General features: G+C 38.6%; 8 protein-coding genes across 9 annotated transcripts; 5 read left to right on the top strand and 3 right to left on the bottom strand.

Moving 5' to 3' along the window:
• Positions 1-29977: 29977 nt before the first annotated feature.
• LOC139940416 (cilia- and flagella-associated protein 206-like) lies at positions 29978-41097 on the top strand. The gene is made up of 16 exons (XM_071936650.1): positions 29978-30134; positions 31104-31321; positions 31673-31763; positions 32153-32341; positions 33116-33274; positions 33482-33574; positions 34145-34257; positions 34798-34917; positions 35410-35514; positions 36026-36112; positions 36458-36562; positions 36703-36845; positions 37678-37777; positions 38441-38584; positions 39033-39121; positions 39619-41097. Exons 2-16 carry the CDS (start codon positions 31130-31132, stop codon positions 39758-39760), a joined length of 1872 nt encoding a protein of 623 aa, XP_071792751.1. The 5' UTR covers positions 29978-30134; positions 31104-31129; the 3' UTR covers positions 39761-41097.
• A 110-nt stretch (positions 41098-41207) lies between these two features.
• Positions 41208-53420, bottom strand: LOC139940419 (RNA-binding region-containing protein 3-like). The gene is made up of 12 exons (XM_071936654.1): positions 53013-53420; positions 49695-49742; positions 49357-49469; positions 48678-48815; positions 47475-47655; positions 46086-46204; positions 45399-45643; positions 44298-44525; positions 43943-44037; positions 43682-43740; positions 42737-42869; positions 41208-41881 (listed from the first exon to the last, which is right to left on the bottom strand). The coding sequence occupies exons 1-12, from the start codon at positions 53220-53222 to the stop codon at positions 41810-41812; spliced, it is 1641 nt and encodes a 546-aa protein (XP_071792755.1). The 5' UTR covers positions 53223-53420; the 3' UTR covers positions 41208-41809.
• Positions 53421-53501: 81 nt separating this feature from the next.
• On the top strand, positions 53502-57177 carry LOC139940417 (RING finger protein 37-like). Its single transcript, XM_071936651.1, has 4 exons — positions 53502-53564; positions 53700-55215; positions 55736-55849; positions 56442-57177. Exons 2-4 carry the CDS (start codon positions 53802-53804, stop codon positions 56660-56662), a joined length of 1749 nt encoding a protein of 582 aa, XP_071792752.1. The 5' UTR covers positions 53502-53564; positions 53700-53801; the 3' UTR covers positions 56663-57177.
• A 290-nt stretch (positions 57178-57467) lies between these two features.
• Positions 57468-63999, top strand: LOC139940418 (uncharacterized). Its single transcript, XM_071936652.1, has 7 exons — positions 57468-58007; positions 58324-58441; positions 59037-59159; positions 59641-59698; positions 60246-60377; positions 61027-61164; positions 61463-63999. The coding sequence occupies exons 1-7, from the start codon at positions 57566-57568 to the stop codon at positions 62129-62131; spliced, it is 1680 nt and encodes a 559-aa protein (XP_071792753.1). The 5' UTR covers positions 57468-57565; the 3' UTR covers positions 62132-63999.
• A 466-nt stretch (positions 64000-64465) lies between these two features.
• Positions 64466-80392, top strand: LOC139940344 (uncharacterized). The gene is made up of 10 exons (XM_071936557.1): positions 64466-64566; positions 65953-66050; positions 66877-67034; positions 67482-67586; positions 68265-68338; positions 68877-74550; positions 74954-76587; positions 77281-77442; positions 78338-78555; positions 78994-80392. The coding sequence occupies exons 3-10, from the start codon at positions 66944-66946 to the stop codon at positions 79061-79063; spliced, it is 8028 nt and encodes a 2675-aa protein (XP_071792658.1). The 5' UTR covers positions 64466-64566; positions 65953-66050; positions 66877-66943; the 3' UTR covers positions 79064-80392.
• A 142-nt stretch (positions 80393-80534) lies between these two features.
• On the bottom strand, positions 80535-87288 carry LOC139940345 (E3 ubiquitin-protein ligase RNF139-like). The gene is made up of 3 exons (XM_071936558.1): positions 87215-87288; positions 85999-86335; positions 80535-84243 (listed from the first exon to the last, which is right to left on the bottom strand). The coding sequence occupies exons 2-3, from the start codon at positions 86198-86200 to the stop codon at positions 82484-82486; spliced, it is 1962 nt and encodes a 653-aa protein (XP_071792659.1). The 5' UTR covers positions 86201-86335; positions 87215-87288; the 3' UTR covers positions 80535-82483.
• Positions 87289-91453: 4165 nt separating this feature from the next.
• On the top strand, positions 91454-96259 carry LOC139940618 (RING finger protein 145-like). The gene is made up of 2 exons (XM_071936958.1): positions 91454-91831; positions 92269-96259. The coding sequence occupies exons 1-2, from the start codon at positions 91624-91626 to the stop codon at positions 93882-93884; spliced, it is 1824 nt and encodes a 607-aa protein (XP_071793059.1). The 5' UTR covers positions 91454-91623; the 3' UTR covers positions 93885-96259.
• A 6200-nt stretch (positions 96260-102459) lies between these two features.
• LOC139940598 (glutaredoxin-3-like) lies at positions 102460-107860 on the bottom strand. 2 transcript variants are annotated; one of them, XM_071936932.1, is made up of 8 exons: positions 107770-107860; positions 106753-106861; positions 106299-106373; positions 105537-105701; positions 104795-104969; positions 104150-104277; positions 103627-103804; positions 102460-103311 (listed from the first exon to the last, which is right to left on the bottom strand). In XM_071936932.1, the coding sequence occupies exons 1-8, from the start codon at positions 107835-107837 to the stop codon at positions 103178-103180; spliced, it is 1032 nt and encodes a 343-aa protein (XP_071793033.1). In that variant the 5' UTR covers positions 107838-107860; the 3' UTR covers positions 102460-103177. The 2 variants fall into 2 exon arrangements, with proteins under 2 accessions (XP_071793033.1, XP_071793034.1); XM_071936933.1 differs by having other exon boundaries at positions 103627-103801.
• Positions 107861-118535: the final 10675 nt, after the last annotated feature.

Below are 118535 nucleotides of genomic sequence, written 5' to 3'. Positions count from 1 at the left end.
TTATTGCTATGTTTTTGACCGCTTGTGACAATGAAATTCTGACTTGTGGACTTGTATTTCTCATGAATTTGCTAAACCTTGCCTGTCTGTAAGCCTTACCTCCCATGCCGAATGCAATTGGTAATAGCTTGTCATTTTCTCATATTAATTAGTTGTGGCACAAGTGGCATAAAGTTGAGGATCACAAAATAGTGCCAGAAAATTTGAAGATTTCCATATTCCCTTGACAAATAAAATGTTATGGGAAACCCTGCACCAATGTTTAAGTACACAGAGATTTACCCCAAGAAGTGGAATAGTCAATGAAACCTCACCCAACAATCCATCCCCAGTGGACAAGCCAAGAGAAAATGATGCCATATTTTAAATGTGTCGTATTTGGTACAACAAGCTGTCAAGCAAGTGTTTTGAGATTATCAATTTTTTATTTATTTATTTTTTTTTTTACCCATATACACCGATGTGTGTAGCACTGTATACTCAGTACTTTCCCGAGTCCTGTGAAAAAATCACAGGCATTTTACTTGGGTGGGATTTTGGTTTTTACCCATATACACCGATGTGTGTAGCACTGTATACTCGGTACTTTCCTGAGTCCTGTGAAAAAAATCACAGGCATTTTACTCGGGTGTTTTGAGATTAATGGTTTATGTTACTGCACTAAAAGACAAACAACAAAACAGCCCTTTCACAGAATGTTGTTCATTTTGTTCCCATCTGCAGACACCATTGACATATGAAGTCTACTTTTCCAGAAGATACATGATGGGAATGCAGCCCAGCTTCAAGATTCAATGATGTCTTCTCCATCAACAGGTAAATTTATAAACCTTAAATTTGAGATTTTACCAGAGAATTTGTTACCATTCAATGTTGTTTTTGAATCACTACCACTGGGTGTTGTGGCACTTGTGTCCTTTTGAAGAGAAGGACACATCTGCTTCATCCTCTGGAAGGTGCATACAGCTGTAGGTTTGTTTGTTTTTAACACATGTAAAAGAACCAACAACACTCGCAGTGAAAGGGGGCTTGCATCTGTGTTTCTGCTATGGTTTGGCGGCAAGTTTACGCCGCCATGCTTTGCTTCCCTCATCAGTGCTTTGAAAGCTCACATAGCTGTTCCCATTTAAAAAATCCTAAAGCTTCCTTATTCTCTTCGTGTAAGCACCTTATAAACCTAATCAGTGGTTTCCCTTTCATTGTTAAACATTGTTTATATTTGGTTCCTGTTTAGGTTTGCTGCAGTCATATGAAGTCTACCTCCTCTCAAGAAGTACATGTAGATGCATGATGTGAAACGTAGCCCACCTTTAAGATTCAATGATGACTGCATCAACAGAAGGTAAATTTAAGATTAAAGACACTGGACACTATTGGTAACTGCCAAAGACAAGTCTTCTCACTTGGTGTATCTCAACATATGCATAAAATAACAAACCTGTAAAAATTTGAGCTCAATCAGGCGTCAAAGTTGAAATATTATTCCATGAAATGCTTTACTTTTTGAGAAAACAGCAAAACAATATAAATTCTCGTTAACGAGAATTACGGATTTATTTTAAACACATTTCATGACACGGCGAAACGCGCGGAAACAACGGTGGGTTTTTCCGTTGTTTTCTCCCAACTCCGATGACCGATTGAGCCTAAACTTTCACAGGTTTCTTATTTGATATAGAAGTTGTGGTACACAAAGTGTGGGCCTTGGACAACACTGTTTACCGAAAGGGTCCAATGGATTTAAGGGAATTGCGATTCTCTTAAAACATCTAGATGAAACAAGAGTTTCCATACCAATGACCGGCCTCCATGATTTTCTCCCTGATTTCCATCCTAGCCCTGATTTCGATCCTAGTATTTTTTTTAACTGTTTTTTAACAAAAGGCTAATTATGAATGGGAATAAAAGTAGTGACACGTTCTTAAACCTCTGTTTAAAACCCTGCAGGGTCATTGCCGTGCATTAAAGGCCCGTGCCTCAGCTTGGTCGCTTTATCACACGGCGCTTCGACCCTGCCGACTTTAAATGGTCGTGTAGGAACTTGTCGCTACCCTTTTGTTCTCTTATTAATATTTTGTAAAGCGTACTTAAACATGATTGTGTTCTTTGTTTGCATGACACAGTGACGGTTGTGGTCTTCACAGGTATCTACTCATTAACAACCAAGGAGAAGTTTGAGACCTGCAGTTGATGAGCTTCCTAACAATGAACAACGAGTCTGAAAAATAAACTACTCTCTCCTTGATAAAAGGTAAGGCAAACTCCTGAACATTGAAACAGTTAGTACATGTACATAAATTTTATGCTAGTTTCCTTTATTCAAACACATCTTTAGTATGGTTTAACCATAGAGAGCTCTATGGTTTAACATACATGAAGTGGCAGTGCCAGAGGCAAAGATTTTGGCTTGGGTGAAGGGCAACCATAAAGGACAATTTCAGGGCATTTGAATATATGATTTCCACCAGATCAAAAATATTGGCAAGTGTGATTAATAATAATAACCGTATTTATTACGCGGCTTTTGCCAAAGGATACAAAGCGCCAGGTATTATTACTGCAAGGAGTGGGACGAAGTTTGAGATATAAGACCTAATCCTTAAGCACCATGTAATGGTTTACAAGGTGCTGTGGCGCAATATGCCGCCAATCAAACTAAAGTGGTAGTCTGGAGTTTGGAGACAGCCAATTAGCGTCAGATTGATCAGTTGGTGGAGCACTGACTTTTTCAAGTTGCGCTTTAGCAAATTTTTCTTCGTTCAACCCAAAGTTATTACAAATTGACCCCGTCAGTTTCCCTTGTGAATTATTACTTGATAGAATAAGATACTGTTTGACTTAATGTCCTAATGATTTTATTTTCTTGTATTTTGAAGGTGTGCCATCTGCAGATGATTTCTACCTGTCGATTCCCCAAACTTGCAACAGTGCCCACTAAGTGTCAAAACAACAACAGAATAGAGGTATATGTAAAATCCCTGTGGGTGTTTTTCACTAACATTAAAGAGTGGTCTGTTTTTGCAGCACTTATACAAACAGAAAACCACACATGCCACAACATTGATGGGGAGTTTATGCGGACACCAGTCTAACCCATTTTGCGTGGTTCGTCCCTTCAGATTGATTACAGATTAAAAAAATAGGAAACATGTTTTTGATTAACAACACCCTTAATTTTTATAGATAATTCAGCACATTCCTTAAAGCATAAAACCCATATGGTGAATTATAAAAGTTGGTTGTATGGTACAGATATGGATGTGTTGTGTAGTTGAAGATCGAAGTGTAAAATTAAACATTACAGTTTTGTGTAACACTAATTATGTAGTTTGTAATGAATATTTTTGAGATGTAGTGCTGAAGAACAAAAAATCATCCATAACTTATTGCATATTTGCCAAGTTTAAATCAACATTTGTAAATAAAACAAACTTATTTAAGAAGTCAAGTAAACATTTCTGGTTCTTGAGTTAATTGATACCACCGTCGAGGTAGGCCTGGGCAACTTCATAGCGCTGCTTAATTGTAGCAGAAAATTTTGCTAAAGTACCAGCGTAGTTCACAGGTTAGCAGAAAATTTGGGCGGCAATATTGCGCGTTTACCATGGACTTGCATTCTGCCGTCATTTAACTTTGTGGGGTAAGCACGCTTTTCAGGTGCTTATGGTTAGCAGCGCTACCAAATGGAAATCACACAGTAAGCTCAAAATGGGCCACTCAGCAGCGCTATGAAATTGGGCCCAGGTCAATTTGTTTTCAGTAGCTTTTCATAGAACTACAACCTTAAAGGCTCCAGGGTTTTTAGGGGAGCAATCTATATTGGAAACATAATTTATTGTTAAGGCATTTAAACATCAAGTAATCGTGGATAAACAACTTGTTGACTTTATTTGTAAGATTTAAGACAGTTTAGTTAAAGGAACATTACAGAATTGGTTTTTGCTGACAAAACAGTTACTGGCAGTTTAAGCACTTTATGTAATCCACCGTATTCATAAACTGACAAACTTGTGGAAGTTTGAGATTGATCAGCCATCTGGGTCATGAGAGAATAGTGAAAAACTGATAACAAATTTTGCATTGCATCGATGCCAAAATAAAAATTAACAAAAACGCTCTCTGAGCGATAAACACTAAATGCAAAGTTAGATTTTATAATTCTCATCAAATATGACATTTCAGACCGAAATATTTCAAAGGAATATTTTCTACTATCATCATCATTAGACCGTGGAAGTTTCATGTAAATCTGTGATCTTCTCAGTATTTTTTCTTACCAATTCTGTAACATTCCTTTTAAGAAATCAAGTAAACATTATGGTTCTTGAGTAAATTGCTATCACCAGTGGAGGGCCAGGTCAATTTGTTTTCAGTCACTTTTAATAGCACTACAATCTTAATGGCTCCAGAGAGCAATCTTAAGTGGAAACATAAAATGTGGTTCAGGCATTTAAAACATCAAGTAATCATGGATAAACAACTTTTGACTTTAATTGTAAGATATAAAGACATTGGACACTATTGGTAATTGTCAAAGACTAGACTTCTCACTTGGTGTATCCCAACATATGCATAAAATAATAAACCTGTGAAAACTTGAGCTCAATTGGCCGTCGAAGTTGCGAGATAATAGTGAAAGAAAAAACACCCTTGTCACACGAAGTTGTGTGCATTTAGATGCTTGATTTCGAGACCTCAAAGTCTAAATCTGAGGTCTCGAAATCAAATTCATGGAAAATTACTTCATTCTCGAAAACTTCACTTCAGAGAGAGTCATTTCTTACAATGATTTATACTATCAACCTCTCCCCATTTCTCGTTACCAAGTAAGGTTTTATGCTAAAAATGATTTTGAGTAATTACCAATAGTGTCCACTGCCTTTAAGGCAGTTTAATTGATGTTAAATAAATCCCTGATGCAATATTACCTTTTAGAAATGTTTATTGTAAAAAGTAAGCTCACCATTTACAAGCAAAGAACACATTGTGTTTATTTGAAATTAAGAGATTATTTATTTGAGATTATTGATTAAATGTATCTTATTACCAAAACTGCTTGCATAGTGCAAATAATTTTAAAGGGACTGAACACGTTTGATAATAATTGTCAAAGACCAGTATTCTCTCTTGGTGTATCCCAACACATGCATAAAACAAGCCTGTGAAAATTTTGATTCAATTGGTTATTGAAATTGCAAGAAAATAATGAAAAAAAACCCCCACCATTGATGTACAAAATGGTGCTTCAAGATAATAAGAGGCTTCTGGCCAGAGGTTTTTATTATTATTTGAATGAGAAATTACCTCTTTCTCAAAGACTATGTTACTTCAGGGTGTTTAATACTACCAATAGCTCTCTGTTGCTCGTAACCAAGTAAGGTTTTATGGTAATATATATTTTGATTAATTACCAACTGTGTTCAGTGCTTTTAAATGGTTCATATACATATTAACAAATAAGACAATTGTAATAAGTCTTAAATTAAAGTGTGCAAAATAGTGTAAAAATATCAATCTTAAAGATTCAAAGTTATAAAAGTATTAGCCGTAAGTGAATATATTAATTGTTTGTATATTATTATCTGGAGTTGTCAAATAAAATAATTCTATAAATGTAGCAAGAAATATCTCTCCTTCCATTATTTTACGTGCTTTATTGTACAAGTAATGTATTATGGTTACAATTATTAAAGTTATTTGATCCTAGATTTAACGAACTTGAGTGAAAAAATCCACCCGTTTAAAAATGGACTGGTCCCATTCAGTGATGTTATACCTTTAAATCATACCTTAAAATAAACCATTTAAATATAATTAATAACAAATTTCCACTCCTTTAAACTCAATTTGAATTGTACCGTAAAATAAACCATTTCAATATTTAAAAAAGAATTCCATCCCTTTAAACTCAAATTGTAAGAAATGATTACTAAACCTTTGTCACACCTTTAAACCACCAAAAGAGACCCTACCTTTTTATCATACCTTAAAATAAACACTTCCAATATTTAAAAATAAGTTCAGCCCCTTTAAACTCAATTTGAAAGAAATAAATACTAAATCTGTGATTCAAAATAACCACCATTAAAATACCTTTAGTACCCTGAAAAGAAAAAGTAATCGATGGCTTAAAAAAAAACACCTTTAAAATAAATAATACTGCCACTTTAAATCCCCCATCTCAACGAGTCCATCCCATCTTCCCAAGTCCTCATCCCAAACCATCCCCCTAAACCCCCATCCCAACAAGTCTATCCCATCGCCCCAAGCCCCCATCTCCACGAGTCCATCCCATCGCCCCAAGCCCTCATCCCAAACCATCCCCCTAAACCCCCATCTCAACGAGTCCATCCCATCGCCCCAAGTCCTCATCCAAAACCATCCCCCTAAACCCCCATCCCAACAAGTCTATCCCATCGCCCTAAGCCCCCATCTCAACGAGTCCATCCCATCACCCCAAGCCCTCATCCCAAACCATCCCCCTAAACCCCCATCTCAACGAGTCTATCCCATCGCCCCAAACCCTCATCCCAAACCAACCCCCCATCTCAATGATTACATCCCATCGCCCCAAACCCTCATCCAAAACCAACCCCCCAAGCCCACATCTCAAATAGCCCAGCCCATCACCAAAGTCCTCATCCCAAATCTTCCAGCTTATCACTTAAACCATCACCCTAAGTCCTCATCCCAACCAGCCCAGCCCATCACTTAAACCATCACCCCAAGTCCTCATCCCAACCAGCCCAACCCATCACTTAAACCATCACCCTAAGTCCTCATCCCAACCAGCCCAGCCCATCACTTAAACCATCACCCTAAGTCCTCATCCCAACCAGCCCAGCCCATCACTTAAACTATCACCCCAAGTCCTCATCCCAACCAGCCGAGTCCATCACCCAAACCATCACCCTAAGTCCTCATCCCAACCAGCCCATTCCATCACCCCAAGTCCTCATCCCAACCAGCCCAGTCCATCACTCAAACCATCACCCTAAGTCCTCATCCCAACCAGCCCAGCCCATCACCCAAACCATCACCCTAAGTCCTCATCCCAACCAGCCCAGCCCATCACCCAAACCATCACCCTAAGTCCTCATCCCAACCAGCCCAGCCCATCACTTAAACCATCACCCCAAGTCCTCATCCCAACCAGCCGAGTCCATCACCCAAACCATCACCCTAAGTCCTCATCCCAACCAGCCGAGTCCATCACCCGAACCATCACCCCAAGTCCTCATCCCAACCAGCCCAACCCATCGCCCAAACCATCACCCCAAGTCCTCATCCCAACCAGCCCAGCCCATCACCCAAACCATCACCCTAAGTCCTCATCCCAACCAGCCCAGCCCATCACTTAAACCATCACCCCAAGTCCTCATCCCAACCAGCCGAGTCCATCACCCAAACCATCACCCTAAGTCCTCATCCCAACCAGCCGAGTCCATCACCCGAACCATCACCCCAAGTCCTCATCCCAACCAGCCCAACCCATCGCCCAAACCATCACCCCAAGTCCTCATCCCAACCAGCCAAGCCCATCACTTAAACCATCACCCTAAGTCCTCATCCCAACCAGCCGAGTCCATCACCCGAACCATTACCCTAAGCCCTCATCCCAACCAGCCCAGTCCATCACTCAAACCATCACCCTAAGTCCTCATCCCAACCAGCCAAGTCCATCACCCAAACCATCACCCTAAGCTCTCATCACAAGTCCAACCCAACCCCATCACTCCTACCATCATCCCAACCCCTGATCGCAGCGAGCCCAACCCAGTGGCCGACTTACTATCCAGCAACCTCCTTGGCCCCTCAGCACTTAGAAATTTTACTCCCCAAGCCAAGCTCCAAGGCCCTTGGTCACCCCTTGCTCAGCCCTCAGATCAGCTAGAAATCCAAGGGTCTAGCCTTGGAGAAAATATTTTGAAAAAATTTCTAAGTCAGCCATTTTTAACTTCATCACTCCAAAAACCGTTAGATTTTTATAACAGCTCGGTAGCACAGCAGTGAGAGAGTGGGCTTACAGAGCTGAAGGTCCCCGGTTCAAGCCCTACCCATTTTTACTAAAAAATATTTTTTTTCTTATTTAATGGTAGAAAAAGGCTCCCCAGGGGATTTGAACCCCGCCTGCTCACAGCTCCAGGATTCCTGGAGCTGTGAGCTAGCCCACTGCGCTACCCGGCTTCTTAAAAAAAAATCTCGGAACTAATATTTAAACCTTAGAATGGAAAGGTAAAATAAAAAATAAAATAAAATACACCCCATGACCTTCGACCTTTACATGAGCTACAAAAATTAAACTAAAATTAAACAACTGTGTTGGTGTCCATTAAAAAATTGAATTTAAATCTAACTAATTTAGTTAAGTTAAATAACACCTAATTACTGATACGTTACATAGCGATACGTTACATAGCGATAAAGTACGATACACCGATAAGTAACGCCTAATAAATATGTTATTTAAATCTAACTAATTTAGTTAACTTAAATAATGACCCGTAATTACTGATACGTTACATAGCGATACGTTACACAGCGATACGTTACATAGCGATAAAGTACGATACACTGATAAATAACTCCTAATAATTATGTTATTTAAATCTAACTAATTTAGTTAAGTTAAAAAATACCCCGTAATTAATGATACGTTACATAGCAATAAGGTGCAATACACCGATAAATAACGCCTAATAACTATGCTATTTAAATCTAACTAATTTAGTTAAGTTAAATAATAACCCGTAATTAACTATACATTACAGAGCGATAAAGTATGATACACTGATAAATAATGCCTAATAGTTATGTTATTTCCCTTAATTGTCACCCCCTCCCCCCCCCCCTAAAACACATTTCATTGTTAGTATTCTTATGTTTACATGTTAGTTATGCATTTTTAAACATAAACTTGTTAAGTGTACGATAAATTAATTACAACTTAATTTCGTTACTGATTGTTAGTAGGAGGCATTACACTACCTTAATCACATACTTATTGTAATATTCATGAACTACTAAAGACAATCATCACAAACATTTGTTATTAATTAAATCATAGAAAGCTATTTCTTTTCAGATGTTAGTAGAGAGTATAGCATACAGTTAATGCAATGAAAATAATTAATCATGTTTACTCATTCATTTTTAATACATATAACTAAAATACTCTTGTAATGTGTAAATTGTTTGTTAGTAATATAACCATTGCAAGCTATTTCTTTTCATATGTTAGTAGCATGTATAGCTAGCAAGTAATAATCTACCCATTTAATATATTAAAATACTCTTAAGTAATGTGTTAATTTTTTGTTAGTCATCAAATAATAGAAAAATATTTCTTTTTAGATGTTAGTAGAATGTATAGCTAGCAAGCATTTGGTGCAATTAAAATAAATTAACATGTTTAATAATTCATTATTAATATATATATATTTATTTTTTAATGTGTAAATTTGTTGTTAGTAATAAAATCATAGAGAGCTATTTCTTTTTAGATCTAAGTAGCGAAACTTAACAGAACTAAAATACATATATTTATTAATAAGAAAAAGTTGTTTGTATTAGTTGCTTTAACATCAGTTATTTTGTTAGTTATTATAATCAGTAATTTGTATGTACATATAATTTACAACATTGTTAATTCCTTGTTTGATTTTGAGGTTAATTAATTATTTCCCCCAGTTTAGCTTTCTTCATAATTCATTTTATATGTGATTTAGTATTTGATTAAATTTCATATATTTTACATGTTAATATACACATGTACATGTCGTGTAACCCTTGTAACATATCTGGTAACATATATACACTATCTGTGAATTATGGAACAATAAAATAACATATTCCAGTACATATATCATGGTCTTATGGTAACAATAATTTACTTTATTTTCCGCCTGACTCACGCTTGAACCCATCAGCAGCTGCCTCGCTTCAAGAAAAATCGCCTCGTATTTTTTTACCGAAAACGAGAGACACAAGACACTTCAATAAAAGGACAAAATAAATGGACAAAATTAGACACTCTAAAAGCAAACCACACAGGAACATTTTGCATTCCTCTTTTATTTTTTTTTATTTAATTGTCGTCTTCGTTTATTGTGTACAAATTTTTACATTTTTCAGTATCATTATCATTACAGTCCTTTTAACTTCTTTTGTCCTAATGATTCTGGATCTTGACTGTGCAGAAGCAGCACACACCTCCGCACAAGGCAGAAGTAGTACGCACCTCCGCATCAATGCAGAAGCGGCAAGCACCTCCGCATCAACGCAGAAGCGGCATGCACCTTCGCATGATAAGTGCATTCTCGCAATGTCACCATTATAGGAGCTGACACTCCCATGATAGGAGACAGACTATAATGGGATACACTGCAAGACATCATACTGGGGTGACACGCCTTCAACACTTGGTCATCTATTAAGGGGGTTAATTGCATCATCATTTGTTTTCTTTCATGGGGGATTTCTTCAACATAGTTAATTGATGGGCTATCTTGTCCCCCTAGTCCAAAGGAATTTGACTGTGAAGAAGCAGCACTACTTCCGCACAAGGCAGAAGCGGCACACACCTCCGCATCACTGCAGAAGTGGCACGCACCTTCGCATGATAAGTGCATTCTTGCAATGTCACCATTATAGGAGCTGACACTCCCATGATAGGAGACAGACTATCATGGGATACACTGCAAGACATCATACTGGGGTGACACGCCTTCAACACTCAGTCATCTATTAAGAGGGATTAATTGCATTATGAATTGTTTCTTTCATGGGGGGGGGATTTCTTCAACATAGTTAATTGATGGGCTATATTTTCCTGAGTCCGGGGGATTTTGACCGTGAAGAAGCAGCACGCAGCTCCGCACAAGGCAGAAGCGTCCTGAACCTCCGCATCAATGGAGAAGTGGCATTCACCTCGGCATCAACGCAGAAGCAGCACGCACCTTTGCATGATAAGTGCATTCTTGCAATGTCACCATTATAGGAGCTGACACTCCCATGATAAGAGACAGACTATAATGGGATACACTGCAAGACATCATACTGGGGTGACATACCTTCAACACTCTCCCACCGTTGACGTAATATAATTATGTAATTATACATTCTACAAATCATTTGTATTTAAAGCACACCATTATACATAAGTACACCATCGCAAGCATTTTTTTGTCATCAGAATTTGCTGATTGTCATCCTGGTTAGCTTAGTTCAATTAGCAGGGCTACCATCGTGCAGGTTCCAGGATACCGGCCCCACGCGCTTTCTGAGATCGTAAGAGCCAATTGCACCGCCCCCTAAGTGGGACGGGTCCGGTCCACTGTCCCAACTTCGGCGCCAGGACAGCCTCCCTACTCTTAGTAACGCGGTCCCTAGTTGAAAGGACTAGGGACTACTTCCGTTGGTCAACCATTTGTGATAACACCGGCACCATCCTGACAGATGAGGAGCCCAAATGCACCTTTAAGATCAACCACCCAGTGGCCCGAGCCGGAAGTAGGACCCCACATGCCACGTGCACGTGTCCAGGTCCCTTTTCGACCGCCGCACTCCTCCGTCAATTCCTTTCGAGCGCTGCACTCCTCCGTCAATTCCTTTCGACCGCCGCACTCCTCCGTCAATTCCTTTCGAGCGCCGCACTCCTCCGTCAATTCCTTTCGAGCGCCGCACTCCTCCGTCAATTCCTTTCGAGCGCCGCACTACTCCGTCAATTCCTTTCGACCGCCGCACTCGCTAATTTCATAGCATTAAAAAACGCATTTGTACTTGCTTGCTTATGGTGTACTTATGGTGCTACAAATAAAACAGCCCACTATAGGACGATTACAAACATTATCAATATCAAAATATTTACACTGTCTCAATATTGATGACAACTTATTGCTGGATTGTTCTTTAATGATCTATAGATGAACTGCTTTAAAGATGTCCTATCATACTGATGTTTTGATCTGCGTACCCTGCAGCCTTCAAGATGTCAGTAGAGGAGATTCCCTCTGCACTTTATTTCAGGGAACTAGGAGCTACATCTCTAATCCTGAAAGGAAAAATACAAAATACATTTGTAAGCCATCAGTGCGCAAAAACTAATGCAGGGTTGAATAAAAACCTTTTCTGAACTGACAATATTTTAACAAGTTTGAATCAAGTACATTGTGTATGGTTTTCTTCTTAACCCGCGAGGTTAATGATTTCCCAACAACTATGAATACATTTATTAGTATCATTTAGGAAAAAACACAAGATCAAATAGAGTCCAACTTATATAAATTTAACAGTTTAAATCATTCATTTTTAATCATATATACAATCAAATAAGTACTTTTTTTGTTAGTCATTAAATCATAGAGAGCTATTTCTTTTTAGATGTTACTAGCATGTATAGCTACCAAACACTTAGTGCAATAAGAATAATTTAACACGTTTAATTATAAATTTTTTAAAATATATAATGTTAAAATACCTCTGCATTGTGTTCATTTGTTGTTAGTAATAAAACCTTAGAGAGCTAATACTTTTTAGATGTTAGTAGCGAAACTTAACGGAACTAAAATATATATATTTCTAAATAAGAAAAAGTTGTTTGTATTGGTCGCTATAAAATAAGTTTTTGTGTTAGTTGTTATGATCAGTAATTTGTATGTACATTAATAGCTAGTAAACTTGCGGGTACAACCATGTGTAAATCTCTTAGGGTGAGTGTTAGCTCTGAAAAGAGACTATTGGGTCTCGAAGTTTCAAACAGTATTCTCTGCTTGTCTTCAGGTACATTGTGTTCGGTTTTCAGCTTAACAGGGGTTAATGATTTCCTTATAATTATTATTACATTTATAGTATCATTTAGAAAAAACCCACAATATCAAGGAGAGTCCATCTCATATAAATTAAGGCTAGGCTTAGACATCTAGTTGTTTACCAGTCAATGCCTTTGGAAGCTGCAAAGCTACCCAAACGCAGGTAAAATGCAAAAAATGCTTCTTTTTCATTAGTAAAATAAAATGCATTTCTCTTATAATTTGTACATTAGTATTTTCATTAAGTCAAAAATAAAACATTGAAAGCATCGAAAGGTACTCACCAGACATATGTCTTCAGCAGTTTCTTGAAGGATTTTTCCACGTTGAACCTCATGAAAATCGAATCGAATTCTAAGAGCTAAAAACCTTGTTTTTTCATGCGCTCGCATTGAAGATACTGCTGCCGGAGCATCAAACATGAGTGCTCTGCCTTTTGTGTTTACACCAAAAGTCAAAAGCTCACACCTAGAACGTTTTACCAAAAGGGGAAAAAAAAAACAGCCACAACCAAGAATTGGGTTTTCACAAAGTGCCCAAAAGTGTATTGCTCTAACAAGTGGTTTTATCTACTGGCACAGTACCAAAAGTGTGTGTTCAGGCTTTTGCAATTTCTTCACAAACTTTAAAACATACGTGTATTCGCCCCACGTGCTGCACACAGATCACGTCTTGTACAGTTTTCTGCGTTTATTTTTTTACTGAATGAGTACAACTTAAAGTTAAGGCATTTCATTTGACTGGATTGAGCTTGAAATAGTATTAAAGGACACAACTATCACAGCATGAAGGGAGAGGCGAAGAGCCAAGATAAAGAGAGAAGTGGGGCAAAGGATTCCCAGTTTCACCTGTGCCAGGGTTGGTCGGACCAACGCCGGACAGAAGAGCAAATGAAGACTATATCAAAGTCCCATTTTGCTGGAGGAAGAAAAATAACCCAACCATCAAAGCATGGACGGGAGAGGCCCAAAGCCAACACATGGAGGGTAGTGGGGTGAAGGATTCCCCACTATCACATGTGTCGAGTTGGTCGGACCAGTGCCGGACAGAAGAGCAAATGAGGACTTGATCAAAGTCCAAGTTTGCTTGAGAAGGATTAAGGAACCCAACCATCATAGCATGGGTGGGAGAGGCGCAAAGCCAACATACAGAGGGTAGCGAGACAAAGAATATCTCACTATCACCTGTGCCGGATTGGTCGGACCAATGCCGGACAGAAGAGCAAATAAGGACTTGATCAAAGTCCAAGTTTGCTTGAGAAGGATTAAGGGACCCAACCAACATAGCATGGGTGGGAGAGGCGCAAAGCCAACATACAGAGGGTAGCGAGACAAAGAATATCTCACTATCACCTGTGCCAGATTGGTCGGACCAATGCCGGACAGAAGAGCAAATGAGGACTTGATCAAAGTCCAAGTTTGCTGTAAAAGGATTAAGGGACCCAACCATCACATGGAAGGGGAGGCGCAAAGCCAACATAGAGAGGGTAGAGAGACAAAGAATATCTCACTATCACCTGTGCCAGATTGGTCGGACCAATGCCGGACACAAGAACAAATGAGGACTTGATCAAAGTCCAAGTTTGCTTGAGAAGGATTAAGGGACCCAACCATCATAGCATGGGTGGGAGAGGCGCAAAGCCAACATACAGAAAGTAGCGAGACAAAGTATATCTCACTATCAGCTGTGCCAGATTAAGGGACCCAACCATCATAGCATGGGTGGGAGAGGCGCACAGCCAACATAGAGAGGGTAGCGAGACAAAGAATATCTCACTATCACCTGTGCCAGATTGGTCAGACCAATGCCGGACAGAAGAGCAAATGTGGACTTGATCAAAGTCCCAGATCGCTTAAAAAGGATTAAGGGACCCAACCATCATGGCATGGATGGGAGAGGCGCAAAGCCAACATATAGAGGGAAGCGAGACAAAGAATATCTCACTATCACATGTGCCAGATTGGTCAGACCAATGCCGGACAGAAGAGCAAATGTGGACTTGATCAAAGTCCCAGATCGCTTTAGAAGGATTAAGGGACCCAACCATCATAGCATGGATGAGAGAGGCGCAAAGCCAACATATAGAGGGAAGCGAGCATAGAATATCTCACTATCACCTGTGCCGGATTGGTCGGACCAATGCCGGACACAAGAGCAAATGAGGACTTGATCAAAGTCCAAGTTTGCTTGAGAAGGATTAAGGGACCCAACCATCATAGCATGGGTGGGAGAGGCGCAAAGCCAACATAGAGAGTGTAGCGAGACAAAGAATATCTCACTATCACCTGTGCCGGATTGGTCGGACCAATGCCGGACACAACAGCAAATGAGGACTTGATCAAAGTCCAAGTTTGCTTGAGAAGGATTAAGGGACCCAACCATCATAGCATGGGTGGGAGAGGCCCAAAGCCAACATAGAGAGGGTAGCGAGACAAAGAATATCTCACTATCACCTGTGCCGGATTGGTCGGACCAATGCCGGACACAAGAGCAAATGAGGACTTGATCAAAGTCCAAGTTTGCTTGAGAAGGATTAAGGGACCCAACCATCATAGCATGGGTGGGAGAGGCGCAAAGCCAACATATAGAGGGTAGCGAGACAAAGAATATCTCACTATCACCTGTGCCGGCTTGGTCGGACCAATGCCGGACACAAGAGCAAATGAGGACTTGATCAAAGTCCAAGTTTGCTATAGAAGGATTAAGGGACCCAACCATCATAGCATGGATGAGAGAGGCGCAAAGCCAACATATAGAGGGAAGCGAGCATAGAATATCTCACTATCACCTGTGCCGGATTGGTCGGACCAATGCCGGACACAAGAGCAAATGAGGACTTGATCAAAGTCCAAGTTTGCGATAGAAGGATTAAGGGACCCAACCATCATAGCATGGGTGGGAGAGGCGCAAAGCCAACATAGAGAGGGTAGCGAGACAAAGAATATCTCACTATCACCTGTGCCGGATTGGTCGGACCAATGCCGGACAGAAGAGCAAATAAGGACTTGATCAAAGTCCAAGTTTGCTTGAGAAGGATTAAGGGACCCAACCATCATAGCATGGGTGGGAGAGGCGCAAAGCCAACGTACAGAGGGTAGCGAGACAAAGAATATCTCACTATCACCTGTGCCAGATTGGTCGGACCAATGCCGGACACAAGAACAAATGAGGACTTGATCAAAGTCCAAGTTTGCTATAGAAGGATCAAGGGACCCAACCATCATAGCATGGGTGGGAGAGGCGCACAGCCAACATATAGAGGGAAGCGAGACAAAGAATATCTCACTATCACCTGTGCCAGATTGGTCAGACCAATGCCGGACAGAAGAGCAAATGTGGACTTGATCAAAGTCCCAGATCGCTTTAGAAGGATTAAGGGACCCAACCATCATGGCATGGATGAGAGAGGCGCAAAGCCAACATATAGAGGGAAGCGAGCATAGAATATCTCACTATCACGTGTGCCGGATTGGTCAGACCAATGCCGGACACAAGAGCAAGAGAGGACTTGATCAAAGTCCAAGTTTGCGATAGCAGGATTAAGGGACCCAACCATCATAGCATGGGTGGGAGAGGCGCAAAGCCAACATATAGAGGGTAGCGAGACAAAGAATATCTCACTATCACCTGTGCCGGATTGGTCGGACCAATGCCGGACACAAGAGCAAATGAGGACTGATCAAAGTTCAAGTTTGCGATAGAAGGATTAGGGGACCCAACCATCATAGCATGGATGGGAGAGGCGCAAAGCCAACATAGAGAGGGTAGCGAGACAAAGAATATCTCACTATCACCTGTGCCGGATTGGTCGGACCAATGCCGGACACAAGAGCAAATGAGGACTTGATCAAAGTCCAAGTTTGCTTGAGAAGGATTAAGGGACCCAACCATCATAGCATGGGTGGGAGAGGCGCAAAGCCAACATAGAGAGGGAAGCGAGCATAGAATATCTCACTATCACCTGTGCCGGATTGGTTGGACCCATGCCGGACACAAGAGCAAATGAGGACTGATCAAAGTCCAAGTTTGCTATAGAAGGATTAAGGGACCCAACCATCATAGCATGGATGGGAGAGGCGCAAAGCCAACATGCAGAGGGTAGCGAGACAAAGAATATCTCACTATCACCTGTGCCGGATTGGTCGGACCAATGCCGGACACAAGAGCAAATGAGGACTTGATCAAAGTCCAAGTTTGCTATAGAAGGATTAAGGGACCCAACCATCATAGCATGGATGGGAGAGGCGCAAAGCCAACATGCAGAGGGTAGCGAGACAAAGAATATCTCACTATCACCTGTGCCGGATTGGTCGGACCAATGCCGGACACAAGAGCAAATGAGGACTTGATCAAAGTCCAAGTTTGCTATAGAAGGATTAAGGGACCCAACCATCATAGCATGGAAGGGAGAGGCGCAAAGCCAACATACAGAGTATAGCGAGACAAAGAATATCTCACTATCACCTGTGCCGGATTGGTCGGACCAATGCCGGACACAAGAGCAAATGAGGACTTGATCAAAGTCCAAGTTTGCAATAGAAGGATTAAGGGACCCAACCATCATAGCATGGATGGGAGAGGCGCAAAGCCAACATAGAGAGGGTAGCGAGACAAAGAATATCTCACTATCACCTGTGCCGGATTGGTCGGACCAATGTCGGACACAAGAGCAAATGAGGACTTGATCAAAGTCCAAGTTTGTGATAGAAGGATTAAGGGACCCAACCATCATAGCATGGATGAGAGAGGCGCAAAGCCAACATGCAGAGGGTAGCGAGACAAAGAATATCTCACTATCACCTGTGCCGGATTGGTCGGACCAATGCCGGACACAAGAGCAAATGAGGACTTGATCAAAGTCCAAGTTTGCTTGAGAAGGATTAAGGGACCCAACCATCATAGTATGGATGAGAGAGGCGCAACGCCAACATATAGAGGGTAGCGAGACAAAGAATATCTCACTATCACCTGTGCCGGATTGGTCGGACCAATGCCGGACACAAGAGCAAATGAGGACTTGATCAAAGTCCAAGTTTGCTATAGAAGGATTAAGGGACCCAACCATCATAGCATGGATGGGAGAGGCGCAAAGCCAACATGCAGAGGGTAGCGAGACAAAGAATATCTCACTATCACCTGTGCCGGATTGGACGGACCAATGCCGGACAGAAGAACAAATGAGGACTTGATCAAAGTCCAAGTTTGCTTGAGAAGGATTAAGGGACCCAACCATCATAGCATGGATGGGAGAGGCGCAAAGCCAACATAGAGAGGGTAGCGAGACAAAGAATATCTCACTATCACCTGTGCCGGATTGGTCGGACCAATGCCGGACACAAGAGCAAATGAGGACTTGATCAAAGTCCAAGTTTGCTTGAGAAGGATTAAGGGACCCAACCATCATAGTATGGATGAGAGAGGCGCAACGCCAACATATAGAGGGTAGCGAGACAAAGAATATCTCACTATCACCTGTGCCGGATTGGTCAGACCAATGCCGGACACAAGAGCAAATGAGGACTTGATCAAAGTCCAAGTTTTCTTGAGAAGGATTAAGGGACCCAACCATCATAGCATGGAAGGGAGAGGCGCAAAGCCAACATACAGAGTATAGCGAGACAAAGAATATCTCACTATCACCTGTGCCAGATTGGTCGGACCAATGCTGGACATAAGAGCAAATGAGGACTTGATCAAAGTCCAAGTTTGCTTGAGAAGGATTAAGGGACCCAACCATCATAGTATGGATGAGAGAGGCGCAAAGCCAACATATAGAGGGTAGCAAGACAAAGAATATCTCACTATCACCTGTGCCGGATTGGACGGACCAATGTCGGACACAAGAACAAATGAGGACTTGATTAAAGTCCAAGTTTGCTTGAGAAGGATTAAGGGACCCAACCATCACATAGAAGGGAGAGGCGCAAAGCTAACATACAGAGGGTAGCGAGACAAAGAATATCTCACTATCACCTGTGCCAGATTGGTCGGACCAATGTCGGACACAAGAGCAAATGAGGACTTGATCAAAGACTCAGTTTGCTTGAAAAGGATTAAGGGACCCAACCATCATAGCATGGATGAGAGAGGCGCAAAGCCAACATAGAGAGTGTAGTGAGACAAAGAATATCTCACTGTCACCTGTGCCGGATTGGTCGGACCAATGCCGGACACAAGAGCAAATGCGGACTTGATCAACATCCAAGTTTGCTTGAGAAGGATTAAGGGACCCAACCATCATAGCATGGGTGGGAGAGGCCCAAAGCCAACATAGAGAGGGTAGCGAGACAAAGAATATCTCACTATCACCTGTGCCAGATTGGTCAGACCAATGCCGGACACAAGAGCAAATGAGGACTTGATCAAAGACCCAGTTTGCTGTAAAAGGATAAAAAAGACCCAACCATCACATGGAAGGGAGATGCTCAATGCCAACATATAGAGGGTAGTGGGACACAGAATATCCCACTATCACCTGTGCCGAATTGGTCGGACCAATGACAGACAGAAGAGCATATTGGAACATCACAAAAGTTCCATTTTGCCGGAGGAGGATCGCTGGATCAAACCATTGCCCCTCGACGGAGAGGACGGTCACATGGCCCATTCAATGAGTAAGTTTGGGCGAAGGATAACCCACAACTACCAGCACCGATGGTCGATGGTGCAGAATTACCCATAAGAACAACCAATGGATTTACTCACTAGTAAACCATTATATGATTGTTGGAGCACCATTGCAATTCGTGACAGCCATTTGATGGTAGACATTAAATTTTGGAAACATAGCAGGGATGGACCACTGGATAAAGAAAGATGATTTCTTAAACCAAGGCAGAAAATGATAAGGAAAGTGTAGATACTTCATCTGCTTGTAACCATTGGAAAGATGGAATCGGGATGGCATTAATGACAGATTGACAACTAATGATATACCACCAGAGGGCGTCAATTTTAAGGCATTAATTGAAGAGCAACACATATTAGATTTCCGTTTAGTGTCAGGGGTAAATGATAAGCGTATAGTTTTGTTAGTTTACCTTTTGCCATGTTTGCTGGAGGGTGTAGCTCTTTAATCTTAGGCTGGTCTTGGGCATTTACTTGTCTACAGGTTGATGTCTTTGGAGACGCTAAGCCTGACTGAAACACAAACAAATTGCAAAATTTAGTGTTTAAGAAGTCACTTAAACAATGATAGAGGTAGCCATGCTAGTATGGCCGCTAAGCAAGAAAGGTAAAGGTTGCGTAGCACATATAGACTAGTTAAATAACAAACTGCATTAGCTTCGTAGCAACAAATATGATGAAGTAGTTGTTGCTACAAAAGCTCATGAAGTTTATTTCATGAGCTTGATTGTTGCAATTAAAATAATCAAACTAATGAAATAATGAAAATAATTTAAAGGGAAGGTACACGCTTGGTAAATGTCTAAGACCAGTCTTCTCCCTTGGTGTATCCCAACATAAGCATACAATTAGAAGCCTGTGAAAGTTTTAGCTAAATTTGTCATCGAAGTTGCCAGAAAATGATGAGAGAAAAAACACCCTTGTTGGACAATTAGATAGGAATAAAAGACTTCTGGCTAGAAGTCTTTTATTATTTCAGTGAGAAATTACCTCTTTCTCAAAATCTATGCTACTTCAGAGCGAGCCGTTTCTCACAATGTTATATATATTATATAACTGACATACAGATCCTTGTCATTTGGTTGGTGGAACTTACTTCACGTGACATTCACTATTACTCCCATCCGCACCGACGATCAAAAAGACCTATTCGCCCATGGTGAATAGCATTTCCCATTCAAAAGTTAGGATCATCCTTGTTCCCATGTTTTTGAGCAGTACAGAGCGCCGCTGCTAAAACAAAGGAGCACCTGTGCAAAAGGTTGTGATCCAATTTGTGCATTGTTGCCGCTACGCGGCGCTACATGATTTTTGGTGGTCAGTAATTTGTGTGATTTTTCATGTTATCCTTTTAAAATACATCAAATTACAAGGATCTATATGTCAGTTATATAAAACAAATATTGAGTGGCTTTAATTCGTGGAATGGAAGGAATATTATCGCTCGGTAAAATTTGGACTGTTCCATTTTACTCGGCTTCGCCTCGTGAAATGGAACAGTCCTAATTTTACCTTGCGATAATATTCCTCCCATTCTACTCTGAGCCACTCAAGATTTGTATCTATCAACAGCTCTCCAATGCTCGTTACCAAGTCAGTTTTTAAGTTAATATTTGTTTTGAGTTATTACCAAAAGTGTACCTTCCCTTTAAAAAAATTACACTAATCCAGCAAATGTCAAACTATAACAGAGTTTCATTTGGGACCTGTTTAAATGTTGAAAGTATTCTTTTGAGAAATTCACCTTTGACTGGAGAATGCAGCTCAATATTTGGGACTGGTACCTGGTCTTGCACATTAAATTGTCGACGGGTAGATGTCTCCGGAGATGTTAACACACACTCACTCACTCAGTCAGTCGACCACTTGATGTCCGACACGCCACAGACTCTCGTGGAGGGATGTTACCACAGAGATCCAGAGAAGTTACGCCTGACCACAACACAAACAAATCACAAAGTTTGAACATGAGAACATTATCCATTATTTAAACAGTTAACTTGCTTCCATTTTTGGAATGTGTTTTTAGTATTGTATCGAGACTAATAATTGAAGGCAACAACAAACTGGTTTATCAATGAGCTTTCAGAATGAAAATAATCCAGCAAATGGCATGCACACTTTAAATTAACAACAGCTAAGAATTTGTCTTGATATTGGGGTGAGAAACGCAGCTTCAAAAAAAACCTCCCCAAAATCTTTCAACCCCACATGAAAAAAAGGAAGAAAAATAAGACATATTAAATATTTTGTCTGACAACTCTTTAAAAACTATTGAAATGAAAACTTTTAAAATACCATTCAAATGGTTGAAGAATTTCCTACTATTATTACATTATTACAAAACCTTAAAGAAAAACCAAGCCTAGCCTGTAATGTCAAACCGCAAATGATTGCCAAACATACAAACGTCTTTGAATTACTTGTAATACTTTACCAAGACTTTGCCTCATGCCAGTCCTTGAAGATTGTCCACACTTATCACCTGCAACGACAAAAAAGCTGAGGTTATTAATTACATACTACAAAGAATTTCAGAGTGTTTAGGCTAAACAGTCCATTGGTGCCTTAGTCTTGTTTTTGTGTTCAAGTTATCAACATTTGGGTTCCAGACCGTGCATAATTTTTGTCTCCCCAAATTACCTCCAGTTAGCTTTAAATTTTCACAAGCCTGCATAAATTTTGACAAAAAATATGAACATTAGTGGTTTAGTTACTCAGTAGGGCTACCCAAGAAGCAGGTTTGCCTAGCCCTTAGCACCCTTGATAAAACACCATGACAAAACACCTGTTGAGTATTGTACCATGAGAATAAAAAACTAACAGCCACAAACCCATTATTTAATCACTGACTTAATTCAGTAAACTGCCTTACCTGTCAAGACTGCTCCTCCAAATGATGTCTCAGCCAAACCAAAGTTCTAAGTGGAAGTCTGTCATCGTGAATGTCAAGATCCCTGTCCGATGCATCCGGTGATCATTTCCATCCTAGTAGGAAGACATCTCAGCTGTATTGATGGCTCGTCTGCTTCACCTTGCCAGAACAAGACGTTGTGGATATCCTGGGCAGCCATCTGAAAGAACAAATTACTAAAGAGCAAGAGTTGATAAAGGTATATTGAACTGTTTGGTGGATTTGACACTTGCATCTGTCTCAAGACATGTCAATCTTCTGCAGAAGGAAAGATTTCTCCCCGAGCAAAGAACAATCTTGTAATTTGAATTTAAGTGGATGGTACTCTATTGTTTATTGTAAGAATTCATTGAATCAAACCGTTGTAATACTTTTCTGTCAAGGGATGGTAGGATCAGGGGAGGGGTACATCTTCTGCTGAGACGACAGCTCCAGCATTGCATCCACCACACCATACACTGAGGGATGACAGCCTGCAAGGTAACTAACAAAACAATGCCTGTTAAAAATTACTGCAAAATTTGACAATCTTGCATTTTATTCATATAAATAATAATAATAAAAACTGACTTATACTGCGCCATTTCCAGGCAAAGCTGTTCCAAGGCACATGACAATGAACAACCAAATATAAACCATTAAACCATTGGGGTAGGAAACATGGTTAACAATAACAATAAAAATACACAGTGTTTAAAATGCAAATAACCAAGGAAATTAGAAAAAGAGTCAGCCAAAATTAATGGCTAACAAGTGAGGGAATGCAACACAGATCACAAGCGTAATGAACAATAAAAATAAACAATTAAACCATTGGGGAAGGAAACATGGTAAACAATAACAAATAAAAATACAGTGTTTATAATGCAAATAACCAAGGAAATTAGAAAAAGAGACAGCCAAAATTAAAGGCTAACAAATGAGGGAATGCAACACAGATCAAAGGGGCAATGAACAATAAAAATAAACCATTAAAATCACAAAACCCATTAGAAGGATAAATATTTAGAGGAATACCAAAGCAATGAAGCAGCAATAATATATTCAATATCATTTTAAAAAAACAACAGAGAGCGACAAAAATTAAGAAACGAAAGTGACCACCCGAAAAACTAAGAACTCAAATCTGAGGCAAGGCAACATGAAAAAGAATTCATAAATACCCCAGACAGTTTCTCTACTCCTATTGGTGGAGAGTGTGTCATGTGGGTGTGCATAAACTTCTCGTTAATGACCGAGAAAAAGTGTGAATTTCTAAGCGTGACGCACAACTTTGCACCTGTTCTTATAAAACAGTTTCTTCATTCCTGTTGGTCAAGAGCAACGGTTGAAACAGTTGTGCCACATCACGCAATACGCGCGATGCCCACAGCATTAAAAAAACTGCCTTACCTGTCAAGACTGCTCCTCCAAATGATGTCTCAGCCAAACCAAAGTTTCAAGTGGAAGTCTGTCATCATTAATGTGTGGAGAAGTTGAGATCCCTGTCCGATGCATCCGGTGATCATTTCCATCCTAGTAGGCAGACATCTAAGCTTGCCGGAACAAGACGTTGTGGATATCCTGGACAGCCATCTGAAAGAACAAATTAATAATGAGCAAGAGTTGAAAGGTACATTGAACTGTTTGGTGGATTCGACACTTGCATCTGTCTCAAGACATGTCAATCTTCTGCAGCAGGAAAGATTTCTCCCCGAGCAAAGAACAATCTTGTAATTTGAGTATAAATGGATGGTACTCTATTGTTTATTGTAAGAATGCATTGAATCAATCAGTTGTAATACTTCTCTGTCATGGGTTTGTAGGATCAGGGGAGGGGTACATCTTCTGCTGAGACGACAGCTCCAGCATTGCATCCACCACACCATACACTGAGGGATGACAGCCTGTAAGGTAACTAACAAAACAATGTCTGTTAAACATTACTGCAAAATTTGACAATCCTGCATTTTATTATTAATAACAATAATAAAAACTGATTTATACTGCGCCATTTCCAGGCAAAGCTGTACCAAGGCACATGACAATGAACAATCAAATATAAACCATTAAACCATTGGGGAAGGAAACATGGTAAACAATAATAAAGTATAAACCATTAAACCATTGGGGAAGGAAACATGGTAAACAATAATAAAGTATAAACCATTAAACCATTGGGGAAGGAAACATGGTAAACAATAATAAAGTAAAACCATTAAACCATTGGGGAAGGAAACATGGTAAAAAACAACAAATAAAAACACACAGTGTTTAAGATGCTAACAACCATGGAAATTAGAAAAAGAGACAACCAAAATTAAAGGCTAACAAGTGAGGGAATGCAACACAGATCAAAGGCACAATGAACAATCATTAAAATCACAAACACATTAGAACGAAAAATACTTAGAGGAATACTAAAGCAATGAAGCAGTATAATAAAATATACAAAACCATTTTTAAAAGTACAGAGAGTGACAAACCTTTGTAACACTCCTCTGTCATGGGATGGTAGAATCAGGGGAGGGGTACATCTTTTGCTGAGACGACAGCTCCAGCGTTGCATTCGCCACACCATGACTACACTGAGGGATGACAGCCTGCAAGGTAACTATCAAAACAATGTCTGTTAAAAATTACTGCAAAATTTGACAATCCTGCATTTTATTATTAATAACAATAATAAAAACTGACTTATACTGCGCCAATTCCAGGCAAAGCTGTTCTAAGGCACTTGAGATTGAAAAAAAAAAATATTAAACCAATAAAGGAAGGAAACATGCTAAACAATAACAAATAAAAATACACAATGTTTAAAATGAAAATAACCCAAAAGAGACAACCAAAATTAAAGACTAACAAGTGAGGGAATGCACTACAGTTCAAAGGCACAATGAATAATAAAAATAAACCATTAAAATCACAAACTTGTTAAGACGAAAAAATACTTGGAGGAATACCAAAAGCAACGAAGCAGCAATAAAATATACAAAACCATTTTTATAAATACAGAGAGCGACAACAATTAAGAAACGAAAGTGACGACCCGAAAAATTAAGAGCCCAAATCTGTGGCAAGGCAAGGCAACATGAATAAGAATTTAAACTAACTTTGTTTCATAATATTTAAATTTTATCACTCACTTATGCATGTAAACATTGCAGCATAATTTTGTTGTCCAATCAATGGCGTTCAAAAAGAACTCGTTCATTTGTTATTTGTGAGGGTTATTTACTTAGTTTAGAATTGAAATACATTTTTGAATAACCAATTAGGTATACAAAGAAAGCTTAACGATCATTTAGATTCAAGTTAATTCGTTGTAACACACATTTGCGTTGATATAGTTTGCAAAATTTGACTTTTGAATACTTGGGAAGTACAATTCAATAGTGCTGGCGAATAGTGAAATTTTGTTATTCGGATACCGCTGGCCAACTATCCGAAATTAACAGGATATGTGAATAGTTTTTTTGCCACTAGAGGGCGCTATTTAAAAAACAAATTAAAAAAAACCAAAACATATATTTTTTTTGCCGCTAGAGGGCACTGTTTGTTTGTGAATGAGATCTTATGGGCGGATTGATATTAGTTTTAGACAGTGTCACTCAGTTCATTCCTAAAAATGACCGGATCTAATTTAAAAATGGCGAATTGCCTTTTCTTTTGATCGTGATTGACTCTACGTGAAGGAAAACTTTTGTAATCTTTGAACAAATTAAGTCCGAATTGTCATTGTTTTAACTCTTCAAGGAGGTGAGCATAGTTAAATACTTAATTTATGCTGTTTTATGCTGTCTTAATAGAAGTTTCATAGGGATTCAGACAAAACATTCATATCAGTTGTCGCCCGACGTCCGCGGATATTCGGATATTAAAGAATATCCGGTTACTCGGTTGTAATTACAGAATTATCCGGTTCGTAAATAGGTATACGCGCCCTATGCGGATATCCGATTAAGAAAAAAAAGGCATTTGCAGTTATGGATAGGAAAACCTATCGCCATAAACCGGATATTCGAATAATTCACCCAGGCCTACAATTCAACGACGTATAATACAAACACCCCTTGGCCTACTGATGAGTTTGCCAGCCCCAGGCGTTGCTACGAGTTTGTACTTCTAGACGCACATGTGCACTAACAATGCCTTCAACCCTGTTGTCAGAGTATAATGAATATTTTACCAACAAGGCAGTGCTTCCACACTCCCATTGGTTTCGTACATGTCACCATTTGGGAAAATTAGTCGATAACAACGTGCAGAAGTAAGAAACAACCAAGTAACATCAAATCTTATGACCACAATAGCTACAATTTGTTTGTTAGTTGGCACAATATGCGAACGGGACTTCATCACCCTTGATAAAACACAATGATAAAAAAACAAACACATGTTGAGTATTGATACCCTGAGAATAAAGAGTAACAGCAACAAATCACTGACTTAATTCAGTAAACTGCCTTACCTGTCAAGACTGCTTCTCCAAATTTATTTCTCAGCCAAACCAAAGTTTCAAGTTGAAGTCAGTCATCAAGAATGTCTGGAGAAGTCAAGATCCCTGTCTGATGCATCTAGCGATCATTTCCATCCTTGTAGAAAGACATCTCAACGTATGGATGGTTCACCTTGCCAGAACAAGACGTGGTGGATATCATTGCAGCCATCTGAAAGAGAAACTTTAAGCCAGAGCAAGAGTTATTAAAGGTACACTGAACTGTTTGATGGATGCAGCACTTTTATCTGTCTGAAGACATGTCAATCTTCTGCAGAAGGAAATACTTCCCTAGTCTTCCCTAGCAAATAACAGTCTTGTATTTTGTTTTTAAGTGGATGTGGTCTTTGTTTACACTCATTATTGTAAAAAATAAAAACAACAACAACACACTGACTTAAAAAGGAGAGGATAAGCTGAAGCCATGCATAACGTTGATAAACATTTACCCAACCTCCAAATCTTAAGTACATTGTAAAAAAAGAAAAAAGGAAATGCACATTAATTTTAAAACCTTTATAACACTCCTCTGTCATGGGATGGTAGGATCAGGGGAGGGGTACATTTTTTGCCAAGACATTAAGTGCACACCTTTCTGAAATCTTATATCTATACCTAGATTTATTGCATGGCAATAAAGAATATTCAATTTGGTTTTACATTGTACAAATGAATGGGCTTTTAAGCACTGTATACTCGGTACTTTCCCAAGTTCTGTAAAAAATAACATATATGCATATTACTCGAGTGGGATTTGAACTCACGACTTTTGAAATTCTAATGTCAAACCAACTAGACCATGGAGATTGCCTGGTAACTAGAGGCAGTTCGGATCCTGTGTGTTGTAGCAGCAGGTACTGCAACAATTTAAATGTTGCATCAGGGATAAAGAGTATATATTTGTTTTATTTTTTGTTTTCTCCCTTTTTGGGGGGAGGGGGGGGCAGGGCTTAAAATTTCTATTTCCATTCTACAGACAAATTGAATATTATAATCTAAGTCTTGTTGTACAATAAAAAAATAACAGAAACTCAACTAGACAACACTTGACAACTAGACAACACTAGACTGTACTTGTTAAAGCATTGAAGTTACAATAACAATAAAAAGTGGAAACTTTACAAGAAAACAATTAATTTACAAGTTTAATCTGGAAAAGGGAGACCCACACAGGGTTATAACAAGTGTTGGGGAAATACACAATACCAAAGGACTTTACAAAAGTTTACATGACATAAGAGATTTTTGGACAAGAATCAAAGTGAGATTTTTTTCCATACACAGTTCAAAATGCATTTGACTGTTTTTATTTGAGCAAGCTTGGTGACATGTGGAAAAACAGGTTTATCTCATTTATATTTGGAACAAGTATTGTCAAGTTATGTTTTCTCTTCAAAAACATATAGACATATTTTTAATTATGTTTATCAGAAATAGTCTGCAGTTAATCAAAAAGAATTATTTTAGTTTTTTTAACCACATCACATGATCTACTTTATCAAGTGACAGAAGGAGAACGAAACTTGATAATTTTGTTTTGAACTTTAGGTCTGATGATGTTTCTTTGACTCATTTGATTGTTGGCATAAACATAATAATGCACAGAAAAAGTACTGATTTATACAAAAAAATTCACCATTTTATAAAGGTTTGAGCATAATCTACAACAGGAAACTTTATTCTCAGTTGATACCTCCAGCAAGAAGTTTGGTCTAACAATAAACAAAAGCAAAACTGTCGTCCAAGTCCTTAACAGAGTTAAGATCCGGCTTTACAGCCAGATAGATGGTGAATCCTTGGACCAAGTCGAAAACTTCATCTACTTGGGGGTGTGTTTTCAGAAATCCCCACCAGTGAAAATGACATCAAGCGTAGAGTTGGACTTGCCATGGGAGCCATGCAAAATCTGAACTCTATGGACATCCAAAGATATCAAGAATTCAACCAAGCTTAATCTTTACAGAGTCTTGGTTCTACCAATAGCCACCTACAGCTCCGAAACCTGTACACTAAAGAAAGCACTACTGTAAAGATCTTCCAACTTCAATTAGGAAAACTAAACTCAAATATAAGGGCATGTGAACAGAATAGGCAATGGCCGATACCCCAAAATACTTCCAGAAGACCACACTGCAGGAAACAGACCCAAAGGAAGACCAGGGAAACAATGGCTGGAAGATATCAAGCACTTCTGTGAAGAGGCTGACATACCATCTGTGGCATCAGCAGGACACATAGCAAGGAACAGAGACCTATGGAGCTTCTGTCACCGGTGGAGCTTGCACAAGTCTCGCGGTAAACAGGAATCAAGAAAACATAAGAGGGACGATAACATATGACACTACGATACTGCACTGCACTTAGTAATCTAAATGATTTTCATTATTTTGACTTGACTTGACTGAGTCCAACACTTTACTTTCTTTTTTAAATTGTTTTTAACTTTTATTTTATGTATCTGTTTAATTTATCATGTTTACTTGTTAACTTAATTAAACATTCAGTTAACAAATAAAAGTGCCTGCTCTTGTCTTCGACCGTATAAAAATTATACGGTTTCTTGATAATTCAATTACACACAAATATCCTTTGAAAATGTGTCAGATTGTTGTCCTACGATGGGCGTGTACTCATGTGCAACAACGTACGGCGGGTAAAATCGCCATTTTAAAAAACCAAATCCGTTTCTGACCAAACAATAAACTCATAATTTGTGGAGGGCTATTAAACTTTGCAAGAGTATGAGTTTAATTTTTCAAACAAGAAATACGTGAAGATATGTTGTGTAGATTTAAATGACGGCAAAGTTTTGGTTAATGAAGAAAAAATGGAAATTTACCTTGTCCCTTTTTCTTGGTTCGCGGGCCTCGTTGAAACTCCAGTGCGTAAAGGCCGTAGTGTGCGCGCGCAGATTTAAAGGGCTCCCGGATGGCTCCCGGTTATCTCACTGCTGCCGCACGGTGGCGCTCTATCAAAATTTAGTTCTTATCCCGGGTTTTATTTCACAGGCATAAAAATAAACTGAATATTTTCACAAATTGTGTTGTTTTTTATTCTGATAGTTTGATATGGAAATCGCAGACCCACTGTTGTGTCCCTCTCAAAGCATGAAGCAATACCGTCAAAGGCAATGAAATACTGCGAAGGGGTCGATCAATCTTGAGAATGAAATTGGTTAAGGTCAAAGGTGACGTCAGGCTATCCAATCAAATCACTTGTTTGGAGTTTCCATGGGGTTAATGTCAGCTACGATGTTTATGTCATCTTTTGCAGTGCAGTGACCAAATTTCTCCGTTCATCTGATACGGTTTGATATAAAACAAATATTTTAGTTAACATTGATATTAAGTATGTGTATAATACTATAATTTAAACTTGTTTGAAATGTCATCATAGAGGTATAATAAATGTTACGTTAGTGTTTGCTAATTCTGTTGTTGTGGTCCAGTTCACGGACAGCAGTAAACGATAGGCATATTCATTCATTTGGCTGATTTCTATTTATAATTTATTTACTGACTGGATTGCGTATTGCCTGCTGAGAGTGATAGTTTTTTTAATTCAGTAGATTCCGTATTTATGTACTCGCATGATTGATTGATAGATCATTGTCAATGTCATGTATTCATGTTCATGCATTTTGGATTTGCAACTATTTTTGCATGTTTTCAATTTTGTATTGTTTTGAATTTGATTGATGCAGATTTTTAAAAGAATTTCAATTAGAAGTAAGTTACAACAACTACTACTAGCTAGACCTACAAACTGCAAACATGAACTAACTAAGGATACTTTTAATTTATATTAGTTTTGTAATATCAATAATAATTGTTGCCATAAGAAAAACAATTGCTTCTTGCATGATCAAACTGAAACGGGTTTATTGCAAGCATAAAAATGGTCATCAGAGTGGAAATTATTTCCAATCTAAGACATTATTTATTAAGTCAGTGTGGATGATTGAGGGAACATGCCCATCGGGATAGTTTGTTGACCCTCTTATTAAATTTGCAAATTGAACTAGCTGGGTTGTATTTCTTTTATTGTTGTTATTATTATTATTTACTCGGCCAAGATACAAGACAATAAAACATTCACAAAAATACAGTATTATACTACAATTTACCAGAATCAGGAAAACTAGCAAATACAACATGTATAAATCAAAGTTGTTAAAACAAAATAATTAATATTTACAAGAAATTATATTTTGGCATCATCGTCATCATAACAATTTTTTAAATTGTAAATATTTATGTTTTCCTTCACTCGACAGCTTTTAGAAATACATAAAGCCACACAATGTCTCGGGCTCAGGCGGAGAGTGTGATTAAAAACATCATTAGAGAAATAGCCCAGGAATGTGCCAGCAAAGGACAAGCAGTCTCCGAGACGCTGGTAGCCTTCATGGTTAAAGCTGTTGTATTGGATCCTGCTAATGAATTCAATGTTGACAGAACACTTACTAAAGATGACGTCCAAAAGCTAATAAAGGTCCGTTTATGGTTCGTTTTAATTATATAGTAAATTAAATCTTTGATGATCTCTCTTTTCAAATAGTGAGGGTAAAGAGAAGCATTCAAGTTGATGACGGGGTGAAAAGCTAGACTTTTATAAAAGATATGCAGGGTTTTTACATTTTCCGCATTGGTTTAGAGTTCTACAAGCAATTTTCATTAACATACTTTCTATGAGGTTGTCACCAATATTTTCAAATAGAGTACTTAACTTTACAAATCAAAATTTCCTTGCTTTTAATAAAGGTGTATTATGTATCAACTAGTCGGTTATAAAAGTGTGTGCTTTAATATGTGTTTTTATTTTTTGTCTTGTTTCTTTCAATAGATTTGTGTGGATCACTTGTTGGATACAAGATCACCAGCTCTGGATACGGTGAAAATGCAGGTTTATTTTGATATGAACTACACCAGTAGAGGTAAGTAAAGGCCAGGGTTGCCAGGGTGTCGATTTCACAAAGAGTTAAGATTGATCTTAACTGCAAATCAATCGTAGTTGCTTAGTAAAGTGTGATGTTTCAATACAAATCAGTATGGTACAACAGAAAATGTTGTCTTGTGATGAATTTTATTGCTTTTCTCCTAAAGACGAGCAGAGTATACTGTTCCAAGCGTCGAGACCAAACCGGCTTTTTCAGAGCCACCACTCCTTCAAAAGAGATTTTGCTCTTGGTTGTACCCGCAAGTTTACTATTTATATTTATATTTACTTTTATTGCTTTGTGTTAATAAAAAAAAGTAGGACTTATTTGAACAAAATACATCTCTTATACAGAATACATTTCATTTTATTTTACCTCCATTGTAGCGGACTTCTTGGATGAACACCGACGTGTTTTGGAGCAACGTCTTACACCAGTAATTCGTGAGATAACGGATAGCCGAGCCCGCACTAGGGAGGAACTTGAAAGTCTCTACAGGAAGATCGTGTCCGCAGTGTTGCTCCGTTCAGGTCTTGGCTCACCCACAGATATTGCTGTTGTTCGTGAGGCAACAGGTACATGTTTGACCTTCTTGTAGCGTTGAATCATTCCTCATGTGATGAACAATGTCTCAGGAATGCATTGTATTGTCATACGAATTAGAAAACCCCATTGAAGTTTCTTTGATCATCTGTCAACACTTAAAAATTGTCTATTTAAAACTGTAGGTATTTTTTTTACTTAAGTTTTAACTCAATTGGAGACGCTTTCGGCAGCAGATCTAAAGGTCTTTTTTTTTTGCGGCTCTGAGCATGCGCACACTTGCTCAGTATTGCGCGTGTAGGTTTGGGCATGCGCACTACTGTCGAGAACTGTGAAAAAGGACTGTCCAAAAGTCTCCCGTTTCAGTTAGAATGAATTAAAGTTTTTGAAATTTAAAGGCAGTGGACACTATTGGTAATTACTCAAAATATTTATTAGCATAAAACCTTACTTGGTAACGAGTAATGGGGAGAGGTTGATAGTATAAAACATTGTGAGAAACGGCTCCCTCTAAAGTGCCATAGTTTTCGAGAAAGAAGTAATTTTCCACAAATTTGATTTAGAGACCTCACATTTAGAACTTGAGGTCTCGAAATCAACCATCTAAACGCACACAATTTCGTGTGACAAGGATGTTTTTTTTCTTTCATTATTATCTGGCAAGTTCGATGACCAATTGAGCTCAAATTTTCACAGGTTTGTTATTTTATGCATATGTTGAGATACACCAACTGTGAAGGCTAGTCTTTGACAACTACCAATAGTGTCCACTGCCTTTAATGAATGTTTGTGTGTTTTATTTGTAGCTGCCCTACAGAGTGTGTTTCCACAGACTGAGCTTGGTACCTTTATGTCACTAGTCAAGAGAGACAAAGAGAGACAACTCGTTGAACTGACGCAGATCGTTACCGGTATCCGCCTCTTTAATAAAGAATGTGGGAAAGGAGGAGAAGGCATTGATGATTGTGAGTTGGTCGCCATCTTCTTCCATCTGAATATATAATTTTTTCAGAAACAAAAATATTATATAGCTTTAATTTCCAGGGTTTGTGAATCATGGGACTTTCTTTTATTGTGAATCTTGTAGCTCAGTGTAATAGAAAGATAGTAAAGAAAAACCGTAGCAAAGAAAAACACTTCAAGAATTCATGAATTGTTTTGTCTGATTTCAGTGCCTGCCATTTTGAATGAGGCGGTTCCAGCCACTACTCAGAATGTAGATACAGCCATTCAGCGATCTTGTGATGTTGCTTTTAAGTATACAGGTAAAGTGATCCTTAACCATCTTAGTAAACTATTTCAGTAACTGCCAATCAAGAAGTAATCAGCAAATGGTTAGAAGAGCATCTTAAATGCAGAGGTAAAAAAAAAAAGTTTTCTGGAGAATTGTCTTCCTAGCCCAGCCTGTTCTGGTTTTGTATAGTGAAATGCAGAGGTGGGGTTTCGTAGATGAACAAACAGCTTGTGAATGCAGCCAGGAACAGAAAATGGAACACCAGCTAGTCTGCCCACTCCTTCTAGAGCCATGCAACCAAGATGACCTGGGGTGGACTTCACAAAGAGTTAGGACTAGTCTTGTCTCGAGTTACGACGAGTTACTCATCCTAAGTTAGGATTAGCCCTAAGTTTTACATATCTCCAGGGACTAGCCCTAAAAGTAAGGACTAGTTCCAACTCTCAGTGAAATCAACCCCAAGCTGTGAACTGCTGTGCCAAAGCCTGTGTGCAGCGACGGACGGGGACTTGTGTAGCGACTCGACAAGAAGAGAAATAAATATAAGCTACTTTTCAGGTTCTTGAAAATGACTAAGGTTTTTTTCTCTCCACTTTTCCAGCGTTGATTGAGAGGATTATGGCAGGGGAGGTAACAGAAGGACCATCCGTCAAAGCACTGAAAGAGTCTCTTATAAACATTCGACAACATGAGTCATTTCTTAGGATCATTCTTGTAAGTATCTGCAATCTTTTGGGACATTTTGAAATATAACTTGTCTCAATACCGCAGTATTAGACAGCTGCTTTAACAGTAAAGCCAGGTTCATACTCCATTGTTGGTTCAAATTTTGTTGTCACATGGCTGTCTTTTGCAGCGAATGTTTCGCAGGAGTTGAGCAGAAGTCAATTGATGTCAAAATTTGCATTTGCATTTTCAGGAAGTATGAACTGGGCTAAAGTCGTCTACCTGCTGTTTTTGTTGTTTCAGAATTGGCTGTGAAGGCTCCTGAAAGCCTTGTTCAAGGAAAACTTGAAACCATGTCTAGTAGTCCGGATCCAGGGGTGGATTTCACATTGACTTAAGACTAGTCTTGTCTGTTCTAACTTACGACTAGCCTTAGGTTTTTAACTCCACTAGTGTCCACGGACTAGTCCTAAGTGAGGGCTATGTTTGTGAAATCAGGCCGAGGTATCTCTTTAGCCCTAATGGTTTTCACCAGATGTAACATTGCATGTTCCTTAAAGAATCTCTCTTTCATTTTGCTTCTTTTAGAATGATGTGATAAGCTGTGCTCAACAGGTAGAGATGTTAGAAGCCCAACTTGGATCCAGACTTGAACAGCTTCAGGCAACTGTACAATCTAAGACTGCCGTCCCTACAGCACAAGTCTATGTAAGTCTAGCAGTCTCAGATTACAATATTGTCTAGAGTCAAAAGAAACTTCAATCGTTAATCTGTCAACAGCAGCTGATCATTGACCAAGGCACATTTTCATAGAACTGCTTAACAATCGCTTTTGTGCTTACTCTGCGATTTCCATTTCGTAGCCATGCTAAGAAAAAGGCATGCTGTAAACCTTCCAGTGCTTACTGCACGAAAACGAATGATGTCACAATGCAAATCCATAGTGAAAGTCCAAGACTGTCGCTTAATTTTCTTGCTAACCTGTGAAATGCTATAAGCATACAAATTTGCTTACCATTAAGCAGTGCTGTAAAATTTGGCCTAGTGCTTTGGAATGGTGGTCACTGGGTTAGCCTACACTTGGTATTGTCTGCCATAGACACTGTAATGAGAAAGCTACTTTAGATAGAAATGTATGTTTTTTTACATTTTGTAATGATTTGACATTGTAAACTTTCCATTTCATGTTACGATATTTAGCCTCAGTTCATCAATCTTGCTCATATCTGGAGTGGTTTTCAAGATGAGATGGTTCTACTGAGTGTTCTTAGTAACATTCTGGCCAGCTTGGACCCTTTCACAAAGGTATGTTCGTAATCGTGCTATTTTTATATTTCGTATTTCGCCTGTGAATTGTACTACTTTTCATAAATGTTTATATTATATATTCAATTTTTTTTTGTATAATTATATTATTTGATTTGCTATTACAGAGTACTTTTTAAACTTTTATATATCTAACTATTTTTAACTATTATAAATATTATTGAAGACTTATAATGAGCCATGTCTGTCACAAGGTGACACTCCTGGCGCAGAAACTCTAAGTACCTTACATATTGTTTTTAGTGTTTTAACAGTCCGTGCTAATACAAGTTTGCAGGCGTGATACTTCATGGAGGCAATGAGGGCAATTGCCTCCGTGCCCCCCTGGTCATTGCCTTGATGCCCCTGATATGCCCCAGTAGAGATTCACAATTTCCTCATAGGGTGTCCTTTACCAAAGAGAAAATGCCGTGTTGCCATTTCCCTTTCAAAAACCAAGCACACAAGCCCTTCATAAGTACCAATCCTGATTTAAATGATTTCTCTTTAGGGACATAAGGATGTATTTACAGCCGAGATGATGGTCCCTTTCCTGGAAGGATTACACGTCAGATCAGATGAGGAGAGAATTAGAGAGGTAGGATGTATGAATATTGATACCTTTAGTTTCAAGAAATCAAAGAGTTAGGACTCCAAAAAAACAACCGTCATACAAATTATTCAAGATTTCCTACATGTAGTACAAACTTATGATTAATGTCTTTTGGAACTGACTCAACTGTATTATTTTTTTCTTTTACCATTTACCAATGTGTGTAAGCACCAAATCAGTACTGTCCCCAGTTCTGTTAAAAAAAAACCAAAAACCCAATATAGTCATGAGTCAAAAAATATCTTTCTATAAGTTAAACAATTTCTCCTCAATCGAAAACACATCTATGTTTTAACAAAATGCATCTTCCATTGAATTCCTTTACGTCAGACTACAGGGGATGAACACCGTGTACAACCTTCTGATTTTAAGCGAGTAGAATGGTTATTCCCAGAAACTACAAAGAACTTTGAGAGACTTCCTCTTCAATATCGGGTAAGTCCGCACCATTACTTTATTATCTCAGCAAGTATTACAAAAGACCGATCCACTAAGCTCTGCCCCATTGCGTATTGACCAATCACAATGCAACGAATGTCATTGTAACCCAATCCATTTCATTACTTGATGTTCAGGGTTACTGCGGCTGGGCATTGGTTCGTTTTGATCGTTTGCTGTTACCTGGTAATCCAGATATTGGAGTACTACGCTATAATGATCGCTACTATGTCTTCTCATCAAAGGAAGCAGCTTATGAGTTTGCCAGTGATCCCAACAGGTGAGTCTCTCATCAGGGTTAGAAGACTCTCAACCCTAGATACTCAATAATCCCTTGTTGAGATTTGCAGTCGGACCAATCTTGGGGTGCGTTTGATTAGCTTCCCTGGGTCTACCCCCCGGTGCTCACTCGGTTGAGCCCCTGACGAGCTAATCGAACGATCACACTCGCCCTCTCGTGGTGACGGCATGCACCTCAGGTCGCCCCCAGAACCACTCCACAAGCAGGGCACTGGGGGTTGAACCGGGTGAGCCCTGTCAAAGGTATTTGAACATACCGGGGCAGACTGGGGTCGACCCAGGGAAGCTAAGAGAACGCACCCATAGATAAGAGGGTAAAGAGTCAAAAGCTTTGCTGTAAAATTCTCAATCCATCAAAACCAGACTCAACACGGGTATGGATTGTGGAGGATTTAGAAAGCTAATTACAGAGTGAAAGGTAGGGTCATCTTTTGGTTATGACCACCAAAAAATGGTGTGTAATTTTATCTGAAAATGCTAGTAATACTTGGAAATACTAGTAAGCCTCCTGTGAAATTAATTCGTCTGAAACGCTCCAACTGATTAGAAAAAAAGAAAAAAAAAATGAATCTGAGAAACGATTTGCGCATGATTTAAATGTTTCTCAGATTTCTGAGGGTTGGTTGCTGCTGAGGCTATGGGCGCACGTCCCCCATCACTTGCAGTGGCTGCGCCCATCGCCTCGTTTTGGGTTAGCATTGTGACGTACCTCATGCATAAATATTAAGAGAGCCGTATAGTGTGACAAAAACCAAACGGGGACCCTTCCTTCCTTTGATAGCTACTGAAAGTGTGTATTTGCTTATTTTCAGGTATATCCAACATGTAGCAGAGTGTGCTAAGATATCTCCTGAACTAATCCAGTTGCTGGAGCTACACGCTCAGTTTGCTACTATTACACCCTACACTCAGGTCAGTTCAAGTTAAAGTCAACTGTGTATTTTATTACGGTCAGAGGGAAAAGAGCTTTTTAATATGCGAAGATAGGCTTAGCTGTTGAAAACTGCTTTACCAACCAAAAGGACCGATGGTATTGACCCCATTCATCTGAAGTCATCATCAGAATAATCTTGGATGCGCCATTTTGGTGGTCAATGTCAATGTGTGTTACTCAGAGAAGTGCGCATTTTAGGTGAACCTATTGACCACCAACATGGTGAGCGTGGCATCAGTCGCCGCATGTGACGTGCACGCAAGGGGTCAATAGGACCTAAATGCAAACAATTGGTTAATTGCTTTACGTTTCAACCCAAGCAGAGTCTTTCTCAAAGGCTTTGTACAGTGTCTATCATTCAGGGTGTTTAAGTCCATATCTCTATATTATTATGCCGTCCTATAGAGTAAGCTAAATCATAAGAAAAATATGTTTCATTATTTTTATGTGTTAAAATTTGACATTGATTTAGAAGTTGAGACTTTCTGAGGAATATCACCGGCCTGATAGTCAGGTTTAAGAATCCAAAGGAATACATTTGATGATCATTTCATGAACGAGTCATCTCTAACAATGTCAAAATAAAGTTTTATCCTTACGATTCCTATAATGTGACCCCTTGACTTTTGACCTATGTACAGGGCAAGGATCAAGGTCAGATGATAGAGAAGCCAATAACTAAATGTGATATGGGAGTGCAGACTGAAGTTCACCCCATAGAGTCTAACATCGTAAAGTCATATGAGTGGAATGAATGGGAGCTAAGAAGAAAAGCCATCAAACTGGTAAGCCAATCATTACAGTTTAGATTTGCAAGATCATTGAAGAAACATTTTAAAATAACACTCCTAAATTATTATGAACTACAGGTGACAAAATTGTTGACAAAAGTTGGGAATGATATCCTCCACTCTTTAGTCTGATTTCCAATTTTGTTTGCACTTGGGAAAAAAACATTTTTTTCTTCTTAAAAGGCATGAAAGTCTATTATAAGAGCCATACATCTTGTCTACATGTAGGACAGCCCTTATGCTCAATTAAATTCTCACATATTTTTTCCAACAACCAAAAATCATGCCTGAAAAGTACTCCAACTATTGCATGTTATTATATTCATTATTCTCTCTTAGATAAAACTTGTAAAATTCTCACATAAAAAGGAGGCCGAGAAGGTTCGTTAATTTTCAAACCCAGCATCGCTAATTAAATTGAATGTACTTGTTTTCTCTTCAGACCAACCTGCGTAACAAGGTGACTCACTCTATGCAGACCAACTTGAGTAATCTCAGACGAGATAATGTCACTCAAGTCTACCTGCCCAAGTAAGTAGCTTTTAATTTTAAACTAATACCCAATTGGGGATGGGTAGGCTTTTTATTCAAGTCTACCTGCCCAACTAAAACTAATACCCAACTGGGGATGGGTAGACTATTCATTCAAGTCTACCTGCCCAAGGAAGAAGCTCAAACTAATACCCAACTGAGGCTGGGTAGATTCTTTCATTCAAGTCTACCTGCCCAAGTAAGAAGCTAAAACTAATGCCTAACTGGGAATGGGTTTCATTCAAGTCTACCTGCCCAAGTAGCTCAAACTAATGGCCAACTTGGGATGGGTTTCATTCAAGTCTACCTGCCAAAGTTGAAGTAACTAATAGCAACTCATGGGTAGACTTTAATAACCAAAAGCACTTGCGAAGAACTTTTTGAAAATTATCAGTCTTTGAAAAAAAAAATTAAGATTTGTGTTTCATAATCTAAACATAATTTAATGTTAATCTTAATTATAATCTTAATCTTATTTTTTTTTCTCTTTTCTTCAGGGATACTGCAAGTCAAACTAAGACGGATAGTTTCAGCAACGTTCCCAAGCCCCAGACATTCCTGGCTGGACTGCGAGGTGGTCAAACTAAAACCACGGTCATGACCAAAGTAGACCTTACACTGGATGTAGACCAAACATAAGCGAGTTATGAAAAACAAAATTGAAAAGAAAGTTTGAGTTTATTCCTGAAGGTATAAAAAGTCTAGATTATTGAGACCATAAGTTGTAAGCCTAGTATACTGTTGGATACTTGACAAAATCATTTTCCTTTTCCAAACGACTCATAAAGTGTAGTTGTTGATGGCTGGGTTGTGATGACAGTTTAACCCATTTTGTATTGACAGGAAACACTATACCTCGTACTCAGTAGTAATATCCATCATTATTTAAAAAGGACCAGACTGTTTTCCCTTCCTGCTTATGATTGGTGGTCGTAGTGATTTGAAAAGGGCAACTGAAGGTTAGCAATAATGAAAGATTCTAGAAATAGTTTAGGGATATTTCCAAGCTGATTTCAGTGACGTTTATTTTACACTGTAAAAAACAAAATGACTGTATGTATATTTCCTGAATTGTTCAAAAAGTGTTGGCAACTGCACACACACATAATAAAAATCAATTTCACAAAAGAATGTTTTGTACCAACAAATATTGAATGCAGATGAGTGCGTTGTTGAATACAATCACTTTGTGAAATCTGGACTACTCAAATTCAGAAGGCGAAGCTGAGTGAAATGGAACAGCCAGGGCCCAATTTCATAGCTATGCGCTCCGCCGATTTCTGGGATTTCGACCACGATTCCCCACTTACGTGCAAGCACCTGATTTCTGCGCTAGCCTTGTGACCTAGAATGCTTGGTAACGTGGGGTACGCACGCCCAGAAGCAAACATTCGCCGCTAACCCATGAGAAACGCTTGCCATAAGCACAGAATTCTCTACTTCCGTAAGCGGCGATTCTGTGCTTACGGTAAGCAGAGCCATGAAATTGGGCCCAGATTTCACAGAATAGTTATATTCGGCTACACTGCATGAACACACTGCATTCAATATTTGTTTTATTAAAGTCTCATATTATATCCTTGTCATTTGAAATATTTTGTTTCCGATGAAAACAAAATAGAGACTAAAACATGTACGGCCTATGCTCTGAAAATTCTATTTAAATAGAATTGTACGCACTGTACGCAATGTACGCACCAACCTTGTACTTCGTGATAAGACCTTGCCTCGTTAAAAAAAAATGGTAGGAAAAAAATATTTTGGAAACAATGCTGTGAAGCATCCTACAATTATCCATATAGGACTGTATTTAATATTGGATTGCAGCGGCAGTATACATGTACAGGGCAACATTAAGGATAACTTGTTCTACCAATCAAATGACAAGAATGTTTGTGTGCAGTTAAAAAGAAAATTAAAATTGTATTCTGTCATTATTTGAAAACAATAAAAAAAAACAGTTTGATTTCAATGAACACTATTTGATGTGTCAATGTTTAGCGTTTTAGATATTCTTATTAGTTATCTCTTTTGAATTTGAATGTATTGAAGGTGTTCTCAAAACACAGTGTACACAGAAAAGCGCTTTATACAACCGACTTCACAAAGAGCTTTGAGCTAGCATTGATCTAAATTGCTAAGCAAATTGTGGTTTCACAATACAGGTTACTACATTTATGCCAATAATCCCAAGATGAATCTTAGTGCTTAGTGAAATTCAGTCTTCCCTATGGCCACCAGTCCCTTCAGGACGGTGTGTGGTGCTAAGCACTTTGAGTAATAGCTAAGCGGCCATGGTCTCTGTTGCCCCTTCCAAAGTTTACCAAAGTTTTTCCAGTGGATGTGCTGTTTGCAAAATGAAAATGGCCTTGCCCTCTACAAGATGAAATTGCCTGCATATATTCTCATAGTCTTACCGCCACGCATTTCAAATCAAGAACACCAACATGGGAGTTCCCATAGACTTTAAGATTTTCCAGCAGAAAAGCTGTTTGGAAAATGAAAATGGCCTTGCCCTCTCAGAGATGAAACTCTCTGCCTTTATTCTCATAGTCTTACCGCCACACATTTCAAACCACGAACAGTGACATGGAGATTTCCCATATACTTCAAGATTTTCCAGCGGAAGTGCTGTTTGCAGAATGGCCTTGCCCTCTCAAAGATGAAATTCTTGGCGTTTCCTCTCCTTCAAATCTCCCTCCTTGTTGTCTTCTTCTTGGGGACCTCCTTCTCCTTTAACTTAGCAGATCTTGCAAATTGCTGATGGTTAACTCAGTTAAGGAGAACAAGCAAATAACTATTTACATGAGCTTCTTTTTGGTTGAGTCTGCCATGAAGCAAGTGGGTCTGTCCACACTGTTGGGGCTATATGTGTGACATTTCAATACAAATGGGTAGCAAAAAGAAAAGCGTTTCGTCAAGCTTTTGTCACTTTTTCTTTCTTTATAAAAATCAAAACAAATTTCTCTGTATTTCAGTAATAACTGGGGATCATCTTCGATCATCTTCAAGATGATTGTTTGTAACGGGACTGTTGGACAGACTTTTCATACATAAATGGCGAGAAAGGCAGAATAATATGAACAGATTGCCAAAAGGTTTGTCCTTTACAATGCTGTGTCTGTGAGGAATGTTTTCAGGCAAAACCAAGACAACTGTGTTGGTACTCGTGGGTACTCAAGAAACTACAGAGAATTTTCTTGAAGACATTACTTTTTTGGGGGTTTATGCATAAAATAACAAACCTGTGAAAATTTGAGCTCAATTGGTCTTCAAAGTTGCAAGATAATAATGGATGAAAAAACACCCTTGTCACACGGAGTTGTGTGCTTTCAGATGCTTGATTTTGAGACTTCAAGTTCTAAATCTGAGCTCATGAAAAAAAAATTTGTGGAAAATTACTTTTTTCTCGAAAACTACCCCGCTTCAGAGGAAGCCGTTTCCCACAATGTTTTATACTACCAACCTCTACCCACTACTCATCACCAAGTGAGGTTTTGCGTTAATAATTATTTTGAGTAATTACCAAAAGTGTCCAATGGCTTAAAGAAAGTTTATTTTATAAAAAATAATTGAAAAGTGCAAGCTTTCAATGCAAGCAGTTGAAAAGGATACCACTACGATGGGTTTGCCCTGTAGAATGTAACCATTGGTGTCCTTCAATGCTTTGTCAGCAGCAAACTCGCTGGGTAGACCAACAAAAGCTTGACCTTTCATTCGACCCTGGGTCATCAGCTGTATGGTAAACCTAAATGAAAACCATCAAGAAAATAATAAGCTGCAGGGGAAATGAAAAACTTAAAGCCCCCCATCACACAGAATTGTTCTCACTACAGACAGACCTAACTCGTTGCTAGAAATTATTACAAGGGTCACATTATAGACAATTCTGACCAAGTTATAAAAGCTAGACCAAATCCGTTTTACGGTCCACTGGCTGCCGCTTCCCAGGTTGTATTGTAATTTGGGTGTAATCCCTGGCTACACGGCAATGGTTGTATTGCTTCTGACTGGCACCCCCGAACAAAGATATTGACAAAATAGGGACAACGCCAATATAGGGCTAGATAGCTCAGTTGGTAGAGCGCCGGCACGTTAATCCGGAGGTCGTTGGTTGGAATCCCACTCTAGTAAATTCTTTGTTCAACCCCAAAAATCATTTCAAATTTACCCAGTCAGTTCCCTTGTGGTTTATATCGAGTACGATTTTTTTAGGATGGGTTTGGACATCTTGAGAACTAGTTTGGTGTGACTTAGCCTTAAAAAGCTTACATTTACAACCTGGTGTTGACCCCTTGCATGATACGTAACTCACTAACATACTATTATCTTGTCCCCCATTTCGGGGTTCAAAATACACACTGTATAGACCTTTCCATAGTTGACATAGTTTTCCAACTACGGTTGACAAAAATTGGGATAGAAATGTCTATAATCAAAGGAATTGACCCTTTAAAATGGTTGACACTTGTCACACGCTTTTTAGAGGTGCGTTCTGTGTCTGTAAGGCTTATGGGTAGAGACAGTGTTAACAGTTTTAAATGTTGATGTTTTTCTTACATGTCTTTATCAATTGGCGATGTCCAGTCCAGATAACGACCATAGATATACTTCAAATCCTGAAGAAATATAACACAAAAAAGGAATGTGCCAAAAATCAGAACAAATTACATGTTTCGCTAGTCCATCACAACAAAATAATTAATTTAAAATATAACTTGTAGAATCAAATTTATTGAACACTTTATATTGACTTGGGTAGTACGTTTGAAATAAAGCAGTGAGTAAAGTTCACTGAAACTAATAGGTTTTTAGACTTACTTTTTCCTCGACTGTTTTAGCTAGGTTTTTAAGGTACAGCCTTGTGGTAGGTTCACCCCTCTCATAACGCTTAAATACTGGATGCCTCTTTATTTCTAAAAAAAAAAGAAAAGACAGAAAAGAAAACCATCCGGGAGATAGAGTGTAAAAGATGTACAAAAAGTATAAAGTTGTTCATAATTTTGGCCTCAGTTTATTTCCAAGATCTCTTATCCCTTCGATCATCTTCACTGTCATCAGCTACCCAATGCCTTCGCACTTCTTCCACCCTAGATTTCCAGCTTTATGGGTATGAACTCGGACAATTCCTCCTCAACATCTTCATCTTCAAGAAACTGAGACTCAAGATACTTACCATCTGATGGAAGTTTATTTCTGAGTTCCTTTCTGGATATGAACTCAGTCAATTCCTCCTCAACATCTTCATCTTCATCTTCATCATCAGCTTCGTATAAACCCTTCTTGGAAGGAGCTTCATCTTTCTCAGTTACTGGATGCTCAAATGTTCCAAACCCTGAGACTTGTTGAGATGACTCTGAAGTATCAGCCACTGATGGATCATAGATACCCGGCAGTGATTGATCTACGAAGAAAAGGACTTCATGTAAATAAATCTTTTAATGGAGGAGGTTCACCACCAGGGCCAAATTTCTTAGAGCTGCTAGGCACAAACATTTGCTATGCATGAAATTTCTTCCTTGATAAAAATAGAACAACCAGCCAAATTTCCACGCGATTTTCAGGATAAGCAAACAACAGCTGAATACCAGTAACAAGCAATATGCTACAAATGGAAATTTAGTCGATAATCCCGTTTTTATGAATTTCATGCTAAGCAAATTTTGGTGCTTAGCAGTTCTATAAAATTGGGCCCAGTTTTGTAGTCATGGTAGGCAGTGCTGGGTTGGCCTGCCCAGGACTCATAATTTTGGCTCAGCACTCCAAGCAAAATACATTGTACCTTCCCATTAATAATAACTGCATTTCCAAAGTGCCAAATTGCCAAAGGATACAAGGCGCTGAAGAAAAAAGAAACAAGACGGTACAAAGATGCTGTCGACCAGCTACAGACGAAGGGTTAAAGGTTGGTCTTCCGAGACTCTTTGAAGGCTGGGACACTGTTTAGAGTTCCTGCTTTGGATTCCATAATCAGAGAGTGGCATTGTTGGATTTATTGCCCACCACTCAAATTGGTCATAGAGAATAACCAGTAACCATATCAACTCCAGGGGAGGTCAGCACCAGCTCCTGGCTGGAAGAGATCTAGAGGCTGCCCTCAATCATCCTGGGCCCAACAACTTGGCTGGCCTAGCGAAACCAACCACATGTGGCATGAGGCTGTAGGACATGGACACAAGATTGATTGAATAACCAGTACTTACCAGGTATAACATGTTCATCAATTAAAATCATACTTTTTTGTTACAATACAATACAATACAATTTCTGTTTTCACCTTTCACAGCTTGTGTTTGGCCCTCCACACACCCTCCGATGTTCTCTGTTATCTTGAACTCAATTCTCTTGCTGACTGCCATCAGTGGTTGTTCAAACACATTGACTGCCTTAGCTGGTTGAGATGTCTGCGGACCAGTCTGTGGGTTCTTAGGGGGTGCAATGGACTGCAATTTATGTCTCTTTGGTTGCTGCAGAGGCTTCGTCTTTAAGGGCCTCTTCAGGGACGCTCTCACTTCTTCCGTTCTGAAAAAAAATGCCAAGTAGAAATACAAAATTTAACTACTAATAATAATTTTACAATAGACGCGCTGAATGTGCTTTACACTAGTGCCCTGGTGATTGCGCCAACCACATTCTTTTAATCTTTCTCAGCTCCCTGGGGAGTATACAGCCCAAGCTGCTATGCACTCAGAAGGCTTTTTAGAACGCAATATCAACTCTACCCACACAGGTCCCATTTATACCCCTGGGTGGACAGAAGCAATTATAGTAAAGTATCAAGGACACACGTGTAATGCCCGGGATTCGAACCCACACATCCGATGACTTGCCCACCAGAACTTGAAGTTGATGCTCTAAACCACTCGACCATGACACCCTACAAACTTTAAATACCTTAAAAGCTTTGTATAAATAATAAAATAATGAAGACTAATAAGGGTGAAGACATTGCAAAACTTCTCACTTTTCTCTTTCTTCCGGATCACTCTCAATCTCAGATTCCTCATCACTTGAACTTGATACATCCATAGCCATGACTGACCGATTACTGTCAATAGAGGGCTGCAGTACAGTATCCTCTGCCTGATAGAAAATAAATAATTTGGGTCTAATCAATTGCAAAATTAAAATTACAGAATATTGTGACCTAACCTTCTTATGTCTGTTTTTTATTTTTTTTTTATTTTTTTATGCAAGTCGCCAGACACACAAGGCCACTTCAAGATGTGGGCTACAATTATTTTTGTCCAGAGGCCGTTGCCACCTATTCCTAGGGCTGAAACAGGGTGACCCCTTTCACAGTCCATACGAATGTAGGCTTGGGTATCATCAGTCCGAAGCCTGGCCAGTAGAGCAGAAAGCACTACCTCCCCAATTTTATGTAGCAAGTGTCACGACCGGGATTCGAACCCACACCCTGCTGATCAAACACCAGAGCTTGAATCCGGTGCTCTCAACCCCTCAGCCATAACATGCCATTCAATCATGTAGTGTTATTTTGATAAATAGTTTAAATATCGTCTGATCAGAAATATAAAGGTTCTTAGTTCAATTTGTATGGATATTGTAAAACTACTTATGCATGATTGATCTCCTGGAAAATTGGGTTTATTCATCAAGAGTAGGTCATCAAAGTATTGTTTTTGCAAAAAGAAACATTCGTTTTCGAAGTAAAACATTAGGTTTTTAATTTTGACTTATTTCTTTTCTGATTTATATGCATTTTTCATTTAAGGATCTTTGATCACAACATATATTGAATTGCCGTTGATGACCTTATAGTTCTGAGCAGATGTTATCAAGAAGTGGGTTTTTTTACACAACATTCTATTAACTTGATCTTTACAAAGATTTTAATATAAATGATCCAGTTCTAAGTATTCAAAATCATTTAAAGGCAGTGGACACTATTGGTAATTACTCAAAATAATTATTAGCATAAAACCTTTCTTGGTGACAAGTAATGGGGAGGTTGATGGTATAAAACATTGTGAGAAACGGCTCCCTCTGAAGTGCCATAGTTTTTGAGAAAGAAGTAATTTTCCACGAATTTGATTTCGAGACCTCAGATTTAGAACTTGAAGTCTCGAAATCAACCATCTTAACGCACACAACTTCGTGTGATAAGGGTGTTTTTTCTTTCATTATTATCTCGCAAGTTCAATGATCGATTGAGCTAAAATTTTCACAGGTTTGTTATTTTATGCATATATTGAGATACACCAACTGCAAAGGCTAGTCTTTGCGCTTACCAATAGTGTCCACTGCCTTTAACTCAAAAAGAAAAAAAAAAAACAGAAAAAAAAACCCCAGAAATACTTTATAGCATATTAACATTAACTAGAAGTCTCACCAGTGGGGGAGTAGGTGTGACTGGACCAAATGGAGCCGGCAGACTCATCTTATTCATCAAGTGAAGTACTTGGGTGTAAAACTTGGGAGCTGATGCCAAGGTATTGATGATGTTTGTTAAGATGTTTACAGTTGGTGCAGGGTAGCGATAACGAACTGTTGGATTCAGTGGCACATCAAATCTAAGCAGAATGAAATAAATCACAACAATGCTTGAGAGTGATGAAACAACCTTCATCAAGGAAGATGCCTAAAGATCAACTTAAGCACTGTAGCTCGCAAACCTATTAAAGCATTTGCACAACATCGGTAAACAGTATTGTCCAAAGGCCCACACTTTGTGTGTCACAACTTAAATATAAAATAACAAACTTGTGAAAATTAAGGCTCAATCGGTCAATGGAGTCGGGAAAAAATAACGGGAAAACCCACCCTTGTTTCCGCACGTTTTATTGTGTCATGACATGTGTTTAAAATAAATCTGTTATTCTTGATATCGAGAATTGAAAATTGTTCTAATGTTTTCTCAAAAAGAAAAGCATTTCATGGAATAATATTTCAAGAGAAGTCTCTCACCATGAACTTCGAATTTTTGTTCTGATCACAAATTTTGAACTGATTGTCGTTGCCTTTTCTTGCCCTCTGCGGTTTAGATTCTAAAATGTGGCTGTGTGCGGCTTTGATTACACCATTGGTCATCTTATAAAGTGTTGTTAGCTGGTGAATTTTGTCGTTGACTCTGAAGTGTGTCCCAACCCAAGAATACAAGCATGCTTGGTGGTCTAGTTAGTATGACACTGCTTTAAAATTGTGAAGGTCGTTGGTTTGAATCCCACCCAAGTAATGTGCCTGTGGATTTGTCAGAGAAATCAAGGAAGTACCGAGTATACAGTGCTAACACATCAGTGTAAGGGTAAAACCAAAATTAAGATTCTTTTTCCCGATGCAATTTAAACATCTTGAATTGATTCTGATGGGTTCGATTTCACAAAGAGTTAGGACTATTCCCTACTTAGGACAAGTCCTACATAAAGGAGATATTTAAAACGTACAGCTAGTCCTAAGTTAGGACGAGTAACTCGTTCTAACTCGAGATAAGACTTGTCCTAGCTCTTTGTGAAATCGACTCCAGGAGGGCTATCAGTGGTAATGTTTACAAATCGTCTGGTCTATGGGCTGAATCTTATTTGATTCTTCAACCTACCCATGATTGGATGATAACCCCATCAGTCTTTGATGAAGGCCTTTCATCTCTTCTTGGAGTACGGTCGATTGACGTTCTCCTTCATTGCTTTGTTTCATACCATCTTCATCAGTTCTAGAAATAGTCCCTTCCTTACATCTAAATATAAGGAAGACAAACATACATTGCTATAAAATGGTTTCAATTCAATTCAACATTTATTTCCGTACTCACAATAAGAAAAGATAGAATCATAGACAAAAATAAAGTAGTACAACACAAGCAATGAGTAAACATAACCAATGATACTGAAAAAATGTGATAATATCAGTTTTGATTAAGGGATTGTTCAAATAGGCCAAGGCTTGTGGGAAACAGCCCTAGAAAAAAGAAAATAATAATAAGCAAAAACAACATAAAACAAAACACTAGAGGAGAAAATGCAAAAATGCACCAGTAATGAGCTAAATATACAGTTAATGGCCAAGAAATAATGACAAAAATAGGACCAGCTAGAAGCCTAAAAAAAAAACGAGACCTACCTAATGAGAGAGAAATGAGGTAAACATTGAGCATTCTACGTTCAAGTTCAAATAGTTATTGCACAATATGGGAATTCCGACCTCCATAATGGTGTAGTTAAAAAAAAAAAATTGTTGACTGTATATATTTAAATAAAATTTGAAGTGAATTGATTTACCTGTCCTCTGTGTCAGCGGCTAGCTCAGCCTCAGGAATACTGCCAGTATTCTTGGCATATTCCACAACAAGTGTATGACCCAAGACTTTCAACTGATGCAATCTGGAAAGGGCCTAGAATTTAAAAACAAATAACAATAAATCTATTTTAAATATTTATGAACCTGCAAAAATACCGATATTACAGATTGCTTTCAATTAATGGTTTTGCTCATATTTTGTATGACAATTCTTTTAAAAGTCTTTGGAAGCAAGCCTCCTTCCCAATAAACTGCTGCCTCAACTATAATCAGACAAAACAAAAACATTCATTGTATGATATGAATTGTATTTACTTACTTGTTCTGCAGATCTGTGGTCTTTGAATGAAGCAAAAGCTGTATGTTTCTACACAAAACAAATTTGAAAGATTTGTTTACAATTTTACTAAACAAACAAAACAAAAGCATGAGTTTCTTGAAATAAAAATCTGTTATCAAGCTGAACACTAGAAACAAAGATTTATTTACAACTTTACTAAACAAACAAAACAAAAGCATTCATGAGTTTCTTGAAATAAAAATCTGTTATCAAGCTGAACACTAGAAAAAAATCATCAACCACACATATTTGGGAGTAGATTTAAACAACAAATTAAAGGCAGTGGACACTATTGGTAATTACTCAAAATAAATATTAGCATAAAACCTTTCTAGGTGACGAGTAATGGGGAGAGGTTGATAGTATAAAACATTGTGAGAAACGGCTCCCTCTGAAGTGGAGTAGTTTTCGAGAAAGAAGTAATTTTCCACGAACTTGATTTCGAGACCTCAAGTTTAGAATTTGAGGTCTCGAAATCAAGCATCTGAAAGCACACAACTTCGTGTGACAAGGGTGTTTTTTTACTTTCATAGTATGGCGAAAACTGCCTTACGTTTTAGGATTAATTATAGAGTTATTGAGACAATTTAAATTATATCTCTTATTTACATGTCTTGCTAATTTACCATTATTGTAATCTGAACTTCAGCTAAGTTAATTTATATCCTCAATGGTGTTTTGAGTGATATTGTAGGATTCATTAGACATTGAGGATCAAGTTCGTGTTTCTAGAATTTGTGTCATGAATTTCAAAAGTGGTAAAAATGGAGCAAATCTGCTGACTAGCTGCCGAAATTGTAATTTTTTAACCATTTCGCCCTGCTCACATTGCGTCTGCTTTGTAACCCTCCGGCTACGCCATCAGCAGGAGGGTTACGTTATCGCAACTAGTGTCAGGGAATTCGGGTCATCTCGTACCCAAGTCAACTCGTACCCAAGTCAACTCGTACCCAGGTCAACTCGTACCCCAGTCAACTCGTACCCCAGTCAACTCGTACCCAAGTCAACTCGTACCCAAGTCAACTCGTACCCAAGTCATCTCGTACCCAAGTCAACTCGTACCCAAGTCAACTCGTACCCAAGATTTTTTTTCTAGGTTGTTGGTGTTCTCTGTCTGCAAAAATACCGATAATCATATTTATAGTGATAATATTCATTTATTCATTATTACCTATTTATTTTTGCAATAATTTTGTTTTCTGTTGTTTTTCTTTTTCATGTTGCAGGTAACAAACAGGAGGAATACATACGCGAATAACGCAATAGGGATCAGTGTTTCGGTTGGGAAAATCATGGAGCTATGGGAAAATTAATTACAACTTCAAACAAATTGTACTGGGTTGGGAAAAAGTTATGAAACACGTATTTTTGTATTTTCTATCGGATTTAAAAAGTAATGAACCAATATTGTTTTATTGGTTTGAAATGTTTTTTTTTTGTTTTTTGTTTTTTTTTGTTTTTAAAATTAGTTTTTGTTTTGATAATCAGAATTACGCAAATTTGTATTACTATTCAGTTTGAACGAATGATGCTCAATATCTCTCTTTTCGAAATGTGGTGGCTCTGTGGTGGCGTATTTGTGTATTTTCTATCGGATCTAAAAAGTAATGAACCAATATTGTTTTATTGGTTTGAAATGTTTTTTTGTGTTTTTTTTTGTTTTTAAAATTAGTTTTTGTTTTGATAATCAGAATTACGCAAATTTGTATTTCTATTCAGTTTGAACGAATGATGCTCAATATCTCTCTTTTCGAAATGTGGTGGCTCTGAAAAGAGCCGGTTTGTTTATTTGCAATGGAGGTAACCTCACATCGGTGGGCCTGTCAGGTGCTTACAGGCGGACAGTAAGCTTGAAGTCTTGAGTTCTCCTGACTGGTAGCGGTCCCACAGCTTGAAAATCTTCCCCTGGACGGCCTTGACCTGCTTCCTCTGGTACCGCTGCAGTTTGGACTCTTTGATCAGCTGCATCTGTACAGTCACAAGGGAAGCTTCCTGCTGCAGCAGCTTCATCACCGAGTACAGTTGCACGCTGTGTCTCCCAGCTCGCCCATTAAGACGTCGATGCCACCCTTCCACGTCGTTGTTCGTGCGGATGCTCCGCATGAACACCGACCAGTTTTCTGGACCCCACGTGGAATTCAGTAACCAAGTTGCAGCCATATAGTTGCAGAGGTTGACTAAAGCTTGGTCTTCTGCAAGTTCTTGCAACTTCTGGAAAGCCTCAGCGATGTGTTCATGGTGGGCGGCCCGGTTCAAAAGGAGCGGTCATGAGCTATGATGACGTCCCTTTCATTGATGGACTGAGGATTGACGGGCAGGGAGACTATGATTGTGTGCTTGTTAAACCAAAGCACAAAAGGGAGCATCCCCCAAGAGGCCAATTCAGAGGCCAAAACTCTTTTGTAATGATGTTACCCTGGCAAATTTCTATCAAGTCTGTGTTTCTGTTTGCTTTGTAAACACGCTAGGCCTACATATTTGTATTTGAACAAGGGGAAAAGGGATATATCCCTGGAAATGAGGCCTACCATAAAACACCCAGAAACGAAAGGGACATCTAACAATCCTGCCTCCATGATCTAACATTATTAAAAACGAAATTATGTTATGAAGCAAGTAAGTAGAACACGGTTTCCTATCGCTTATATAAAATCACGCCGCACGGGAGTTCTCCGTTTCTGCATACATTGTACGTTATACGGTACGAGTTGACTTGGGTACGAGTTGACTTGGGTACGAGTTGACTTGGGTACGAGTTGACTTGGGTACGAGTTGACTCGGGTACGAGTTGACTCGGGTACGAGATGACTTGGGTACAAAATTTTGGGTACGAGTTGACTTGGGTACGAGTTGACTTGGGTACGAGTTGACCTGTTTCGGTGTCAGGCCAGCTAGTAAGGCTTTCTTTGCTTAACTGAAGAAGTTATTGTTTCAGTACTGTTTAGGAGTACAGATTTTTAGAGATTATCAAAAAAGTTATGATTTTTTTTTTTCGGAACTTCCCGAAAAGGTCACACTTTATCTTTTATATAATTAACACAATACTAATTTGTTTAATGTTAATATTATTATTATAATAATTAATAATATTAATAATGTTAATAACTTTTTATTACCAAAGATATTTACATCGTTGTAATGCTTGTTTTAGCTCTTTCTGATGTACTTACATTATGTCACAATGTTGAATTCTAAATAAAAATTAACATACAATAGTCATTTAACACATAGACCCCCATACCATAGTGATATGTACAATCTTGTGTCCGGAAACTAGACCTACAAACTCAAACTCACCATTCTCCCGTAATTGGATAAGACCTTGGCATGCTCAGCTCCAAAATACTTCAAGAAGTCTTGTTTCTCCATAGAGTTCATAGAACTTGGAAGGTGACGTATTATAAGAGTATTCTGAGGCGAACCACGGCCAGAAAAATTTCCTTCTTTACCGGGAGCTGCCATGTTGATTTTTTTTTTTTTTTCTTTCTTTTTTACGATGAAACACATACAGACGTCATTGGTATACAGGGTACCATACAGTCTTACAACGGAACCAGTCTACATTTCTGGAAAATTTAGCCAAGTATTCAGAAAATAGAACACATACAGTACAGGGAGGTCACGAGAATCTCATTTCGCTAATTTCTGAAGGTGAATGAAAAATCTGGTTAACCTTCAGAAAACGAGTAAGGAGACATTTTGAAACCTCCCTGTACTGTATGTGTTCTATGTTCTGACTCCGCGGCTGATGCGGTTGTCCCAAGAGGGCGCTATAACCGTGAACCGCTAACAATAACAATGGAGGAGTCCAACCTGGGCTAGAAGAACACAATATTTTGGTCTTCCATGGTAAGGAATCAAAGTAAAACATTTAAAATATCATCAAGTCAGGTGTACAAGAAAAACTAGCTCTAGGAGCAGTTTAATTTTATTTCATAATAATATTTCTAATTGTTCCAATGTTTTTTTTATCTAAACCGGCAGAGCCAGACGCCCAGAGCCAGAGGCGAGAGGGGAGGAGACAGCAAACAAAAAATGAAATGATGCAGGACAGCTTTTCATGATTCTTCAAACTTATAAGGTAACATGGCCATTAACTTCTGCAGTCATGAATATGGCACAATAGTCACAAGTTCTGTGAGTGCAGATGGATACGAAGTAGACAACTTGCTTGGGAAGGCTAAGACAATGTGGGGCCAGCCCAAAGGTTTTGTTGCAGAGAGCTTCATCAAACCTCCGGTCGACATCAACCTCATGTTTCGATTCAACATATGGATTCAGAAGATTGTAATTGATCCTAAAGTAGGCAGTCAGATGTCAGGAGGGGTAGAAGTGTTTACAGCCTCCGTACCAATGAGCAACCAAAAAGGAATTCCTCCTGAAGATAAAGAACGTAAAGATTGTCCTGAAAAGCCATCTTTAAGAAACCAAAGTGGTATGCAGTCGGAAAAGAAGGAAGCTGTGTTTGCAAGTGTTGGCAGAGCTTTCTCCACAGACAAAAACACAACAAGTTTTTGTTTTGTAAATCACGGTTACCAAGCAATTTATACTCCGACTACAAGTAATCAGCTTTCAGATGAACCCTCTTCTTCAAGACCAGGGGAAGTCAAAAGGTTCCTACGCAATTCTCAATTTGGTGCTTTGACTAATGTAAGTCACATGACACTGCGGATCAATCGTGTCATAAGTGGATCTGTCGCTGTAAAATGTGTTCAAGTTTTGGGACAGCCTTCTAGAAACTGCTCCAAGCAAACCATTCATTGGGTCCTGCAAGTTGCAAACTCTCAGAATCCACCGAAGACTAAAGTGAAACCTCACTGTGTTACAAAGAAAGCTGAGCCTACCAAGGAAACCTTGAGACATCACGCCAAGAAAGTCCTAAATTCTGTCGATGAGCACGATTGCCCGGAGGAGTTCATGGACCCCATTACTAATGACATGCTGATACTTCCAGTTTTGTTACCATCTGGTCACACCATAAACAGTGAAACCTTGTCGAAACACAGCGAAGCAGAGGCTGTATGGGGGCGCCCTCCGAATGATCCATTTACCGGAATACCTTTCTCCCAGAATAGTAAACCTCTTCCTAATGTGAAACTGAAAGAACGGATTGATCAATATATACTAAAAGGTGGGAACAGCGTGTCAGTTGGAGCTAGAGATGTCGGTAGATCGAGTAATAGAACCTTAAACCAAGCAATACCTACAGCAGCATCTCTCGTATGTCATCCGAGAACTAAATGTATTTCACTCATCAAAGAAGAGGATAGTGTGAAACCTTTAAAAGCACCAAACCTTGATCAAAGCAACAGTATTAACATCAGTACCTCAGGTAGAACACCTTCATATCCAGAAAGCAGAATTTCTAGTGCAACATCAAAGAGGAAGTTTCCTGTAGAATCTAGCCACCGTTCTATGACCAAGAGAAGACTACTTACCAACCCAACGAATAAGGAAGATGTTTCTGATACACGACCATCAAGTTCGTCTTCACACCAAGGTATGGGGGGGGGGGAGGTGGGGGGGGGGGGGGCGGTTGGAATGTTTGGTTCACTTCTTCTTAACGGATTCAAGACTTGTTGATTAACAGGCCTGATGCTTCACGGAGGCAAGGTGCCCTTTAAATGCTCCAGTACAAATTTGCAATTTCCTCATATGGTGCCCTATACCAAGAAGAAAATGCCTTGGTGCCCTTGCCCTTTCAAAAACATAGCATACAGTCCTGGATTAAGTACTAGTTATCCTTTCTAAAACCTATAAATTGAAATTTGGAAGTACTTTTTATAATCTGTATTCAAAATAAGAACAAACAGGTTTCATTCCAAATGGCATTGCCCAATCGAATTTATTTCAGAAAGTCTTTGGAATGGTTTTCTGGTTCTCAGAATTGTGAGAATGGGTATGGAATAAAATTATCTTCCCACACTAGATGATGAAAAAGAAATTACTTTACTGCCTCAAAAAGCCAATATAGTCTTGTTGATTTTTTTTTAAATTCAATTTTATGTTTTTATTCACAGCTTCCACAGTCTGTCATGAGGACATGTTATCTCAGAGTCTGGATGTAGCTTTGGAAGAGGCGTTATCTTCAGTACCATCATTCAGCAGAAAGGCACATTCCAGTACTGGCACAGGTAAACACAGCATTATTAAGTATGAGGAAGGTGCCAGAATTCTAATGTTCTAAATGATGAAGGTGCCAGCATTCTAATGTTCTAAATGATAAAGGTGCCAGCATTCTAATGTTCGAAATGATGAAGGTGCCGGCATTCTAATGTTTTTAATGATGAATGAATGTGCAAGTATTCTAAAGTTCTAAATGGTAAATGAAGGTGCCAGCGTTCTAAGGTTCTAAATGATGAAGGTGCCAGCGTTCTAAAGTTCTAAATGATGAAAGTGCCAGCATTCTAATGTTCCAAATAATGAATAAAGGTGCCAGCATTCTAAGGTTCTTAATGATGAATGAATGTGCCAGTATTCTAAAGTTCTAAATAGTAAATGAAGGTGCCAGCGTTCTAATGTTCTAAATGAAGGTGCCAGCACTCTTACGTTTCAATCGATGAATGAATGTGCGAGTATTCTTACGTTCTAAATGACAAATAAAGGTGCCAGCATTTCAATGTTCTAAATGATAAATGAAGGTGCCAGCATTCTAAGGTTCCAACGATGAATGAAAGTACTTAAAATACTGAATTCCAATGCAAGTGTTTCTATTTATTTCTTCAGATCAAGAAGTCTCAAACAGTTGGTCCTGCGCTGCTTGTGGTAATACTATAGCAACCACAGAAGGTTACCATGTCAACGGGCCCATCAACATGTATAAGTTACCATGTGCACACATGGTGTGTAGAAGTTGCCTTTTGTTACCTGAACAAAAGAAACTAAGAAAATGTTCAACTTGTCATAAAAGTTTTGATGCTTCACAAGTTGTCAAGGTGCATTTGTAGACAATTTTTGTGTCCTGTAACTTTATACTTAGGTGGTACACCCAAACTCAGACTTTCACTGTTTAGAATTCCAGGGCCGTCCTGTATATCACAATAGTGCAATCCAAATTATTAATGCTGGATTATCGTTTAATGACTACAAGTTTACTTCTTGATGAATACTTTAAGGTGTGTAACTATTCGACTTGCTGTTGGCAATTATTTATTTAAACACAGCAGAATGAGACTGCTACCCAATTGTAGTCTGCTACTGACTGAAATTCCAGATTCTGAGGATTTAATATACAGAAATAATATTCATAGCAAGCTTTATATTTGAGTTGTTTTTCAAATGACCAATATCATAGCGCAAAAATTGGAAACCAAATGGCTTGAATGTTTTGTACGAATGTGTGTTTTTCAAAAGGGGTAAATTCCACTTTTATTTGACACAAATCAACAATGAATGAACAATGAATAACTGTACATGTGAAAAAGAGGAGCATTTCTTTCTCGAATAAATATTTTTCAAAAGTGCTAAGTAATCTGTGTTGACATTTGTGGGTTGCCTTTTGTTGTTTTTGTGTTGGGGGACGGGATTCAGAAGAAAATACTGCTTAGCTAATTTATCTGCTTTGTAATAACTGGGTGGGACAATAGTCACAACAATTACAAGTTTAATGGGTTTTTGGCTGGTTACCAGTTGCTGCTAAGCAATACCTGCTTGTGCTAAGCAAGGTTTTGTGCTTATTCAGGCTTTATGGAATTTAAAGTCCATTATTTTAAAACTGTTGAGGGCGCTGTTCACAGGCCACGTGCGAAACATAAACACAGCAGTAGCGCGCGGCCAGCTATAACCTATAGCCTTGCCCGCTACTTAAAACATTGTACGAAATAATTAACTACCGTGACATTTTCAAGAACATGGCTGATACAAGGATCGTAGAAGAGTTGATAAGCAGTTCAGATTCACTACCACAACCCGACAGTCCATTTGGAATTGAAACTACACAGTCTGTAGTCGGCACTGACGCCGAGGCCGATAGATCGTGTGGAAATGGCCGTGTTGCTAATGATACAGAAGTTGGCGGTGACAACTCCGGTGTAAACTTGCCCGGGCTTGACGGCGCTTCACCTCCGCGGATCATCGCTTCATTGTCGGAAGATGTCGAGGAGAATGACTGTGATGAATCGAAAGGAACTTGTGAGGAGGTTTTTCTACTGGACGAAGTAGGAGATTGTGAAGATCTCGCGGAAGCTTTCTTCAACCATCTCAATAGTGCACAGAATGCAGATGTTGCGACGACTGAGAGTGACAAGGCTGGACAAGTTGATGATGCGGAAAATGTTCCAGAAACAAACAAAGGTTTGGTCTGATCTACAACTATTTAAAAACATTGCAAATGTTGAGCCTCTTCTTTTTGGGGGGTTTGGAACAATAATTTGATATGTTGTAGTTAATTGTAAAATTAGACTGGGAAAAGTTTCTGTATCCACCACCACTTTTTCATTATTTGAAATAAAATAGTATCTAGTTTACTCGACTGAGATATCCTTTTGGTAAAAATTATGAGTGACATGACACCCTAAGTCATGCTAGTTGAAGAAGAACACTGAATATGACCATGATGATAAAGATTACTAATTTAAGATGTGTATCTACATGTATGGCGTTTATTTAGCAAGGAGCAATGATGGAATGGCGGACAACATGGATCAAGACATGAATGACGACATCCTGTCTATCATGTGCGATGAGAACGACATTGATCATCTGGATCTTGAGGAGGAAGTGAAGAGGTAGAGCCTCTAGGTTCAAATTAGTTTTATATTTACATGTAGTAATAAATAAAAAGGAAAACAGGACTGAGTGAATTGTTCAACAATTTGGTTTGGGTTTGAACGAAGAAAAATTGATAGAGCAGGGCTTGAATTAGCCCTGGTAGGACGTCAGTCAGTGCCTGCAACGGAGGAGTCCAACCTGGGTAGGCTTGAATCTGCATGCTCCAGATTAAAGTGCAGGTTTTTACCAATAATTAATCTAGGGAGTTCGCTAAGGGCTTACTTGGTAGAGCTTTATACTTGGTAGAGCACTGGTACGTGTATGTTCATCCAGAGGGTGTAAGTTCCAGTCCTGCCCTAGTCAATTGATTCAACCCCCAAATATTTGTATGCTTTCACAAAAATTATATTAAAGTCTCTTTTGAGTAGCAGTGGTTAACAACCCAACATTTCGATCAGTATGCTCTGATCATCTTCAGGAGAATGCTGGACTCTGATGCTGGATGTAGGTTTTCATCAGAATTAAGCTCTCTACACAGACACTATGGGGGTGGGGGATAGGGTGGGTGCGTAGTTACACCACTGTTGTAAAGTGCTCTATTTTCCTCCACAGGGATTGGAACTTTGAGTGTGGCTTGAAGAGAACTAAAAGGAAATCAGACTCGCCAGTCAACACCCACAGTATGTCCAGGCCAAAGAGGTGTCACAGTGAATCATTCAAAAACCATTCTGAAAGGTACGTCACAGGCCTGTGTGCTTCGTTTGGAAAGGGCAAGGGCAAGGCATTTTCTCCTTGGTAGAGGGCACCCTATGAGGACTTCTACTGAGAGCATTTTGAAAGGCACCAAGGCAATGACTAGGGGGCAACAAGGCAATGACTAGGAGGTATGAGTCAATCGCCCTTGTCGCTATCGAAAAGTATTAGGTCTGGTGTCAGTTTGCTGCTCACTCATTTCCTCATTTATTTGGGGTCAGGAGATGCACCCTCAATCATCAACTCCTGATCCTCAGGCAATAGACCTATCCAGTAGGCTCCGCCCATGATGCACAGGTGTGAGCAAGAACATGTTGGGCTCTCCAATGCTCTGCCATGCGCGCCAACTCTGCCACGCGCGCCAAGATACGCGCACGCATGTCGGACCTTATTTGTCGGACCTTCCTTGTGTTGTGACTTTGAGTTGCTACTGAGTGTTTTTTCCCCAATGTCTGTGTCACAGGAGATTCCTGCCTAATTCAGTGCACGCCCGACTTGGACCCAGCCCCAAATATAACCAGGTAATTGAATCAGGGTAATGCTATTGATGTGGTTATAAAATCGGGCCTAGGAAAAATAGATGTTTGTTTCCCGTCATGCCCGTAGCATTTTCTGAAATCATTGGGACTGACACTGTAGGTAAAGAAAAAAAAAGAACAGATACCTTAAAAAAAAATTGAATAAAACAACGTACTTTCTGTAGAACTTAAAAACAATAATGTTGTGGCCAAGCAGGAAACAAGACCAAGTTCAGTCTCCTGACGATGACTAGAGCAAGCTAGTTGAAACGTTGAGACTAATTCCGAACTGACTCCGCGGCAGTACAGTTAATTACGATCCTATAAGCAAAAGTAGTTGTCCAGTCTGTTTTCTATACCATCCGCCCTGGTAATAATTAATAGAATAAATCAAGACAGTTCTCCTGGCAAGTAGATACACACATGGTGTTACTGCAAACCAAAATATACAAGTTCAGAATGATTGAAAGATGACTTCAAGATTCATAAATCAAGCAGCCATGATTTCTTGAAATAAAGATAATTTTTTTATTTGTCAACTTTCTGGTAGGACAATGAGCACAATAACAATACATGCTACAGATTCCTCAAGACTGGAAGTTGTCATCGACCTTCCTGTCATTTTCTGCATCCTCCAGCAACGCCCCAAGATACCAGACACATCAGATATCACCACCCAGAGGTAATAACCACTTTGAAACAAAATTTTTTTTTGGCAGTGTCATGGCCAAGCGGTTAAGAGCACCGGATTCAAGCACTGGTGTTTGATCAGCAGGTTGTGGGTTCGGATCCCGGTCGTGACACTTGCTACATAAAATTGGGGAGGTAGTGCTTTCTGCTCTACCGGCCAGGCTTCGAATTGATGATACCCAAGCCTACATTCGTATGGACTGTGAGAGGGGTAACCCTGTTTCAGCCCTAGGAGTAGGTGGCGACGACCTTCTGGAAAAAATAATTGTAGCCCACACCTTGAAGTGGCCTTCAGGCCTCGGTGTGTCGGGCAATGTTACAGCTTTCTGCAGGAGTTGAAATAATTGTCACAAGATCAGGCCTGGAATTATACACAGGCCATAAATGCCATTGCCTTCATTGCCCCTGGTCTTTGCCTTGGTGCCCCTTCACAAGTTTACCATTGACTTTAAGATTTTCCAATGGAAGTGCCCTTTTCAAAATGAAAATGGCCTTGCTCTTTCAATATGTTCAAAGATTAAATTCAAGGTCTGCAAGATTTGTTTTAAGTCAGGCTATTTGATGGAAAAAACATCACTCCATGTTGAAATAAAGGTGAAATGGTATCACACATGTGTCTTCTTCGATTTGTTTCTTGACAGAATTCTGACCAAGTGCATCTGACTCAGCATGTACAACAGGAGCTCCACCAGATGAAGAAACAGCAGAACATTCTCTTGCATCATATGCAGCACATTGAGGTGCAGCTGAAGCATCACGTTGCCAACCAATCACAACAGGTGAGTTTAGAAAAATAATGAAGACTTGTAATGCGCACACATATATCCACCCTGCTGGGTGTTCAAGGGTGCAGTAAAACCAAAAACTGCTGAGTGTTACAAATGGTAATGGTGAAAGACTTCTCTTGAAATATTATTCCATGAAATGCGATACTTTTGGAGAAAACATTAAAACAATATCAATTCTCGATATCGAGAATTACAGATTTATTTTAAACACATGTCATGACATGACTGTTTACCGAAAGTGTCCAATGGCTTTAAAAGTGATCTGTCTGTTATTTGAAACCAAACACAGGTGTACAAAGAGCTGCAAAACCTTTATCAGAACCTAAAGAAAGAGTATGAAGACAAACTGGCCTACAACCGGGATGTGTTTACTAGCAAGCTGTACTCCATGAATAATGACAACTGTAAGAATCTCCAAGAGATGGAGAAACGTCTTAAGGAGGTGGAGTCGGCACTGAAGACCAAGGATGAACTGTTATCTCACTATAAGTATATCACCAGTATTCAAGAGAAACAGATGGATTATATTATATCAGGTTATATCAGTAATGACCCTTCACAAGGTTCGCTTGGGCGAAAGCTTGCATCTTGGCAATCTATGAAGGAGCACTACCTTTCCATTTTGGAGAGGTCTAAGAGTAGCCCTCCTGAATCTCAATCAACAAAGTTAGAAGGCAAGCAGGATTCAGCACAGGGTGATTGGCACAAGATTTGTGTTGCGCAATCCCCAAGGCCAAGATCAGACGATAATCATCCTTGGACTCGTATCTCCCCTCAAAATGGCCGCCTTGCTGATTTTGAGAGGATTCATCCACAAAGATTGTACCTTAGGCAACCATTGATTCCAGCTAACACACGAGGTCTGATTGAACGACCTGTTTATAATGTACCACTGAGACATGTCGATGACTCAGTGCATGATTACCAGCATGCTTCAATGAAGTCAAGAGTTCCTTAAACCTCAGGATAATCTACAATAGAGCAGACATTATAGCTCTACTCTACTCTACTCTTGAAGGGTCAAAAAGTAGTAAATGCCTCTATTGTGTTCGAAGTAGGAACTGACAATTTTGAAAATAAATTCCCTAGTGGTGTACTCTGACTTTCCCAGGTCAGTTGCTCTTTGTATTGGTATAAAGTGTTTCAGAAACTACAGAAACCATTGGTATTGACAATTAGGCATAGAAGGAGATTGCCTCCATGCCCCCTGGTCGTTGCCTCAGTGCCCTTGAAATGCTCAGTAGAAATTTACAATTTCATCATAGGGTGCCCTTCACCAAGGAGAAAATGCCTTGGTGGCCTCGCTCTTTCAAAAACGAAGCATACAGGCCTGACAATTTGAGGAGTAAACCTCGTTTACTAATTTGTTTTGTCGAAATATAAAAAAGTAAATTAAACCTCGACCACTAATTTGTTTTTGCCGAAATATGAAAAAGTAAACAAATGTTGGTAAAATTATGCCTTTATTTACTTTACTCTGTTTGTCCAGGAAAATGGATAATGTATGTTTACATTCAAAGCATCAAAGCAACCAAAAGGTTTTAATTTTTATTTAAAACCTTTAAATTTAAGGTTACGCATTTCAGCATTTTTTTTTCGTGTTTTAAAAAGATCCAGCTTTTAATGGTGCCATTTATTAAGTTTATTGTAAAAATTAGAAGATATTTTTGAAGCGAGACATTTATGAAGCCGAACTAACTTTAAGGTGCTAAAGTTAGAAATCAGGAGAATTCAATCTGAAATGTGTTCAAAACGGGTGTCAATAACAATGAGTTGAAGTTTCTTTCAGATTGAAAGTGCATGAAGGAAAGTGATACGGGAAGAGAATCAAATTAAGAATCATTGTTTCTTGTTATTATTTTCACAGATTCTAAGTTTTTGTAAGACGGACGGAAATTAGTTCTGAAAGCAATAATCATCTTTTTTGTGCATGATGCATTTTTGTAGTATATTTTTCAAAACAGTTGTATTTTGTACGCACAGTATTTTAAGATTTCTATTACACAAAACCTTCCATACTTTTTTACTTAAAGAGTTTTAACTATATCAACAAGTTTGTTTTATGAGAAAAGTTACACATAGTTACTGTCAGTTGTAGAGTGTATATCTTTTTTAAATACTTTTATATAATCTTTATTTTTTAATTGTTTTGTTCAAAGCCAAAGATAATGCTAATGGACATATTTTATATATTTTTATTTGTTGTTTCACAAGGAATAGTAAAATAAACAGAGTAATTAAGAAATCTGTTCCTCTTTTTGTTTGCCTTTAAGATAAGGACAAAAAAGATTTGCCCTTGATCTTTATGAAGTGCAATGAGAAAAAGTGTATTGATTGCGTTTATTTTAGATTGCAAAAGAATTGCTCTGAGAAAAAGACAATTTTATGTTTGATTTATTATTTGTAGTTGTTCGTCTAAATATATATAGTTTTATATGATTTTGGGATAGTTTTATATTATATAAAAGCTATTTTAAAGAAGCATTATAACTTTTTTTTTTAAAGTACAAAAAGTCTTTCTTTAAAGACATCTTCTCATTTTTGCATGAGAATCTTTATACTTTAAAAGTTTATTTGGTAAACTACTTATTTACCTGGTATTACTTTCCTTTATTTGGAAAACAGTTTTTCATTTGCTTAAAGTATATATACACAATACTTGGATTTGTCATTATTTGTTCTTGGCATGAGTCAGCAAAATAATTGGGAACGATATTACTTTGTTTTATTTTGTATGGTTCAGGATACCCCCCCCCCCAAAAAAAAGGGGGGGGGGCGATTGTACCATTTATGTGTTCAAGTTTCAAGGAAATCATTATGTGCAATTTAATTTATGGTTTGAAGTGTTTTACATGTTGTTTTTTTTACAAAATAAAGACAAATTTTCTTGAGAGAATATTAATCTGAAGTCGATATTTTGTTTATTTTGTGTGTTCATATTAGAGAATGGATAACATATTGAACCAGTGTTTTCATTGGAAAGGGACAGTTGACTGTCATGCAACAACGTACATAGGAAGCCATGAAAGTACGAATTATACATGTTCAATCTCATATATCATTATAACTCGTGAACTCAAGAAATGTTTTTATGTATAAAAGAACAGAATTGCAAACTTCTTACTAAATCAAAAAGTGTCAGATTTACTTATGAATGCACAGTGTTTACACTTGGCTAAAAATAGACAGACGCTTGTTGTTTAGAGAGACGTTTTTCATATTTTTACGCGTACTTCGTGTTAATGATAATTCTCCGGCGTGAATGCAACACCAACTACTCGTTTTGAGTATTCATAAAGGGGATCCCCCAAGTCTAAGGGAGAGGTGCAATCTTGCGTTACTGCGTCTTTGCTCATCGTTGGACTGTTTCATCCGGAGTTTGGAGGATTTAAGGTTTGTGATTTGGCTTTTTGAAAAAGATGGAAACGGTGAAGAAGCTGGTATTATTGCAATCATTCATTTGTGACAAATTTCATTGCAAATAACGTGAACATACAATGATTTTGCTGTACTAAAAATGCTATGTTGGTCCGGATCATCGGATGATGAGTGCTGTCCAATTTTCGGACATAAATTATTATTTGGTTTCCTTGCATTTATACCTCCCTGCTTTGTTAACTTACTTTTACTTTATATAATGGTTAAATGAACCAGTCATAAATATATAACACATTGTTTTTATTTTGCAGGTTTAAAAATAACATATTAATTAAATAACCAGCTAGTGAGATGTATTAAAAAAATAAAAGATATTTTGCTAAATTATGAAGATGAATATGAAATAACTAAAGTTCAGGTCTGACCCATGACGCCTGAGGTCATTTGTGCAAAATTATGTTTATTTCATAAGACCTAGCTATATTATAAATACAAAATAAAAATGTAACATAGTGTAGTGTAGACGGTGTATGATTACTGAATTAAAAAGATTACATGGACCGTAGTTTGCTAAAATTAAAAAATAGGAGGAAGGCAAGGGACTCTGGACAATTTCAGACACATATGCACCATTGTTTATAACAATGTTCAATTCTCTTAAAAAGTTTGACAGCAAAATTCAGGGCACACTCAGTCTCTAGAACTATCAGGTTTGTTCCGCTATTGTCTTCACTAGTACTTGGAGTTTTAGGAGTACATGTACGTAGAAAATGGACAACGTTGGAGAACTGGGTTCAACAAAAACTCAATTTGTTTATCGTGGCTGTGATTGTAAAAGTTAGCAATTGAATGTCAAAGAAAAACTCATTGATCTTGTCATTGTTGGAATCACAAGATCCATAAAATGCTTTGTACAGTTAGTTTGCATTGCTGCCATTTCATGGTACTTATTGAAACTTTTATATTATTTAACCCTTCCCGTCACGCAATACTAAATCACTATAGCAACAGCCACATCAAATCTCATTGCATGTTGTGTTGGTCAATATTTGACTTTGCCTTTTTTTTTGAAACATAAACACTTCACCCCTCAAACCTATCTTCCATTTATATTGGGTCATATTGCCATTGTTAACAACCAGCCGTCTAAACATTGTTTACACTTCTGCGGGCCTGGACGACCTTTCACCTTATTGATTCGAGCTGAGTTTGAATTGTCGCTAGACCAAAGGTCTCTTAAATTTAGTTTTCTGGTGGTTGTAAAGGGTATTGCATTGGTGGAATGATTTTTATGTTCAACTCAGGGCAGTGTTAGAGAATACACCTGCATTTTAAAAAGTGTTTTTATGTTTCATGGAAGGTTGTTGACGAAGTCATAATGTGTAAATATTCTTGTTTCAGAATCTGGCATTTTAACATGAATCTTATGTTGACTGTGATGGCTTTTACCTAGCCGCTGATCTTCAATTTGACTCAGACTCATTATATGGAAACTACATGTAAGTTATTATTGAATGATGGGTTTTGTTTTAATATTGATTGGTCAGAATTATATTTCAAGATCTAATTTATTATTGCTGTTGTTTGTTGTTATTGTTTGTTTATTTGTTTGTTGGGATGTATGTTGGATATTGAATAATAGAAATAAAATAAATGTCATCTTAATAATGTTATTCTTACACACGTTAGCACATTAAATCATGTAAAACCATCTACTGGCTTTGATATAATTAATCCGTTGGTTGAACAAAGAACAGTAGACCGATCCATTAAACTCCACCCCATTGGGTATTGACCAATCACAACGCAACAAAGGTCCAAAAAATAAGGTCCGAATTGCGTGCGCGTATGCTTGGCGCGCGCGGTAGAACTGTGCAAAAAGGCATTGGAGAGGCGCAGGTGTTCTTGCTCTTGTCTAGTGACTAGAGACGAACTCCTGGTTTATTGTTTGATGATAGAAATAATTAATTTAGAATATGTTATTAGAATACACTATGAAAGGACATTTAAACAAGTACATTGGATAGTTAGTTACAAAATAAAACTCATATAATCTTTTATTTAATGTTACATTTAGTTACCTGTTCATGTTTGTTGTGTTGTCATTTAGCCTTCAAGAAAGACTCTGCTAAAGTCGAAATGTCATAACTGTTTTTAACATTATTTACCTTTAACCACAATGTGCACTTGAACTTTGTCCACATGTTTCAAACACAATTCAGTCATGACAAAGATGTGTCAAACATGTTAGAACATGTTTGTTGTTGCCACTGCTGGAATTAATTATTCATTATGACTCAACAAGTTTCATTTTTTTCTCAATAGATTGAACTGAATCAAGGGCGCCTACTGATAGTGATAGGGTACAAGCTGAAGTATTCTTTCATTCATTATGGCTGATGTTACTAAGCGACGATGTATCTTTATCTCAAATTTACCTCCGTCTATTTCATCATCAGCCTTAGAATCCTTTCTTCTACAAGGTATGTTAGTATCACATTCTGGTATGCTTCGTATTTTGAAAGGGCAAGGGCACCAAGGCGTTTTCTCCTCGGTAAAGGGCACCCATAAGGAAGTTGTGAACTTCTATCGGAGCATTTCATGGGCAACAAGGCAATGACCAGGGGGCACGGAGGCAATTGCCTTCATTGCCTCCTTGCAGTATCAGGTCTGGTATATCATAGCGCATCTGATAGGCCCTTGTCACTAGTATTAGTAATCTTGGCAAACAATTTATAGGGGCAACTTACGTGTTATATGAGCACCGTGGTCGCACAATAGAAATGTTTTGTTTCATGTCTTACTACAGTGAAGGACATTATGTGAACATTGAAATGTGAATGTGTTGTCTAATATTGGAAATTACTTATTTACTCATGAAACATAGTGTCGTTTGTTTTTAATGTTATTCTTATATTTTTTTCTTGAAGAGCTGGAATCATGTTATCATGGTGACAGCCATCTTATTAAGGTGATGTTTCCGGTCAATCCTGCTACACCTGGTTTAGCATTGGTGACATTTCAAGATGAACAAGGTATGTGAAAGTCAGTCATTATGAATAGTTTATCAGGAGAGTTCTTAACTCTGAATGTCTGAATGTTTTGCTCTAACTATCCATGAAGTTGAAAAGGAAATAAACTCATATGTTGTATGATTTAGAAAATCAAAGACCTGTGGCGACTCGATTGAAATAATTTAAAACTTTATTTTAACAGTGTGTGGCTCTCATTATTATTTGAAATTTATCAGACCCGGGGTGGATTTCACAAAGAGTTAGGACTAGTCTTATCTCGAGTTAGGACCAGTTACTTGTCCTAACTTAGGACTATCCATGCAATTTGTATATCTCCTAGGACTAGTCCTAAGTTAGGACTAGTCCTAACTCTTTGTGAAATCGACTCCTGGAATTTCTCAGAGGTCATATGCCTACGTTGCGTTGGCCTTGGTGCCCCTTCAAAAATTTCCCACAGATTTTAAGATTTTACATTGGAAGTACCTAGCAAGTGCCCATTTCAAAATGACAATGGCATTTTTTTATAGTTTAATGCTGTGAAGTTTGGTTACTTCTTGAATGTCATAAGAAGTATAACTCTGTGTGTAGTAAATAATAATAATAATAATAAATAATAACAAACAAGACTTATAAAGCGCATTTTACATTTCAAAGCAGGTCATGATTAGTGATTGGAGATTTGTTATTTGTTTTTGCTAGCGATGGTTCGTATTCTGAGAAAGAGGTTGATGTATGAAGGAGTACCCTTATCCTCGCAGCCATTCCTCTCTTACGTAAGTCAGTCTTCATTGTTAAGAAAACTAACAACCATCGCTTAGGGAGTGTGTGTGAAACGGACTTTAGTGTGCTTTGTTTAGTAAATTTGTAGAATGAGTCTTAAACAAATTCTCATAGATGCCACGTCTGTATAGCATGTGGATATTACCAACAAATGGACCAATTGTGATTTTAAAACTGGTTTGAAAAGTTAACTTCTTTGCAAGAAATGCTCAGTTTAAAATTATGGAAGTTGTGTACATGTTTGGTCAATTTAAAGAGAGAGTGTATGCACAATATTTCTGTAGTGAAATGGGTTGATGATTTTCAAAAAGTATTCTGTTTTCAACGGTTAAAGAATGACGTTGACTTGTAAAATGTTTTCTACAAATCAAATGACAAATTGGCTTTAAGTGACCTTAATGTTTGACAAAGAAGAAGACTACATTTAGTGAAAGAAATCAAACCAGATCAGAACTTAGCTTTTAATACAGCAGTAATGAAATATCTGTTTTTTTTATTTTGCGCTTCCATTCCTACTCTCCATTTGTACAGGTTTTTACCTCCATGAGTGCAGTGGTCAACCCAGATGTCTCACATCTCTTTCCCTTCACGTCCCGTGACTTCAACTGTCATATGGAAAAAAGATGTGGTGTTGAGTGTCATCAATTAGACGAGAAGGAACGAGACAGGTGGATGCATCATTCTCAGACTAGTCAGAGTGAGCTCTTCATGCTGACGGGTAACTGGTTTCAGATGCAGAATGCCAGGAAGTTCATGCAGGAATGGGTAGTAGATGAAAAGAAGAGGTCAGAGTTCATGGACCAAAGCCACCATCTTAAAGATGAAAGTATTCCAAAAGGAGCTTCCTCTCGCAAACATTCAAAGAGGAGGGAGAAAGAACTGGCAACTGGTTTGGGTAGTTCTGTGGAAGAAAAGGGAATTCACAGAAATGGTGCTCAAACGGAAGTAAAGAGACACACTGAGGTCACTGATTCTGCTGGCCTCTTAGAGAGAAACAGCCCAACTGGTAATACTGATTTCAGAAGTGGCAAGAAGGATAGAAGCAAAGCTAAAAAGGAAGGGTTGGCTAAAGTTGCTTGTAGATTTGATGGTGAGCCTGTGCAGCCAAGCATCGGGAATCATTTTGAGCAGGAAGATCTTAACCTTGATGCTGCACCTCATCTCACAAGTAATTTTGCCCAAGATGGAGTACATCAAACTTCATCTGAAGACATCACAAGTCATGGAGATCCTTTGCAGCGCTCTTCATCTCAAAATTCGGAACATATCAGGAATCAACTGGCTGAGCTTTCATCTACTTTATCAAGCAGAGCAGTTATCCCTGGAGAAAAGATATCTGATGACTCAAAGACACAAACTTCACCATCAGTTGAAAATGGTAGACAAGATGGTGAGAATTCAGCTAGAGTTGGAAAACCTACCCGCCCTCCTAGGTCTGTGGATACAAGAGAAAGTGATTTGGGAAGTGTCCCTAGTGTTAATTATATGCAGTATGTCAAGACTCCTCAAACTTCAGGAAGCAGTAGCTCCCAAGAGCTTAACAAATCCAATGAAATGAAAGGCAACTCAAAGAGAAGTGAAGATGTATCAATGGCGAAGCATCAAGAAGATGGTACACTTCTAACACGGAGAGAAGAGCCTGATGTGTATGAAGGTCTGATGACACAAAGTCGAAATGAAGGGTTGGTGTCACAAAGACGAGATGAAGGGATGCCGTCACAAAGACGAGATGAAGGGATGCCGCCACAAAGACGAGATGAAGGGATGCCATCACAAAGACGAGATGAAGGGATGCCATCACAAAGACGAGATGATGGGATGCCGTCACAAAGACGAGATGAAGGGATGCCGTCACAAAGACAAGATAAAGGGATGCTGTCACAAAAACGAGATGATGGGATGCCGTCACAAAGACGAGATGAAGGGATGCCGTCACAAAGACGAGATGAAGGGATGCCGTCACAAAGACGAAATGAAGGAATGCCATCACAAAGACGAGATGAAGGGGTGCCATCACAAAGACGAGATGAAGGGATGCCGTCACAAAGACGAGATGAAGGGATGCCGTCACAAAGACGAGATAAAGGGATGCCGTCACAAAGACGAGATGAAGGGATACAGTCACAAAGAGAAGAACTGGAAATAGATTGCCCTGAACCTCTCCCATCATCGCCATTAGTCAGTGAGAGGCATAATGTTGATGAAGAGAGTGAAGACCATAAAGAAAGCCCCAGCTCCATCCCTGTTGATCCTGGTGTCTTTAGTTACATCTTACTAAAACAGAGTGACTCCATTCAACAAGTTGAAGAGAGATTCAGTGTCAAGTTTTCAATTCAGACAACAAGAGATGGTGAGGATGCCGATGTTGAAAGTGCCATGCTTATGGTTAGATCCCTGGGTGAAAACTCTGACATCGCTACAGCACATGATAAGTTTGTGGATCTGTACACAGCTGTTTTCTCTGACTTAAAACACAGAGTTGTCACTTTTGAAGACACAACCATCGATCCAGAATCACTTGATCAAACTATAGAGTCAATCCATGATGTTTACTCTTCTCTTTTAATACTGCCTGATGTGTCGAACAAAAAGGTTCTTATTTATGGACCATCTGAAAGTGATGTTCGTTTAGCAAAATACTGGATACGGGATGCAATAAAGAAGCAGAAAAGAAACATCCAAGGAGAAACCTCTGGGGACGCCAGTGAAACTAATGGAGAAGATTTGTTTTCAAGAAGGGTGGACTATGGCCAATCAGTACTTCAGGAACGAGCAACCCGGCCATATCACAAGACTGGTGTAGACAGAAGGGTGGAGTATGACCAATCATTACTTCAGGATCAAACACACGGGCCAAATCACGAGACTGGGGTAAACAGACGGGTGGAATATGGCCAATCAGTACAAAGACGAGATGAAGGGATGCCGTCACAAAGACGAGATCAAGGGATGCCGTCACAAAGACGTGATGAAGGGATGCCGTCACAAAGACGAGATGAAGGGATGCCGTCACAAAGACGAGATGAAGGGATACCATCACAAAGACGAGATGAAGGGATGCCGTCACAAAGACGAGATGAAGGGATGCCGTCACAAGGACGAGATGATGGGATGCCGTCACAAAGACGAGATGAAGGGATGCCGTCACAAAGACAAGATGAAGGGATGCCGTCACAAAGACGAGATGAAGGGATGCCGTCACAAAGACAAGATGAAGGGATGCCGTCACAAAGACGAGATGAAGGGATGCCATCACAAAGACGAGATGAAGGGATGCCGTCACAAAGACGAGATGAAGGGATGCCGTCACAAAGACAAGATGAAGGGATGCCGTCACAAAGACGAGATGAAGGGATGCCATCACAAAGACGAGATGAAGGGATGCCGTCACAAAGACGAGATGAAGGGATGCCGTCACAAAGACGAGATGAAGGGATGCCGTCACAAAGACGAGATGAAGGGATGCCGTCACAAAGACGAGATGAAGGGATGCCGTCACAAAGACGAGATGAAGAGATACAGTCACAAAGAGAAGAACTGGAAATAGATTGCCCTGAACCTCTCCCATCATCGCCATTAGTCAGTGAGAGGCATAATGTTGATGAAGAGAGTGAAGACCATAAAGAAAGCCCCAGCTCCATCCCTGTTGATCCTGGTGTCTTTAGTTACATCTTACTAAAACAGAGTGACCCCATTCAAGAAATTGAAGAGACATACAGTGTCAAGTTTTCAATTCAAACAACAAGAGATGGTGAGGATGCCGATGTTGAAAGTGCCATGCTTATGGTTAGATCCCTGGGTGAAAACTCTGACATCGCTACAGCACATGATAAGTTTGTGGATCTGTACACAGCTGTTTTCTCCGACTTAAAACACGGAGTTGTCACTTTTGAAGACACAACCATCGATCCAGAATCACTTGATCAAGCTATAGAGTCAATCCATGATGTTTACTCTTCTGTTTTAATACTGCCTGATGTGTCAAACAAAAAGGTTCTTGTATATGGACCATCTGAAAGTGATGTTCGTTTAGCAAAACACTGGATACGGGATGCAATAAAGAAGCAGAAAAGAAACATCCAAGGAGAAACCTCTGGGGACGCCAGTGAAACTAATGGAGAAGATTTGTTTTCAAGAAGGGTGGACTATGGCCAATCAGTACTTCAGGAACGAGCAACCCGGCCACATCACAAGACTGAGGTAAACAGAAGGATTGAGTATGGCCAATCAGTACTTCAGGAACGATCCCAGCCACAACACCAGACTGAGGTAAACAGAAGGAGTGAGTATGGCCAATCATTACTTCAGGAACGAACACCCAGGCCACGTTACCAGACTGAGGTAGACAGAAGGATGGACTATGACCAATCATTACTTCAGGAACGATCCCAGCCACAACACCAGACTAAAGTTGACAGAAGGTTGGAGTATGAGCAACAGGAACGAGCACCCAGGCCAAATCCCCAGAGTGACATAGACGGACATGATACTCATCATTCTGTTATCAGAGGAAGTAATAATTTGTCACCAATAGACACAGAATCAATGACGAGGCCACTGGGTTTAGAGGATAGTAGTGGACCAGAAGAGCATCGCTTTACAGAAAGAAGGGCTTACATTGGAGCTGTTGATCGGGCTGCGATGAATATTCCTCCACGCCAGGTAGGCACACACCAACACCAAGTGCCTGAATTTAGTGCCCAGCCATTACCTCTTAATGGCTCTGACTTGCAACGTTCTGATTGGTTAGGATCAGGCAGATATAGTGGTTCACCTGAAGAGACAAGTGTGAGGAATAAGACGCCAATTGTTCCATGGACAAAAACCCCTGCCTTAGTTGTTGCTCTTCCATCATCTGAAGCTGTCAGGTCAAAGGTTAACAAACCTGCTGAAATGGTCTCTGAGCCAGAAGTATTACCAACGACGGTAGAAGCAGTCAGTATGACGGACACAATTCCCGTTGACCCTGGTGTCTATGGCTATATCCAATTGAAGAAACCAAACATTCTTCGTGATATTGAACAAAACTACAACATCAAGTTCTCTGTTGAGGGAGATCGAGACAGCGATATCTACTTCATTCGAGTGGAGGCAAATGGAGCCGTCTCTGAGCAAAGCATTCAACAAGGCAAAGAGACTTTCTTGAACTTTTACTCAGAGGTTTTCTCAGGGCTCGTTCATCGTGCCATAAACCTGGCAGATTTTGAGGGTTTGTCTGAAGGGGTTTTGGAAGAGACTATCCAAGGGGCTGAGCACTCGTTCAGTGATGTTTATTTTGCAGTTGTGCAGTCTAAAGTTCTTATCTTCGGTCAGGGGTTGCATAATGTAGAAACTGCTAGAGATTTTGTCTTGAGTCGGTTACGCCAAAGTGACAAATCTCTGGTAGAGGCAAGACCACACACGGATCTTGAGGTCTCAATGGAGAGTCTAGGTATTGATGAAATGATGAGTCGTCTTAATCATCTAAGATGTGGATCTATGACACCTGATAGCCAGACAGATGTACATGTAGCGAGTCAAAGACAAACTGTTGCTGAGGAGGTGAATGGAAGGACTAGAGTTGACATGATTGATCAAACTTCCAGGCATTATGCTGTGACTGAAGAATCTACTCTCAAACGTTATTTGATATTGCCTCAAGATGAGAACAAACCCAACGACGAAACTGACCATCCCAAACAGTATGGAATTAATAACAATATGACTGCCTGTTCCACTGGTCCTACTGACATTTCACCCCACAGCGGTAGAAAGAAAGACCGCACCAAAACTGAAGAATGTGTTTACAAATTGACCGATAGCCGATTGCTAATGCAGCTGCCAGTATCAGGCATGGGTGTTCAAGTCTACGCTGCCGATATCACAAGGATGGCAGTGGATGCCATTGTTAGTGCAGCAAATGAAAAACTAACTAATATTGGTGGTGTTGCCGCTGCGATATGTCATAGAGCTGGTGCAGATGTTCAAGCAGAATGCAACATGCTCATTGCCCGCCATGGCCTACTGTACCCTTCAGAGGTGGAATACACTGGTGCTGGGAGACTGCCGTGCAAATTTATTCTCCATGCTGTTGGGCCAAGGTGGCTCGATTATGCAATTGAGCAAGATTGTCGTCAGACGCTGAGGTCAACCGTTGTGAATTGTCTTAGAATAGCAGATCAAGAGTTGCAAGTCAGATCTTTGGCAATGCCTCTTATAAGTTCAGGTTAGTGGATTCTCTGTTATGTATAGTTATCAAACCATGTATGAAAACAATTCAAAATAAAAAAGCCAAAACGTTCTAACTAGTTTTGTATTCTCAAGTTTGAAATGCATTTATGATTTCCTAATCTAGAATAAATCTGAATGATGTATTTCTAGATGGATTTCTCATTATCAATGTATTTAATTCAGTTCAGTTTAATTAATCTTTGTTAGATCCCAAAAAGGGTTATTCAAATACTCGCATACAGTAAAAATGTTATCATATTAAAAACATTAAACACAGACAAGGGCTATATACAATTACAAGAAAAACCACTAAAATGTGATAAGAAAAATACCTGTTGATTTGGTGATAATTAATATTATGGAAAGAATAACACAAACAACCTTTTTTTTGTTAACAGGAATATTTGGGGTCCCGTTTGAAATCTGTCTTGAAGAAATCTGTGAGGCTCTACGTGAATATAACGACAATCGACAGTCAATCAAAATCCTACAGCAAGTTCATATTGTGGACCTGGATGATTCAACCATCTTAAAGGCTCAAGATGCTATGATTCATAGGCTGTGTTCAAACGGAAGTGCAGATGAGAACAATCTAAGGACTGGTGAGAAGGCTACAAGACGAGGTTTCTCATCACAGATTGATCCTGTAACCTACAGTCATACCACAGTTGGAGATGAACGTCTTAGTGTGGGTAGTGAAAGCTCAAGAAGGAGCAGAAGAGAACATGAGCCAAGGAGGACATCTACAAGATCTTCAAGGTCTTCAGTAAGACATCTTGATTCATCTGATGAGGACGTTCCTAAGCCAAGTAGTAGTCTCAGCCGTCCAGTCATGGCCAGGAGTTCATCTCTTCCATACTTGGCCAGAACTGATGTTAAGGACCACAGGAGAAGTTGTTGGTCGTCTGAAACAACAGATATAACAACAACAGGTTACCGTCGCTCCTTCCTAGACACAGATCAGAGATCACGGAGTACCAGCCGAACAGCATCCAAAGTTTCATCTCGATCTAGTAGTAGAGATGATAAGATTAAGGATCTTTTAGAGGCTCATTCTAAAGCTCCTCCCTCACCAGAGATGTCAAGAAAAACTCAATACGAGATCAATCGTGTGTTGACTGAACCAATAGTGACTCCAAGAAATAAACAACGTCCAAAAGCCATGCGCAGTCAAAGCCTTGGTCGGACTGTTTCTGGAGACAAATGTGTTGTCTGCTCATCACAAAAAGACCTTTCTAAGCGGAAATCTTGTGAACATTTTGTTTGTGGCATATGCAAATCATCACGTTTGGATGTTGGAAGGTGTAGACAATGCTCCAAGCTTAAAAGTAAGAAGGAAAAAATGTGTGATTTCTGTACCTGCTCCACTGACTACAAGCTGTCGAGTTGTAGGAGTTGTAGGAACCCCATATGTTATAAATGTATTCAGAAAAAACTTGAGGTTTGCAGGGACTGTTTAGAACAAGCTAATCCATTACCAAATGGTCACGGAGAAAAGAAACAGCCCAGGTTGAGAGAGCCTATCATTGTTGGAACACAACCATCTCACCTTGACGCTAAGAAAAGTTATCGCATCAAGTCAGGAACTCAAGATTTAACCTCATCACGTAAGAAACCAATGCTTGGGCGTAGTCAATCTGGTGATGTTTCTCAGAGTTATTCATCAAGCGGCAGAAGACATGATTACAAGACGTCTGGGCGCACAAGCTCAGCATTCTCTCATGAGTTTGTTACTGAAGATGCCCCTCATGATGAGATGATAAAAAACTTACAAGAATCAAAAGGTCAGGAGGCAAGACCACATCATCGGAGTGAAAAAGGGAACATCAGAAACGAAGATTCAACAAGGAGTGCACCAAACTCAAGGAGGCATGCTAAGGGAGACAAAGAGTTAAATAACATTGGGAAGAGTTCTGTGTTGCAACCTAATCCGGTTACCTGTGTTATCTGCATGGAGACAGCTACGAATCCCAAAGAGCTCGACAAGTGCAGGCATATATTCTGTGCTGAGTGTATTGACAAGGCATTTAAGGTAATCTTCATTAATTTTGTTTGCCCCAACAGCTTTTCTTTAATAGATGTTAAATTTGCATCAGGATGAAGAATATTTAAAAACATTTTTTTTTACCCATACACCGATGTGTGTTGGCACTATTTACTGAGTACTTTCGCGAGTCCCCAGTGAAAAAAATCACAGGCATGTTTTTACTCCGGTGGGATTCGAACCCACGACCCTTGCAATTCTAGAGCAGTGTCTTACCAAACAGACTACCGAGACGGAAAAACTACTACGATACCAAACATGCTGAGAAGAAAATATAGTCAATAAATAGTTTCATGTATGTATTTGAATCTTTGCTTACTGTCCTGCACAGCTAGGTAAAGTCTGTTGTAGAAACATAATGGAAACAGTTTGCTGTAAGTTAGGATGGTGCTTAAAAGAACTTGCGTAAGAATTTACATTTATATTTTTGGAGAAGTTTGGGGCAATAACAAGCTTGGAGTTACACAAAGGCCATGCAGGTCACACCCTCTCTTGCCCTAGTATTGGCCTTGGTGCCCCTTCAAAAGTTCCTCATTGACTTTAAAATTTTCCAATGGAAGTGCCTTTTTTAAAATGAGTATGGCTTTGTCGCTCAGAGATGAAACTCCAGATCGGGGCAAACTAATGAAAAATGATATTCTTTGTAATCTGAGACAAACTGTTTAATCCCACTATATGCAGTTCAAGCCTGTATGTCCGATCTGTGGTGAGAGCTACGGCACACTGAGGAGTGGTCAGCCCATTGGTAGTATGACGGATGCTGTTGTTTCAACAGATCTACCAGGCCATCCTGGTTGTGGAACTATCATCATCAACTACTCGTTTCCAAATGGTTTTCAAACTGTGAGTACCTCAAAATATACCACTGAAAACTGGATTTGAGTAAAAATTATTACATTTTTTTATTATTTTTTTTACCCATATACACCGATGTAAGTAGCACTGTATACTCAGTTCTTTCCCGAGTCCTGTGAAAAAAATCACAGTCATTTTACTCGGGTGGGATTCGAACCCACGACCTTGCAATTCTAGAGCAGTGTCATACAAACTATTCGAGTAGTGTACTCTGCTTATCAATAGCTCATGAGTCAACTTATTCAAATGTAGTACTGAACTTTTTCACTAATAACTCGAGCTTATGAGCTATTTAAACATGTATCTAAAAACTCCAACAATTTAAGCAAGCTAAACTTTTGTAGTCAAAATGACTAGGAGAGTGAGGTTACCAGTGGCAGCATTACATGAAAAAAAACATAACAACAACAAAAACAAATAATAATAATTTCAAAGTCTTATATACAGTAGTGCATGTATCTACCAAACAAGGTACTCAAGGCGCTGAGTATATACAAACTTTCAGAAAGATAGGTTATTGCAGTGATGAATTCTGAGACCCAATTATTTAGCACCTTATAATAAGGGTTTACAAGGTGCTACAGTGCATACAGCAGCCACAGCCAGGAACACCGGGGGCGAACCCCTTCTCTTTTTGATAAGTGCACTGGGTTCTTTTACACAACACATGGGACCAACGGCTATACGTTCCATCCGAAGGACAAAGCAATGGTTAAGTGTCTTGCTTTAGGACACAAGTGTTACGGCTGGGAATTCGAACCCACACTCTGCTGATTAGAAACACCAGAAACAACAGAGTTTGAGTTCGGTGCTCTTAAACCGCTCGGCCAGGACACTTCCAATAAAAATCCATATCAAAAAAACTCTACTTGATTACAAACAGGAGGACCATCCCAATCCAGGAATCCCTTATAGAGGCACAGATCGCCAAGCTTACTTACCTAACAGCAGGGAAGGGGCAGACGTCTTTAAGCTGCTAAGACGAGCTTTTGATGCTGGTCTTCTCTTCACCATCGACCGCTCGGTTACCACAGGGGAGGAAAATGTTGTCGTTTGGAATGATGTACACCACAAGACGAGGCGAGACGGAGGATCAGAGATGTAGGTTGAAAGTTCTAGAGTAGCATCCAGTTTTATAAATCTGCTAAGCATAAATATATAGAGATGTGTACTGAAAGTTCATGAGTAGAGTCAAGTTTCATAAATCTACTAAGCATAGATTTACCTTTTATTTTTCCCAGGAAAGCAGAATTAAGATATTATAAGTCATTATAAAGATTATGCTTATAAAGCACCCATGACTTGATTCCAAGGCCCACTGTACATACTAAAACTAACAAAAGGATGAAATAATCAAACAGCATTAAGAGATGACATAAAATATTAAACCCCAAACTGGCCTAGCCAATAATTAAAACGACAGGTAAAGTTTGTGAATAGTACCCCTCAGTTAAACAGTTTAAGGAGATATCCGTCATAAAACTGGTTTCTAAAGACAATATCAACAACAACAAAACTTTATTTTTGTTTTCTAATCAGGCATGGCTACCCAGATCCGACCTATCTACAGCGAGTGAGAGATGAACTTGAAGCAAAAGGCATCCGTTGAAAAAGGAACGCCTTCGCCCAGCCACCGCCCACACACCACCCGACCACCGCTCCCCACTGCCACTCCGCAGCCCGCTTCCAGCCCAGGACCAATCAACCTAGCCCTCAGAGCCAGTCCTTCTAGTTAAGCGCTGGTTAATAAAGGACATAAAGCTGTACATTTATTGGACATTTGTTGGATCAATGCAGTTTCAATTCTACACCAGGAGAGAACTTTCTAATTGTCCCTCATGCAAATAACAGACTTGCAACTTCTCAGCTGATTTTCTCTGGCCGTGGAAAACTGTACTTAGTTTTGCATTCCAGGCAGTTTTTTCTTTTAATGTATAAAATATGTAATAACAATACTGGAGTGTTTCTATAGAGCATGTAGCTACCAATAAGGAACTCATGGGAACAATCTGAGAAATGTTACTGTCAGTACTGCTTCTCAGATTCAAGTGTTATCTTTTTCCATAACAAAAGTGAAAAGCTTCTCAAACGCATGTTACTATCGGAGTCCGCTGTATTCTTACCACTGCATTTAATTTCCAGAGATGCAGACCCTGTTTCAAACATAGTTTGGCAGCGGTTAAATAATCAATGTGGATGTAAGAAGTGCTCCTATGTTTTGTGTGTTGCTCAACTTTTTGTTTGTTAATAACAAAATAAACAATTACTGTGACTTGTTTAGAATACAAATACCTGTACATAAATATATTTCTCATTTAAGGATTTCTGAAATCCTCTTGATAAAAATAATAGAGTGTAATTATTAACACGTCAAACTTATGTAGATTTTTTAAATATTCTGCAGTGAGAATCTTAAAACAAGGTAGTAGGCTATGTTAAATTTTCTGTTTTTGATTTGTTTCCGCATGGCTTTCAGTCCGATGGTTATCTGCTTGTATGTTGATCACCAAACTTTGAACTTTGAACTTTGAACTTTGAACTTTGGTCTTTGGATGTTCGCTTATTGTTTGTCAGTAGTGGCAAATTTGTTGTATTAATTCATGGCAAGTTTTGACACACTTGTATTCTGATGAAAACACTTGTGTTTTATAAAAACAATTTTTTATTTACTTTGAGAATAAACACACAAGAACTGAAATAGGATGTTCATTATACTTTATTTGTACTTAACCATTTTAAATGTAAATAATTTCCCAGTGCCTTATATTATAATACAAATTACAATGTACAATGTAGCTGTTAAACTTTAAAAATATCATTCTTCACTTAGCACAGCTTTTTCTTCGTCAAATTGCTTCTTTTAGTACATTGCTTCCTTATAGCCAAATAAACCCACAAAATAAAATTCAAAACATTTTTGCAAGTTAATTAATTGTTTTATTTTTTTAAAATAAATATTGGATACATGTGATTGGGAAACATTGCAAGCCTTTGAGTAAATAAGACACAAATTGTTCACAATCATTTCTCATCAGAGTCCCTGTAAATATAACAAAAATGTAGATCCAGGCATAAACAGTGTACAGTGACACTAGTTAAATTGTACAATAGTCGATCTTCAAATCGTTAAATTTTAACAGTTTTATATCGATGGTAAAAAAAAACAAATTTTCTTGTGTATAAATATAAACACCAAACTGACTACTTATAGTTTCTATTATGTTGATTGATACTGTGTTAAAGGCAGTTACCCATGACTAATTAAAGTTAACTTATAAGGTGCAAATGCTCATATTGAGTGAAATACTCAAATTTCTCCACATGACAAAGACAATGGCTGTCAGTGTCCCTTGTATCCCTTAAATAGACAAGTTTCCCCATAAATTATCAAACGGCCAAACCTTTCAAAAACAGGCACAGTATTAAGTGTACTTGATGTTATCAATTAGAGCTGCCACCAGATTTACAAACTTTGATACTTGTCTGGCCCTGATTAACCATCGCAACAGACCTTTAGTTTTGAGAGAGGAAATTTTCTCTCATTTAAAACTTGCACCTCTAATTCCATCAGTAACACAATTGAAGACTTTTTGTACACAAGCATGTTGCAATAATCAATACGGACAAGTAACAGCATATTATACACGTGTACATTCTTTACCTTGGGCAAAGTGTTTTCATTTTAATTTAGTACGATACAATGTAATATTTTTTGGTATGAATGTTAACGCTTTCAGGTATGCACCTCATTTGACATGGGGTCTGTATTGTACAGACCCTACTATCTGGATGGAGACCTCACCACTTTATACAATCACCCTTTATTGTGCGTTATTGATTAAATATGTAGAAATAAAATATTGATTGATTGACTTACAATGTGGCTCATAAACAGAATAACCAATTCATTCTTTGTACGTACAAGTTTTGGGGAACTTATAAATGCAGAACTTTACATCAACAAAAATAACAGCAAATAATAAATACCATGACCATAGCCCAGAATACAATTGGATAACAATCAGCTCGGGAGGAAATCAGTTTATTGAATGGCAAGCTACATGTACGTTAAATAGCTGCAACTTGTTTATTGAATGGCAAGCTACATGTATGTTAAATAGTAGCCTTGCTCAAGGCAGTCGAATTATTCACTCCGAAAAAAGACCGCCGCTGTATAAAAACCCACCCGTATTCACTGTGCGTAAAACCCACTCGTATTCACTGTGCGTAACATCGCACGACACGATGCCCCCGTACACTATCTGACCACTGACCTCATTACTATAATAAGCGAAGAGTTCCCACGGTCAGCTCATTACCATAATGCCCGCGAAAGACGAGACATGTTTACCTCACACACCACTACCACGGACGCATGATAGGGTCCAAAGGTCGTGATAAGGGAAGTGCGTGATTGGACGTCAAAATGAATAATTCATTTGCCTCACATCCTGCACATCCTGTGTTGTCTGATAGGTCTGACGAACGATATACATATTCATGAGCTGCATACTAGCATATCCTCGAGCCCCCCCAATTTCGTCCACTATTGGAATTTTTTCAATACAACACATTAAAACGGGAAGATACAGATCCGACAAGGCTGTCGGCCTGACGGCCTCCGCATGCGGTTAGTGGTGTACGAGTGCGATGACTTGTGTGAACAGTATTCGTGCGATGTGACAGTGTGTATACGGGTTGGTCATTCGGTGTGATCGCACACACCATGCACAGGGTATACGGCGGGTGGGTTTACAGCTGCGTCTTTTCGGAGCGAATAATGCGACTGCCTTGAGCAAGGCTAGTTAAATAGCTGCAACTTCACGCCATATTCTACAAAGAGAAATTTTGTAAATTTGCCCGTATGTAAAGTGCCATATATGGGAGATTTTGGGAGTAAATATGCAGATCAAAGTAAATTCACAATACTATTTCTGTGATAAACATAGCTACACATGTATCACAACCTCAGATTTAGTTTGTAAGACACAGTCACAAATTTCTTCTTGAACTGAAATATATTTTCCATTTAATCCTCGTGGAGTATATCATTTACTTCCTCATTATCTCCTTCTTCTTGCTCTGATTTGATATTCTGCATGATCTCCTTATGGCATAATGGGCATGTATCTTGAACATATAACCATTTACGAAGGCATAGTGCATGAAACAGGTGTTCACATGGTGTGATTCTAGCGCTAATGAGCTCTTGATAGCAAATAGCACATACATCATTATGCTCCTTCAACTGATGCTCTGTAGCAATAGGAAGATTGTCTATCTTTTTCACTGCCATGCGGCGATTCTGAAATTTCTTCCAGCCGTTCTTCCCGAGCTGAAATATGTTGAAATAGGCGTGGATTACGATCATGATGGCACGGATTACTCCGCCCGATTCAAAGATCAAGATCCACACCCCATTGCCAAAGAGGAAAATACCAAACAAGAATTCGATGGTGCTACCAGTGGCTTTAATATAATACACATAATCATCTAAACTTTCCCAGAACTTGTCGCTATAGGTATCGATAAGAAACAAGGTGTAAATGATTAGAGTGACAGTTACTTTGATGATGAGTTCCATGCAGAAAGCAGTTACTGCTAGTAACCAAGTCCCCATGGTGAGGGAGGTCCATAGATAGCTAATCACACTGATTGGAATAAGGATGAGGATGGCAGACATGCTAAGAGCTCTAAGATGTTTCCAAATAGATGCGGTGTGAGATGTACTAAGAGTCATCATCACTTGACTTAACATATTATGAATGAAATGTAACATGGCGGTACTGAGCAGGATGAAATTGCGAAAAAGACGGACTAAACGTTTTGTTGGCTCCAACCCAGGTAGACCAGTCTGAAGTGACAAAATGAAAAACAGTATTGCCGTGACGGTACCAATGTGTGCTACCTCGTCAGACTCGCCACCCATAAACTTATCCGCCCATTTACCAAGGTGGTATGAGAGGTACGATACAACTGCTGTGAGGCCTAAAACTGCAAGGGTTGAATCGCAGCCATGGGTCGTTACTTCAAGAAAGGTATTCCATGCCAAAGTAGTTTCTGTCAGTTGACTTTCATTTGTCAACACATTGCTACTCATTATCACAGGCAGTACTTCATTAGATCTTAAGGCTGGGACAATTTGTATGATGTGCACAGTGAAGCGTAGTAACCAAAATGTTCTGAGTACATTTGGAACTTGGAACTGTATCCAAGCATTCTCAAGGACTGTATTGAATCCAAAGTTTTGTAGCATAAACCGATAGGTTCGGTACCACATTGGTACGTTCCAGATGCTCCATATAATGTTAGACACAAATATTGTAGCCACCTCCAATGCTGGGACTAAAACTGAGATAGCATTCACGGCAATAAGTGTGTTAAAGGATGGGTTGTCACTGCTGAAGTATGTCATTCCAAGTCGTATGAACACCGGGGAAACAAAGTAGGCACATACCACAAGCCAAATATTCAGCGTAAATCTTTCTGGTAGAAGCGTTATACATGCTACATAGGTAAAAGCATAGGCCATCTGTACTACTGCATACAAGGCAAAGTCACCACTGAGTACAATTTGGACGGGTGAAACTTTTGAAGATTCTTCACAGATGGATTCTTCTTGAAGGAGGAGATCCCATTTTGAAGGGCACTTGTCTCGATTGACTTTCTCCATCATGACATTATTCCACCACAATGTGCTGCCTAACGTCCCAATGCAAACCAGAATGGTGTAGATTTTTAACAGCGTTCTTGTCGAGAGACAGAACATAGCGGCTGCAATGGAGACAACTGGATGACAAAGGAAAACAAAGAGATCAATAAGATTTGGTATTAGATAGATTAGATAGTTAAAAAGACTATACCCTAACCCACTCCAAACCATGTGTATACATGAGACCCGCTTCGTCCATCACAATCCTTCATCAAAAGAGTTGAACCATCATACAAGTTCGCTGTTTTTGAAGAGGTTCAATTGATTTTAAAGTCTGACTCCTCGAGTGGTTAAGAGCATGGAATTCAAGTTCTGGTGCTAGGTCACCGGAGTGTGGGTTCGAATCCCTGTTGTGACACTTGTGTCTTTGAGCAAGATACTTTGGGAAGTGTCGTGGCCGAGCGGTTAAGAGCACCGAATTCAAACTCTGGTGTTTCTGATCAGCAGAGTGTGGGTTCGAATCCTCAGCCGCGACACTTGTGTCTTAACCCTTTGCATGCTACCATTCATTACACACACTATTCCCTGCCCGCTGGAATCTTTTTGCACAATCATTAAAATTACACACATCTGTACTCGAAAGCATTTTTTCTGTGTGAAGGAATTATTTTATTGCAAAATGCAAAATAAGATAAATGTAGAGTATAATACGGACAACCAGTTAGTTCAAACAGAATTGACTTTGAGTACATAATTTATTAAGTACACACTTCCAAAGCACACCGACAAATGTCCCCAACACCATGGACAGTTCTACCCTATTTCCCTTCTTGCATAGGAAAGTTGCCATCGCTATCGTCAGATTCGGCCCCATCTTCCATAGATATGTGTCCATTATCTGGCCCAATGTCAATAAACATAACCCTACTGAAGTGTTATCATCTCTATCGTCTCCCAAAACATCCTTAGACTCTTATTTTCCAAAGCTAGAATCCGCGAAATTCTTCCAGAATGCTGCCTGCGGCGTCCATTGTTACTCCATTTTGTTTTACGGTGAAAACAGTCACCGAAAAACTCAGAAAATACAAGATTTTTTCATGAAAAACTGTTGCGTATTCGTTCGTAACATGTCCTCTGTGTATCGAAGTGTATAAAAAAGTACCCGGATGGATGTCAGGGGTCAAAAGAAAGGTCGATTGTGTGCAAACAAATAGCACGTTGTGTTGGGCGCAAATATGCGCCCACAGCAGTGAGGGAATAAACGTTGCGGGCGCAAATTTGCGCCCGTTGCACGCAAAGAGTTTTAAAGCAAGACACTTTACCATTGCTTCGTCCTTCAGATGGGACGTAAAGCCTTTGGTCCCATGTGTTGTGTAACTCATGTAAAAGAACCCAGTGCAGTAATCGAAAAGAGAAGGGGTTCGAGTACCTTGTTTGGTAGATACATGCGCTATATAAGACTTGATAGTTTATTATATTATTAATACTCCTTTCTTATCTAAGGATTTCATCAGTTAAACAGCACCATGGTATATAGCGCCATTGGGTTCCACGGAAAGAATTGACCAATCAATTGTGAAAAAGTATATTGTGTTTGAATATGTGAGAATCGCACATACAAGTATATGTTATTGATTTGAGCAACGACGACCAGTGATTCCATTGAACGTAAAAAAAAACATGATTACTCCTAAAACTACATGTATGAGGTTAAATCTGCTATTGTCGTTCATGGAGACGATAGCGGAATGAACCTCATATAGTTCTAGGAGTAGGGTAAGGTGGCAACACTGGCAATATTTAGAATAAAAGAATCTCCTCAGCCACAGAAATCTATCGTTATAAGTCAATATCTCAAGAAGAAAGAAAACAAGGTTTAAATTTATTCTTACCCATCACTGCGAGAAATCCTGACCATACTGGATACTCTATCATAAACTGACCTGTGTCTACTCGTAAGTTTACAACAGCGTCAATGATGAACAAGGACGGCACTCTAAGCACAACACTCAAAACCGCTTGTACTTTCTTGCTCATGGTGAACATCATAATGTCGTATGGGTATTGCTGGACAGAGCACCAAAGCTCAAGCATTATTTGAGTTAATGAAAAGGTGTCATCATCTGCATATTGTGGTCATTTAACTGTGGGTCAGGTGCATGAATGGCAGACGAAACTGGCTGGACGGAAATTCACTCGGATAACATCATTCTCTTTGAAATCCTGTGTCTGTGATAGAAAAGAAAAACAGAATATAAGTTTCTCCTTCGAGAATTCAAACAAGTGTAGCATTAAACAGCCGTTGATGGACATCCACCCACACCGCGTCACCAGCAAACCGAAGACACGTGATGCGACTACCACCTGATCTATTCGCCGCGACGCCATGTTTCGTTACCATACACATCCGAAAATCGCAGACTTGTCAATCGCTCCACGATGCGGAGTTAAAAATCATCGATTTGGAGCTTAACAAATGATCGTGAGTACAATTAAATGCCTGATGTTACATCCTAGACGTATCGAGAATAGAGTAGGCGATTTTTGAGCTAGTTTGTTTGGTCTTTTTGTCATTTTGAGGCATTTTTTGTGGCTGGGTGTCGCGAAAAACAGGGTATTCGTTAAAATTCTGTGCCATTCCCTGGGGCGCTAGTACGACAGATAAAGTCAAAAATTGTTGAAAAGGAGTACAGCGCCCCAGTTACTGGGTCTAACAATTTACATACAATATTTTGCCACTTTTCTTTCTTGTGAAATAAAATAGTGTACTACTACTACTAGCTAAAAACTAAGGCTTGTACTTCTACCTAAATAGAGGCAACCATATTTATATCATTCACTAATAAAAAGGTTTGTATTGCCCCCTTTGACCTTGTTGATTGTAAACAATGTCTAGTGAAATGTCAATCCATCAAATCAATCATCCCAATTCCCATCATCATTTGTGATCATGTGAAAAAGTAGCCCCAACAAAAACACGCCCAATCATGAATCAGTGTGGCAATAAAACGGGAATTTTTTAGATCATGTTAAATTCCCTGGTTTGTTACTTCACCAAGAATCGATGTTAAATCGTCACATTTAGCTTGTTTAGTAAGAAAATCCTACCTCATAATCCGGCCGTCCATCCAGACGAGAAATACAGGCCCACACACACACACCTCCCACACACAGTTGTCAATGCACCACTGATGCAGTGCTATTTCTCATCGTTACTAGTCAGTTCAACGCATTAACTCTATTTGAACAGTATTAGTGGTATACGAGGAGCCAGACCAATCTGGTTTCTAGACTTGTCATTGGTGTTTTTCATAATGTAACAGTACTTTAAAAGGAAACAGTCAGCACAAAAGCTTTGCTTAACAGCAACAGGATACCAGCAGCTAACATACCATTAGTTTACATGGTTGTGACTGGTGCCCCACTAAAGTTTTACTTAGCAAACAAATTAAAATGTTTTTGCTTAACAGCTTTATGGCCCAAAAACTGTAACAAGATAAAACAATCTGTTTGTTCAATATTTTTTTTAATTGAATAATCAGTTTAAAGTTATTAAATTATTACATCCACCTCTGATACCCACCTGCCATACATTCATAACAAAAATGTAATTTCCTTTGAACTAAACTTCTGACCAATGCCTTTGACCATACAACTCATACTTTGACCCCCGACCTCATTTCACGGACAACATTGAAGTTGCCGCACAGGCAAGTTACTGTAAAATCCGTGCGCTAATTGCAAAAAAGTAGTTCGCCAATGAATTGTAAAATTAGAATAATTATGTTTGTTTTTATTATGACTTTTATAATGAAATTTCTTTGAAGATTTCCTTTAAAAAAAATAGTTGTTTAATACTGTACAAATTTAATGTGTAATTCTCGCATTATATTGACTGTAACTTGTCGCGTATTAATACTGCGAGGGTGCATTGGTCTGGAGGAATGCAAAAGTGGCAAATTTAATTGTGCTCTGGAGCTGGCATTTAAACTCGTGTATTGTTCTGTGCTAATTTGGATGGACGACGGTCACTCGCTATTCTCAACTTTTTAATTGATGGAATTTTCGCCCAATACTGTGAATTCTACCTGGACTGAACTAGTGGCAACTCTAATGTGTGTATAGACAAGGTGGAACTCATTTTGGGGGTTCGGAAATGACAGGTAATTCTAAAAAATGTGGACAGAAAAACTGCAGTTTTCGGACCCAGGTGCCGCGGTGTGCAGGACTTCATCACGACAATTTTCACAGCTCAGAAACATCGGACGAAGTTCGCTGAAAGGAGCCCAAGAGTCACCCCATGTCAGTGAGAGAAATGTGAACAGTGCTGAACATAATGTTGTGCTGGTTGTTGTCTAATGAACGAAATGTCGAAGGATATCAAGGAAAGGGTAGGTCAAATTGACCTGGCGGTGGTAAGTTAAAAAAGCAAAACCCTTATTATAACACATTGTAAGTGACGACTTGTGGGCTGAACTTTTTATGGGCCCGGCCGGACAATTATTGGCGAACGTCCGACTACCACATGTTTACTAACACAGGAACAGTCCTTACTATCAATTTTCCAGTGGGTGTTATCCTTACCTCAATTAAGTTGTTTCAGCAAAATAGAGAACACTGCTGTTACCCGGTAGCACTTTTATTTACCGTACGGAAACAAGTGTAATGCATTGTAGACTGAACTACGGACATTTTCCCCTGTAGTTTTAGCATTAAGTGTTTATATGTACATCATGTATGCAAAACATTCACTGCCTATTGAGCACAACCATTCAGTTTATAATAATCCCCACACTATTATGTAAGTGCACCTGTTACATTCAAATTGGACAAAGCTGGAAAGTTTGTGCACTTTAGAAGAATGCAAACAATGTTAAGAGTGCAAGCAATGTGATTTCCATTACAACCACGGGGTTCTCTTCAACGAACGTTTAGTAATCCTATAACAAAATATTACAACGAAGAGCAAAGGAAATGAACTGATTAAATCTACATCTTAACTAAAAAATTAATCTGGAGTAGAAGCAGAGTAAATTCGTATAAAAATAATGATGTGTTGCAAGGGCGTCACTAAACACACTTTATAAACAGAAGTCAACAATTTTCATCCTCATGCATGTTCACAACTTTTAAACAAGTCTGAGACATAATGGTGATAGCGAATCAATGTGCTTCAAGTATCAACACTTTTCCACGTCATAGACATTGGATTCGTAATAATTAAGGAAATCTGTAAAAAAAAAAATTATATATAAAAATAATTAGGAACTCTGCAGGAGTCCTGCAGCATGCCAAACAACTATTCCCAATTCCCACTGTGTTTTGTCTTTTATTTCAACCCATGTCAAATCATAAATATAAAAAAAAAAAATGTAAATAATGCAAACCTTATTGCTTGTATCGCATTATTGCTGATAACAGTTAATGAAGTGTAATGTGTTTTCTGGAGGAGAAGGAAATGTCTGTGATAGGGCCTTCAATTTGTTTATTTAGCGCTTCGGATGGATAATGTTAGTATATTAATTAATTAATTTATTTATTTATTTATTTATTAACTTTTGTAACCGGGGATGGGTGGGTGTCGTACATACTCCGAATATCTGCGCATTGTCGGGTCTACTGCATGAAAGCATGGAGTAAAACTGCGCTGCGTGCCAAAACGTGAACGTCAATAGGGAAATAATTGTGAACGTCGGTTTGACGTTCATATAAACGTTTTTGACCAAGTTCAACTTCGGCGACGCAAATAGGTCAAACTGGTTTATCTGAGTAGCTGCTGTGGATTCGTCGATGACATAAAAGAGGACTCGACCGCCGATGGGAGATACAGCTTCTCAAATTCAAGGTAGGCCTACGACCTAAACATAGACTACGGGGAGTATTTCAAGTTGGGCATACTTTACTTTTTTTTATATAATATTAATTTTAATATTGTTAATTTTAATTTTTTAATTCAGGCTTTTATTTTCTGTATTTTTATAAACATGTATGCTTTCTGTTGGAGGGGTCTGGGAGGGCACACTGCCTTGATGACAGTTTTTAAAACTTTGCCTTGTCCTGGACGGCCCCTGCCAACACGTCCGAAGATTTGAAATAAATAAATAAAATATCAAATCAATATATTAAACTGATTCACTGTGACTAGTAACGTATAGGCTTCAATCTGTTTTAATGTTTCTCTGTCTTTACTCCTCTCACCGTAGATCAAACTGGTTTCTCTGAGGTCACCAGTCATTGGCGATTGAGAACAACTTGATGGGAGATACGTAAAGGTAATACAGCTAATACAGGCCTAGATTAATCAGTAGCAGGCTTTATTCAAGTCGCCTTGATAGAAATTAAGTGCAAAATTATATTATGATTAAGCGAGACCCCGTGTGATAACAAAACCTGTTTTTTTCAGTTCCCTGTCTATGCTCCCCATTGTTATGGGTTCGTAACAATTGAGACTCAAAGAAAAGAGACAATTATGACTACTTTACTTGTTTAGAACTTTGTAAGTTGTCACCAGTAGAGGGCGGTATATAAGATGAGTGGTCTACTCCAAAGAGATAGCTCTATGGTCTACTCCCACCACCCAGCTATTGAACAAGTTTTACAAGCCTACATTTAAAAAGTAAATATTTTTGCCTGACGATGGACACATGCTTATGTTTGGGTAGGGAAAACAAACGCGAAAGCTTGAAAAAATAGGAAATGACAATAAATAAAGGAGCCACCCTTGAATTTTTTAGGTAGCAAAAAATGTATAAACTGCTGTGAGGCAATTTTTTCATTATATATTTTTAATTCGGTGGCACGATCACTACTCATGCTTCGGTGCGTATACCTTTTTTGTGTAAATTGAAAACAAAACTGTAAGAAAATATAAACATAGTAAACATGGAAATTATAATGTTACAAATTCTTATGAATCTAGCCGAACCTGGCTTCAAAAACTTAAATTTAGCTCGTATTGTTTTTGTAGAGGTGGTGGCGTTGTAATGTTGACTTTACTTTGTAGCAAAAGTCTGTTGCTAGGATCTGATTGGCTACAGGTCTGTGGATGTGTGAATAATAAAATAACGGATGGACTGCTAAGTGTTACGGTGTTCATAACAATTGAGACTCACTAAGGAAAGAGACAATAATTACTTGACAATTGTTTAGAACTCATTAATGGTCCAATTAGTTGCTAGGCCCAAGTTAGTTAGTTGTGCACGAGAGTGTGGCAAGTTGTCACTACCGCTCATCTGGTTATATACCGCCCTCTAGTTGTACCAGAGGGCGGTATATAAGATAAGTGGTACTCCCCCCTAGGCACGAAGGTCAACGTACTTAATCCTGCAGTCCCCGGTTAGTAAACAAACATGGCAGACGCACGTCTCGTACGTGACAAGAAGTTCTGATAGTAAACATTGTCTTAGAGTATGATGTAGAATAGCTTTGGTCCTGCATTTTAACAATCCACATGACCATGACCTACTTTTCAAACTGCGAGTAAATGGTAGAGGGTGTTGGATTGCTGTAGTGTAAACATGGAGAACAGCGAGCAAGAAAAAAACATCATCATGCGATTTTCCAACGTGATTTTGCGCCTACCTAGTGTGTTTATATTGGAGGCTATTTACCATGCGAGGACACGATTCATTTCGACGACGACGACGAAGGACACAGTGGCAGAAACCATCGCTCATGACTGGGGTTTAGAACCACACATGGTGACCCTAGGAACACAGTATTTAGGTACGACACTATAACTAACTATTGATAATTAAACTTTGATTTATTATAAATTTTACATTGACACTTACTTACTATGTGAGTGATTTATATAAAAACGACGTTGTTAAGTATTATCTACATTATGATTGACATCGTTTGTGATTTTATAAATCTACTAAGTAAATATTTTGCTTTGGCTGTTACAAAAACAATTATGCAATTAAAAACTGATTCAAAATAAATGAATAAAGTTATCTAGAGAGACTGAGCTCTCATTGAATGGAGTAATTGTATCATCAACATCAAAACTGTTAGGTCCTCGCAGTTCAGGGGATATGAATGGAAAAATTATGCGTTTAGTGTCACCAGCTTAGCGCTGTATCCATTTATGTATTGAGTTGCAAACATTGTTACTGATAATTGTTTAATTCAACATCTTTGTCTGTTTTTTCTTCTAGGTTATTTTGTGGCCTTCCTCCTTCATGCTCTACCCTTAAGAATGTTGATCAAGATGTACAAGTTCGTCCTCATTGGAATGATGTTACTGGCTGCGCATCTACTCTCAGACCACTTCATATCTACTCAGGTCATCAATCCACTGAACTCTCAATTGCCAATGATCACCATCTTCTTAATACAGTCTGCTATTAGCTTATTTTGTGCATGGTTGGTCGATACAAAACATGTTTGGGTATTCTCTGTGTACCTACTCCCTATGGCAGCCAGTAGTTGTAGTTTACCATTGGATGTGCAGGAGATGGTTCATACAACAGCCCAAATCATCACTCTGACAGGGGTAACCGTTTTTACATTGAGCAACATTCTAGTTCCATACCGCATGGCGTTGATAGGCTACAAGACACTGCAAGAGTATGTTGAACTTTATGGTATTGTCAGCGTCATCTTTGCTGTTTACAACCGATTCTTTGTGCCAATGATTTACCTCATCTTCTGGCTCTCACTGTTTGCTCATCGCTTGTATGTGTACTACTCCAAGAAAGATTCTCATGTATTTCAGGAGCAATGGATGCTTGTGATTTTTGCATCTATTGCTGATTGCTGTGAAAGTCCATGGAGTTTAATTGGGCTTTGCTACACAGTGTCTTACTCTGCATTCCTTCTACTCGTTCTTTGCAAGATCTACTTGAAAGGATTCAGTGAACTAGGAGGACAGAGTTTTCTCCATCGTGGATGGACAGAAGGTATAACGCTAATGCTGCTAGCGATGGAGACGGAGCTTCTTCAACTCAAGAAGCTTGAGAAGATTCTGCTATTGAGTGTTGTGATGTTCATCGTCCTCTCATCAACGATTCAGTCCGTATATGAAATATTGGATCCTGTGATCCTTGCCCTCGCTGCATCAAATAGTCGCAATGTTTTCAACCATTTCAGAGCAATAAGCATGTGCATTGGTCTTATGGTGACCCCTTTGTATTTAAGTCTGACACTATTTACTGTATTTGAAGCGGATCTCTGGCTAATGATAATTGTTTCAAGTTGTCTCCTGACTGCAATCCAGACTCTAGGGTCGCTGATGATCTACTTTCTCTTCATGGCGGATCACCGACGTTCAGAACCGTGGGAAAGCCTGGATGACATTGTGTACAGCATTCATGCTTTGTGCCATGTTCTAGAATTTGGCTTAGCATTATCAGTTCTCTTCTATGGTGGAATGGAGTCTCTTCATGCTGACTATAACATTGTTGGAGGTGTTGTTATTCTTGTCCATTGTTACTTCAATGTCTGGCAGCGTGCTCAAGCAGGATGGCAAAGTTTCCTTGGTCGCCGAGAAGCAGCTCACAAGATCAATTCACTCCCTTCGGCATCCAAGCTTGAACTCTCTGCTCTTCAAGATGTTTGCGCAATATGCTTTGAAGAGATGAAGTTTGCAAAAGTAACCCCATGCCATCACTTTTTTCATAATGTTTGCCTTCGAAGATGGCTTTATGTTCAAGATAAATGCCCCCTCTGTCATAACAGTATTATACCTGGAAAGAATGGAGCATCTTCTGATGCGAATAATGACAATAGAATGGATGCACCGCATGGATTAGATGTAAATCTTGGACAATGAGATGGAGAGTTACCATGTTTACATTTCAAAATGCCTAAGTAGGCCCTTTATGTGAGATCTGCAAAAGAATAAATTTATATTTTATGAATTTATGTAAATGTCTAATGCATGAAATCTTTCACACTGTAGGCCTATGTGTATGGTTGTGTAACTTATAGATTGCTACCGTTTTGAAAAGGACCGTGACCTTTGTATCACCTAACTTATGATAAAAATAATGATTGTAGCTGGTCCAATTCAGTTGCAATCAGGGAGGAGGTCAAGGTGGTTAAGCAGATTTTTCCTGCAATGGGATGAAACAAGTTGATCATTTGAGCTGTATGTGGAGTCAATATATTGGTTCATGTCAAATGATCGAATCATGTGAGTACATGGAATCACATAAAATTGACACCAATTTTTTAGATAACTGCTCAAAATGCCATTTTCTTTCCAATTAATAGTTTTAGCATGTTAGATTTAAGATCAGCATGATAAGTACATACTGCATGTTTTGTCACACAAGATATACTAGTCCTATACTTTTCTCAGTGAACTTTGTTCAGTGACTTTTAAAGTATGCTATTATTTTCTTCAAAGTTTGACCATCACTTTAATTTAAAGTACCATAATAAAAAAGAGAATATTTAATAATTAAATATAATGAACAAGTTTGAGGGCAACTTCATTTGTTTAACTATTGTAAAAATAAATTGCAAGTATTCGTTTTGCTCACACATATTTCACACTCCATCAGTGTTGGTGCATAAATAATGATGTATTTGTCAAACAACAAACTTATTTACACGGTGAAGTCTAAAACAACTTTTAACTTAACATTTCTCTGTCTAAATTGCTGACTAATTGAAAAGTTTGATGGGTCAAAAAGTTGATTGTGCGCAGCACAGAGTTCATCAGTTACCCCCTTAATCAAATGTTTTATCAAGTGGCACTCTTGCAATCCGGTTTTTACCCTAGACCCCAACAACTGCAATAGACCTGCCTACCTGGTAACTGAGTAACATGACCTTATTACAAAGGGTTGTGTTTGTCACCAGGTCATGTCTAATGATTAATTCAGACAAGACAAATTATGTAGTTGAATAAGCTCTGAACTTCATGTTTTATTCTCATAGTGTTATCTTGCACAACATATATTGCATAACAGATGTTTTTAAAAACCTAGATTTACTTCAAATATTATTAACTAAAACAACCGATACATCGGCAAGAGCTGAAATTAATAGTATTGATAACACCATGTAAAATTAAATTTTACGAGTAGTGGTGGCACTGAAAAAAGCCAATTTGTACTGCAACACCTTCTAACCAGTCTTTATGGACATGATGAACCAAGAAAGTTTGGTTGTCGCCTCAAGAATGTTGTTGTATTCAATATCTTTGTTTGCTTTCACCACGCATTGTTTGAAGTTTCAAGTTCCCTTTGTGCGTGACTCACTCACCACTCATGCCTTAACATTTCAATACAATTCATTCCAGCACATGTATGCACGTCTTTACATTTTGATTGTAATCAAATCAGTGTCTTAAAAAAATCCAACAACTGTCTATTTTTGACAAACTTAGAATTATGAAGTACACCAATTTTACTGATTTGTAGTAAAATGGTTTGACAAAAGTGCAATAATGTCCACAATGTACTTGATGCGCATGCATTAAGGTCATTTACAGTACAAGTCATGAAATATTTCAGCGCCTCCCTTGAACAATTGTGTACAATGTAAACTTCATTAGTAAAATAGATCACTGTCACGTCACTCAATTACCAAAGACAGATCCTCCTCTAAGGAGGCGTAAGCTCTTGTGTGTTACATGAATATCAACTAGAAGCAACTCATCTGATGAAAGCAATTTGGTGATACATACATGCTTACATTCATGTATCAGTCGTGGAATTATACAGAGGCAATGGGCTCTGATGCCCTGGGACCAGCTTTAAAGAGCTGCTTAAGCAACACATTTGGTTAAGCACAAAAATTGCTTGCCTTTTATTTTTTACACGTTACTGGCCAAAAATGCATGCCATATACCACATTGCTTGTGACTGGTATTGAGCTATTGTTTACTACGCATAACAATTCAGTGGAGTCTCGGCCAGTATTCTGATTTGACTAAGCATGGATTATTTATTGGGCCCAGGTCTTTCTTGGCTTTGGTGCTCATTCAAAAGCTTCCAATTGACTTGAAGATTTTTCAATGGACATGATGAAAATGGACATGAATTTCAAGGCCTGATGTATGATACTGGAAAACAAACTACTGACAATGTTCTGACATTGATTTAACCAATCTGTGTATGTTCATGAAGATAATAAAAAATGGGCTTGTAAAAAACTGCCAACTTATTAAATAATCAACCAGCCACATCGTGGATATATCGATATCTGTAATCTGGTTACCAAGTAGGCTATATGATGTGTTTATTACGAAAGTATCATATTCATATTGTTGAATTGAGTAAAATAAAAAATCTGAGTCAACTTTAAAAAATAATGTTTCCCATTGTAATTTATGAGCTACTCTGTAAAATTACATATAGGTTTTGTGGCTCGGCTAACAGTAACTTAACTGTACTTGTGGTTTATGTGCACTGTTTTTTTTTTTTTTTTCTCTTGATGTGGAGTTATATTACTCCGTTTATTCAACATTCATCAGCAAAGGCATACATCAAATAAAAACACTATCAAAAGACACTCCAGTAAATATTTCTAATATATAACAGGCACAGTAAGTAACAGAAGCTCAGAAAATAACAATAATAATAACAATAAACAAAATAATTAAATAGTTAAATGAATACCTCTATTATATATACAAATATCTACAATTTAGCGTGACTCGGGAATCACGTGGTTCGGGAAAAAACAATACTGACAACAACAAAAACAAAAATTAGAAAAACATAATACATATGGGACAAAGGAAAATAACTTGGCCCTTGATAAAACAGGCAATTAGTAATTAAAACTGACTTCGTCCTTAGTGGTGAAACACAAAGCATTGTTCCTCGTATAGCAATTTTCGAATGATTCTGGTTTTAACCTGTTCTTTTCCATTCGAAGAAAATATTTCAAAGATAACTTTAACTGTGAGATGATGTCGATTTCTGCTGGTCTTGAATAACTATTAAACACCTTTTTGCATCGAATATTCCAGATCAGCCTAAGCAATTTAGCAACAACGATGGCCTGAACCGGTTTTAGAGCATATCCAAGAATTCTGTTAGAGTCGTTTAAATAAAAATGTTTGTTACCTGTATATTTGCTAAGCAATCTTTCTACAAAAATCCAAGCATCCAATGTGTGTGAACAGTAAATGAAAATATGCTCATGAGTTTCTCTTTCTACATTACATAGCGGACACGATTCTTCTGTAACAATACCAATTTTAAGCAAAACATCTTTAGTAGGTAAAATTCTGTGTCTAAGTTTGTACATAAATTGTTTATCATCAGGATCCATTAAGTAGTTCTTAAAATCGCTGATCCATATCGCAGACCAATCAAGATCTTGACTAATACTGAATATATTTTGCCAAATTGGTTGAACTCTAGGAACGACACTTTTTTTCCTAATCAGGTTGCCGTAGTTGGTCTTGGCTTTAGTTAAATACATCGGAGCAGACTCCTCTCCGTTATAATCTTTGATGACTAACCAATTACATAAAGGAGTAGCTGGACCTTCTCTTTTTTCTTCAACTAGGTTGTAATCCACATGATGCTTAAGGCGACCTAGCATTCTACCGGCATTAATATTACGTAATGCACACATTTCAGCAATTTCTTTAAAAGAGATCAGTTTACCCTGTTTCACAATATGTTTTATCCTGTTAATACCGAAAGATTTAAGCAAGGTACTACCAAAGGTGACGTTGTCCTTGGTGACGCTAACATTATTCCACAAAGGCATTTCTCTTGTTTCTAAGACACTAGAATGTTTACAATCCATAATACCTCCTGCTTTATCAAAGGCATTGATCACATCAATATAAAAGGACGTGGTTTTCAAAGCTTTTTTCTGATTGGCAAATATATACCATCCCAAGTGATCATTGGCGCTAGCTTTATTAATCCAATAGTCAAAAAAATATTTCCATTTCCCTTGAGATAAGGGGTAGCGAGCTAGCCAGTTTAATTTGAGGCTCATTAATTTGCAGTTAATGTCAACAAGACCCATTCCACCCGAGTCTTTTGGACCAATGATGGTAGCCCTCTTAATTTTTTCGATTTTACCATCCCAGAAGAAATTCCAGATCATACTATTCATCTTTTTCACGGTTTCCTCGGGACAGGTTAACACGCTGCCAAGGTAATTAATACATGGCCCAATCAAAATATTTACAATAACAGACTTGCCATGATAGGTGAGATTACGTTTAGACCATTTATCTAAAGTACTACGGATTTTTGTAATTCTCGGACCCCAGTTGTCATTTGGTACGACATCATTCCCAAATATGATCCCAAGGATTTTAAGCTTATCACACCATTGGAAGTTACAAGGTTTGTCGACTCTACCCGTCCACTTCCCAAGCCACATGCCTTTGGACTTGTCTACATTGAGTTTAGACCCGCTTCCCTTACAATAGGTACTAAGTATGTTATCAATAGTAACGAACTCCTTGTTGTCACCAACAAAGAAAGTGATGTCATCAGCGTGTTGAATTAATCTAATACTACTTTCACCTCCCGGGGTAACAATGCCTTTTAAATCACAATCAGTTCTAGCCAAACTCGCTAACCCTTCCGCACAGATAGAATAAAGGAGAGGGGATAAAGGACATCCTTGCCTAATCCCTCGAGAAACCTTAACTGGTGAACCAATAAAATTATTTACAATAATGTTACAATTGGGATTGCTGTACAATAATTTAATCCATTTAATTAAATTCGAAGGAATTCCCATTTTTGTCAAAACAGTGAACAAATATTTCCAGCTAATTCTGTCAAACGCCTTCTCTTGATCTATACTTATGAGAGCAGCCTCCGAATTATCTAATTCTACATAGTCAATGGTATCACGCAGAACCATAAGATTATCATGAATATTTCTTCCTACAACTCCACAAGTTTGTTCTTCACCTACAAGAAGGGGCATAATAAGCTTCATTCTATTAGTGATGACCTTGGATAGGATCTTATAATCGACAGTGAGCAAGCTGATAGGACGCCAATTTTTTAAATCAGTTCTTTCACCTCTGTTTTTATAAATAAGTCTAATTAACGCAGAGTTCATTGATCTACATAAAATACCATTCTTGAAACAGCAATTATAGACTTTTAAGACATCAGAAGCGATTGTGTTCCAAAATGTCTGATAAAACTCAACCGTAAGCCCGTCTAAGCCAGGAGACTTATTTTTATTCATTTGAAATAGCGCTAACTTGACTTCATCAGCCGTAATTGCTTTTTCAAGATTACAATGAATATCATGAGGAATTTGTTTTCTACTTATTTTAGAGATAATATCATTTAAATGATCATCAGAGATGTCTTCCTCTTTAAACAAGTCAGAGTAAAAATCATTAGCATGATCAAGCATAGAGTGAGGTTGATCGATAAATTTCCCTTCGGCATTAACCAACCTATCAATTTTACTATTCTGGACTTGCTGTTTTTCAAGATTCAGAAAGAATTTAGAGGCTTTTTCAACTTCCTCTTTAATGGTATTCCGAACTCTAATTTTAGCCTTGGACCATTCTTCAATTTCGTAGGCTTTTATTTGAGCTTCAATGTCTTTAATGGCATCAGCACTGGAGTCTGGATTCTCCAAGAGCCTGTTGTATTTTTTCTTAAGATCATTAATTTTTTGTTTTTGAAGGTGCGCTTTTTCTTTGCCGTAATCTTGGAGAATTTCTTTTATTCTGAATTTACCACTTTCCCACCAATCCAACAGAGACTTGTAGTTGTATTTTTGAGAAGTCCAGAATTGTAAAAAGGTTTCTATGCGATATTTACAGTCATTGTCATTTAAAAGACTATTATTACATATCCACCTTCCTTGGCCATGCACATTACCGGGATCATGTAATTTCATACAAACTATAGAGTGATCAGAATTACCATGTGGATTAACACGCACGTCTAAAACATTACTCAGAAGATTGGACGATAAAAACAAATAGTCAATTCTAGTCGCCTGCTTACTAGCTTTGTGGTAATGTGTGTATCCTGCTTTATCAGGATGAATAGTGCGCCAGACGTCACATAAATCTTTCTCGTTAATGACATTTTTAAGAATAGTTTTACTGCCATCTTTGATTTTTACATTATCAATATTACAATTGAAATCTCCACCAATAATAGAAGAATCGCTAATTATCCAATCAGACATGTCATCAAAAAAATAAGCCCTATCGTACGAATTGTTTGGAGCATAAACAGAGGCAACTGGAATGTCAAGATTGTTCCATTTAGTTTGACCCTTTATCCATCTCCCTTCCTTATCCCTAGAAATATTATCAATGCAGAGACCAGATTTTTCTGAAGTGAGAATAGCAACCCCCCTGGATTGGCGATTGCCATGACTAAAATGCATATTTCCTTGCCACTCTTTACTCCAAACGAGTTCGTCATTTTCTTCACTGTGAGTTTCTTGAAGAAAAATTAGGCTAAACTTGTTACGACTTAAAAATTCAAAGATCACATTACGTTTTAGGTTATTCCTCAAGCCATTAACATTTATGGAGGCAATAGACAATATGAACATACCAATGATGATGTTGTACATTAATGTCTTCATCTCACCAGCCATAATGAAGGTAAAAGTTACTTTGGCTTCCCTCTTCCTCTCCCTTTCTGGCTTTGTTGAACTCGTTGTTTGGGTTGGCTTTCGTTGTTCTTACTAGGCTTGTTGGTAGTTGGGTAGCTTGATGGACCCGGTTGATCAGTGTCACTGGTTTTACTTGTTGTTTGTTGAGAGTTATTCGTTGTTGATTTCCTTTCCCATGATGTTCGCTTTTTCCTTCGTCGACGGACTCCCCCGCGTGTGTAGAGAGTGAATTCTCCGCCTAGATCTTCTGGGTCTTCACTGTGATAATCTGGATCAACGAGTCTTCCACTATCCTCGTCGATCGATCCTTCCGAATATGTATCGTCGGATCTTTCATCCGTATGTTCCTGGTCGTGCATGTTCTCTGGTGTCTCATCAACTGGGTTTTCGGCTGCCAAAGTTTCCATATCTGTTGGTGTTGACTCATCACGAGCTACTTTAGATGATGCTGTTGAAGCTTCAGTGGATTTCCTTTTCCGCGACAACTTTCTAACTGCTTGGCTGTTCATGGCTTCGTCCCAAAATCCTTGTGGTTTTGTGGGAGTTTTCTTGCTGGTTGTTCCTGCAACTACTTCTTTGAATGATAGCTTAGGTTTAGAGGCGGCTTCTTTTGGTAGGTGCTGTTCTGTGTTCTTTGTTTGATCCATACCTTTCTTTTCTTCTCCTTTCTTTGCTTTGGAGCTGTGTGTTTCATCTTCAGCTGGCTGTTCTGTGTTTTGGGGCTCATTATCTTCTTTCTCTCCAGTAGTGTCCTCTTCATTTTCTTTACGTTCATTTGCCGGATTGTCGTCACGGATTTCATCTTGTTCGCTGTTGTCGTATTTGTCGTGCCAAGCCGCCCTATGGTCGTAGCTTCCACATACAAAGCATCGGTTTCTTGCCGGACAGTCTCTCGCTAGATGGCCTGTTTCTTCACAGATTTTGCAGGTTTTCTGTTGCCCCCTGTATCGAACTGGCAAAGTAAAGCCGCTGAATTTGAGAAAGCTCGGTATTGGTTTCTTGAGGCTCTTGACGAGACAGCTTCTCACACCGGTTTCAATGTTGTCGTCAAAACCGTGATATTGACGTCGGATGTTAGCGACAGTTCCATACCGAGACAGGAGCGATGTAATGGCATTGTCCGGAATTTCGTATGGTGCCTTGATGTACGCGATCACAGAGTTGCGAATGTTAGCTCTTTCACACTGGACGAGGGCATTATGTAATAGCAGGCCTTGCGATGCTATAGTCTCACAATCCTGCTCATTGTCAAAGGTGACGTTGTACCAGTTACGTTCCAGTTCAGCAATGCATACTATTGTTGATGTTGAATCCAACTCGTGATTGACAGCTTTGTAGACGTCTCGGGGTGTGACACCTTTCGAAAGATGGTGGGTGTTGAACCTCACGGTGTTTGGTCTGTTAAGACCCATGGCAGAAAACATGGCGGCCAAGCGGCACCGCCGTTGATTTGAGAGAGCTTTTAGGGCCAAAAGGCCCTAAAAGGTTGGTTTCAATCTCTCTTACCTCAATGAAAGTGTTCTATGTACAACTTGAGAGACACTTGCTAGTAGAAAAGGCTTCCACAAAAACGCAGAAGGTGAAATTTCTGTCAATTTCCTGGAGCTCGATGTAGCTATGTCACACGTCCTCAATAAAATTTATTTATTTATTTATTTATTTATTTATTTATTTATTTATTTATTTATTTATTTATTTATTTATTTATTTATTTATTTATTTATTTATTTATTTATTTATTTATTTATTTATTTATTTATTTATTTATTTATTTATTTATTTATTTATTTATTTATTTATTTATTTTATTGTTTACTACTTCCTTGTAACCATCACAGCAAGTAGAACTCTTCAAACGTTTTTTGGAAGATGAACTGTCTTACATGTAATTCCTGTCTAAGAAAGAGTATAATGGGCTCAAGAGTATAATGGGCACAAAGCCACTTGAAATTTCTCTTAATACGAAGTAATGAATCAAGAAATAAATGAAGCAGTGTGATGTTTATAAAGTCCCCTTTAATAAGTTTTCACTTTAGAGCTAATATATGATGAAATGACTGAAAGCCAGAAACAAATCAAAAATTTAATGAGAATCACTTCAACTACAATGCTTTGCTGTCAGAGCCTTTCTCTCAGAAGTCATACCCAACTACAACAAAATGCATATTGATGATGTTGTTATTGACAAAGATGTTTCTTATCATGTCATGTGGCCACAGGTGGATTGTTTTCCTTTTGTAAATGTACAATTGTAACTTCCAGTAAACCACACACTTAACTTTGATGTCCATGTTGCCCTTTCCCATCTGTTCTTTACCCATGGGAGGTTTAGACAATTCAAAGTCACTTAATCAGAACTAAAAACTTGCAATCGTAAGTTCATAGGAATGGAAATGTTCTTTAGAGTAGCGAGTACAGTTGTTGTCTTAACAGTAGTGAGTACAGGTAATGGATGTATAGAATTCATCGATCCAACTCGATGGATTGTCATAAGGAAACTGTTTGATGGTCGTTCTTAATTGCTCAGCTCTTGGTTGGAAATCCTTCATCTAGATCGCCATTCTCTAACATTTCTTTAATGATGTCCAGTCCTCCAACTAAATCACCATTCAGATATAACTGTGGATACGTCGGCCAGTTAGAAAACGTCTTCAATCCTGACCAAAGAAAACAAAAATATTACTTTAATTTGCCGGGTCTGTATGCTTTGTTTTTGAAAGGACAAGGGCACCCAGGTATTTCGTCCTTGGAAAAGGGAACCCTATGAGGAATTGTAAATTTCTACTGGAGCATTTCAAGGGTACCAAGGCAATGACCAGGGGTCATGGAGGCAATTGCCTTTGTTGCCTTCGTGAATTATCAGGACTGAGATGCATGTTGTTTTGTAATTTAAATATTGTCATAAATAGCAAAGCTAAATAATTCTGGAAGGGTAAAATCCCCACAAAATCAATTCTAGGGCGGAAACATACCTTGTCTAACTTCATTGTCGCCCAAGATGTCGAATGTCTTGTAGTCAATGTTCTTGTCGTTCAAGATTCCAACTGTAGTACGACTGAAGCCACATCTTGGTTCATCAGGGTTACCCTTCATAAATAGCATGCAGGGGGCAGAGTTGACCAGCGTCTTCAGTCTGGCATTCAAATCCTGCTGAAAAATAAAACAAACGACGTTCAAATGAAACTTCAAAGTATAGGTCCAAAATTGAGGGTAAAGGGTGGGATTGGTGTCCCCGTGCTATAAAACATGCTGGTAATAAAAAGAACATCCTGATTATTATGCCAGTTAAACAAATCAAATAAGATCACAACAGATATTGGAAATTATTAGTACATATAATGATAATGTGGTTTTAAAATTTGCGCGCTTTCACCAAGGTGTGTGAGACAAATAAAAAACATGAAGTAGAAAGATTTGGCGAAACAAATATTTACCAATAATATAAGTTGAAAAAGATCTTTTGGTACAGCTTAATCTATTTTCATATTGATTTACCTTTATAGGGAAATCCCCATCCAGATCGCCATTCTCATTCATTTCTTTGATGATATCAAGTCCACCAACCAACTCCCCGTTCAAGTAGAGTTGTGGATATGTTGGCCAATTAGAGTATGTCTTTAGCCCTTAAAACAAAAACACAAAAATGAGCTAATTAAATTGTTAATGTAGGATTCAAACTGCCTCGAGCTACCAGGCAATCTCTGTGTCTAGTTTGAATGACATCTGCCCTAGATTGGAAAAGGTCTAGAGTCCAAACCCACTCGTGTAATACTGAGTACATGGTGCTTACACACATCATGTTAAAGGGTAAAACTAAGTAATATTCTTTATCCCCGATTAACATTTTATTTTAACAAATGGACTGTTAGTGACATTAAAATAAAACAATAACAAAAACTTACAAAATCATGCGATTTAATTGAAATGATGAAGAGGAAAGGAGTAGGGTGAGGGGATCTGATGGAATATCTTGTCTTATATTTTCTTTTTATTTGTATATGTTTGTCAGTATACAAATGTATATGACAGCTTTTGACAAGCTCTGAGAGGAGTTATGATAATAAATTAAGTTGGAATTATCAAAAGCATTGCCGAAAAATAAGTATAACGTACAACGCATCTCAATATACTATTTCATACCTTGTCTAACGTCATTGTCGCCCAAGATGTCAAATGTCTTGTAGTCAATGTTCTTGTCATTCAAGATTCCAACTGTAGTACGACTGAAGCCACACTTTGGTTCATCAGGGTTACCCTTCATAAATAGCATGCAGGGGGCAGAGTTTACCAACTTCTTTAGTCTGGCATTCAAATCCTGGTGTAAAGAAGGAAACAAATACAAGAATATTATAATCAAACAAAAGCAAAACAAAAGTATACTTGTTTTCTTGGTTAAGGGCAGCGTTGCGAGAGAATTGTTTTAGGGACACTATAGAATGATCAGGGAAAGAAGGCCTTAAGAAGTGACTGATATTGCAAAAACACAATCATGCTGTGAATTGTATTCTTGAGTAGTAAGTAAGGTTTGCAGTGACACTGTGAACAAATCTCCTTGGTGATTAGGCCCTAGTGGTGGCTCTGAGGCCAGCTAGTTTGATGTGCTTGAGGTTTTGGTCAGTATGCTCCAACTGTCTTCTGGAGAATGATGGACTTTGCCGAGGTGTGAGATTGCCATGTATCTTTAATTTCATGTTTAGTCAATACAAATGATTCTTGTTAAAGTACCTCAACAGTAATAAATTATGAAGGCTTGAGCATAGATACATATAATAGCATACAAATAATTGTGGTCATAATGTTTATCTACATTATGTAAATCTTGTTTGGTCTTAAAACTCATTAATACAATTACGCATCTAACTCTTCTTATCTCTTTAAATACCTCTTTTGATGGGGCTTCTTTTGATGTGTTTTGAGATTCCGTTGTCTTCTTTTGAGAAGCAGGAGGAGGAGGAGCTGGACTTGATGAGGCTTTAGAATAGAACTCAACCTTTTTACTAAACTCGGGTCCATTGGCACCATGTAATGTATCAACACGCTGTTTGTTCTGTGTATAAAACGTATAGTTTGAAAATCTGTCATTGTTTGAATTGTTGCAAGACACAACATGACAATTAACCTGTACTTGCAGAAACACTCCTTCTTCAATCTGTTGTTAAAGACTCGTTGGTAAATTTTGCTTCATTTTGTTTGAACCCTATCCAAGTAATATATTTTTTCAGAGCTCGGGAAAGTACGGAGTATACAGTGCTGATACACATAGGTGTATGGGTAAATACACAAATTAATATTCTGTAACCCCACTGCAAATTTTCATTTATTAAATCGTTGCGATACCAGCTGCTAAAAATATAGGATTTAAACTGGCTCTACCTACCAGGCAATCTCGGTGGTTTAGTTGGTAAGACACTGCCCTAGAATTGCAAAGGTTGGGGTTCAAATCCCACCCAAGTAATACGCTTGCCTGTGATTTCTGTCACAGAGCTCGGGAGAGTACTGAGTTTACAGTGCTAACAGATTTTGTTGATCTTTTGCTCAGCAAGTACATTGTAACCATGTAGTTGAAGATCTTAATCATTGCACTGTATTCAGTTCAGTTATTGTGAATGTTCATAAATAAGGGGTCACTAAGAATTTATGTTACCTTCAGAAAAACAAATGTCGGAACTGATGAGATGTCATATTTCAAAGATATATCAGGAACTACTTCAGCCTCAACCTAAAAACAAATGTATGATTGAAAATGTAAGATACGTCAAATAATCACATCCATAGTGTTGTGTTTTCTTCAAATAAATAAGCCACACTGTGTAATATCTTAATGTTCAAAATGTTGACTTTGAGTGTGAGTCTAGTAAAACCTTTAACTCTGTTTTGAGCATCGAAGTATACATAGAACAAATGAGATAAATCTTCTCTCATTGATTGCTCAAATGGAAACAGTTCACATGAAATAAACATTTTAGACAGTTCTTTCTCTATACTCAGGTCTTGTAAAATAAATTCTAGTTTAGTAAAATCTTTGAGTCCAAGCGCTGCGATCTTGTGGAGTTTGTTGCCCTGTATGAGGAATCTTTAAGTGATAACTCCCATCTTACCTTTGCAAATTGGATGTTTGGATACTGCTTAGCCACCTCAGCCATGCTTTCATTCATTGATACACATTGTGGAGCCCAATCTGCCCAGAAGTGCACAACTAGAAGATTACTGAGAACAATAAAACAATACAGTCAACACAGTCAATTAATTGTCAATCCAATGGTTACATGTAAAGCATCATTGAAATGTTATCCCTTTTCCTACAGTCACAATGCCAACCTGGGTGATAAAAACTATGATTGCTCTTTGCTCTCCCACTAAAAATAAGCGGATGAGTTTTCAGCGACCGCTCCACCCACACAAAGCAAACCAAGCTAGCTCGTCCTCACTTGGGTTCTTTTTCAAACATCAAATAGAAGCGATCATCGGTAGGACAAGTCAATTGGCAAAAAATGAGTTAGACAATTATTAGATAATTTTTGTTTTATGTGAACCAAGAAAATTTGTATATATAAAACCATTTTGTCTTATTGTTATAGTTCACTTTAATGAAATAATCCATGAAACCAAACATCAATGGTTGGATTCTTGGAATAGAATACAAAAATATCAATTCCTCAAACTGCCAATGCAATGCCATTGCTGATGGCAATGCCCCAAAAAAGCGGAACAACTCGGAACTTGTGGAAGGTTTTTATACTACAGCTCCATGGTTTGTTTGATGGTGGAATGTTCTTCCAGAAGTTCCATTTATCATACGATGAGAATTAGATCAGACGATACTCTTGAAAAAAGCCCAGCCTTTGCAAGGAAGAAGAAGAAGATTAAGAAAGAAAAACATTTTTAAAAGAAATTTGGGGTTCCGAAATTTGGTTGGTTACCCGACTCCTTATCCTCCATAACTACACGGTAACTCAATGGCTTATTGCATTGTAACTGGTCAGAATCCAGACTAGACAACTTTTAGTTTTTGTGAAAATTCAATCATGAATATTTAATTAATTAAAGCGTCCACACTATTGAGGATGGTTTTTAAATATTCTTGTAGTTTGGGAAAAACAAACATGTGTATTTACCTCCCTGCTGTCTCCCTAAGCTTGTCAAATTCAGCGACAGAAGTCACGTTGGTTAGATTCGACGACATCTTTCTTTTTCATTGACTTTAATATTATTGTGTTCTGAATGTCAATGGAGGGCGCTATACCAATTTTCTGACTGCGATATTACAACATTATTGAAGACCGCGGCAGATGCGTCCTCTCTAATAATACTACCTCCAAGCTATAATTAACCCGTGGACTTTGTGAACGAAGGTATATCAAAAGGTACAGAATAAGCCATCAACAAATGCCTGCTTGCCCCAAAGTATCATTTGTAAGCCCCTGCACCAAAGTATCATATGGAAGCCCCCCTGCCCAAAGTTTGTAGACCATAGCCCAAAGTATCATTACTTGTAGACCACTGTCCTTACTTTGCAAGCGGCCTCAAAGTATCGTTTGCATGCCCCTGGCCCAGAGCATCATTGGTGTGGGCTACTGCCCCAAAGTTTCATTTGCAATCCCCTACCAAAGTATCATTAGATGCAGACCACTGCCTCAATAATTAATTGTAGACCACTGCCCTAAACTATCATTTTGCGTACCCAGCTCCCTCGTGATTATAATTGAAAGTAAACAAGAAAGATAACGTTTATTGGAGTAAGGTTTCACTAAATTAGGCCTAGATTATGTCCAAAGGGGTTTAGAAAATTCACCAATGGTGGGCATTTTAATTTCATTAGTTCAGTAGGACCCTCGAAATGACCTTTTTGTCCAGGTAGGGCCAACAGGTTCAGACTAAAATAATTGTGAAAAGTGTCATCACAGAAAGAAATATCTCAATTGTTTTTTTAAAAACACAAAATGAAGGCCACATAATCACATGGGAATGGGCTTCGATTTCCACAGCCTCCATTGGAACTTTTGTTTTACCAACGAACATTTTGAACGTTAGAAAATAAAATATTTGTTCCGATAACAAGTCTCTTTTCGGGTCTCAAATGATTTCAATTCTGTTCCACCTGTGATTTGCTAAATCCACAAACAGACACAAATAAAGTGCCGCTCGTATGTTTTCTTTCCATAACGTTGCACGGATAGTTTAAAACAAACATTGAGTCATAATGCCTAAGAAGATCTCAAAACAGTAATTTGATGATGAAACTGTCGGCCATTCTTACAAAACTTGACCCAGAAATTACTGAAGTACCCCCGCACATTTCACGATATTATTATTTTCATATAAACCTTTCTATCGCACTAGAACTGTGACTCGCTCCTGTTCCCTCATTGAATTTAACAACTCACGACGAGGAATCTCACTTTATTTAGGTGGCCAAATTGAATATGTGTTTTTCATTTGATAATCAGAAATCAGCAAGGCAATAATTTTTGCCTGAGCTTTTTTCCGTTCGGCGCGAAGCCTCTCAACGTGATAATCACAACAAGATTTGTCAAAATATAATCCCGCGTAATTCTCCAAGGGAGCTCACAAAGTGCTTTACCTCGTCTGGGTCCCCGAGCACCTATGGTTGGTTTATGTTGTTTACCGAACACCAGGCGGTTACCAAGATCACTACACTGCCGTGATTAAAGGCTAAAATGGCCGCCGGCAATATCAATATTGTCTCATTGTGCAAATTAGCACAAGGCCTGACCACTTCCAAATTGGACGGTTATTGCACCGTTGTTTGAAGAAAGACAATTTGTAGTCAATTTCGGTGAAAGATTCTCTAAGAATGGGCCGAGTTTGCCATCGCTTAATCAAGTTCGTTAGAGGGACAAAGTTATTTAAATCGCAATGACGTCACCGAGGACGATTCGTTTAAGTGGTTGGGGTTATCTGCCTGTAGAAAAGCTCCTTCGAGTCCCAAGGCTTCCGAGTTATACGATTGAGTTTTCTTTTGCTTCAGTAAACATGAAGGTAATAAACAAATCCGTACAGTGTGAAAACGAACATTAAAGTTTCTATGTTGGGCTACGTCGTACGCAATTCAACGTGTTCCCATCCCGAAAATGGTTTACAAATTCTATAAATTTACTATTAGAATATGCCTCACCAGTCTTGCATACATGCAGCTATTACTCGAATAAAACCAAATAAAGGGAATTTGCAAACCAACAAAAAAACGCTGTTTAAATTACACTTGGAAGGATATATTATTGTTAGCTTTTGATTTGATCAACGATTTGATCAAACTATATCTTTGGCTGAACGATGGACAGCTATTTCCGCTTTTTAAATCTAATACTGAAATCCAAGGTATTAGCACGTCTGGTTTAAATTTGATAAAATTAATGCTTCACAGCCATTATAAAATAATATGCAGGAATTCAACCCTCATGTAACAATTCTGTTATAATGAATGTATGGTTTTTATCCAGCTTGTTTTACCCATAAATATTCGACTGCTAACCCAAAGCCTTTTAACTTTATCAATTTTAACTCTTTGGTTAGTAAGTCCTTCAGTATTCAGTTTTAGTGATTTTTTTATATTTATGGTTATGTATAAAAACAAAATATGACCCTTTGCTACAGCTGTTGGGCATTTTATCATTGAAGAATCAAATCAATAATACTAATCAATACATAATTTTTCCAACTACTACCTATAAATAACAGTACTAATAAATAAAGTAATAATGTATGCGCATTCCTCAACCTCGCTTAAAAAAATAATTAGTTATATAAACAGAACCTTGACACAATATCTCTTTAAACCCCAAAGCCCCCCCCCCCCAACAGTAGCACAGTTGTCAATACAACCACCGCAAAGTGTACGGTGAAAATACACCTGATGTAAAATAATGCTCGATAACAAGTATTTCAACGCATTGACGGCGCTCCCCCCAGTTCTCAACACTTTCGAAATGTTGAACCACAAGTAGTAGAATTCCATTGGCGTGAAGGATGGGATATGCTCTAAGCATTTCATGTCATCAGGGTGGTCGATTCGGTCTGGCTAAAGGGTCGTTCGAGGCGTCTAAAGGAATATCCAGAATGCCAAGAAAGGAAAGAGTACTTTAAACATTTCAGCCCAAATTATTGACTTTTGGACCGACTGCGTCAGATATTGCAAGTCCACGCATGTCATTCCTTCTTTAACTTGTGAACAATAATCGAGCAAAGCACGTCGGTTCAGACATGGTCAATTTTGAAATAGGGTCGATACATTTGCCCATACTTGAGGTTTAAAGGCAATACTTTTGGTATTGTAAAAGATCAGTATCCTTACTTGGTATATCAAAGCATTTATATAAAATGACAAACCTATGAACAATTTGGCTCAATTGGTCATCGAAGTTGCAAAGAAAGAAACAATTGGTGCCGATATTGTGGGCTTTCAGATTCCTGAGAAAGGCTACACGTCTGAAGTTTCGTTCAGGTTCAAACATTTTGGTGAAAATTACCTCTTGTTTTTCTTCAAAGGCGGTCGGTTCTGATAATGTTTTTTTCTCTCCATTGTTCTTTTCCAAGTAAGTTTTTGTGGTCATTATTTTGACCATAATTTGTTTTACTCAGGACTCGGGAAAGTACTGAGTATATAGTGCTAACACACATCGGTGTATGGGTGAAAACCAAAATTAATATTCCTTATCCCCGATGCAAATTTAACATCTCTTACATAAACAATTTGTTTGACCTAAAAAATATAGAAAAAACAGACAACAGTTCTACTAAGCTGACTGTATATTTTAAAGAAATCTCAATCAAGTTCAAATCTGAAACCATGACTTTATTTGTGTATGAACTGCGGTAGTATTATGTAACATTAACAAAATGCATTTACGGAAGAAAACTATACCGTCTTTTTGGTTCCGTTATGAGTTTAGGTATTAGTCCTTAATTTGTAGACGATGGAAGTTATGGAGTCCTGCATCTGATACGCCAACGTTATCCAAACATGGCACCCATTTCCTTGATGCTCGCCCATTTTGTTGACGCACTCGCAAAGCAAGCCCCATAATATTTCTGTTCACCCCTGAAGTCAAATACTGTGAGGTGGATTCTGGTAGGATTATTCCTCGAGACAGCTGATATTCAAGTTATAATCAAAATCGATGCTTAACCTCTTTCTAGGAAAGTTAGCCTACTTTCCCCTTCAGTGGATAAAGGAAGCCAGATACGCTATCCAATAGGAGACACTGAATTATTACTAGTGAATTAAATTAGGAAGAAATTTAATTTCGATGGAATTCAATTTTAAAGTCGATCTCTTCCTTTGCGGCAACAGAACAATTATTTCGAAAAATAAGCCAGCATGTCGCCAAATTATTTTGATAATTTTATTCTTTTTATAATCAGAACAAGCTATGAAGAAAAATCAATGTAAATTTTTGTATAAACCACGTAAACACCGTAGCAAGCGAACAATATCGCAAGAGGTATGGCCATTGAAATGTTTCCTGGGGTAACATTTTAGGGGTGGGGGTGCACCATTTTGTCTGCTGGGGGGGGGGGGTTCCGTTTGCATATTTCTTTATATGAAGAAAAAAATAAATGTAAACATTTTTATAAACCTCGTAGACACCGAGCACTCAAACAATTATTGCAAGAGGTCTGGCCATTGAGATGTTTACTGGGGTAACATTAGGGGGGGGGGGGGTGCACCATTTTGTCTGGGGGAGGGGGGGGGGTCCGTTTGCATAATTCTTTATATGAAAAATAAATGTAATTTTTTTTATAAACCTCGTAGACACCGAGCACTCAAACAATTATTGCAAGAGGTCTGGCCATTGAGATGTTTACTGGGGTAACATTAGGGGGGGGGGGGTGCACCATTTTGTCTGGGGGAGGGGGGGGTCCGTTTGCATATTTCTTTATATGAAAAATAAATGTAAACATTTTTATAAACCTCGTAAACACCGAGCACTCGAACAATTATTGCAAGAGGTCTGGCCATTGAAATGTTTACTGTGGTAATATTTTAGGGTGTGAGGGGGCACCATTTTGCCTTGGGGGGGGGGGGGGGGGGGTCCGTTTGCATATTTCTTTAGAGGCGAGCCTATGACTGTAACCAGCCCCCCTAAGTATGCTGTCAGAGTTTTTTTCCTGCACCCTAACCACTGCTCCGTATGGATAATAACACCCCCTCTTAGGGCACGTGGCATGTTCAAGCTTATTATATTATGACAAATTAGCTGATGCTTCTGTACTATAAATTCAAATGTTAGCATATTTTGAGTGACAATGCTCGTCGTTTGGTTGAATACGAGCAAATAGTGAACCATCTAATGTCATTTCCTTATATATAAATTTTGGCTCTGGTTGGCAATCATTTAGTTTACTTCGTTGTAATTTAGGAGCTGATAAGTTGATGTCCAACGTGTTAAAAAGTTGTCTTACACGTAAGCTATATTTGACGCATGGTGATTCGAAATGGAATCATTCAACAGGGTAGAAAATGCGTTAGGAACTGTGGTCTCCAAATGAATTCCTGCTACAGACGATAACTTATTGGATTACCTTTTTACGCGGTAAAACGTGGAATGGTCTCTACTCCTGTTGTGACACTGAGCCACTTGAAGAGTGACATGTTTATGCGATTTTCCAGCGCATCTATCAATGGAGAATCGTTCGAGGCTACAGTGGCAGCAAATGTTGGTTTGTCATTTGAGCTTTCTCACCTTCTTGACGTGACGTCAGTGATGACGTCAGGAATTCACGATAGCGATCTGTAGAATTGTCTCTTATCGCATGAATACACGATTTGATTCAACATTTCTACGCTCCATTGATTAATTTACAATATAAAATACTTGATCAATTCCAGTCAAGTTGCTCGACGTTTTGAAAGTGCTAAAAAAATGCACAGGGTTCACTTGAGGTCAAATGATGAGGAAAGTTCCTTCTTAAAGAGTCGTGACACTTGTGTCCTTAAGCAAGACACTTCACCATTGCTTCGTCCTTCGGGTGGGACGTTAAGCTGTTGGTCCCATGTGTCATGTTACGCATGTAGAAGAACTCAGTGCACTTATCGAAAAGAGAAGGGGTTCACCCCGGTGTTCCTGGTCCGATCGGCAGCAAATTGCGCCACAGCACCTTGTAAAACATTACATGGTGTTATAAGAATAAGGTCTCATAATTCAAACGTAGTCCCACATCTTGCAGGAAATAATGTATGTTACAGCGCCAGAAGCGTCACTGAGTGACGGACATGTGCGCTTTAAAGGATGCCAAATTATTATTATTATATTATTATTATATTCTCGGTCAATTTCGGCAAATGCGCAGCCAATTTAAGCACCAAGCTATTCTATTTCGCGCGAAATCAAATGCAATTTCGGCAAATGCGCAGCCAATTTAAGCACCAAGCTATTCTATTTCGCGCGAAATCAAATGCTAGTGAAAAGAGTCATTCGATTTCGTTTTATGATTAAATGTAATGTTGCGTCATTAGATTTAACAAAATAATTATTCAATTTAACCATTCATCAAAGCAGCATTCAATATCGCAGACGCTTCTTCTCGTTATTCATCAGTAAGACGTTATTGTTCAGCGTAATAGCTAATGGTAATTACCGGTACCTCATTTGGGACAATTAACGTCACTTTAACTCATCGAGTTTTCATTCCATTATTGGAATGAGAATTTCGAGTCTTGACACCATGATATCCTATCTGAAACCCGGTTCATGTTACCAAGACAACCCAATAGCAGGATTAATGTTGCAAACGTAGATATAGATCTTTGTGGATGAGAAGGTTGCCAGCTGATATGTTGACTGAGTGCAAAACGACATTATGTCCACAAATACAGCTTCATCTTCCGAGTTGTACTGTCTTCAACAAAACATAAATCATAAATTGGTCCCTTCATCATAAGGAATATTAAGTTTGGAGCGATTAATTGTTCAGTAGTTGATAATCTTGATGATTAGTCAACCTAAGATCATGACGCTGATCATTGGTCAAACTTTACTCTCTTTATTCCGTCGTAAATGCTGAAGACGAGGTCGAGGCACGAACCATTTATTGTGTGTTTTCTTTAGCTGTTTTCTAAGGGATTCATATTTTTGGTGTGTCCATCATCGACCTTGTTTAGCTAGAGGCTTCTTAAAATTGAAAATACATTAAGCTTTATAATAGTGTGCGTTGGAGGATGCAGTCCTATGAACTGCTTGTTGCCGTCGTTGCTCACTACACTGTGCCCTAAACTCATTAGTATGAAATTGAATTCACCCCTCGGCAGTAAGACGCCATTATGCGACCAGTTCACTTCTGAGACGCAGTTTTTTTCTTGACTTCATTTTGGAACAGCGTCAATTTAATTACTTTAAATCCCACTGTGAACGTTCACAAATAGCTAAACAAACTGCTGTGTCGAACATATATAGGGGTTAGTCTGTTCCTACCGGTAGCAAGATGCTTTAGGCATTACGTAATGTTGAGTCTAGTTTCTAGACGCCTATTTCTTGATGATGGTTCTATATAAGTAAGACATTGTGTGTAATCATGCAAACATTTCTTGGAAGCATGCGATAAAGCATGGAGTTTGCGTCATCATGACGTCATTGCCCTCAATTGTCAATGGGCGAAGTACAACATCTTCCGAATTGTGATTTGCATGGTACATTGAGCTTAAAGTGGACAGAGGGACATCTAAGGTACCAGAAACGCTTTTCAAATTGTTTTAAGCTATACACCAATAATTGGTTTGACTATTGCATGAAGCACAGACACTTATACAACATTGAATCAGCAGGAGATGTTTAGCAAAAATGACGTGTCTTTGTATGCATTTAAATCAATGGAATGCAAGGCATGCATATTATACTAATGTCTGACAATCCTCACACGGTCTCGCCAAGTGAATTCTGAATGTCTTTGATCACTGATGTATCACTTAATGAAAATGCCTCTTTTATTAATATATAGGCCTAAATTCTCGCATGCATGGAACGTTTTACTAATTATTGCTGTCTACGTCTAATGTCTTTGTATTATGCTGCCGTGATATCTCGGCCGTCAGTCTCGAAGCATTTCTTCAATTATGCCAACGTTAATCAATATTGGAAGATCCAAAATTAGTGTAATGGAAAACTTACTAAAAGAATAGCCACAACGCTTACGATCTGTCACACTTTAAAACCACTCCTGTGCGATATTCACCAATAATGCACCCATAAGTAGTAATATTGCGTGAAAAAAAATCACACTTTTCATGAATAAAGTTTTACAATCGTCTGAACATAATTAGATAAAATACAACAAAGACAGATGAAGCAAATTACCAAAAGGGTAAGTATCTTTATAGAGGCTCCATATTCCCAAGCTGGCAAGTATTATAGGGGACTTAGCAGTGCGAGAATAACTTGATTTGTATTGGATCGCCTTGAAGAAGACACGCGTTGATGTAGTGAGGACGAATTGACAATCTGCTCTTCCTTATTTGCTGGAGAAGGTTTCTTAAGAGGGGAGATCAGTCTTTCCGATATTGCCTGTCCCTTTGGGCTCTCGTATAATTTGACTCCGATCCTCCTGAGGGGGCATGGCTTCTTCTTCTTCTTCTTTTTCTTATTCTACTGGGACTGTTCTTCTTAAAGGGGTGGGAATGATGGACAGCATTAAAGGCCGTTTGTTGGCAGAGCCTTTGGAGGATTGTGATGATTTCTTCCAGGTCTGGGTACAATAGTCAAGTCTATAATATTGAAACGTGGACTCATGCACTGATAATGATAACAACATTCGGTTCTTTGCAAAAAGGATGGGCGTGGCTCATGAGAGGGGTCGTAAATTAAAAAGGATGTAAATTAGAGACGCGGGGGTAGGGTTGGAGTCTTGGAGTGGGGATGATAGGTCTTGGTTATGGGGCTGTCTTTCAATAAAGAGGGTAGGCCTACATTATTTCCCAACTTGTGTTATACCGCCAAACTGAGATCTCAAAGTAAATTCAGCATGTAGCCTGATTTTAGAACAAAACCCCCGATTCAATTAAACCCAGCACATTATCACTTTGTCTATCGGCATTGCCTGCCTGATATAGTCCGTCCTATAATGGCCACATTGTCCTCGTGTTGTTGAAGTCTATGGAGCGCCAAAGGCGATAAAATTACATTAGTGCACTTTCTGAGATTACGATTGTACATGCATGGGTTGTTCCCGTGAGCACTGGATAATTCGCAAACTTTTTATTATGATATTTTGTAAAGTGCATGGTGGACCATAATCGAACTAGCCGCAGAGATAAAATGCGAAGGAACGAGGACCGGAAAATGGACTAAATATGTTTTTTGTGATGGTACGCCGGACGTGTTTTTGCCTCGGGTGTCTGTGTAGTGTAGATTGGCTTGTTGTGTGTTAAAACATAGTCTGTAGTAGGGGCCGAAATAAACGCGTTCGTTTCTCACCATCTGTAAGGGCACGCAAACTGTGTATGTATTTCCAGCTACAATAAATGTAAGCAACATCTGAATGATTAATCAAATAAATAAATAGAAAAACAATTATTCGAATTAATAAAACCTTCATAAGCCAACTCTTTTTTGCGAGTCTCAGATCAAAGAAAAGAAAAAAACCCGAAGATTTTGTCTGTTTCCTAAAACAAAGGCGTGCATCAAGACGAAAACTTCAGTAGTTGTATACCCTTTCCTATAATGAGGGAGATTTTGGGGCTTAATCATCTACAGTATGGATTAAAAAGAACCAATGCTAATAATATAATCAGTTAAGTGACTTCTTCCGCTTGTGTCAAAACCTGACCCATTTTCCCCTTATCTTGAAGATAATGTGGTGCTTGACATCGGCCCAACCATTGGGTTATTCTTAGAGTTGTATCGATCCAAATGTAGGTTACAATCAAATCATGTTTTTGTTGTTTTACACCAAGACATAACGTACAAGCTTTCCCATTCTTGTGTTGTCTGTTTGGTAAATGTTTCACTGTGCATGCGTTACTGTTATTTTCGCTATAATAACACATTCAGAGAGAAACGAGGCGATAGTCTAGGACCAGGGCATAATTTCATAGCTTGATAGCAAATACTGCTTAGAAATGTTCTGCTTAGCACATTCCACATGTGGAATGTTGGGCTGGTATCCTTACTCAAGTGAGCATATTTTTATTCTGCTTAGCTACTTTGTGTAACTAACTCTATATGGACATGGTAACTCTATATGAACATAGGCCATGCATGAGCGTTAAATTGAAGCAATGTTTTTTGCCCAGGGTAGACTGTATTAAAAGCTTGATCAACACCGGCGAGGTTACTGGGCCTTATTGATTTCTGATCATCCAGATTTATCATGCGAGAAGATGACGTTGTTTCTACAGTAAATATTGGTTACTCGGCACACAGTGTGCATGAATAAACTAAGCACCCTTGATAGGAATAGGCGCGCTTGCGAAGTAAACAAGACAACTAATGTGATGGAATCCTGCAGCCAGGACTAGAATGTTGATTTGTTTTTGGTGAATTCATAAATCAAAGTATAACCGCATACACGATTCATTTCCGTAACCTTAACTAAAGTAAGACATGAACCCATTTACATCTTTGAAATGTATGCACGTGACTCCACAAAATGATGCGCGAAGTCAGCGCCCAAGCCCGAATATGAATCATGTCGAAACTTAAAGGTTATCAATATTTTTCGAGAGTTAGCTAGAGAGTGAATGTCCCCTCTCAAAGATACCCCTACAGGGCACAAATTAAAAATGCTGTTTTAATTTGGAAACATTGATATTGACATAGTAAAACAGACAGAAAGTCGAAAGTTGTTCGTATCAAAAAGGTGAAATGTCACTTGATAAATGTCTGCATAATTGTAAAGACAGTTCCACATTGATTTGCATTAGATGACC

The sequence above is a fragment of the Asterias amurensis genome, chromosome 8 (assembly GCF_032118995.1).
Source record: "Asterias amurensis chromosome 8, ASM3211899v1".
Lineage (NCBI taxonomy): Eukaryota > Metazoa > Echinodermata > Asteroidea > Forcipulatida > Asteriidae > Asterias > Asterias amurensis.
This window is presented reverse-complemented; position numbering and strand designations above follow the sequence as displayed.

What these genes read in the sequence shown, in the direction of transcription:
- LOC139940618 (XM_071936958.1), top strand. Translation starts at nt 91,624, where the DNA reads ATGGAGAACAGCGAGCAAGAAAAAAACATCATCATGCGATTTTCCAAC. An exon ending in CCTAGGAACACAGTATTTAG is followed by an intron (nt 91,832 to 92,268) that starts GTACGACACTAT and finishes TTTTTCTTCTAG; the next exon opens with GTTATTTTGTGGCCTTCCTC.
- LOC139940419 (XM_071936654.1), bottom strand. Translation starts at nt 53,222, where the DNA reads ATGTGTTTCATCGTAAAAAAGAAAGAAAAAAAAAAAAAAATCAACATG. An exon ending in GCCGCTGACACAGAGGACAG is followed by an intron (nt 48,816 to 49,356) that starts GTAAATCAATTC and finishes CCTTATATTTAG; the next exon opens with ATGTAAGGAAGGGACTATTT. An exon ending in CCAAACACAAGCTGTGAAAG is followed by an intron (nt 44,526 to 45,398) that starts GTGAAAACAGAA and finishes TTTTCTTCGTAG; the next exon opens with ATCAATCACTGCCGGGTATC.
- LOC139940418 (XM_071936652.1), top strand. Translation starts at nt 57,566, where the DNA reads ATGGCTGATACAAGGATCGTAGAAGAGTTGATAAGCAGTTCAGATTCA. An exon ending in CTTGAGGAGGAAGTGAAGAG is followed by an intron (nt 58,442 to 59,036) that starts GTAGAGCCTCTA and finishes TTTCCTCCACAG; the next exon opens with GGATTGGAACTTTGAGTGTG. An exon ending in TTGCCAACCAATCACAACAG is followed by an intron (nt 61,165 to 61,462) that starts GTGAGTTTAGAA and finishes AACCAAACACAG; the next exon opens with GTGTACAAAGAGCTGCAAAA.
- LOC139940416 (XM_071936650.1), top strand. Translation starts at nt 31,130, where the DNA reads ATGTCTCGGGCTCAGGCGGAGAGTGTGATTAAAAACATCATTAGAGAA. An exon ending in TATGAACTACACCAGTAGAG is followed by an intron (nt 31,764 to 32,152) that starts GTAAGTAAAGGC and finishes CCTCCATTGTAG; the next exon opens with CGGACTTCTTGGATGAACAC. An exon ending in GACTTCCTCTTCAATATCGG is followed by an intron (nt 36,563 to 36,702) that starts GTAAGTCCGCAC and finishes CTTGATGTTCAG; the next exon opens with GGTTACTGCGGCTGGGCATT.
- LOC139940598 (XM_071936932.1), bottom strand. Translation starts at nt 107,837, where the DNA reads ATGTCGTCGAATCTAACCAACGTGACTTCTGTCGCTGAATTTGACAAG. An exon ending in AAGAAGCCCCATCAAAAGAG is followed by an intron (nt 104,970 to 105,536) that starts GTATTTAAAGAG and finishes TCTTTACACCAG; the next exon opens with GATTTGAATGCCAGACTAAA. An exon ending in CGACAATGAAGTTAGACAAG is followed by an intron (nt 103,312 to 103,626) that starts GTATGTTTCCGC and finishes TTCTTTGGTCAG; the next exon opens with GATTGAAGACGTTTTCTAAC.
- LOC139940417 (XM_071936651.1), top strand. Translation starts at nt 53,802, where the DNA reads ATGGCCATTAACTTCTGCAGTCATGAATATGGCACAATAGTCACAAGT. An exon ending in AAGTTCGTCTTCACACCAAG is followed by an intron (nt 55,216 to 55,735) that starts GTATGGGGGGGG and finishes TTTTATTCACAG; the next exon opens with CTTCCACAGTCTGTCATGAG. An exon ending in ACATTCCAGTACTGGCACAG is followed by an intron (nt 55,850 to 56,441) that starts GTAAACACAGCA and finishes TTATTTCTTCAG; the next exon opens with ATCAAGAAGTCTCAAACAGT.
- LOC139940345 (XM_071936558.1), bottom strand. Translation starts at nt 86,200, where the DNA reads ATGCTTGAGCTTTGGTGCTCTGTCCAGCAATACCCATACGACATTATG. An exon ending in AGGATTTCTCGCAGTGATGG is followed by an intron (nt 84,244 to 85,998) that starts GTAAGAATAAAT and finishes TTTGTCATCCAG; the next exon opens with TTGTCTCCATTGCAGCCGCT.
- LOC139940344 (XM_071936557.1), top strand. Translation starts at nt 66,944, where the DNA reads ATGGCTGATGTTACTAAGCGACGATGTATCTTTATCTCAAATTTACCT. An exon ending in AATGCCTCTTATAAGTTCAG is followed by an intron (nt 74,551 to 74,953) that starts GTTAGTGGATTC and finishes TTTTGTTAACAG; the next exon opens with GAATATTTGGGGTCCCGTTT. An exon ending in GTATTGACAAGGCATTTAAG is followed by an intron (nt 76,588 to 77,280) that starts GTAATCTTCATT and finishes CACTATATGCAG; the next exon opens with TTCAAGCCTGTATGTCCGAT.